General features: G+C 30.1%; 15 protein-coding genes across 27 annotated transcripts; 9 read left to right on the top strand and 6 right to left on the bottom strand.

Moving 5' to 3' along the window:
- Positions 1–8659: 8659 nt before the first annotated feature.
- LOC8278977 lies at positions 8660–9289 on the bottom strand. Its single transcript, XM_002526705.4, has one exon. The coding sequence runs from the start codon at positions 9202–9204 to the stop codon at positions 8857–8859; it is 348 nt and encodes a 115-aa protein (XP_002526751.1). The 5' UTR covers positions 9205–9289; the 3' UTR covers positions 8660–8856.
- A 1698-nt stretch (positions 9290–10987) lies between these two features.
- On the bottom strand, positions 10988–16230 carry LOC8278978 (AP2-like ethylene-responsive transcription factor BBM). 6 transcript variants are annotated; one of them, XM_048369900.1, is made up of 6 exons: positions 15814–16230; positions 15523–15569; positions 13892–13960; positions 12092–12142; positions 11938–12005; positions 10988–11848 (listed from the first exon to the last, which is right to left on the bottom strand). In XM_048369900.1, exons 1-6 carry the CDS (start codon positions 15994–15996, stop codon positions 11220–11222), a joined length of 1047 nt encoding a protein of 348 aa, XP_048225857.1. In that variant the 5' UTR covers positions 15997–16230; the 3' UTR covers positions 10988–11219. The 6 variants fall into 6 exon arrangements, with proteins under 6 accessions (XP_048225857.1, XP_048225858.1, XP_002526752.2 ...); XM_048369901.1 differs by having other exon boundaries at positions 13892–13948; XM_002526706.3 differs by having other exon boundaries at positions 13892–13945.
- A 937-nt stretch (positions 16231–17167) lies between these two features.
- Positions 17168–20492, bottom strand: LOC107261848 (putative pentatricopeptide repeat-containing protein At3g13770, mitochondrial). The gene is made up of 2 exons (XM_015723899.3): positions 19915–20492; positions 17168–19679 (listed from the first exon to the last, which is right to left on the bottom strand). Exons 1-2 carry the CDS (start codon positions 20396–20398, stop codon positions 18235–18237), a joined length of 1929 nt encoding a protein of 642 aa, XP_015579385.2. The 5' UTR covers positions 20399–20492; the 3' UTR covers positions 17168–18234.
- Positions 20493–20990: 498 nt separating this feature from the next.
- Positions 20991–24855, bottom strand: LOC8278979 (exo-poly-alpha-D-galacturonosidase). The gene is made up of 3 exons (XM_015723913.3): positions 24166–24855; positions 22432–22763; positions 20991–21657 (listed from the first exon to the last, which is right to left on the bottom strand). The coding sequence occupies exons 1-3, from the start codon at positions 24753–24755 to the stop codon at positions 21164–21166; spliced, it is 1416 nt and encodes a 471-aa protein (XP_015579399.1). The 5' UTR covers positions 24756–24855; the 3' UTR covers positions 20991–21163.
- A 203-nt stretch (positions 24856–25058) lies between these two features.
- On the bottom strand, positions 25059–30565 carry LOC8278980 (transcription factor bHLH48). Of its 2 annotated transcripts, XM_048380313.1 has the most exons (7): positions 29644–30559; positions 29406–29534; positions 29218–29283; positions 27193–27261; positions 26899–26970; positions 25872–26079; positions 25059–25535 (listed from the first exon to the last, which is right to left on the bottom strand). In XM_048380313.1, exons 1-7 carry the CDS (start codon positions 30139–30141, stop codon positions 25498–25500), a joined length of 1080 nt encoding a protein of 359 aa, XP_048236270.1. In that variant the 5' UTR covers positions 30142–30559; the 3' UTR covers positions 25059–25497. The 2 variants fall into 2 exon arrangements, with proteins under 2 accessions (XP_048236270.1, XP_048236271.1); XM_048380314.1 differs by lacking the exons at positions 25059–25535; positions 25872–26079; positions 26899–26970; positions 27193–27261 and adding an exon at positions 27695–28095 and having other exon boundaries at positions 29644–30565.
- An 18867-nt stretch (positions 30566–49432) lies between these two features.
- Positions 49433–52538, bottom strand: LOC8261796 (protein cornichon homolog 1). 2 transcript variants are annotated; one of them, XR_007214466.1, is made up of 5 exons: positions 52293–52538; positions 51497–51678; positions 51031–51153; positions 50763–50889; positions 49433–49772 (listed from the first exon to the last, which is right to left on the bottom strand). XR_007214466.1 is itself a non-coding variant. In XM_015728406.3 (4 exons), the coding sequence occupies exons 1-4, from the start codon at positions 52365–52367 to the stop codon at positions 49724–49726; spliced, it is 429 nt and encodes a 142-aa protein (XP_015583892.1). In that variant the 5' UTR covers positions 52368–52532; the 3' UTR covers positions 49433–49723. The 2 variants fall into 2 exon arrangements, 1 of the variants encoding a protein (XP_015583892.1); XM_015728406.3 differs by lacking the exon at positions 50763–50889 and having other exon boundaries at positions 52293–52532.
- A 6794-nt stretch (positions 52539–59332) lies between these two features.
- Positions 59333–64015, top strand: LOC8261797 (OVARIAN TUMOR DOMAIN-containing deubiquitinating enzyme 4). Of its 3 annotated transcripts, none has more exons than XR_007214442.1 (7): positions 59333–59621; positions 60781–60931; positions 62023–62632; positions 62753–62927; positions 63190–63302; positions 63496–63594; positions 63767–64015. XR_007214442.1 is itself a non-coding variant. In XM_002534227.4 (7 exons), exons 3-7 carry the CDS (start codon positions 62035–62037, stop codon positions 63936–63938), a joined length of 1032 nt encoding a protein of 343 aa, XP_002534273.2. In that variant the 5' UTR covers positions 59354–59621; positions 60781–60931; positions 62023–62034; the 3' UTR covers positions 63939–64015. The 3 variants fall into 3 exon arrangements, 2 of the variants coding, with proteins under 2 accessions (XP_002534273.2, XP_015583893.2); XM_002534227.4 differs by having other exon boundaries at positions 59354–59621; positions 62753–62874; positions 63262–63302; XM_015728407.3 differs by lacking the exon at positions 60781–60931 and having other exon boundaries at positions 59354–59621; positions 62753–62874; positions 63262–63302.
- Positions 64016–68100: 4085 nt separating this feature from the next.
- Positions 68101–71746, top strand: LOC8261798 (receptor protein kinase-like protein ZAR1). Its single transcript, XM_002534226.4, has 2 exons — positions 68101–69634; positions 70801–71746. The coding sequence occupies exons 1-2, from the start codon at positions 68311–68313 to the stop codon at positions 71439–71441; spliced, it is 1965 nt and encodes a 654-aa protein (XP_002534272.1). The 5' UTR covers positions 68101–68310; the 3' UTR covers positions 71442–71746.
- An 8100-nt stretch (positions 71747–79846) lies between these two features.
- Positions 79847–83239, top strand: LOC8277514 (transcription factor bHLH130). Of its 3 annotated transcripts, XM_015727366.3 has the most exons (7): positions 79849–80445; positions 80520–80993; positions 81807–82138; positions 82218–82388; positions 82572–82637; positions 82723–82791; positions 82894–83239. In XM_015727366.3, the coding sequence occupies exons 2-7, from the start codon at positions 80564–80566 to the stop codon at positions 82963–82965; spliced, it is 1140 nt and encodes a 379-aa protein (XP_015582852.1). In that variant the 5' UTR covers positions 79849–80445; positions 80520–80563; the 3' UTR covers positions 82966–83239. The 3 variants fall into 3 exon arrangements, with proteins under 3 accessions (XP_015582853.1, XP_015582852.1, XP_048225912.1); XM_015727367.3 differs by having other exon boundaries at positions 79847–80972; XM_048369955.1 differs by having other exon boundaries at positions 79850–80993.
- Positions 83240–83377: 138 nt separating this feature from the next.
- Positions 83378–87478, top strand: LOC8277513 (ras-related protein RABA4d). Of its 2 annotated transcripts, none has more exons than XM_002532358.4 (2): positions 83378–84426; positions 86779–87478. In XM_002532358.4, the coding sequence occupies exons 1-2, from the start codon at positions 84203–84205 to the stop codon at positions 87224–87226; spliced, it is 672 nt and encodes a 223-aa protein (XP_002532404.1). In that variant the 5' UTR covers positions 83378–84202; the 3' UTR covers positions 87227–87478. The 2 variants fall into 2 exon arrangements, with proteins under 2 accessions (XP_002532404.1, XP_048225913.1); XM_048369956.1 differs by lacking the exon at positions 83378–84426 and adding an exon at positions 85667–85936.
- A 1790-nt stretch (positions 87479–89268) lies between these two features.
- On the top strand, positions 89269–92413 carry LOC8277512 (protein POLYCHOME). The gene is made up of 3 exons (XM_002532357.4): positions 89269–89425; positions 89524–89901; positions 91470–92413. Exons 2-3 carry the CDS (start codon positions 89536–89538, stop codon positions 91854–91856), a joined length of 753 nt encoding a protein of 250 aa, XP_002532403.1. The 5' UTR covers positions 89269–89425; positions 89524–89535; the 3' UTR covers positions 91857–92413.
- Positions 92414–96391: 3978 nt separating this feature from the next.
- On the top strand, positions 96392–98770 carry LOC8277511 (3,9-dihydroxypterocarpan 6A-monooxygenase). Its single transcript, XM_002532356.4, has 2 exons — positions 96392–97452; positions 97878–98770. The coding sequence occupies exons 1-2, from the start codon at positions 96541–96543 to the stop codon at positions 98505–98507; spliced, it is 1542 nt and encodes a 513-aa protein (XP_002532402.2). The 5' UTR covers positions 96392–96540; the 3' UTR covers positions 98508–98770.
- Positions 98771–107263: 8493 nt separating this feature from the next.
- Positions 107264–109501, top strand: LOC8277510 (3,9-dihydroxypterocarpan 6A-monooxygenase). Its single transcript, XM_002532355.4, has 2 exons — positions 107264–108293; positions 108646–109501. The coding sequence occupies exons 1-2, from the start codon at positions 107373–107375 to the stop codon at positions 109273–109275; spliced, it is 1551 nt and encodes a 516-aa protein (XP_002532401.1). The 5' UTR covers positions 107264–107372; the 3' UTR covers positions 109276–109501.
- Positions 109502–120908: 11407 nt separating this feature from the next.
- LOC8277509 (3,9-dihydroxypterocarpan 6A-monooxygenase) lies at positions 120909–123498 on the top strand. Its single transcript, XM_048379818.1, has 2 exons — positions 120909–122122; positions 122696–123498. Exons 1-2 carry the CDS (start codon positions 121211–121213, stop codon positions 123335–123337), a joined length of 1554 nt encoding a protein of 517 aa, XP_048235775.1. The 5' UTR covers positions 120909–121210; the 3' UTR covers positions 123338–123498.
- Positions 123499–125259: 1761 nt separating this feature from the next.
- LOC8277508 (cytochrome P450 93A3) lies at positions 125260–127830 on the top strand. Its single transcript, XM_015727364.3, has 2 exons — positions 125260–126253; positions 127082–127830. The coding sequence occupies exons 1-2, from the start codon at positions 125345–125347 to the stop codon at positions 127715–127717; spliced, it is 1545 nt and encodes a 514-aa protein (XP_015582850.2). The 5' UTR covers positions 125260–125344; the 3' UTR covers positions 127718–127830.
- Positions 127831–144179: the final 16349 nt, after the last annotated feature.

The raw sequence follows: 144179 nt of genomic DNA, 5'->3' as shown, positions 1-144179 counted from the left end.
TTATGACTAATTTTGTGTAAATTTAATTATATAATTAAATTAATTTTTAGCTTATTTAAAATATATAAATTTTATAAATTTATGAATTTTAATTAAACACGAAAAAAAATCACATTTATAAATAACGGAAGTGAAAATGGGTGCCTGGAATTCTATTATGTTATTGGGAGTGCATGTTTGTCTAAATTATCATCACAGCTACACACTTTTTGTCACTATGCCCCTTGTAGTCCTTTTTATTAGGAGAATGCTGAACTCTTATCTTCTATTATTAAATGCTTCTTTGTATTGTTCCCATCACCTGCTGAATTATTAACTATTATTTTTTTTAAAATTATTTTTTTGGGATTTAACACCATACCTTATTATCCTTTCAATTTTGTTTAACTTGATTATCTTTTTATTTTCTTCTTATAAAAATATGATTCAAACACCTTAAAAAATAAATTTTGTGTTTAATATTAGATGATTGTTTTATATCATTTTTATGATCATTATATATACAGGAGTGATTTGTTAAAAAAATGATAATTATTATTTAGAACCACTATTATAAGCGAACGAATAAAGAGATTCAAACTCGAGACTTCCAATTTATTATGATTGGAGCTCCATAATTTCGCAATCTCACATCAATTATCTATTTTTTCCTACTATTTTGGGATTGGAATTTAACATTAATAACATTTTCTGATTATTGTTGGGCATCATTGTATAGATTGCTGTATGATTTGCAAGTAGTTCTCAAGATTCTTATTGGAGGAATGCACAAAAAGAAGATCCACATTTGCATTGTAGAATTCTTTTACTATTCTTTTCTTTTCTATATTTAAAAAGGAAAAAAGAAAAAGAGGAAGTTAAAAGAGAGAGCCACTAATCTAAGAGTTCTTTTCATGTTTCCCAACAAGTAAACAAAAGAAATCTTTTTTACCCAGAAATTATTTTTAAATTATTGGTTAAGTTCTATAAGGAATCCTAAGCATCTACTAGCAATCATAGTTTTTTAAAGGTTAAAGTTATATTAGGATCTTTATTACTATAAAGCCAAAGATTCGTCCTCTACTCTCACTTCAACTTTAGATGCATTAGCTTCAAGAAACTATATTTAATATAACAAACTAAAACAATATTTAATCTAATGAACTAACATATTTTACTAAAAGGGTAAATTTCTACAGATTTAAGCATGCGATCTTTGCTTAAATTCATATTGATATCATTTATTAAATTGGGCTAAAAAAAAGTAATGCATACATGGATCTACAATTGAATATCTCAAATATTTTGGACCATTATATTTGATAATATATTAAGTCAGCATAGACAATTAAGCTATTTTAACTTGACCACTAATTAAAAATTGATATAAACATAGGCTATAGGGGCAATGGGTACGACCAACCTCAGAGACAAAATGGCAACAATGGTGAGGTGAGGAAGTTCTGAAGGGTTATCCAAGAAGAGAAAAGAGTCCAATATAAATTCACATGTCACACCAGCTATGCATGTCTAACACAAAATTAAGACACAAAATAATCTAAGATCCTTTGCTGACTTATAGGGAGGCATGCACATGTGTCCTTTTAGATCCATAGTTAGGTGCCTTGGAGATGTCTTTTTTCTTTAAAAAAAGAAGAAGAAGAAAGAATGGAGATGCTTCTAATTGGAGTTTGGAAACATAGCATAAAATTATAAGCAAGATGTACTTTTATTTAACATTCATTATTAGGCTTGGGGATCATTTTCTCAGGAAATGTTGACTTGAGTACATGACAGGAAGCAACTTGATCAATGTTTTGCTTGCATATCAAATTACAGGGTTTCTGAACATCTTGTTCTGTCTCCAGGCTTGCATGGGATTATTTACATGATCACCCTTCCCCAGCAAAGCACATAAGAACAATTTATTATTATTTTTAATTTTTTTTTTTTCAAAAATAAAAAAGGGAAGGATGCCAAGCAAAACGTAGAGTGGAGAGTTTGTGTTAGATAATCCAACTTCTAATAAGAGGAGATTTGGATGCTTTCATCTAATATATATATATTTTAACAATTTTTATCCCATAGATCAAAATGAATAAGAGGTTTTAAAACTTAGTTTTTAAATTTCAGTAGGTGAATGATTATTTATGGAACAATGAATATATGGAAACAGAGTTTTTGAATGGAGTGATGCCTGATGCCCTTATGGCTGCATCAAGAGATTAGATCTCTGAGATTACCTGCTGTTTCTGGTGTGAGGAGTGTCCAGGAAAGGCAAACTTTCTAGCGCACCTCCAGCTGGTATTCTTAAGCTTAACTATAATACTGAATTCTTTTGTATTTTTTACACAAATGTCTAAAAAATTAAGTCAATTAATTTTTATATCCTCAGCTCCAAAATATAACAAAATTTCGTCAGAATCAAGAACTCTTAGAAGTTAAAGAAACGGGTCTCCTCTTTTTTCAAAATGGCCAATTCAAACTCACCCTAAAATCACAATATACATAACAATAGTTGATACACATCAACCTAGACAAATACACAACAAATTTAATAATAATAATTTCATCAATAAATGTTTAAAATTAAATATTCTAAATTTTAAAATTTATTATTAGATTATTAGAATTTTAAATTTTTCTTATTATAATTACTTTTTCTAAACACTGTTCTAGTTTCTTATTAATTTATAATCTATTAATACAAATATAGTGTATACGTTACCTAGAATATGTTTATATAGAACAAATTTTAACTATATACTATAATTTTATGGTATTTTATATTCTAACTAATTATAACTATATACTTCTCATATCATATAGTTATAATATATATATATAAAAACTTAATAACTTTTATAATAACTCACTATATATAGAATAGAGTTATTATTTTAGATATAAGAGTTATATATTGTTAATAGATAGTTAACTATTTAATAATATATAATATATTTATATAATGTAATTATAATTATATAATATTTATAGGTATATCATAAGTATATGTTTTAAAATTTAGTAAATTTATGTTTATATTTTATGTGTTTGATTTATATTTTATAAAAGTTTTGTATATTGACTATTATATGAATTAAGCATATAAAAAGAATACATTACATAAAAACATATAAAAAAGTGTTAAATGCATACAATAAACAGTATATATTAAGTATATAATGTATTTATTTCAGATATATAACTCTCTGATGCTTACTGAGTTTTATTCGTTCAACTTTTAAGAATTTTATATATTTTTTATTTAATTGTGGACATAATATCTACTTTTTTTTAAACCACAATGGATATTGGAAAGAAAACATGATGTATGTGAATTTTGATATAATATGCATTTTCATACCGAAAGATAACAATTTTTCAAATCTCATTGTTAACAGTACATAGTATTCTATGATATATAATTTACCCTAAGTTTATTTTGAGTATAAAAAGAGTATCATTAAAGTATATTATGAGTATATTTTGAGTATATAAAGGGTATCATCGTAGTATATTATAAGCATATTTAACTTATACCCAAGCATGCTTATATCTAAAAATTCTTTTGATGACAAGAAGACTAAAACTTACACATTTAAATTGGAGCAATAAAATTTCTAAGTATATAAATATCATTTATAACAAATTCAAACAAATAAATTCTATAACTTAAAATATGTCTAAGAAAAAATGATACCTACTTAGCTAAAAGTTCTTAAAAACGACTCTATTATATGATTTCTTAAGGTTTTAAAGTTGTAGACGATGAATATTAGATTTCAAAATTCAGATTTATAGAAAACTAAGAAATTAGATTTATTTTATAAAAAAATCTAGAAAACAGTATATATCAAGTATATATAGATATATATAACATAAGTATTTATATAGTATATATTCTGTATATATCTTGTAAAATTTTTATATATTAACTATTACATGAATATAAATAGGAATATGTCAATTATATATTATATAGAAAAAATTATTTTCTAAAAGAGTATATAAATATAAATAGTTTTTAATGTATAGAGTAGATAGTATATACTAACTATATAATGAGTTTATTTCAAGTATATAATATTTTAATTCTTATAGAATTTTCTCCGTTCAGATTTTAAATTATCTTTTATATTCTTTTTATATATCGATATAGAAACAATAATCCTTCATCATAATAGACATTGGAAAGAAAATATGAAATATGTAAACTTTGATGTAATGAGCATTCTTATACCAAAGAGTAACAACTTTTAAACTTTATATAAATAATATCAAATCAAATCAAAATTAAAATAGAGTGACCAAGAATGTAGATTCAATATCAAGTTTGTCTTGCGTATAAAAATGATATCATCAAAATATATTACAAGTATATTCCATTTAAATTCAAACAGACTTATAAATTTAACAATATATATGTATATGTCGATTATATCATGAGTATATAATTAGTATCCAGTATCATTTTTTAATTCATTAAAAAACCTATATATTTATTGCACAAGTACTATAAATCTAATAAATAACTAATTATAAAAACTATTTAGTTACATAAGTTTTAATTCATGAAACCAAGCCATGAAATTGAATATAAAAGCTATTGCTATTAAATATCTTTTGCATCAAAGTTTATGTATCTCTTTTTTTTTTTTCCAATATCCATTGTAATGAAGAAAAAATCTCTCTGTCTCTCTCTATATATATATATAAAATAAAATATAATATAATATAATATAAAAGATGATTTTAAGAATTTAAATGGAGAACACATAATGAGAATTATAGTATCATATACCTGAAATAACTCATTATATATTAAAAATTATTTTATCTTTTTTGAAAAATACTTTTTTTTATATCTAATGTATAACTGATTTATTCCTTTTATATATATTATACAAAAGGTTTATAAGTCATATATCATACACACAATATAAATACAAAATTTACTAAATTTTAAGAATATAGACATATGATATGCCTATATATACTCGATATATACTATTTGCTGAATTTTCCGTAAAATAAATCTAAATACTTAGTTTTTTATAGATCTTAGTTTTAAAATCCAATATATAGTAATATCTGTCCAAATTAAGATATCAATAATTTATAATATTTGATAAAATTCTTGAAACCGATTGCATATTATAAATATATCTTAATATTTAAATTATGTAATGATTAACATCAAAATATATATTCTTATTAGAGACATATATCTAATAATTAATAATTTCCTATATTTACCTTATTCAATTTTTAGTCTATACTATCATTATTTTATTAAAAATATTATATCAAATGTATAATAAAATATAAGCAATACATATATTAAACTAAGTTAGCAATAATGAATAAGAATATGATAATATTGTACATAAAATATTTTTCTTAAAGAGATTTAATTATCGCATGATAAATTGTATTAAATTAGAAAAATATTACTTTATTTTTATATTATTATTATTATGTTTATTTCTTTGAAAGAATTATTATTATTATGTTAAACAACATAAAAAGACAAACACGTATTTTTGTAACTAAATTTATAAAACCCATTGATTAAAAATAAATTATAAAACTCTTGAAAAAAATAAATAAAAGTGTACAACTTGTTAATTTGGTGATCGCAATGGCTTGAGCTATTGATAATACATAAACATAAACAAAAAAGGTAAAAATAAAAGAAATGTTTAGCAAAAATAGAAACTTTCAAAAGCACACGTATAAAAGTAAATGAAATGAGAAAATGGGTACCGGTGTAATTTCCTCAATTTTTTTTCAGCTGGTATGTCTACTGGTTTGACAGTGGCGGGTAAAATGATTAGATAGAAGGCCAGCTTCTCCGTGAAGGGTGTATTGTTTTGAAGCTATCATCGAATCATATTGTTAGATTGTCATCGAATTATCAGGAAAATGGATATTTCTCTTGGAAGATAGAGCCTGTAACTAGAGAGATCATTCCGTTTAGGAATTGCCATCCACAAAGTTAAGTATGTTCATGTTACAAGTTCTGCTGCTGGCCTTGTTGCAGATTTGGGCAGCTAAATAAATGTATTTGCTCACACTAGTCCACTATACTTGAATTTTCTGTGTCTACTGTACAATGTTTCCAACTCCACTCATTCTTTCAAACGATTGAATGCACCGATCAGTGCAGGGCAGTTAGCATACTGCAATCCAACCATTCAGCAAAGAAGCACATTCATGCATTATAATCGCATGGAAATGGCAAAGTAAAGTCTAAGTGATCTAACTATACCCGCAATAATGAGCTGCGTTGTTCATGTACACCATCAACATCACTAATCTTGGTCTATAATTGTGGTTGTCAAATCTGATGTCTTCAATTGACATCTTGAGTTTTCCAAGTACGTATCTACTACCTCCCTTCATTACCATACTCTTAACAAATGCCATATACTTGATACTGTCCTCTTCAAAGGACAGCACTTCAAGCCTCAATTATAACTCACCAATATCCATCCTTCCCACAACTTTCACCAAATCAATGGAACCATGGTTTCTCTCTAGTTCATACTTCAACCAAAACCCTTAACTGTGTGGATATTGGGGAGAACAAAATAAGGCTACATCACTTTCAAAAGGCTATATCCAAGTGACATCCTACAAAAAATACCAAGAGAGATATCTATTTTCTCTTGCAGACTGCATATTCCCAACATATCACCCCTTATTTTGGCTCCATATGACATCCTAGTGATTTGAACTTACTACTACAGGAGAAAAACACCTTTACAATCGCCTTCCAACTTGACTCACAAATATTATTAGACTTATTCAATAGTTACAATCAGGTTACTGACAAAATTATGGCTAAGATCTTGTCGAAGTGTAGACCAGAATGCTGATAGGACAGCCAAACTTGTTTATTTATTCATTTTGAATCAATGTGGGCTCCTAAACTTTAAAATAAACCTAAACTATATAAAACGAAATAAGGTATATGAGAAACAAAAGTACTCTACAAAATTTCAAGGTTCCACACGATTTGAACCGGGGAAGAAAGGTTTAACTGCCATGTCAACACTTAGGTCTACATCTTGAAGTAGCCAGTCCACCAATATTTTTGTGAAACTGCAGTTCAGGTGACTCGATTGCAACTAACATGGCATGTTCAGTATTTTTGTGAGTCAAATAGAAGATTCATGACAGTAACGAGATAGCACAAAATTCAATGATCATAGGTGTAATTTACCCAGGGTATTCCAACCTAAACAGCACATATAATAATGTCATCAGAATATGAAAGCTTATAACAGTAGTAAAAGATTAACATTAATCAACCTCCATCAAAAACATGAAACCTTCAGCACACTTCAATACGATAAACTGCCAAACTCCATGATAGTGAAACTTTCGTTTTATAGAAAACATTTAAAGGCGCACTGACATACATAATAACATGCCACGTTTCAAAGCACTAGCTTATTTATCCATAAAATGAGATTAATTTTTTATGTAGTGAAGAATCTTATAAATAAATAAACAAAGACCAAATGTAACTTAAATGAGCCAGTGATGGAATCTATGGTTGGATCAACGATTTTTCAGAAAAAGCAATAAGTGATAAGTTAAATGTCATGATGCCAAGATCAGAGTGGTTAAGAATGCTTGACTGCATCCAAGGGGTTGAAACTTCAAGTCCATATTGTTTTATGCAATTTCCATAGTAATCAGTACTACCGTACCTACATTTGCAAATTTTACATTTTTAATATACTAAATCATGCATTTTTCAGTTCCAATTCACATAAAAGTATATCTCCTAAAAGATATGTGCACTATGAATATTGAATAGTTGAACATAATCATCACCTGAGTCAAAAAGACAACGATTATCACAGATAACTAACATGAAAACCCAGGACAGAAGCAATTTCAATAGCCAACTTCAAATTTCTGATTTTTCTAATAAAATTAGAATCAATCACTTAAGTTTAATTATCGAACTTAAATAGACAAATAATCAAGCAGTAAATAAAAACCAAACAACATCTCAAGAGTACCACAGCAATTTAGATTATAAATCGGCAACTCAAACCTATTGAAACATATGGTACACAAAATAAAAACCAGGTTCCAGAAGAGCACCATTTTAAAATTAGGAAAACCTTACTCAACCACATGGTATCAAAAATATAATCAGCCATCAAAACCTAGTTAACATCAACGAAAAGCCAACATACTAACAAAAAGCAGTCCAGCTTGCATTTCAAGAGAAATTATATTGACCAAAGCTGAAAAAAGAAAAGACATAAAGCTGAAGCTACTAAACAGCCAAAAAGACTAACAGAGAACCAGATTTTTCATATTAATCTAACATAAGCAATCTTTAAGTAAAAAACATGACCCATCAATATCTTAAAAAACGCTAATATCACCGAGGCAGGAAACACATTTATCTATAAGATTGTCAACTCACCGAACATCAAAGTTAACAACCAAATAAGGCAGGCCAGCAGAAGCTAAAAATTCTTCGGTTCAGGCCCTATATCAAACTAATCAAAATTCATGATCATCCATATCAGACATCCATCCGCATCCTTATCAAGCTAATCAAAGCTCATGATCATCCAATTCAAACATCCATCTCACAACCAAAAGAACACTGAAAAGATCCTATCTAATTAAAACAAGGGGCAAGTAACATCGGTGAAACTTATAATATCCAAAGTTAAAAGCATAAGACTTTCCAGTACATTAAGCTCCATAATAAGAACTCAATTTTCAGCATAGTCAAAAACCCTCTTATTTCACTACACATTATCAACAACAAAAGAAACAAAAACCAATTAAAGTTATTGATCGAAAGAGTGATAATTCATACCAAAGATCATCCCTTTACTCAGAATCAGTAAGACCCAACTTCTCCGATTCAAGACGCTCCAGTGCTTTCTGGTGGGCCCAGGTCTCAATGGTCAGATCAGGCTTAGCATTCAACCCAACACCCAAAATAACAATGGTTAAAAAGCTCGTGATATAGCATGGAAGCTCCCAATCCTCCCATTTGCGAGATTGACCTGGTGCTGGTGGTGTTCGATTAAATAGGTATCCTTTGGGTTTTTCATCGTGGCCTGGAGATGTCCACCTGCTTGGTCCTGCTGCTGCGCCACCGCGCGTGCGGAGAGTGCTTGATAACCGCTGCCGGAGCATCGTAGACGCCGCCGTTAAGGGCTGTGGAACGGGCATGATTTTGTAAGAGTTATAAAAAGGAGTCTTACGGAGTGGGAGAGAGAGAGAAAGAGAGGGGTTGTGTTTTATTCGTTTAGGTGTTTGGCGAAGGAGTTGATTGGCGAAACAACGCCGTTTTGAGGGGGGGTTTTATTTTTTTCTTTAAACTGGATTTTTTTTTGACAGAGGGGTTTGTTCTTTTATTTGGGCAAGGATATACAAATTTTACATTTAATTGAAGTAAAATAAAAACTAAAGAAAACTCTTTCAAAGATATATTATTTATTAAGTTTTTTTTTCATAAGAATATTTAGACCTGTTTAGTTAAAATTCATAAAATGTATAAAATTTATTTATAATTTAAATTATATTCTTTAAATGAAATAAACATTAATTTACTATATTAAATATTAAATTTATCTAGAATTTGTTATAGTTAAACTAAATCCTAATAAATAAGTAGATTTTCTAAATAAATTTTATATTCGTAAATCAATATATTCTATTATAATAAAATATTTTTTTTATTTTTTTATTATTTTTATTTTATATTTCTTTCTTAAATAAAATAAATTATTTTATAAGTTTAACTAAACATATTATTAATATATCATTCATTAAAACATCAAACGTGCACTACTTGGAATACAATAAAGATAATTCATTACTCCAATTAATTTTAAATCATAAATATTTCTGTAAATAAAAAATGTTAAATCATAAATATAAATCATTGGTGAATTTATTTTCACCGAACACACATTACCAAGCATTTGTTACCAAATCACACTAACTAGTACACGTAAGAAGATAGGACAGAGTTAATTTGTCCACTAAAACTTATATATGGTGAAATATATTCAATTAATTTTTTTTAGTAAATAGCTATTTAAACTTATATTTAAGAGTCAAATATATATAATTTAAATTTTTTCACTAAATAGCCTTCTAAATTTATGTTTAAGGATAAAACACCAAATTTAATTTTTTAAAATAAGTATAATAAATTAGATTTTTAGGTTTTAATTGACCCAAAAATGATATTAGCTACTAATGTTGTTTTACTTTTTCTATTAAAAAAAATTAATTGAGTGTATTTGATTTTTAGATACAATTTTAGAAAGCTATTTGCTAAAAAAGTTTAGATTGAATGTATTTGAACCTTGAACTTAAATTTAAGGGTATTTACTGAAAAAATCTAAAATAGATGTATTTATCTTTGGACATAAGTTCATCGGAAAAAATTGACCCTTTTTCCTAAGAAGATATGAAAAATTTTGATCCATATTTTAAATAATTTAAAAATTAAATCAAGAGCGTATAAATAAAATGGTAATGTATTCTATTTAATAAAAATTTTGACTTCAGATTCTGAGTATGTAGTAGTATTAAAATTATTGAGATAATACTTTGTTAATCTTAAGGGTCATACCTAGTAGGAGCGGATGGAGCATTAAAATCTTGTGGGTAGAGGGCATATTATAAATTTTAAAAAATATATGAAATATAAATAATATTAGTAAAAAATATTTTTAAGAATTTTTTTGGAAGGTGAATTGAAAAAAACATAAGAAAATTATAGGCTAAAATTTAAAATATAAAAAAATATTAGCACAAAATCTTTCAGCAAAAAAAAGTTTGGAGGGGCGATGACCCCTCTTGTCCTTCTACGTTCGCCATTACTAACGGATATATTTTAAATTAACTCTAAATATATATATATAAAAAAATAATTTAATATCTATATGAAAATAAGAAATCCTTTAAAACTTTCAAATCTTAACTAAAGAAGGAAAAAGAAAATTTTGTTTATAAATTATTTTTCATTTATAGTCCATTCAGAAGCACAAATTTTCCTTAGCAATTCTAACATTGCTGTCCAAGTCCAGTATTTGATAATTGTTCTTTGAGAGGACAGAGGCAAAATTATTAGGTACCAACCAGCTTAATTATTACAAACATTGCTTCGTCTTTTTATGCAAATGAAACACTAAATTGCCCCATAGCTGCTGCAGGTCCGGAAATCTAAATATTTAGAAATTAGTAACCTTTCCTTTCATTTTGTTTCCAGATTCTTTGGCATAAGGCTTGAAACTACTCGAGGCTGCATGTTCGAATCCCAATCCTTGAGCCCTCAACCGCATTTCGATCCCTGCGCTAAGCTGATATGGACCCAGCAAGGGAACAGTGTCCAGTGTTTTATGAGAGCACTGACCACCAGGAATGCAGGCTTCAAATTGACTAGCAGAACTTCCATGCCTGAACCCTAGAAAAGAGCTTCGCGACTCTTGGTAGGAGCTGAATGGGCTAAACTCTCCATGCTGGAAACTGGAGAAGTTCGATGCTTGCGCAAGCTCTTTCCTTGCAGTTTCTTGTGCCCAAATCTCAAACTGGCTTCTCTGTTCTGGTGTTGCCAAGTTTCTAGGTACTATGTCAAGGTGACTGGCTATAGGCCTTTTCAGAGGCTGCTGCTGCTTCTGCATTGCGGAAAGCCTTGCCCTTTGCATTGCCAGCATTGCTGCTTGTTGCTGCAGGAATAATTGATGGGCCTTGAGGATGGATTCGACGTCATAACACCTCAAATCATAGTTGGTGATGGCTTGGTATCCATATTGCTTTATACATCCTACATCAAATGCAACTGCAGCTTCCTCTTCCGTTTCTGTATTAATTATTAGCAAAAATTTAAACTTACTTAGAAGGGAAATAAGTGGAATCAATACACAAGGTACATGGTTAATCTAAGCTGACCATATGATCCCAAGAAGCAGCCTCTAGTAGATCCTTTCTTTGCCAGCCATTTCCCTGTGGCACCATTCCTGTACTTGCAAAGCTTTCAGCCCACAACTATATATATAATGAGAGAGAATCAAGGATGGAAGGAGATTAGATTGATAAGCAGTACCTTACGACTCCACGAAACCTAGATTTGCCCCTCCCATAGCCATCGCTTGGCCTACAGAAGATATATATGCGTAAGAGATTAACTATATACTTACTACTCAAGTGTACGTGCAGGTACAAATATAATATAAGCACAAATGGAAGTCCTAAAACCCGTCGCCATTTGCAATAACAAATTGGCGACAGAAACCATCCGTTGATAAAGTGCTTCTTAGCCATCGATTTTCAGTCCGTGCCAACTTATGACAAACTTGGCGACGGATTCTCCATCGCTACATAACGTTGCTGTATAATGGTATAACGGCATGGTATTCAGCAACGGATTCTTTTTCTCAGTAATGTCCGCGCGAATAATTTTTCACTAAAGCAGCAAGAATCACTTACCAATGAAGTATTTATAACAAGTGCTGCTCTCTCACTAAGTTCTCGCTCATTTAACACTGAAACAAAAGTCTGTTGCTAAGTACAATAGTGACACATTAAGTAATTTTTAATAAAATTCATCTGGCGGAAATCCATCCATGATTCATAATTTCTTTGCTTTTATACGTGTTTTTTTGTGATAAAGCAAAATGCATAATAAAACAAGAATATTATAACGTAAAAATCTATTAAAAAACATTATATATTATAAAATAGTTATATAATATTATAAAAGTATATTTTAAAACATAAATTAAAAATAAAATATGTAATCTAATCTAAATATGCTGTCTGTGTCATGGAAGATGTTATCAAAATCAATGTGTTTAGTAATTTAATAGTATTTGGATACATATATAATTGATATATTTTCTTTTTCTTATTTAAGACTTCTCATTTTAAAAAATATACAATTGATATACTTGTTAATCAAGTATAAATGCATAACATTGGTTTTAAAGTTTAATAATCAAGTACATAATTGAGATATATGTTGATTATATATATATATATATATATATATATTTTTTTTTTTTGAGATTTAATTTTTTTAACATGTGTGTTTATATTTTGACATATAAATTTTTGTTTGGACATGTATATTTTTATTTTGACATGTATATTTATTTTTGACACATAATTTTTATTTTGACATATGTATTTATTTTTGACACATATAATTTTTGTTTTGATATGTATACTTATTTTTGACATATGAGATTTAAGCTTATATATAATTTTATAATTTTTTTATTAATTTATTTGATTAATAAATTATATTCCTAATTAAAACCCTAATTCTAATATTAAGGAATAATATTAGTTATTTTTTAATGTTATAGTAACTAATAGATTAGTTTTCTAATTAGATAATAATTTTTCTATCTTAAGGAGTAACATATTAATTATATTTTAACACTATATTAATTAATATGTTAGTTTTCTAATTAGATAATAATTATAATTCTAGAGAATAATATTTAAATTATATTTTTAGTATTATATTAATTAATAAATTAATTTTTAATTATATAATACTCTTAACCCTAAAAAATAGCAACATTAATTATATTAATAGTATAAATTTATTTAATACTGAAATAAATTAATAAATATCTTAAAATAATTTGTATATTATTGTACTAATAAATCTTAAGATATTGTAAAATTAAGAAGGATATTTATAAATATTTAATTTATTATTATTTTTAAAAATAGATAAATATTGAATATTAAAGATTTTATTAATTTTTATTTATAAATTTAATTTTATAATTAATAATAATAATAATGACTATACAACAAGGTAAACGACTAGTATTAATTAATAATAGAAAAAATAATAATAAATAAATCATTGGCATGAATACTCATTTACCTTCCAGTCATTCGTTCCATCCTCTCCAATCTCTTGCAATAATTAATGATTAATCTGCTAAAATCAATACTGAAGTTCCATTCAGAAAGTGAAAGACTCATAATAATAATAATAATAACTCAATTGGTAACAAATAAAATAAAAAAATTATTATTTACGGAAATAAAAGTTTAATTAGATGATAATAAATCATAAACATTATGAATCATGTAAGATAAATGAATAATATTTATCAATACCCTTTGTTTTGAATATGGAGCTAAGTAATATGTAATATCCCATCTAGCTAGCACAAAATGAGCTTCTTAGTATTGAAGGGTAAAAGTCAAGGTTTCAACTCAACTGGCACAATTAATAGTAGAGACTATAATTTTATAATTTATATATAAATTTATTTTGTTTAATAAAATAAGAAGAGTTCTTCTCAAAAATAAAAAGAAAATAAGAAGACAACAATTGGCCCTTTAGCTAAAATGTAACTTAGCCATTCCTGATACTCAATAAAGATGAGAGAGTATCACAAATGTTCTTTCTGCTTTTGTTTTTTCATGAAAAAATCATCTCAGTGTCCTCAATTGGTAGAAAAGAGTTCATTCAAACAGATGATCATAAATTAAACAAGAATGAAATAAAGTTAAATGTGAATTATATAATAAAAGGAGAATTCTTTTCAATAATCAACAATGTTAACTTCGATCGATCGCTTGTTATAATTATATTTATTTTTCTAAAAAAGTATTTATCCATATTTTTTATTTTTATGTCAATCTCGTTAACTGTAAAAAAGGATTCATTTAACAAAAATTCAATATGTCACCAAAAAAATGCCAATAAAATTGAATGAGACATGTATAATTATAAAAAATAAAACTATTTTCTTCTTATTAGTTCGTAGTTAATTAATATTTTCCAAATTTAGCGATTCATATAACTGTATAACCAGCCACGTATTATAATTATAACTCCTATCTTCTCCTGTTATATAGTGTTAAGATTTTTCATAAAAAATAAATCTTCTAACTTTATAATCGGACACGCGCGATAATGATAGTTATTATATTTTTTTAAACTATTCTAAAATTGGCGCGCTTCTTTACATCGTGACAAACAAAGTTATCCTAAACATATTTAAAAACTATATAATAATTCTTTTTACGACTAACCTACATAATTGTATAACGGTTTGTAATATGTATAAAATATTTAAAATAGATATTATTACATATATAGTTACTAATATGATTTTAAAATAAAGAATAAAACAACATTGAAATCAACAATTCACCACAAATCTACTAAATCTAACTTAGCTTCTATTCTTTGAAAACAAAAGAATTTAGCTTCTATTAGTTTCAAGAAACTCTAGACCAAAAGAAAATTTATGTCTGATTGTGAGACTGAAATTATTATATATATATATAACATAACTATAAAAGAAATTAACTTGATAATAACCAAAGATAAATCACAAACTGAAAACGGAATGAGCAATCATCTTCACTGATATGAAAAACCCACATGCATAAGAAAATCAATTTTCAGAAAAAAAATAATCAGTACATAAACTGTGGATGCAATCAATCTCAAATTAAGTATAACACTACCTTGATTGAAGCAAACATGACTATTACCTATTATTGCTGAATGGTTTTCTTGCCAGATCCTTGTGGTTCTGTACCTAATGCACCAAGTTAAAGGCACTCAAAATTCCAACTATTCTATTCTTTTCTTAAAGAAATAGTACTTGTTATTAATCTTCAGAAACAGGCAATAAAATTAGGATTCATACCTATTCAATGAGAGAAATGAAAAGGGGAAAAGAAAAAAGTTGGTACAAATGAAATGGTAACAGTGAAATTGCAGGGAGGAAAAAAGAGAGAGTTAAAGTATGAACAATTTTAGAGAAGGGTTATATATTATACCTCATGAGTTTGTCGTCTATGCCAACTAAACGAGACACTTGCACAACTATCTTGCTTTCTTCTTTTTTTTTTTTTTTTTTTTCTTTCTTTTGAAGAATTGTTAATAAATTTGTTAACAAATAAAACGAAGTAATGGGTGCAATTTGAAAATTGTGCCAGGAAACCTGAGGCATCTTTGGACATTTTGCAATGGCAGGATCATAACTTTTTTCCAGAATCTAAATAAAGTTACTGCTAATAGATTACAATTATAAAGGCACTTGGACTGTACTGCCTTATTTGTTCAATTTGTATTAAATTCTTGATGCTACTTTTTCCATGTGAAGGATTTGCGAGGTCAAACTACCTTAGATTTTCTATTAAAATTTCATAATTTCCTTCAACCAACCTTTTACATTTACAGCCAACACACCTGCTATGTATATACACTCTTCCACTTGCAAACTCACATATCACTTTTCTTATCAAATAATATGAAATAAATAAATTGCGTTCGACACGGTGGCTTAATTTTATTTTAATATCTTTTATGTGTCTATTTTATAAGAAATTATAAAATATAAACTAAATTTACATACAATATTTATATTTTAAGCATTTTATATAAAAAAAAGTTTTAATATATAAATTACATATTATGACTTTTTTATATAGATTTTACGAAAGTCTTATACATATTTATTAAATAATACATAAAAAAATTTAAAAAATTATGTCATTATAAATTACGACGCTACAAAATTTACTAATTTTTAGGACAGACTCGGATGCCCGCTTTGCACAAAAAATTTCTAGGCTTAGGCACAATCGAACAAGAAAAGCTGCAAGAGGATATGTGATTTCTGAAACTGAACCCCTAGTCTCGAATGAAATTGCCAAAATGTGCCAATGAATCATACAAAAGGTTTTCACTTAGACCAAACAACTAAGGAAGGGGCACTAGAATGATTAATGCATTTTCCATGGGTCTGTGAAGGACCTCATCCCTTCAATTTATCATCCATTAATTTTTTCTAAACCGGAAATGAACAAACACTGAATTGGTCACTATTTTTCTGTAACATTGTTTTCGTGGAGAGATGAGTTTATTTCTACTAACTTCCCTTCATAAAAAAGGTATGCAGCAGTTACAAAAAAATTGATATCCTTCTTTTTATTACCAATAGCTTGACGAGGTTGACCCATGCATTATGAAAAAATCTGATTTTTTTTTTAATTAATACGTAGAATTTATTTGACAAATTTAGAATGCATCGGTTAAAACATTTACATGTAATAAAATATTATCTCAAAAGTTTCAATATAGCTAGATATCCAAAATTTAAACTCTAAAACTTAGTTAAACTAACAAAAGAAAAAAAAAACTTATTGTATTATCTATATGCCCTTGAGTGAATAACCTGAATTTTACCAATGGAGACAAATGTAGTTTTAAGAGAAAAAGCTAATATAATTCTAAGCTTACAGTACATGTGCATCAGATTCTGCTCCACGCATTATGCATTTGCCCAACATACATGTAACAAGCATAAAATCTTGCTTATTTGAAAATTTTCTAAACGCTGGAAGAAGGATTTGGGTTGATATACAAGCTGGTTCAAAATTTGAAAGCAGCAGCATGATACATTAAACATTGAATGATGAACAGAAGTTCCTTAGAACTCTCTGTAATGCATTGCAAAGTGCCCTTCGTTCATTCTTTCAGGTTAGACAGGAATGTGAGACACAGTGTTGGCAAAACTGCTTGTACAAATTTAGATACAAGGGAAGGTAGCCGTCTATCTTCGTTTAACCTCAGCTCAAAAGGGTATTTTTCTTTTCTTCTATAAGCTAAAGTCATCAGAATGAATTGTCAACTTCTCCAGTTAAAACTTGTCATGGATGATCACAACAGTGTCCAGAGAGTACCAACATGGATTCTTCTCCCTTGTATATCTTTTTCAGCTCTTTCTTAAAACCAAGAAACTTCCATGTCCTTTTTTTGCCTCAAATCCAAAACCAATGATATCCCTGTGCCAGTATTTAATTCCTCAGCAGGTCGCCATTCCCTTGTTCCTTGTTTTGATAGCTAAAGTTTTAAAAAGCTTCTGCGTCAATCTGTGAGGAGGAAGAAGAATAAGTGGTACATTGAAGAATAAGCTGATGTTCAAACCTACCAACTTGTATATTTCTGCTTCAACTTTCACTGTCTCATGAGTATAAGAGATTCTCCATGACGTAGCCAAAAAATGAATCAACTAAGGTAAGGTTGGTAAAAACAAGGATGTTACTCTGGTTTGTGAAATAAGGTTACATATTCATCTTATCACCTCCATTTAAGATATAACTTACTTTGTTCTTCAACAGATCTTAAAATACCATAGCCCTCTTTCATTCTCTAGAAGAATAAGCAAACTTTGTCTGACTAAAAATCACCAAAAATTACCAGTAGTCACCACAAGAACAAATTCCCTCAGCAATATGATGGAACCGGTTTTTATCCCTCAGACACACCTCTCTTCCATAAACCTTTGATATAAATTTAGCGAAATTGTGACAATCAACACAGATTCGGAGATTTTTTATCACTCGGATTGGGACTTTCTCAGGAGCAGCAATGAGTCCAAAAGCCAAAGCCAGTTTCTCACTGTGACCTAGCAGTATTTTCTCCTTTTGCTCCTCATCCACATCATATAAAACACAGCTCAAATCAGGGACATATCCAGATTCTTTCAACTTGACTGACAATTCCCTAACCTTCCAAAATACCTCTTCCCTCCTTGGATGGGAGCGGTCACTTGCATGAAAAGTATGCAGGGTCTTGTCAAGTTCAATCCAACTTCTTCCTGGCTCCTTTATCACAGCCTTATCCATCATCAACTCCCTTAATTTTCTCACATCTTCCCATCTCCCTGCAGCAGCATACAAATTAGAAAGTATTACATAATTTCCAGCATTGTCAGGCTCTATTTCTACTAGTCGTTGACCTACAAGTGCTCCAATAATAATATTTGAGTGAACTCTACATGCACCTAAAAGTGAACCCCAAATGGCAGCAGTTGGTTCAAAAGGCATCTCTTTTATAAATTCAAAGGCCTCCTCTATTCGGCCAGCACGTCCAAGCAAGTCAACAATGCATCCATAATGCTCCATCTCTGCCTCAACACCATTATACCCTTTCAACATCTCATCAAATATTTCCAATCCTTTATCTTCAAATCCTCCGTGGCTGCAGCCAGATAGAACAGCCAAAATGGTTACACTGTCAGGTTTAACTTTATTTTCAGTTCTCATAAGTTTGAAGAGCTCAACAACCTCTCTTCCCATTCCATGTTTACCATACCCCACAAGCATTGCATTCCATGAAATAACAGTTCGCTCAGGCATGCTATCAAAAATCCTTCTTGCATAATTAAGGCTTCCACACTTTGAGTACATATCAATCATAGAATTTTGAAGAACTACATAAAAGGGCAATTCACGTCTAAGAACGTGGCTGTGAACTTGTTTTCCATGATCTAATGCAGCAAGTCCAGACAACGAGGTTAAAACACTAGCATAAGTAACACAGTTTGAACTCAATCCCTCTCTTTCCAACCGCCGAAATAGTTCTAATGCCTCTTCATCAAGACCTAATTGGGCATAGCCTGAAATTATTGCAGTACAAGAAACAACATCCCTCTCTGGTAGGCTCTCAAAAACCATTCGCGCTTCAAGAATTCTGCCAGCTTTAGCATACATGTCAAGAAGTGAACTCCCAACAAATATATGGGAGTCATAATTACACTTAATTATGAGAGAGTGAATCTGCCTTCCCAGCTCAGACCCAGAAGCATCTGTACAAGAAGTTAATACAGTAGCCAGAGTGAACTCATTTGGCTCTATATCTGCACAAATTGATCCTGAATCAGTATTATAATGCATGAAAAGAATTGTATAATTAAACTTGCTCATCTAACTACCATTATTAATTTGGCTTTGAAACCTATGACTTGGAATGAGATTTTCTTGTAATTGCCATCATAACTTAAATACGAAAAATTTCGTTCCTATATTCCTCTAACATTTCCAATTCGATAATATTAGAAATCTATAATAGCCTTCTCATAAACAAATAAATACCTGATCTCAACATCCGCACAAAAAGATGCAATGTTTCAAAGGCAAACCCTCTCCGAGAATAACCTGAAATCATGGCGGTCCAAGAAACCACATTTCTTTCAGACATTTCATCAAACACATGTCTTGCATCCATCAACAAGTCACACTTTGTGTAAAAAACTATCAACCGAGTTCTGAGATAAACAGATGGAAGATAATAGGTTTTAATGATGTGGGCATGGACCCTTTGGCCTTCTCTAATGGCCTTATTGTTGACACACTCATTTAGTAGAGTGTTGTAGCCGTCAAATTTCATTTCAAGACCTTGACATGCCATTTCAAACAAAGCCTCTTGAAGGCGGCCTTGGCTGCATAGTGAGTTTAAAGTTCGTTGGTTTGGCGGGACGGAGGAGAGATAGAATTGGCGGGTATATGGGTTAAGAGTGGGATCGCATGCCCTTTTGAAAAGATGCGCAAAGAAGTTAACTTTGCATAATAATTTCATGTCCTGCTTTCTAAATGTTTTAACCTGCAATTTGACAACTAACTAAACATATTTAAGTCAAAAACAGAATTTATTAAAACTCATGTTTATAGAATTCGTCCTCGAACGAGTATCAGCACATGTTCAGAAAAACACACCCACATTGTATATATAGATATATAAATTTTAAAATTCAATTAGTGATAATAATTATAAAATTTATTTCTATAATTTAGTTTTATATAAATAATTAAAAAATATATATAAACTCATCCACTATCGAATTGTAAAATAATATATGAAACTAATAAAGTAATTAAAATAATATTAAGATTGTCTATAATTAAAAAATAAATTTTATAATAGTAGAATACTATAATAGTATTTTAGTAAATTCTCATATAAAACTAATCAGTTATTTAAAATAATAATTGATTATCTATAATTAAAAAATAAACCTTATAATAATAAAATATCATAATAATACTCTAGCAAAATACGACAAATTAATTTTTATCTAATACAACACACTTTTTTTAATATAATAGAATTAGAATATTAATTGAAGTATAATCAGGTTTTGCGTCCATAATAAATCACTAGCAGAGCTAAGTATCCACAAAGAAGAAAAATCAGTCATTGCACATCTCGAAAAATCCTGTTTTTACTTTTCATACAACAATTCTTCAAATAATCATGTACTGATGCTTGTCAAATATTTATCTGAAAAATCCGAAATTTGACACCATCAAAGTAAAAGTTCCTCCCATGGTTTCCCTGACTAATTCATTGTTTGTACAAACCAGAATGGAAATTGGACAAAGAAATGTTGTTTACAGTCCAAGGCCTGAAATCCAGAGGATTATCCCATTGCTCTTTCTGATTCTCAGTATCAGACCATCTCATATTTACATTCTCAATCTCGAAGCCTTCAATGTGTTCCATGATGATCCCAGCTGCACTGTGATTAACTAAACCCTGGCAACCAGGTCTGTAGTCTATCAATCCACCTTCATAATTCGTCCACCTTCGGTAAGTGAGATTCACATTTATGAATCTCAGGTTGCTTAACAAGCCATTTTTAGAACCTGATAAGAAGACTCCATTTTCAGAAGTTGCTGTTATGTTAACAAAAAGTAAGTTAGAAATAGAGCCCTCTTTTGCACTCCAGTCCCGCGGGCAGGTTGTCACATAAATAGGCTCTGCTCTTCCCCACCATGATTGATGATAGTATCGTGTGGTAATGTTTATGTTTGAGAAAGTGATGTCACTCACATTTCCTGCACAAGTTTAACAATCAGGCAAAGTTTTGCAATTGCTGGAAAGATAATTCTCGAAGAAGTCCAAAGTGGAGCTTTCATCGGTTAATAGAAAGCTGTCCTGAATCCACAAAATAGGAGTACCAAAGAGCAGGGTAGAATCAGTATCTATTGAACATTAACAAAGCTGAATGAGTCTACTCAGAATCAAAATCCCCAGATTGAGCCAAATATCCAAAATATGCTAGTCTCTCAATATTTTCATACACAGCATTGACAAGACATCAGAAATGAAAGATGTCACTCCGCTCATAACTGAAAACCCCCAACACCAAGGATAAATATAAACCACATAGAATCAAATTTCCAAGCAAGTCCATAATATGGAGCTCAGGTTCCCATATTTAGATTATTAGGGCATCAGCTGTTCAGCCAATAGCTGCTGAATATGCAGCCAATCAGCATATTGTTCTGTTCCTTGAAAATCATTAGTTCTTACATAACCATTTTAAATATTTTTTTTGTTGTTCAGAACAAATGATCAGCTGTGAAACTCTCCCAAATCCTAAGAAATCTAGTAAGAATATATTCCATTTCAATTTCTTTAAAGAATGAAATCTGTGTATAAGGACTTCAATCCAAAAAAAAATTCAATTTTTTGTTTCTAAAATTTCCTTTGAAATCATATTTTGACTGTTTCCCTAAGCCAATCACTAATAACTAATAACATAAGTTTTGAAGCATTCTGGAATTTATTTGAAAAAGTCATTTCCCATGGAAGAAAGAAAATGCTACCTCCATCACGTATCTGCAGTCCAAGACCTCTGTGAGAATCAACTATAGTGATATTGTCAAACACCAGATTCTTGAAATCAAACCAACTGGCACTTCCAAACTTGATTGCTGAAGATTTTGTTCGAATCCAAGAGTCTGTTGCAGTCAAGTTATAAAGGGGGCCAGTATATGTCTTAGGGCATATGGCATCATCTCCTGTATCAATACGGCATCTTGTAATGGCTGTATTATTTGAATCTTCTATATCTACCCCATCATTGTTAGGCGTATTAAAATCACCATATATGGAAACATCATGGATTGATGTGTTCTGGCATCGAACTATGTGCAAGCTGCAACAATGCAATATCAGACATCCTACAGGAACTAGGACATAATACTAAAAACAAAAAGATGACTGGAAAACAATAACTGACCAGTAATTAAATTCAATTCAGTTAATTTGTCTTCCTATCAGGTAAATGAAGCACTAGTTTTTTTTTTTTTAATACCATTTGACTGGTTAAATAGGGCTTCAAAGTGCACCCACCATTCACGACCTTACAATTATAAGACTTAAAATTGATGACTTGATCTGTCCAATTCAATAATTTAAACACTGTCACCTATCCGATTCCTATGCATTCTGAAAGATTAAATATATTTAGTCCCTTTATTATCAAGGAATACATGAAGCATCAAACCATTTTTCTTCTATTTCATAAAGGGTTTTAATACTAATTTGTCTCTTTTTTTCAGCTTTTCAATAGCTTCTTTGTTAACTTCCCCGTCAATGGTTTATAAAAGTGGTAGCAGCATTGGAGGGACATACACTCGCAAGCACAATTTAGCAGATACCAAATGACAGCTTTTGTTTCCTCTACTAGATAAGCAATAGGAAGTAAAAAAATCTTACTTTTACACATGCATAAAGAGAGCTAAAACACCAGATTTCAATACTGTATTTGACTTCACATAGCAGTTTTTCCAATAAAAAATGGTCAAAGAATGAGGCCGACATAAAGAAGAGTTGTGGGTTAAATGTCTAAGCGCAGCTATTTTGAGTGGAAAAGCTGAAAAAGTAAAGAGGTGCTCCCAAACTTCCCTTCTTATGATCCCTCTTTTCCTTGATTCTTCAGTCCACCTCTTAATTATGTTAGGTTCTCAATTATGTTATATGTGTCAAATGTAAGCAGTGCACTCGAGCAATATCATCATTCAGAAAAGGAATAAATTATTAAATAATGGCATATTGCGCAGTTCCTTGGAAGACTAGGCAATATCATTTTTCTCTTGAAAATCAAGTAACACAAAAAGATAACAAGAGAGAAGAAGATTAAAAATTGAAAGAGAAATGGCAAAGGCATTATTTTCCTACAGGTCCTGACATGGTGGTCCCTTCCCATCCATTCATAAGTTGGCAGTGGCAAATTGCCATCCATATCCTGACAGGCTGGCCTCCCCCAGTAAGTGGGACTAGCCAACATCCGTTTGTGGGTCCATTATCAGTTTAGGAGCCGTGTCACTCTCTCTCTCTCTCTCTCTCTCTCTCTCTCTCTATTCTCTACGGATAAGCTAATTGAGAAATAATTTTCCAGTAGAAGAATTGAAACTAGAACATAACCAACAATCAAGAAACTAGCATGTGAGGATTCAAATTCGATCCAAACATGTTCAAATTAGATGAATGGGAGTTTATCATCTTTAAAGAGAGACCATAAAAAATAAATGAAAATAAAAAGATGCAGAACGTACCACCAATAAGCAGGTTCCGTCAAAGAAACATTGGAAACACGAACATTAGTACATCCAATGAAACCAACGAGTCTAGGTCTACATTCATCGCCCAAACAAGCCCCAGTCTGATTCCAACTCACCATAACATTCTTGACTTCACTAAATCTTTTCACAAACTTCGATCCTTGACCATCCACCGCGCCACCACCAGTTATCCCTACATCACTTGCATTTTCTGCCAACACAACATACCATCTGCTGAACTCTTTCGGATAATCCTCCATCCTTGTGCCTCCCAATAAAGTGGCGCCCTTCTGAATCTCTAGAACAACTTTGGATTTCAGATGGATTGTCGCGGTTAGATACTTGCCTGGCGGGAATTTGACGTGGCAGGTTGTGGTCGGAGGACAAGCGTCAATTGTGGATTGGATGGGTACAGTGTCGTAATCATGGCCGTTGCCGGTGGCGCCGAAATCGGTGACGGAGAGAGTGATGGTTTGGCGAGGGAGTTGAATGGTTGAAGGCAGTAATGAGGTGTCAGGATGTGATTGGATGAGAGATATTTGAATTAGGACAGTGATTAAGTGGATAATCAGTAAAGTTGTCATTTGAGCTTATTTGCTCTTCTTTCAGTCGTTTAGGCAAATTTGTGATTGTTGACTAATATATAAAGAGAGAGAGAGATCACCAATGGCTGCAAGTAATTGACAGAGCTTATTCAATTGGGGAAATTGAATTATTCTTTTAAAATTACATGAATTTTCAAATTAGAAGTTATTCTTTTTCCCAGTAATATAAAATGCATAGATAAATTAAATCAATTAAATTAGTGTCCATTTCTTTAAATTTTACATTGGACTAATCGTAATAATGATAAAAATTAAGAAAGGGAGATGCTCTGTTGCAAGAAATAGCAGAGGAAAAAGAAGAATGAGATCCATAATAGTTAAAAGGGATGGAAAATTCATGAATGATTCTGAGTTTGTGGTACAAATATGAATCCACCAATCATCTACCACCATTGAAGCACTTTTGGATTGAATTGACTCTCAAAAGGTAGTATATAATATATATTATATGGAAGTAAATTATATATATATATAGGAGAACAAGTATAAATAAGAATAACAATGACATATTGAGCTTTTCTCATCTCTAGTTGAGAAAATGCAGGGTCGGGTTTCCAACCCACTCTTCCCGATATGAATGTTGAGGTGGCGGTGGCAGTGGCACTCCCCTCTAGCTGCTGCTACTGCTGCTGCTGCTGCTGCTAATCGCTAATATTTTCATTTATATACATTGATCGATTAATATTACTACTGGAGCTTCCTCTTCATGCTGTGTCTAGGCTCATAGCTCCATTTTCAATTGATTCGAGTGCAGAGATGCTGCGCATGCCACAATCACAAATTTGCAGTTAGCCTCAGTGCCTCTAAAAACAATACCAATTGAACTACAGTTTCTTTTCTCTGTTCATTTTCTGTATCATTTTTCACATCCAAGCAAGATTTCATGTCAAGATCTGGTCATCTCATTTATGATAGCATTGCAGTTTTTACATTTCATCTCATATCTGATAACAAGAATTTTATATAATAAGATTATATGTTGCACTTTGAAAATTCTTATTCCATTCCATTAGTAAGATTTAAGGATGAGAAAGGAGAGATTTGTTAGTAACAGCTAGAAAATTTTGAGGGGGAATCGCAATGATTGCAGTCTACCTGAATTTGCCGAGGAATCATAACTCAAAAGGGAATTCTCAGGAGTAATAAAGTTATAGCTGTCTTCTTCTCTTCCCCAAACTGGCTGATGAACTGCATCACAATGCCATTGCTGTTGATAATGTTGTCTGTTCCCACTAACTTGGACTTCTGGCCACGCCAGAGGCATAACCATGCTGGAGAAACTACTGTCCATTAGAGATCCACTCTGCAAGTTTAAAAGGGCAATTGGACGTATCAGCAATAATGATATCATCGATGAAAACTAGCTAATCTGCTTTAAGGAATTACAAAAAGATAGAGCCCACTATGTGATCCAAAAATTAGTGATTAGAGCTGCCATAAAACCATACTTGAAATCATTCATTCGCACCAGTTGGTTGTAGTGAATTAGTAATCAATAAGCAACAATTACATAGCCATGGTATGGCATGCAGTATGCTTCTTTTAGTTTCTTTTCTTCTTTTTCCTCTTCCTTTTTGGTTTTTTTGAGCCTTGCATGGCACAATATAATTGAACATAACAGAGTAGTGCATAATTTAGTCACTTGATCTATAGCTAAGGGGCCTTAGAGAGCACAAACCATCATCTCAGGATGACTCCAACAAATTAAGGCACAAATCAACATCTAGGATGACTCCAACTAATTAAGGCATTGATTATAGTAATCAAATGAAAGGCGTGGCCCATATCAGGTAAACTGCTTTGCACAAACAAACAGAAGGAAATTTCCTTTTGCAAACCAGATAGGAATCTCTAGCAACCATGCTACAATTACAGAAAAATTGTCACCCGCTGATACAATCAAGTAAACTTGAACTTCTGTCCACAAATGGCCAAATAATAATAAAGCAGATTTTAGATATTAAAAGTGTTTCAATAGATGCAACAGAGATCCCTCTAGGGATTAAGCACAAACAACTCTAAGCTTTACATGAACAAGAGAAACAAAAAAAAGAGAGTAAAAACAAGAATATTCCCCTAGTATGTGGCGAATAATATAACCGCACTATTCTAATACACTTACTTCTGCAGCCAATATGCTGTCGAGATTGAAATCAATTCTTGGATTAATTGCCGCAAGTCTCATTGATAAGAACTGAAACCAAAGAAACATTTCACCAAGATAAGATTGCAACATAGATGATAGAAGATGCTTGTTTCTTTTTACAGGAGTACACAATTATCACCCATTATTCACATATCCCTAACAGACTCCCTACCTCCCCTACTTTTAAAATAAATCTGAAACTTGCCTAAAATTTATAAGAATTGTTAATTATTTCCACAAAAATTAATGCTTTGGATATTCTAGTCTGACCTCCACTTGGCGTTGTAATGATTGTACATGATTGATGATCTCATCCAGCACCAATGCTGTTCCAGAAATCTGCATGGGAAAATTTCTCAATTAATTACCTTATAACACAGAAGTATGAGTAATGTTAAAGTCGATATTCAAAAGTTCCCTTTAAGAGGACATGAGAGCTTTCTTAATTATTTACACCAAGTAAGACAAGATAAACTTTGTAGGTATAAAGGTCTCTTTATTGAAGATGATATAATGAGCCAGCTGCCTAATATGACAAAGGATTCATTTTTGGGTTTTAATATTTGATGTGAAAAGCAGTATCGTTCAAGATGTCTTGGTAAGTAGGCAAGGCATGATATCACAGGTAATCCAAATTTAAGAACTGCCAAACATGGGACTTCAATTGTGTGCATGCATAGACTAACATGCTAACAGCCTTGAACTGGAGTAACTTTCATGACATAAGTTTGTTTGAATTTGGCATGATGAAGTGCACAAACAAGCAACAGAATTGCCATAATCAAAACTTCAAGAACTTTACTGATAGGAACCACAAACGGCTCTTATATATGTTTACGCGAATGCAGATTATTACATGAATATTTCTGATTAAAGGTGCCTGTTTGTACTTCCCTAGGTGGGCAGTGATTCAAGAACTCCCATGGTAGGAACCACAAAGGGCTCTTATATATTGTTTATTCTAGCAAGGCTGTTTCTACTCGTGCACTGCAATTTACACAACTTCAGATGGCCACCAAACTAATTTAAAACCTCAAATTCAGTTAGCAGACTGCTGTTGTGTACAGGTTCAACCGATCATGTAAATGCATATTGGAAGCAGATTGGTAGCCCGTAAGCAATCATACCACTGTCATGCTTCTAAAATTTCAGAATACTAAATGATTTGTGGTCCTGAAAGAGAAAAACATTAGTTAATGATTTTTAAATTTCTGGTCCTCGTTGGAGTCACTTTGTACAGACAAAATAATAAATAAGAAGGATACGAGTCTGGACATGTATCTGCTTGTGTAAAATGCCTTGCTATAATGAGCCAAAAGGACGTTTTGCGAAGACATGTATCAGACTTGTGTTTTCACTGGATCTTATTAATCTGCTAATCAACTATCACATCCTGCTCTTTGCAGTTAGGTCCAGGAATTTGGAATATGAATCTGTTTCAATGGGTCTTATTTTCTTAACCTTTTTTCATCATCAGCAAAGATGGATGCCAAACTTGCAATAGAAGTTGGTACCACTCACCTTTCCAATAAAAATCAAAACTTTTCCCGTCTTTGAATGGGACCCCAAACATCTGATCTAACACAGACAGGATAACAAGTGCTTCAAGGCACATCCAGCTAGCGTTTCCACAAATAAATTTGATGGGATTGATTAGCCCATGAAGGGTATTCTTGTCATTTTGCAGAAACTAGGCTGAATTTCAAGCTTCTAATATTTATTCTATCAAAGAATTTCCAGTCCAATATATGTCATCTTGAAGAGAACTCAACTGCCAAATATCAATCCGGTAACTCCACGAGAAACTATGTTTTCAACTATCAAGGCACATCTAAAAACCGTTTTCGCATGGGTTGAAAGCAATACCATTGCTCAATCTCAAAATCACCAGAGTAAATATCCAGCTCTAGTAAACTTTGAAGGACAAAACTAACCTCAAAAGGACCCTTAGGCAAAGTTTCCCCACAAAAGAAGAAAAGAACACTGCAGCAAATATAATGAAATTACGAGACTGCCACCGAGACTCAGCTCTTAACACTTTTCTTGGTAGAAAAGCAAGTGCCACTTTTCCTTTTCTTTTTTTCCCCTTTTTTCAGTGGAAAAAGGTGACAATGACAGAACCGTTAATTAAACCCACATATTCCAAACATATAATTGCAACTTTTTAATGATAAAATAATTTTAGACAGGTTGATAGATGTCCTCCTAAATAATTTAACCTATCTTAAAAATAAAAGCAATCTAATTCCAATGATTAATTAATCAATCAGATTACCTAAATAACAACTAACTAACCTTGTTGCAGCCTGGGACCAGTTCTTGAAGTAGTTTCATCCTTGCATTAATCTTCTCTCTCCTCGCCTAAAATCAAAAAAGAAAAACCCCCAAACTCTTCAAGTCAAAATCGGTTTAGAAATTGAACAATTAGAGGAGTTAATTAAGCTATTATCAAGTTGTTGATTAAGCTATAAGAAGATCATTACTCTCTCTGCTAAGCTATGGCTATCAGTGGCTTGACCACGACGAGCTCGAACATGAACATAAGGAAGCTTCGCTGCCTCTTCACAATTCTCATTAGCACAATTTTTACTCTTCTTTGTTGACCCTTTACCCTATAATGATACATCCAATTGAGAATATTAAATTAGTAACTAATTTAAAATGAAGTTGAAAACTTTTTGAAATACTTAAAAAAACCCTAATTTTATTTTACATTTATACCTTCTTTTCTCTCTCTTTCCTCTTCACCGGCCTCTGATTCTCGACCGTCGGATGATCAGAAACCAACGGTTGAGATTCAGCTTCAGCGGGTTCACTTTTAACAACTTTCTCGAGATTCGCACTTGAATTAGACGGTACGGAGCTCGTCTCCGGAGAGTTATTGCTGTTCAAATTCTCGCCAGCAAACACTGAAAATCTAGCGGCGCGTTCTATGAGAGCAGTGTTAGTAGGGAATGTTAGATTGGCATCGTTGAAATGAGGAGGAGGATTCGGGTCGATACCGGGTCGGGTTTTGAGTGTGGAATCGGGTGAGTGGAGAAGCTCCACAGCTTGATTAGGTGGTAATTCGAGAAGGGCAGTGAAGGAATTAGCATTTTCCGGCGGGACAGTGATCAAGTGATGGATATCTTCACCGAATTGAAGAGAATCCAGTCCTGTTTCTTCGGGTATATGAACTCTATGACTGGATCTAGCACCAGGTCCAGCGAGTGCCTCCATTAATGACCAATTTGAGTCAAACCCAAAGTGTTGAAATAGTGAAAAAATTTTAAGCTGAGTTTTGTTTGTTTTGAAGAAAACCAAAAAGGGTTCGCTTGAAGTGAAATGGACAACTTAGTAAGAAGCTTTGAAGAGATTGAATGCCAGTCGATGATTCTTCTTCCTGCTGTTGCTGTTGTTGCTTGCTTTCCTTTGCTCTGCTTTCCGAGTGAGTAATGGTTTATTAGAGCGTTTGTTTTGTGTCTATAAAAAATAATTACTTATCAAGCATCAGCCATTTGAAGTATAAAGAAAGCAACGTCTATGTATTTTGTGTGTGGGGTGGTAGATGTTTAATTAGACAGGGATGGATTTTTCTTTTTTTCTTTTTTCTTTTATAGAGAGAGAGAGAGAGAGAGAGGAAGAAAGGAGAGCTTGTCTTGCTATGTACAGTTCGTATTTGTACAGTTTGTTGAGATGAAAAGGAAAAGGTCGATCTGTGGGGCCCACCCTATAAAATTATTTACGGAGAATCAACCCAAGGTCAAAAAAGTGAAAACGTAAGATAGTTAATATACTTTTTCAATAAATAATAAATATTATTAAATAAGTTGTTTGACAAAAGATAACATTGGCTCAAACTTACATTGAATCGACCCTTTTAATAAATTAAAAATAAACTATGGAGTTTAGTCGTTCCAATAGCAGTCGGATGGTTTTTTTTTTTTTAATTTAAATTTTAAATATATTTAAAATTTTGATATTTATAACAGTTATTACCGAAAATGTTTAAATTATTCCAAATCACCTTATTAAGTTACATATTTTATAAATTATTATTAATTATCTATAATTATATATTTAATTATTAAAATATTATCTAAAGTAATACAATATAATATTATTAATTTAATGAGTTTAGTTTTATAATAAATAATATAATAAAATTTAGATTTTACTGCATTTTAGTTATTATATTTAGATTTTTCTAATTTTACAATTTATTTTAAAATTTATTTACAATTTTAACCGATTGATAAGAGCATTTGAAGTTGACTGGCTTATTTTTATATAATATGATAGAAACAAACATTAATATTAGGGATCTATATGATACATCATTTGTCAGATGATTTAACCATAGTTTTAGTAAAAATTTAAACTTATACATCAAACATTAATAAAATTATATTTCCTAATATATTTGTTTAAAAGTTCTCTTAATTTGGATTAGAAAGAAATAATCCACTTGATTAGGCTTTATAAAATGACAAATGACGTATAAACAGTTAAATAACGTCAATATGGTGTTTATATCATGTTTTATAAAATGATACTAATTAATTTGGAATGGCCAGTTAATCGATCAAAATTGTTAGAATGTTTGTGTTATTGGATAAATCTACCAAAATTAAAAGGACTAAATATAATAGTCAAAATTTTATAAGGCTTGAATATTTTATATCAATAGATTGAAATAGTATAAAAGACTATATTAAAAACTTCTATTTATACAATAAATAGTTTCATACTAATAAATGAAATTATTGAATATGATATATATACGTTATTTTAATTTTATAAAGAAAATAATAAGGAATGAATCTTTTATTTAATTTTTATAGTTTTAATTGTTCAAAATTTTTAAATTAAATATTTTTAGAGGACATAAAGGAAATGATTAAATTAATCTATTTATTTATATAAATAAAATTGTTGATAAAAAGCTTAAAATTGGAAACTTTTTGTAAGCTATTAGCAAGATCACTAAATACTTTATTAGAGAGTAAAAGGCTATTAGTACCTCTCCAACAGGGATACAAATTCCTTGCAATAAATAAACAACAAAACACAGAATTTTGAAAGACTTGTTTCTAGAAATTGGCACCAAAAACTGAGTTAGAAATCGAATCTCAAATTAGTAAAACTAATTTTAAATTTGGAATAAGGTTCAATTTGCCCCTTGAACTTATCAGAAAAGATCAAATTCATCCTTTTGACCTTTTTGGATGAATTTAGCACATAACTTTCTATATTGGCTCAAATAATCCCTAATTTAGACAATTAGGAGAGAGTGTTTTACAATCTCCATAGAAAGTGCGTGAATTGTGTAAAATAATAATTTTGACTAATAATTAATGGTAATAATAATAAGATAGTGTTTTATAGTTTCTGATTTCCTTTTCATCTTCTTCCAATATTCTTTTTAATTAATAGCAAAATCAATCCTAAAATCATCAACATCTATTGCCATCTCCTCCTCAAAATTACCATAATATTTCTAGTAAAAAAGCATCACTATTTCCTTCCTCTACACTATCAAAAATGAGAAGGAGTAAAGAGAAGAGGTAAATGGATATTGGTTACAGTGATTGATGTAGCGAGTTTAGTGGCGATGGGATTAGTGAGATGACGAGAGAGGGATACGAAGCAACCAACGACATGATTAGTTGTTGTGGAGTTTTTTTGGTTGGTTTGATTCAACATATTCTTTTAAATTGATTCTTTGGTTTAATTTATGAGGTTGTTTGGGTCTTGTTCTAATTGTTGTTGATGTTGTTTTTGATGTAGCAGAAAGGTGTTAGGCGTTAATGGTGAGAGTGACGCAACTGGTGGTTGTTTGCTAAATCTTATTGTTGATATTTTTATAATATTTGAATTTCTAGCGGGTTCAATATAAACTGATATCAGTTATTTTTTTATTTACTTATAGCTAAATGATAAAAATAATATTTTATTATTATTTTAATTATTTAAATGAGAGTGATTTACACGCACGCAATTATAGAAAAAAAATGGCTTAAATGATATAATCTAGTAAAGTTTTGGGTTAATCTGAACAAAAAAGGTTAAAATGAGTGATTTAATCTTTTCATAGAAGTTTGAGGGGCAATTTGAACCTTATTCCTTTATAATTAAACATCAATCATTAAAGATTCCTCGTTAAAATATAATCCCAAAAATTAATAAAGTATAATCTCAAATTATTCGATCTCAAGATTAGCACAGACATCAATCGTTGGAGATCCCTCATTAAAATCGAGTAGTGCTGCAGTTGCAGAAGGAGAGAGGCGATACTACTGCCGGTGGCTGGAGAATGACAACGTTGTTGCAAGGTGCTCATGCAAGAGTCATGAAACCACTGAAAATTCTACTTCTAGATGATGCAGCCACTGCTCTGAATACAGTAACAAATTCAAACACAATTCTATAAATGCAGAAATAATAATACTTTCTTGAAATGTTATATTTCATTAAAACAAAAATGGTAAATTTTTCTTTATATGGATGAATAGCGTATAAAATACTAGAACTTATTTGTATTAAAAAATTTGTTCTGTTTAGTTAAAATCTAAAAAAAAAATTATAAATTTAAAGTTTACATATTCTAATTGAATTTAAAGTTAATTAGAATTTTACATTGTCAAATTTATAGAATTAGTTATCATTAAATTAAATGCAAATAAAGTGAATAAAATTTTTAAATAAATTTTATATACACAAGTAAATATATTTTATAATATTAAGATATATGTTTTTAATTTTAATATCTTTTAACTTTTTTTCTCGTGTCTTTTTTTTTAAATAAAATAGATTTTTAATAAATTTCAACTAAATACAACATAAATAAATTTGACACATTGTGAATTGAGAAAAACTCACATTTAAAACTCAAATATAAAAATTTAAATAATAATTTTGCATTTCAAAGTGAAAAAAAATAAACTTAAGTCTTTACATTATTAGAAAGGCATGAAATTAACCACTGCCTAGAGAAACAAATATTATTAAGCAACATTACATTATTAAAAAGGCATCAAATTAACCATTGCCTAGAGAAACAAGTATTATTAAGCAACACTGCGTAAAACCTACTTAACACAATCATGTTGATTGGTTATAGATCTAGTCTACATCAGATCAGATATTGATTCTATCAATTTTATTTAAAACTTTTTCTTATAAATTGATTTATTTTTTATTTATTTAAACAATATAATCCTTATTATTAATAATTAAGCTGATTTATTTTTTATTTAGATAATTTTATCTTTATTATTAATAATTAATTTCATATAATTAATTTTTTATAAATTATAATAAATATTATTATTTTGAAATTATATGTAATAGTTAAATAATTATGATATTTATAATTATAATATTTAAAATTAGATTTTTTATTATTGGAGTTAAAACTTTAATTTCGTAATAAAATTATTTTTATAAATATTTTTAATAATAAATATAATTATATAAAATATAATTAATTATAATATTTTTTATTATAAGCTATTTTATTAACTTATATTTTAAAAATAATATTATAGAATAAATTATATTTAAATATAACTTATATTTTTAATAGTCATCTATCGGATTAACAGCACAACTAATGAAATTTTATTAAACTATTTAGTTTACCGGTTACCAATTAAGGGTCACCAACTATTAACTATATCGATGAACCACCCATAAAATAAATACTCTAGATTTTTTTATCTTTTTTTGCACCCATAGAATCAGCTAAAACAAAACACACCCAATTCATAAAATCATTGAAATTAAAGAACCCATAGAGCAAATAAAATAATAGATTAGCCAAACAGAAATTAAATGAAAAGTAGGATATGTTATCTCCGGTTTCGACTTTTGCTTTCTGCTCCTCCACTCTCTCTCTCTCTCTCTCTCTCTCTCTATGCTTCTGCTTCTAGAGCGATGCCTATGGCTCGGCTTTTTACTGTTCGCTTTGAAATCTTTGATAATGATGGTTGTTTAAGCTTATCTTTGGTTTTATTTTTTCTTGAATTTATTTTGAACGGATTCGATTTGAGCTTCTATATTTGGTGCTACGCATGTTGCTGTGATCGTTGATATTGTTATGCATAGTCTCAAAATTTTGTTCAGAAGTTTCTCTGTGTGTTTATCCATTTTCAGTTTTTCTAGGAACGAAGGGAAATGGAAAACGAAGAAGAAGAGGATGGACGAGAAAAGGAAAGAAGACACGTCAAAACCTTTTTAATTTATTGTAAAAATACATAAAAAATTTATAATAAAAAAAATGACATAACAAATCAATTTTATTTACTAACAAATAAATTAGTGAGTTAATAAAAAATTTGTTATATTTAAATGTACAAATATATAATAGAATTTATCCATATGATATTTTTAATGGTCACATCATTAAATCTAAAATAAACTATTTTAACTGATTCATAATTGTTATTCTTTTAGTAAGCGTAATCGACGTTACATATTTTTTTATTATCTTAAAATTTTAAAAATTATCATAAAAAAATATTTCAAGATAAAATAAAAAAAAAATACTTATTTTAAAAATTTAAAGCAATTGGATAAAATTATTAAAAGAATACAAAATTTATGACTTAATTTATAATTAAACTGTAATTTTATTAAATTATTTTTAACTTCAAAATCACAATTTAGTAAAATATTATATAGTAGGTCAGATAAAAAATTGAAACGTTATGTATCATTACTTTATTTATATTAACTGAAATTTTAAATTGATCAAAACTAGTTGAAAATATTAAAATAGGGTATTGACAATTAGTCAAAATGACTCCAAATGGTAAACATGCTTTTTTGACCATTTGGCCTAATTGTAGCCATATTATCTTCACTAATAACTAATTACTTTGAAAAGAAACGTTATTTCATATAGAAACAATATTATTAACTTAATTTCTATATATGTATAGTTTCCTTTTACTCAAATAAAAGATAGATTCAATTTTCCGGATCTCATAAAAAGGCAAGTCCTTCTCACCCCATAAGTAACTCTTAAAATATTTCTATTTCTAGAATTAGCTCATAAAAGCCCTTATCAATATGAGAATCTTTAAAAAATTACTTGACTGAAAATGATTCAAAGTTATTCATACACCACTTTCATATTCAAGTTTATACAAATTTATATGGCCCTATGCATTATCAACTGAATTCTTCAGTTTTATTTTATGGGTAGTCCTTAGATATAAGAATATAAAAACTCAATAAATTATATAAAATTCTTATAAAATAAATTTAAAAGTCCTTCATTCAAAATAATAAATTAAAATTATAAAATTTAAATGAAATTGCATATCAAAAAATTCTAAAATATTACAAAAACATAATTTGTATATTTATTAAATTATATCAAATATTAAAATATCAAATATGACTAAATAATTAAAATTTTAAAAAATATATATATATATTTCACTCGAGTTAAATAATAAATTTTGTCCAAATTTATAATTGGTGTTTATCAGTCCAATAGCTGAATCAAAGGTGGCTAGGGTAGCCACAACTTTTTATAGCTGTCTGTCTAACTTTTCTTTTACTATTTATAACTTTTCATTTTTTTATTGGATAATTATAAAAAAAATATTATATATTTCTTAGATAAATAAGAGACCTAAAGTTTAAAATTATGACAATAAAAATATTTTATTATTAAAAACACTAATTTATAAAAATTTATTTTTTTACTCTAATCAATTATTATTTATTATATTATTTCTATTTTACAATATGAGTTAGAACTCGACAACTTAAAACATTATTATGGAACCATCAAATTGATTTCATCGGATTAATAATTTCTTAAACTACGATTTGACAATGAATAATAAGACTATAATTTATTAAGCTATAAATTCACATTATTAAACACGAACAACATAATAATAGTAATTGATTGAAATAATATAATTAAATTTTAATAAATTAAATTATTTTAACGATGAGATCTATTTTTTATTACAATTTATAATCGCATATCTCTTCTTATTAAAAAAATAATACATATACTAAAAATTATGAAATAATAAGACCATATGTTACATTTTTGTATTTATCATTTTTTTTCATTCCTACAAAAATAATATTATCTTTTATATATTTTTTATATCCTTTTTTAAAAAACGGTGAGATCTATTTTTTATATTTTATTTGCTTACCTTAATTAAACTTTTGGACCTGTCATATTTTCCAGCCAAGAAAGAATGTCCCGGTCCTTATCTTACCTTATTTTTTTTGAATAAAAAGAAGTAGGCTACTGGTGATTATGGTTATAATTAGTTTTATTGTGCATTAATTCTTAAGTTTGCAGTTACTTTGGTTCCAAATTATAAAAGAAAAGAAAGCCAATACAATGAAATGAAAAGCAAATCAGCATTTCAGGAACTATTAATTAGTAAAAAAACTGCTACATTGTAAACATGATTGATTAATGATTAAACTTCTTTTGCAAATGACTACAAAAAATTGAGAAGAACCTAAACAATTTTATTGAGAAGCGGATAACTGAACCGGTAAGAGAAGAACCATGGGCCGTAAGTTGCTGTTTCTCTCTTGTAGAGAAACCAAAGCTCAATAACCTTCATTCTTTTAATTGAAGATAACTTTTTGCAGTTATAGGAAACACAACAGTGATTACTATATTTTTTTTGTCTTGAATGGTTAATTTTTTTAAAATTAATAATTAAGTGTGATAATTTATAAAAAATTATAAATTTATGTTTTTAGCATGTGTCATGTTATAAATACCGATGCGGATTTTTTTATATTAAATGATATAAAAATAAGAAATATGTGGTAGAGATATATTGTGAAAATAATAAAATAATAAATTTATCTATCATATATAAACATTTTTTTACCAAATTATTAAAACTTTATAGAGCAATAAATATTAAGATTCATGAATTGGAGATTAAAGATTATGACTACTAAATTAAAAATTAATAAAGTTAGAGAAATAGAGTCATATAAAATAAAATTTACTCTAAGGCAATATTCACTTTAGTTTTTGATGTGTTCAACAATTTTTATTCTATCGTCTATATCTATAAAAATTTAAGAGTCACCTGTTAAAAATACCACTTTATTATATATTTTTTTACAAACTGCGACACTCGATTTTTAGTTTTAAAAATTCAATCACTTGATTGTCATTTATTGACAAATTTAAACACTAAAAATATAATTATTCTGCAAATAGAATAAAAAATCACTTAATTATTATTAAATTCAATAATTTATTATTAACTAAAATCACATGAAAATTAATATATGTTTTATAAACCTAAGAATCTTTGCATAAGAACTCAACCGAAAAATTATTGTCATGCTACGAAACAAGATGAAATATATATATATATTTTTTTTATGGCTCAGAAATATAATGAGGTTTCAGCGGGTGCAATTCCACTTTAATTTGGGTGACAAATAACGTATATGGTAAATAAATAATGGCAATTGTTAATTGTTAAATTCTTAGCCATTTACATATATCTCTCCTTTTGGTAATTGTTAAATTCTTTTTCACCTTAACTTGATCAGATCACCGTCCATATCAGTAAGACAGCAGAAAGACAAAATTTCACTCTCACCCCATCAACTAGTTTCAACTGAATAAAATGATTTATATATTAGTTTTAAATAATAGAGTTTGCTTAATTTATTGTGGCCTATACACAAACTTAAGCGATAATTTCTCATTAAATCGATCCGGTCGTGCGAATATAATTTTAAATTAAGTTTCATTTTACTAAAATTTTAAAACTTTAAATTTTATCTGAATTTATTAAAATATTAAAAATTTGACTCAATTCACTACTCAAAATTGAATATTTTACAATTCAAGTTGGAGTTAACTCAACTCACTTGCACCCATAGTTGTTGGATAACCTAATTAATAGCTCAATAAATAGGTGAAGTTGCTTAATTAATATGAGAAATATAGTAAACCAAGTACATAGATGTTGGGTATCCCAACAACAACCAAATATTTCTTACAATATATAAAAGCTTCACTCAGAAAGAAAAAAAAAAAAGGAAATTATTAATATCTGATAAACGTTACTTAAATCAAATTGTTGGAGAATATAATAAAAGAGACAAATATTTAATCCTACTCATGGAGAATAATCTTAGACCGACCAAAAACAAGAAAAAGATAAGAAAAACAGAACAAAATGAAGGGTTGTCTATATAACCAAACAAGTGTACTAACACGAAAAGGGCAGTCAGGCTTTTGATTTGCAATGCTTGTCTTCATGCGACAGTAGTATCCTTTTTATCTCATCTAATTAATTTATTTGCACAAAGCAGCCCACCTACCAAAAAGGTATATTCATAATTCACATTGTTTAATTTCAATGCTGTGTCGTTTATGAAAAGAATTATCATTTCCATTAACACTAAAACGAAAACAAAAACAAATTCCAAGCATCACACTCACAAAAAAGAGAAAAAAAGATCATAGTTTGCAATTATACTCCTAGTCACTTAGTTGATGAATATGTTTTGAGTTGCGCATCTTTCCGATAATTTTTTAAATAATAAAATTAGAGTATTTTTTATTTATTTTAAAGAGTATTTTTATTTAATAAAGAGTGAATTTGGATCTTAAAATGTAGAGAGCTAAAACTATTTTCTATTTTACATTTAAAAAATAAAAAATATGTTGGAGGTTTATTTTATTTTATTGAATAACTTTTTTCAAAAAAGAATTTAATTTAAATAAAGAATTGTTTACAGATATTCTTAATCTATCATGTCATTCATAAAAAGAATTAAATATATATTGATTTATAGACTTAGTCTAACTAAACCTTTCTCTTCATTCTATTCTACCACTAATTTAATAAATATCATTATTTTCAAAAAATTATTATGATAATATAATTATATATCACGAGCTAAGTATCCATTTAAACAAACTACCTAAATCGATAGTTTGATAATAAGTTAAGTTCATAGTATTTGTGAAACAAATTCGAGCGGAAATAATATCATATTATTTATCACAATAATTAAAACTCTACAAGTTGGTTACTACACATCGCAAGGTTTACATTGATTATAAATAACAATTTGTAAAATAAATTAATAAAAAAATTTATATTATAATTTTTGAATTTTTTTAATTATTTTATCACATTTTAAAAATTATAATAATTTAGATATATTTCAATATGTCTTTTAATATTTCTTAATGCAATGAACATGAAAATTATTTTAAAATATTAATTAATTAATTAACAAATAATAATATAAATATTATTGATATGCTATTATTTTGGATTAAACATTGTTGTATAACAAAAACTAATTTATTAATCCATATACTATTTAAAATATAATTATAATGGTATTTATAGTTCTAATTATAATTACATTAACTATTCGACTCTTTATCACTCAAAAAAATAAAATAATATGCATTCTAAAATTTAGCATGATAGACATTTTCATTTAATTTGTAATAATATTTTTTATATAAATACAAATATAAACCTAAAATTTTATTTATTTTAATTCTATTATAAATCTATAATCATCCGTCCAATCTTAGAATTTATAGATAATTCTAAGATTGTATATTAATCTGAATTAGTACTAGATATAATTCAATCAAAGCATTATTATTATTATCATCGTTGTTATTATTATTATTATTATTATTATTATTATTATTATTATTATTATTATTATTATTATTATTATTAAATCGTCGTCGTCGTCATTATTATTATTATTATTATAAAATTATGATGATATGTTAATATTTAGCTTCAATTGCTAATATTTTTAGCTTATTTGATAAACTCTTTCAACTATCAATTTATATATAAGCTCAACGGTATCATAAGAACATACTTATTTTCTTTGTTTTTCTTTAATGAACTGTGAATGCCTATAAGTTTACATATACAAATTATACAAATTATTTCTCTAATTATTATCTATTATTACTACCATTTCTAGAATTAGACATGTACTAAATGAATTATAAATTATAAATATTATATATTATTAATAATTAACTGAAAAATAGTAAGATCCTATCAGTAAATTTATCCATCTACCATTTCTTTACATTTTTGTATATGCTTATGATATATTTTTTATTCATACAATCTAAATTACATCTTTATTTAAATTTTTAATATTAACAATAAATTAAATACATATAATAACAATTCAATAAATATATAATATCTCAATATGTTGTATAAAATGAGAAACTTTGTTAATTTATTAACTAATAATAATAATTAAATATTAAAAATAGTTAATATTTATTAAGATTAAAAGTCATCACTTAATTTTAAGAAATACTAATGTAATAATTTAAATAAAAAATAATAATTCAAAAAATTAAGAAAAAAACAACATATTGATATAATATCTACATATAAAAAATAAACACCCATATCAAAACTTTTATTTCTTTACGTATACGTATTATATATAATTATGCTCCTAATTATCGAAGTGGGCAACTAATTTGATCAAAACTATATTTAATAATAATAATAATAATAGCCACGAAGGGCACACACTCCTTTTATTACTTGCAGTAGCCAAAAAGTACCTCAAACCCATGAATTAGCGATTTTGGCACCCATTACTATTAGGAACCACAAAGGATAGCCCCCAAAAGTTGTGCCAAAAAGAGTATTATTGTTGATTGATTAATGAGGCACCAAAAATAACTAAATTAGAGGTTTTTGGTTGGTTCGGTCCAAATTCAACTAAGGGCGAAGCTTTAAATAATTTGTACCTTCAAAAGGTATACACAGTATACGTTTAATTGAGGTTAGGGGGACCATTCTTGCCTACTAGTACTACCTACTTCCCATGAGACCTCAAATGAACTCACTCTACTTTCCATGGCTACTAAAGAAAATGTTATAAAATCATTTGGTAAACCATCAAACATATATACATGGGTAATCCTTTCTTCCTTGCAGTATTATGCAAATCTCGACACTTATATATAGAGTAGAAAGAAGGCACAAATTCAATCAGAAAAGCAATACGTGTAAAGCTTCGTTTGTTTGATAGACAATATTTTTTAATTTTTTTCTTCTTTTTCTTTCATATATATATATAATATTTGATGCATTTAGAAAGATTGGATAATGGAAAATTTTATCTAGTTAAAGAAAAAGAAAATATTAAATCTTTTTTTTATAATAAAAATAACTTCCTACTTTAAGAACGGATCATTTTTAAATTTTTTTATCTTTATAAAAGAAAAATTTTAAAAAAAGTTATACAAAAATTAATTAATATCAACTGCCACAATCGCCTCCGATGACTAAGTAAATAGATGTTAACTGTTGCCACCCATTCTCTCTTAAATCTAAATGACTCCAAATAAAAGTTGCCAAATAGCACTATGATGAAACTGTGGTCCATGTCTACTAGTAGTGAGCCTTCTAATTCGAAACCCAATCAATTGTAGGGCTCTGCTCCATTTTATTTCTTCTTCTTATATTATTATTATTATTATTATTATATCATCTTCCTACGTACCACTTATCTAAAAGTATAATTTATACTTCATTCAAAAAAGTAAAACTTATATTTTTTGACCTCATATTAAAGAAAAATGAAAATTCAATTCACAGGTACTTACCACAACAATGACTTCTCAACTGTATGATTAAATGAAAAACATCTCTAAATTATTTGCGCCCTAAGTTGGTAAGAAGTTAATAACTTTTCTGCTATGACTAATTTGCTTCACATTTAACTCATCATATTCTGTAAATTTGAACCCATGTTTCTATTTTGAAAGTTCTAAATTATAGTCTACTTGCAACATAGTTTTCAATGCATTAAATCCAAGTGAACTACTAAAAACCCACAATTAGTATGGAAATGACGGAGTATTTCATAAATAAAATCCATAAATTTAATTTATTTCAAGCTAATTTCAGAGAAATTTTAACTTTAGAAAACGTATTTAGTATAGAGATATAAAGTGATTGATATAAAAGCTAATAAAATTATATCTCCTAAAAAAAGGCAAAGACCTTATTTTATTTCATCTTAACATTATTTGTCTTTTGAGTCACCTCAAGTTGTAAATAGATAACATAAATTTAGATTTATTATTTATAAAAAAAAAAAAAAATTAAATTGTAAGACACCACAGTGTATTATCTAAAACATAAATTGGACAGTTGCTCGCTACAAATCCTAAAATTTGATAAGAATTCATATTTTTATTTGGAAAAGAAAAAGTATTGTATCCAATTATCTGAGTTAAAATCCCAATACAAATAGGAAGAAATCAGCATAAATCAAATAAATATATACTTAAGGTGCATAAACAGATAACTGTTTTGTTTGCGTATTAATTACAATACAATTTCTCATAAATGAGAGGAAGCCAATATCTCTAAAAATAAAGCTCAATTGACTCTTACTTGTTTTGCTTAAGATCGATTTTTATTAGAAAATTCAATTCAATAATAATAATAATAATAATAATTCTGCTCTACAGCCTGTTTGGTAAAGAGGGAATCACTTTTCTTCTGTTAGGTATAATTGGAATCATTACATCCGAAAGAAAGAAATTTCTTGGAAACTATCCTAAGGATTGTCAAATATTTTGTTCCCCTTTTTACAAAAGTACGTAAATAAATAATTAATATATTTTAAAAAGTAGTATGCAAAAAAGATAATATATATTTTTTTAAAAGGATATGCTGATTTATTTTCTCTTACAAAATTATGCTGAATTTTTTTTATTTATCTTTAGTTTCTTATTGATTTATATTTATATTATGTTGATTTATCTTTTCTTCACATTGATTTTTGATTTCATTTGTATTTTGTTTATGTTGAATTTATGTTTGAATTATGTTAAGTTACCCTACTTTTATAGGTCAAAATAATTAAATGATTTTTTATTTACTGTATAGGAAAATGACAAATTATATATAGTAAATATAAAAAAATGCATATGCAATATATTTCAAATAAATCATCTGCTATGTCCACATGCTTATGTCTAGTTTGTGTTAGTTTTATATGCTTGGTATCTAAGATAAATTTATATTTCATATTATTTTATTTTTTAGTACAAATAATAAAAACAAATCATATATAGATTTGAGAAATTTCAATATAATCATTCTTTTTATTTGGGAGGATAAAATAAAATTTAATATTAAAAAATAAAACAATCAGAAATCTAAAATAATCTCGATTTAATAAAAACAAAAAGAAGAAAAAGAGAGAAAGGAATAGAGAAAGTGTGAAGGAGAAGCCAAAAAAAGTTAAAAGAAACCGAAAAAGAAAGTAACTAATTAAGAAGAAAAGGGCAAAAATATAGATTAAGAAAAGTATCAAAAGAATTAAAAGAATGCGGAGGTAATAATGAAAAAAAAAAAGTAAAAATTACATACATAATATATAAAATTAAAAATGAAAACATTAAAAAGTGGAATGTAATATTGTTCCATTATGGTATAAAAGAATTTCTTCACATCCATCGTATCAAGCCCTACTCATATCAGAATCTATCTTGTGATGATAATAATAATTATAATAATAATAATTTTTTTTGTTACAAGAAATATATTTCTTTTTATTCACACAATTAAAGTTATTTATATCAATTAATATAAATTATATATCATTAAAATATTATTTAAAAACATAAATAAAAAAATGTATAATAGTATTTATTCTGATATATTAATGAAATTATTTCGAACTTTTATTCAATCTATTATTTATATTTCATTAAAAATTGAAAAGAAAATATATATATATGAGAGTAATTAGCAAAAGGAAATATCATATTTTTAATTTAATTTAATTCTGAACTTAATATTGAAATTCAATGTAGGGAACTTAAGACCTTTTTTTGGGGTTATTAAGAACAAAAAAAGAGAAAAGGGAGTATGGAAAAAGAAGGGGAGATCATAGCATTTTGAATAAAAATGTAATTTGTTTATAGAAAAAAAGAAGTTAATAGTGATAATAAAATAGAGAAGGCAGAAAATACATAATATAATATGATATGAAGATGAGATTTAAAACATTAAAGAAGGTAAAAAGGGAGAAGGATATGGCTGAGAAAAATGGACAATAGTCTTAGATTCCTCAATTTAATTTAAGTTTGAGAATTAGAATATGTCTACAAATACAATATGCTCGGACACTACGAACCCTTTATTGCCAATTTGGACCACAAAAAGATTTCCCCTTTAACCCCAAATCCACATGACCAAGACTAGGAGAATATCCACTCCTGTGGGCCTCCATCCTCGTGCCATTCACGTGATCATGGCCCATTCACCCATTTGTATTAAGTAATTTTAATTATTATAATAATAATTTGCTTATGCATGATGATTTATGCGACGAATTTATCTTCGGTGAAGTGGAAATGGGGGACTGCGAGGCAGTGAGCAAAAACACTGTTTGTTGATGTGTGCACGAAAGGAACATTGCAGGAAGCAAAAAAGATAAATATCCTGAAGGTAAAACAGATACCATTAGAACAGCATCTACTCTACTCCTCCCCAAGGAATCATGTATGAAACTTGGATTGGATTAGAGATGGGTTTTAGAGACAATTCCGAAAGGCATCTTTCTGGTTTGGTTCTGGGGCACTTTCAGAAACTTACTTAGCTGCTACCCGTCATCTTCATAATGCCTCTTCTAGTAAAAGGAGATCTGCATTGGACACCCATTTTCGTACCCATGCAATGGGCATCTCCTAGCTGACCTTCCTTCGGGTTTCCATTTGGAAAGTAATTTCATATAATTTCTTATTTAAAATCTCTCAAATTCAAATGAGGCTTAACTAATAGTTTAGTCTTAACCCACGTGAGAAATTATTCACTTTAGCTTCTCTAATTTTGTGATTCCGCACTTTAAAATCTAATTATCTTTGGCCAAAATCATTAAATTCTCATTCTGATTTAAGAATTTTACACGAAAGATATTATAAAATTTATAAATTTCTTTTAAATTACAAAATACTTCATTTTAAAAGAATGAGGAATTATTATAGTATTTTTTTTATATTTTAACATTACCCATTATATTTTTATAATATTTTAAAATCATCATTAATCTTAAGTAAGAAATTGAACTATTAATTCATTGAAAATAAAATACAACAGATGTTTAGATCATTTGTGACAGCTCATAAGACAAGAGAGTTCAAAGATTTAACAATTTATTATTATTATCATTAATCGACTTTGATCGAGAATTCAAACTCGAAATACATACAATTTGTGGAAGTGATTCTAATATTATTTTTCTTTTTTTATTTTTAATGTCTCTTTAGTTAATACTATCTAACCATAGTTCAAATTTGGAGGATGGTGGGGAAATTGGAGGGGGAGGGCATTTCTTTATCAATATTGAAAGATAAAGGTTGCTAAGTAGGGACAAATGTCCTATTCATGGTTAATGGGTCCTCCAAAAGAGGTCAATTTCTACCCTATTCAAGTTGGCTATGGAAGTGAACAACACATTTCAAAAGGCATATTTGGAAGGAAGCAAATGGGCAGAAAGATAGAAAGATAGAGGGATAGGTTGATAGATTGGCTGCCAATATGATCTCTAAAAGTAATGGTTAGTATGTGTTAGGCAACGTATGGTTATCTCATCAATATGACCAGTGAATTTTTTGTTTAAAAGTATTTCTTTTGAGACCAAAACAAAGTTCGACAATGATGTGTGGAAAGTGAAACAACTCCAAATATTTGCTCAAGTCTGAGTTATGGGGAATTTAAGAGATATAATATGGCGGTACGATAGAGCAGAAAAAAGAAGAAAATAATGGCTGCTTCAAGTGTCCTTACTCTGTAAGCATCAATTATAAATGGTGGTGATCACTAATGCTTGTGCCGGTGATGGCCACGACCATCGCTGGATATTTTTAAATACTGGCATTCTAATATTAAATTATAAAAATAAAAATTTATATTTTATTTTTTGTACATTTTAAAAATATTTTTAAGAATTTATATAAAAAGCCTTTCACATATTCCTTTTATCTATATACTAAATGATAAACACAGAAAATAATTTGCATTTTTTAATTGATGGATAAAAAATAAAATGAGAGCATGTATTTTATCCTATTTCTAGAGGGCATAAGTCTTATGATTATGATGCAAATAAAGATTCAACATCAATGGAAGATTATGTCTCCTGTGATAACAACAGCATTTACACACATCATACGATATAATTAAATCTTTGGATGGGGTTTCTCTTCATCACTAATGATTAAGACATCAATTAGAACCAAAAACATCTTAGTTGGAAACCAGCTAATTTATTTATAAATATAATAATATTGTTAATATCTAAATTTGAGTAGAAAGCTACTGAAGAGACTGTGCATTAAGTAACATCACCAAATATAACTTATGTCTCATTGCCTAATGAATTAGTGTGCATCCACCTATCATGTAAATACACTTTCCATCACTCAACTACTATCGTCCCTTGGTTTAAAATATGGATATATACAACAAGCACTGCATTTTATATGTAAAATTATCATTCATTTTTTTTGCTAAGCTCTCCAAAAAGTTGACAGCTAGCTTAGTTCATTTACATCGCTAAGTGAGCCACATAAAATTCTTCAGAAGAAATCGCAATTCGTCTCTTTTAGCAAAGCATTTCAGAAATTGTTAAAGAGAAGTTTGTAAGCCCATAGCATAACATAGGACTGGGGAAGTGAGAAAACTCAAACAGCAAAAGACAGAATATACAAGAAGTGGGCCTTCTATCCTTTGATCATATCTTCAGTTTCCCAAAGGGCCCTTTGCATTTAATTTCTTTTCTTTTTTCTTTTAATTTTTGGTTTTTTAGATTAAAGAAAAAAGGGTAGCAATTCAGGTCAATATACGTGCATTGCCATACTTTCATGTTTTAAACATATATCTCAACTTCACCAAGATTTTAGGTTCGGATCCCCTCGTCTGTTGAACCCCATGAATGATGTAAAAAAATAGAATAATTACAAAAATAGTATTTAAATTTATTAGGATTTGATAATAAAGTATTTAAATTTATAAGAGCATTTAGCAGGTTAGCAACAGGTCAGTGTGCTAAAATAATTACAATCTTATTTTGACAAATGTAAGCACCATTATTCCGTGAAAAAAAGTAGTAAAATGCACTTGCTGATGGACTGACTCTTCTGATTTGGCTTTCAATCTCGTGAGGGCAAAATGGGTACATGAGATTGCTCAGATATTGTCCCATTTGGCAGGTCCAGCACCCCTTTGATAGTAACCCCATCAAGAATGAAGACCCACTTGTTTGTAGCTGAAAGCCTGACTTTTGATGACGTTGGGGTCCACATAGGCAAATACCAGAAGACAACACCAGTCCACTTCAGGACCCGAAAACGACCCAACCTTGCCCACTGACCCGATTGTAGGGTCAAAACACATCAAGTGGTTAAAAATTTCCCATAAAAAAGGCAGCCGGGCCCCACAGACCTAAACTGAGAAAGCTGAAGTAAGTGGGGGCCATGGGCCTTTGATGATGTTCTTCTCTTCCAATGGGCCCAAATCATCCATTATTAATATTACTTGATTGTACAAAGAAAGGCAAGCTGTTGTCAAGCTGCCTACAGTATGTCGGGTCTGCCAACCTGTCGGGTATAGGACACTTATGATAAATGTGGGCCCGATTCTTTTACGACCTTAGGTCATTTTCAAGCCCAAACTACATTAAATGCTTTTCCAAGATTTTGTTTTACCAACATGGTGTGTTCAATTAGTACGAACAGAGCCCATTAACATCCAGCCCGTTCACAAATCCACGGCTCAACTAGAAAGAATTGCCAGATCCCAAAAAATAAAGAGACAATGATTCATTTGAGCACTAATTTCCGATAAGATGGACTTTGGATTTGAGCCCAATGATTCATCATAGAACACAGGTGGTACAAAGCACGTACAAAAATAAATTAGAGAAGCAACCAGGGTGAAGCATTAACAAGGAGGTTTTGAGAGACAGAAATATATGCATGATAAGAACTTAAGCACCGCCAATAACAGAGAGATCGTTAGTAATGCTGTAGCTAAAAGTGGTCCATAATACAATGATCTCAAGACTCCATGGATACAATTACTCATTCAAGGGAAATCTTTGCTAATATGGAAATACAATAGGATTGTATCAACTATATGGTAGCAAAGTAGGGGCAGCACAATTTCAGCCTCGCAAAATGGAATATAATAGGGGATCCGCATGGATCAAAGGTGTTTGAAGCACAACCATCATTCACACTGCAGCAATAATGACTCTTGCTATCTACTAGCTAGCTTAGACCTCGATGTTAAATTTCAACACACTAAAATGCTATATACAGTGAAATACCAAAATCTGGAGACAAACAATGATTCAGATATTCATTTTCACAATTGCATACACCAGAGACCCCCACATAAACTGGTAAAGTAAAAAACAGGTCAAGAAGTAGAAGTGCTTTTAAGCAAAGAAGTGTAAATCAAATCATAAGCTGATACCAATACTCTTTCTTCAATTGATCATGTTTGTTTAAACTGCCTAACTATAAAACTCCTCCTACAAGCAATCTCTTCTCTGTCACAGAATTGAACACTTCAGAAATCAAAACTAACCATGTCAGTAAGCAGTTAGATGAAGTTTATCTTACTACTAGTAATTAAGTATGCTAAGATTCACTTTCTTTCACATGGATCAGTGATTTAAACCCACTTATATGCAGCTATCATATTACTGAAGCCTTGGTGGTCAAAATACATGAATGTCTTCACTCGTCATCTGCATTTCTTAGAACGTTGAAACCAACCAATGTAACCCTGCAAATAGGGTTTTACTATCAGATTAGAGAGACAGAGAAAGAGGGAGCGAAATCCTTCTTCAGGGAGGAAGATAATTACCATCATTAATTTAAGTGATACAAAAAGTTCCTCCATCTTAAATGAAGCAAAAGTTGTATCTTATTTTTGCTGATATATAAATAGATATGATAGTTTTAAAACTAGAATGAGAAAATAATCTCCTGTTCAAACCTCAAGCGTAAACCTAGAAAAATAACATGCCTCCACAAGACTGATCCTTTAGACCACATTAGTTACATGAGGTTCTCCAAGTAAGAGTTCAAAACAGTTCGTAAGCAGTCATAGTTATTCAACAAGAACGATGTTATATGAAAGAAGACTCCCTCCTTGCTAACCAGCATGTTTAAGCATACAACTATGTTATATGCTACAGTGGTCTTACTTCTAAAACGTTGAGCACTGAAGAACTAAATATGCATACCACTCATATTTTAGGTATGCAAGTGTCAATTACTGCCTCTGTGAAAACAATACTCATCCTTGATGTTGAACTTAACATATTATTTCCAACTCTCTTTTCTATATGTTGGTATATTATTTTTGTATGTGGTTGCCATTTCACTTGACCCATATTATGTTATTGATGGAAGAAAATGCACAACTATCTACAGTATATGCATGCTGACTAGCGTGCCATAGTTTTAATAATACTGGTTGATGTCTTAGGCTGAAAGATAAGTCCAAATTTCAAATATCAAATACCTGAATTAGTTCAGACATGCATATGTATATGTAGATGAACAAGGTGCAATTGATGAAATTCAATGCTGTGATTGAATTTTACTAGCAACGCATATAAGCCTGTATATGAACATAAAGAAGAAAATAGAGGAAATGAAAAAAGATTTCTGAAGTACTTGAAACCAGCAACTATTTTTGCTTCCCTTTAAAGAATTTAAAACCTAAAAAGCACAAATTAGAGGGAACTTCACATGATCTAGCACTAACCTATTTTAAAGTGCAGAAAAAATTCCATATCCGGGAAAGATTAGAATGAAGTTTCTAGAATACGTGAAAAGAAGAACGATAGTCTAATCCTTCAGATCTGTAAATTGATAAGGTGCCTGCAATAATTCTATGCCCAAACATAATGGAAAAACCTTGATTAGACCAAACCGACAAGTGAAAGATATCTCTTACACCAAATGTGGAAACAACAAAGAAATGAGAGCTGTCAAAAAAGAAACATAAATTATGTACTAAGGGCTGAACAAACCTGAACATCAGAATGATGAAGAAGGTCAAGTAGATACCAAGCTTGATTATCCTATACTTCTTCTCATAGTTAATATTTCTGAAAACTTCAGTGACATCAATAAGATGCTCCCGTTTCCAAAACCTGAATTTCAAAATAGAACAGCCACATTTCAGGTACAATATCGCAAGAATAGAAAGCTCAAAGAAGAAACAACAGAGGTCACAATGGGCTAAGAAGTCGGCATATTTTTTCACTTGTACACCTGTTTCTACCAGTTAAACTCACTGAAAAGTGAATGATCATATCATTTCAACACAGCTTGTAACAACATCAACTGAAAAAAAGACAATAGCCATTCAGCGAGCTAAATATTGCTAGTCATCAATTTCCCAAATGTATAGTATCATCTCGTTGTTGAAAATAGACTTTGGTATTCAGTGTGAGCACTAATTAATAATTATCATAAAAAGAGAGTTAAACTTACCGCATGAAATGGTAGCAAGTAAGGGGAAGTGCCAAGAGAAACATGAGCCAGTGACGTGTCAAGAGGAAAAGAATGCAGATAAACCCTTGCAAAACAAACTCAGGCATAACCCACTGGTTAATGGTAGCTGTTGCTTCAAAAAGATTCATGTGGTCAGCTTCCAAGTCAGTTAAGCACAAAAGCTGCAGCATAAAATCACTTGTTAGCTACGACGCATCAATTAGATACTAGAAACAAAATATAATCCCCCCGGACAATGTTGGAGGCGCAGTAAATTCCAGAGTCAAATTATACTTACCATAAATATGCAATTACTATCAGAGTAGCATATACCGAGATAAACACGCATAACACGAAACAAACATATATTCAAAAAGCACTACAAAAATACTTGATCCATATCCAAGTTACATTATTAGGTTTCTGTTGAAAATTATCCATAAATTGTACATATTCTACATTTTCCTAGCTACTTATAGCAGCAGCGCCACAGCGATCTACAATTTATAAAGTAACAACAGTCTATGATATAAAAATAATCGTAGATGTGAAATCAAATATTAATTCCATAAATAGGGAACTTAAAAGACACAAAAAGTATGTAACTATGTAAATTTATCAGTCCATTGTTTGGATGACGAAAAAGCGAATAAAAAAAAAAGAAAAAAGAAAAATCAGATGCTAAAACTTCGGAACTCTGTTTTCGTCACATTTTCCTGTGCTTTTATTTTCTCATGAACCAAACAAGAAAAGAAATAATAGTAATAATAATGAAAATGATAAAAGAAAAAAGTACCTCATGGAAGACCATAGCGAGAAGGCCAAAGTGAAGGAGTAAAGAGAGAACAGTGAAAATCAAGTCCCACACCATTTTCTGGTTTTTGAAGTAAACCAGAGAGAGTGGAGAAATAAAAAGCGCGAGTAGCGTCTTTTTCTTTATATTATTTCTGATGTTTTTTGTAAAACGCCAAAAAGAAAAAAAAAAAAAAGGAGGCAGAGAGAAATGGCGTGAGAAAATGCGTCAACAAGGAAAACTCGCATAAACGAATGGACATGTAACCTGACCAATAACAAACAGACACGTAAATATACTCAAATAATAGTCAAGGCTTTTTTAGTAGCAGTTATACTAGCAAGACTAGTAATACTAGTGTACTAGCACCGCCTTAACGAGGAAAATTTGACCTGTTGAGTCTACAAAATTTATTATTTACTCTTTTTTTTTTCTGGTCTTTTTAACAATCTTTTTTCTTAATTTGATGCTAATAAATTATTATTATTGTTATTCACAATATCAAGATAAATTATTAATTATTCCATCAGATGTTGGTGCTTTATGCAATTCTAAAACAAAAATGCCATAAAAGAAATTTCTTTCAGTAAGTATCTTAATTTTAATAAAAGTATTTTTTTATTATGTAAACTCTTAAAAAAATATATTATTTTTCAGAGATTTTTTTAAATATTTGTGATGATTTTTTAGTTGTATTTTTGTTGTTTTTCTAATTATTTTTTATTGTTTACCAAAAATTAATAGAAGATTAAAATTATAAAAACTAGAAAAATAAAAAAAATAATATGTTTAGTATTTTAATACAGTAAAAAGACACGTTAAATTTGACAAAAAATGAAAGAAAAAAAAATATTGAGTATTTTCTTTTTATTATTTTTTCTGAAAAAAAGTTACAACGGAGGACTTGCCATAAAAGGGCCCTTAGGGGTGTAGTGGATTGATCAGCTTAGCTGTAGGGCTCTACCGAAAATACGGCAACAAACATAGGCACACAAATATTGGTGTGTGGAGTCCCACTCCAATATTTTGTGAACAAACTCACTCCCCTTTCAAACATTTTATCTAAAAAGAAAAAAGCTTAATTTTTTAATTTAATCGAAGTTTCGCATTAATTTCAAAAGAATAAAGTATAATTAATTCTTCCTGTTTTCTATTATTTTAATTATAAGTACTTTTAAATTTCAAAATTAGAGATGCATTTTTTTATAATAAAAATATTACTTCATCCAATATCTTTTTTGACTTAATATAAAATATACAATACAAATATTATTTCATTCTGAATATAAGCAAAGTATGAGGCAAAAACTAATTTTATTTTCATATACTAAATTATAATTAAATTATTTAAGACTTTAATTATCAATAAACAGTCTTTCTCTCTCTTTCTCTCTCTCTCTCTCTCTATATATATATATATATATATATATATAAAAGCAAGGCTTTCAACTTACTTATAGAATTTTTTACAAAAATTATATTAAATTTACAATTCTAATAAATAGATTAAAAATTTTACAATAATTCTTATGCTGATAAATGAAGAAAATAATTTAAAGTAATTAAATGGTTAATTGTTAAATTATAGAACATTTAATACTAATTAATATATATCTTTCTAGATAATTAATGCATCTTTTTAATATTCATAAAATTAGTATTTCTTTTTATATATTCTTAAGCTCACTATAGCTTAAAGAAATAACTTAAAAATTATAGAAAAATTCTCGTGAAGAGAGAGAAAGCAAGTTGATTGCAGGTGATTTATTTTAATAATATTAAAATTTATATATTGACTAAAATTAAATAGTTTCACATTCTATATATGATTTGTGAAAATAAATTTATATATATTATAAGCGAGTTAATAATAAAAAAGCCACGTCCTACATTTACTGATAAAAATACTATTATAGCATAGTTTCTAAATGTCAAATGAAAATAATATATTACATATATAGATATTTAATTTTTCTAAATATTAATTTATTATAATAAATATATATTATTAACTAAAATAATTTTAATTAGTTAAATATTATTAAATATTTTGATGAATAAATAGTTTAAAATTCATACATATATCAAGTAATAAAGTATAAATAAAAAGAAGCGCATGTAAAATAATCAGATTTGATTAAAAATAAGAATAAAAAGAATTTCAATGTTTCATTTAACTTGATTTAAAATACAATAAAAATAGTATTACATTGTGAATAAAAGTGTTTAGGATATATAATGTAAAGAAAAATGTAACGACTCCACCTGTGGGCCCATGACCGACTCTAGGGAATGGGTAGGCGTAAGGCTACCGAATCCCGTAGTAAGCCTGACACTCACTAACTCAATCAAATCTCATCTCAAATTAATATTATTAAAGCCACAAATTATCTTAACATTAAATCTTACACAACTGAATCGGTTTGCCAGAAGAACTAGGCAAGACCCGAAACTTAAAAAATTTACAACTGATACATCTACTATTACTGCTGCGGAGGATCTAAGATTTACCAATTTATATACCAAATCAAATACATCATCCAATGATGAAGGAGTCGGATTACTGAATAAGAGTCGCGGGAAGACTAACAGTCACGCATCTGAAAAAAAAAATTGAGACTGTCAGTCTCGATAGTGAGTTAAAATCAAATAATCTAGAGACTATTGCAGTCTTCACAGAAAATATTAATCATTCGAATCAGTATATCAACCATGTACGTAAATACAACTCATATTATAATCATGCCATAATAAATAAATAAACATATACTTTTACTTTTACGGGACAAGTGGCTCAGTAGAACCCTAACTCCAAATTCTAGTAGCCTTTTGGCTCTCTTAATCCAATAAGACTGGCGCTTAGAGAGCAATGCTCGACCAGGGACCTTACTTCCAGTCTGGTCACTTAAGTATCCAAATATGCCGGCTCCCAGAGAGCAATGCTCGACCAGGGACCTTACCTCCGGCAATTTACTCAAATCAGCCCGGAGAGCCATGCTCGACCAGGGCAAAACTCATAACAATCTTATTACCGCAATTTACTCGAATCAGCCCAGAGAGCCATGCTCGACCAGGGTGAACTCATAAAAATCTTATTACCTGTCCATGATCATTACCGGTGCGCACGCGGTCCTGATGTAACCCATCAAGCGGCATGTTCTACAAGGCCACATTTCCCAAATCGCAATCATCACATTTAATAAATATCATTGTCTAATTAAATCATCCAACACATTATCAAAATAAAGATTAAAAATTTAGGACAAAGCAACATGCAATTTGTGAGGAAAAATAATAATGTTTGTATTATTATAACATTACTAATAATAATATTTATATTATTTTCAATAATTAATAATCAAGTGAAATTATTTACGTTGCGATACTAATAACCATATTAATCATAAACTTCCAAAATAGCATATTAAATTCAGATTTAGCAATAGTGCAACGATTAAGTGATTTTAACTCACAAGTTTGGCGACCTCCTAACTCTGCTCCGGTGCCTCGGTTGGGGCGAGCCAAACAGACAGATCATCTAATCACGGAAAATAATTTATTAATTACGCTGAACAATTACAATTGACCCTAGGTCTAGACTCCTAGGTTTGACTGTCTAAAAATCTCGACTCGGGAAAATTCTACCGAAATTCCGGCAGAACCTTCCCTACAATACGGACATTTACCCCCCGTAAAAACGGGTCCAGGACCTGCCAGAAAAACACTTCAAATATCCAAGAATTCAAACAACGGGAGTCGGGTCCCCAGACTTCACTATTTTTCCGACTCCGCCACACAGCACAAAACACGAGGCAGGCAAACCGACAGACAAACATATTTTGACTCACAAACATCATCCAATACTCAACATAAACCAATAGTAAAATTAAATCAAAGAATTCTAAAATTACGGGCCAGAGAAAATTACCAAGACGCTCGATCGCTCAGTCGACTCGCCTCCGGCCGCCGGAGTCCGAACACACCATCGGACTCTGAACGACGCACTGATGACGATCCCCGCTTCTGATTTTCTGATCTGACACCCAATCATCCGGAGATATTTGCGGACGATCTCGACCGTCGATTTGCAAACGAAGCTCGATCGCCACAAAACTGGTGCCATTGCGAAGCTTGAGCTGAGGAGAGTCGGAATATGCCCTCCGATCATCCATCCTCCGCCGGAGCTCGCTGGAAAGTCAAAAAATACGGCTGCCATCACTTCGCCGGAACTCTCTTCTCCGACCACCAAAACCGACGCCGCTGCCGCCAAAAGGAAGCTCTTTCGAGGGGAGCCGATCGCCACCAAGATCGGCCAGAAAGGCTGCTGGAAACAACCAGAACGGCCTTCCAAGCCGCTGCCCCTCTTTTTTTTCTCTCTGCTTCGCCATCCTCACGCGCCCCAGATGGACGACGCCGCCTCTTCCTTCCTCTTCCCGACGTCTCCCTCTCTCTCCCTGCTTCTCTCTCCCTTTTCTTCTTTCAATATCGATATTTGACCCCTGAACTTTTCCTTATTACAATTTGGTCCCTTAACGTTCTCAATTACTTACAATTTCATCGTTCAGAATTTCAATTTAACCCCTAAAATTTTCTTTATCCTTCCAATTAAGCTCTTGACTAATTAATTTGGGCCAAATTAGAATTATTAAAATACACAATTACATAAATACTCCTGACCAACATATTTATTTATAAAAATATCAAACTCACAAATTTCCATTAAAACCTCATATTAATGAAATTATACTTAATTAATTTCTTAAAAATTCAAACTAATAAGATATAGAAAGAATGACTCCTTTATTAGTTTAATATTAAAATTTAAAATTTACATTTAAATCATTGCAACTAGACCAAATAAAGATAAAATAAAATTAATTTAAATAAAAACTCATTATTAATATAATTATTATTAAATATAAAATTTCGGGTATTACAAAAAGAAAAACTTTATTCATCCTTCGCACCTTGGAATATAGAATAGACACTTTTGAATCCCCTCTTTCGATTAGTAGGGGACTCCTTAGCTTAGCATTAATCCCATTATCTTCTCTGTCGCGGATTCGTCTTCTTTAAAGTAAAGAAAGAATTTCAAAAGAGGAATCATAAAAGTTCAATAATATAACTTATTTTTCTATAATTATTGGAGTATTTAATAATAAATGAATTAAAATATACTATTAAATGATGATTAATGAAGAGCTATATAATGGTTAATAAAGAGTTATCTAATTTATTTATTTAAATTTTCTTAATAATAAGATTAAATTCATCAAAATATAAACAAATTTATAAGAGAGAGAAAGCAAGTTGAAAACCTTGCTTTCATATATATATATGGAATTAAAATTACTTATTAATTAAATTAATGTTAAAATATAATATTAATACAATTTCCTATTTTTTTTAAATACTATATTTTAGGAGGAAATTTTTTATATAGGTTTAGTATATGTAAAATAATTAATAAAAAATGACACATATGTATGAGTATTTAACATTTTAGTATTGAATGATTGACCCATACTTCATCATTTAAAACTAATAAATACGAGTCAATCAGCTATCAATTTGACTTATAAGTGAGAACATGCACCAAGGCTAAGTAAGAATTTTCATCTTTTAAGATAAAAGTTATTTTAATAAAAATAATGTAATATGATATTTTAGAACAAAAATTATTGCTTAGTTAGAATAATATTAATCCAATCTTTTATCTTCCAAAGAAAAAAAAAAGAAGAAGAAATTTAGACCAAAACTTCTACTTTTGTTAAGAAAATTTATAAAACGAGGTTAAAAGTAATTAGATATACAATATGAGTAGGTTGAGAAAAAAGATGAAGAATTTGTTAAGAAAAACGTGCTTTGTCTGGTGTCTTGATTCTAATTTTATTTTATCTTTTTTTACAATAATATTAAGGTGCTTTTACTTGTCATGAACTGCCAGATAACTGAAATGGATGTTAATAGAAATAGAAGTGCCGAAACATGGACTTTAAATAGCCATAGTTAATGATGATCCTTATATTAATGAAGTATAAGTTTATAAAACAACAATATTTTATTCCTAAAGAAAGATAATCTACTTTACTATTAACGATTTTAAAATTATGACGACTAATGTTCATATTATGTACTCTAGTATTTACTCGCTTATTTAGATCAGACTATCACATGCCTACAAACTTTTGTCTTATTCATCCTCAACTTATTGAAAAGAGCTATGTTTTAATATAATTTGTAATATCTATAATTGAATTATATGAGATATTTTTTATTTTAACCCCGATAGTCCTATAGTTTATTTCATCCTCCAATTTGAAAACTTTCTAAAGTCGGGCATTCTCAAATTTTTTTAAACTAAACACATTTAAATTTTAAATTCTCATAATTTTTAAGCTAAACTACTAAAAGGTGTTTTATCTAATTAGTTCTAACTTTAGTGTATGCTTCAGTTATTTTTTACTCTAGTTTAATATGCAATTTCATTTATTCATGCATCCACATATTCTACAGTGCTATCCTTACTTCAATATCATACTGCCTTCACTTATTGTTAGATCTGTTCAAATTTCAGGCTAAATCGGGCTTGGTCGGATGTAAAGTTTCTAAATCTAGATTCAAGCCCGGCTCGGCTATATAGGCCTAAAATTTTAGCCTAGTCGTCTCGTCATACAAAATATATAATATTTTTCTTATAATTTTCGAGTTGGGTCAAGTTTATTGGAAGAGCCTTAAAGAAATACATTTCAAAATCCGTCTAATAAATAAACTTTTATGAGTTTGGGCTTAACATAAAAAGGAGGTATCCAAATCCAAAAAAATTTGAGCGGGCTTAAACGAATAGAGCTGATACCCAAGTTCATGAATATGTCTACTGAACGATTTTTTTTGCTAGACTGCCACATTATATGCCGACAAAATTTAAGGATAAAATAAAATTATCGTCTAATATTTTACAATTTTAGCTGTTTTCATCAAAATTTCAGGAATTAATCAAAATTTTCAAAAATCCTATAAACTTGGACTGTTTCAACTATTGGGCCAAACTAGTAAAAATTTACATATACATTTATTTCACACGGTGTGTCGCTGTCGTTAATTATGTTATCCAGAGAGAGAGTAAACGGTTACTTGCTATTCGAAATCTTGTATAAGGTAGCGTTTGTTTGTAGGCGTGACACCGCAATGCGAGCTGCTAGTTCAGTGACCCAGATCAAGAAATGGCGCATGCTTATTTAACAATCTAAACCAAAAATCATAAATACCGAACTTGTTATCCGTTGCTTCAATGATATAATTATCTTTTATCCTATTGAGGTCCAAAAGCAGGTATAATTCTTTGCTTAGGAACTCTCCTTTTTTTTTTTTTTCTAGAATCTATACATAACATTCTTTTGGTTCTTTATTCCTGTTTGTCTTTCTGGGTTTCTTTTTGTTGTTCTTTTTTTTATTCTTTTTATTATGACTTGACATTTCCAAAACCCAAATCAGTAGAAAGGTTTTTCTTTGCTGCTGCTGCTTTTGTTGTGTTTTTTTTGTCAATTCTGGAGGTTTCTTTTCTTTATTTCTATTCCTTATATTTCTTCAATTATGTAAACTTTGTAGTTAAATTATGAAGCTTTTAGATGCTAATTGAATTTTGAGACACTTACATTGCATTCATGCTTGGTCGATTCCTTTTCTTTGCAGTGTGGTCAGCATTAAAGTTCGTATTTATATTGTTGGCCAAAATTTTTGATTGTTATCAAAGGCTTTGTAAATTGAGCAAAAAACTTGTAATATATATGATACATTTAAAGTCAGTTAGTGATTTGGTGGTTTTGTCTCTGATATATTGATTGAAGTGATAAGGCTTTTATAGGGCATTATTGTTCATTTTCTAATATCAGTTATCATTGATTCTTGTTTGTTAGTCTTGTAAATATAAGAAGATTTCAAATCTTAAATGATAGTATGCTTTTTGTCAAGGATTTGAATTCGAGTTAGGAGAGTTACTTCATGGTGATGGCAATGATAAAACGTAATTGTGAAGTCTATGTTTCTGATGAATTCATGAATTTTCAGAAAGCATTGGTCAATACCATTCAAAATCATATGGATAGAAGTGATAAAATATTGATGATGTGAGAGCATGCTAGGCTTAATGTTTTAGATTATGTATGAAGTATTTTAGGATCCTTCGTTATAATTACACTATGTTTAGCATGCATTACCCGGAAAAAGAAAACGATGAACTTACTGAATCAAGTAATGCTAATGGTGATTTAGAATGGTAATTACTCGTATAAGTTTGCTTAAATTATTAATTGTAGGCTGCAGAGTTGACTTTCTGTAAGATTATGATTATTATAGGATAATAGGTGTATTATAGCATGTTTAGTATGCATTGCTAAAAAAACGCATTGGAATTTTCAGTTTATGGAATGCTAGTATAGTTCTATGCCACTAAACAAGAGTATTAATAAATGCTTGCTGAGTCCTTTTTCAGGTGTGATATAACAGAGGGCTAAGGGAATGTGAAGTCCAGACCTCTCAGTTGTTAGGCGAATCCAGTAGCTTTTATCACTTACAAACAACTATAAAGTTTCAAAATAAACTTAGGGGGATCCCTGCTTGGGGTTGGGCAGATTTATAACCAGGTTGGTATAATGTCAAAATTGTTTGTCTAAAATGAGGTGACTATGAGAAAGTGTGATTAGAGAAATAATGATTTTATGATCATGAGTTTTGCAACTTGATGTTTGATTGATTACCTTATGCATTGAGTTTAATTCCTGCGCAGTATCCTTCTTTGCAATATAAATTATGTTAACTGTTCAAGGGTGAATATCAGGGCAACATGATTTACATGCTATTTTAAGGTTCTTCTTGTGAGATCTTGTTAGTTTTTGGGGGACTTCACATTTGCACTTGTGTTGTTTGGGTTTAGATTAAGCCTTCAACAAATGAGAGTTGAGAGTACCATGCAATCTGTAGAAAATTGCATGCGAGTTCCAAAGGCACCGTATTGAGGATTGTTCCAGCCTAAAATGCCAGATTCATGTACTTCTAGGACTAAACTCGCTAGAATTTTGACCTATTATGAAAATGGATGTTTTCCAAATCTCCTTTCCAGTTTCCTTTTTTAGATGTTCAACATACCGTATTGGTAATTTGGAAAGTGTGCTCAAGGTTACATCTCATTTCCACCTAAACTAATTAGACTCAGATACAAGATTATCCTACAAAAAAAATATATATATATTGAAGTTCTGTTTATGGAACAAGATAACAGAATTGGTTTGCTTTGAGAAGTGGAAATATGAATGCAAACCTTATAATCAGATTCTTTTACACTGACAATTTCCTGAAGCAGTTCCAGAAGTATGAATGACCTAGTAATTTTCTCATTTATTACTTAAAGGAATATGAATAGAAAATTTTGAGTGTGTGGCTGCATTACACTTCCATTATATGTTTCCATAGGAAGGATGATTATTCTTATGAACATAAAAGAATGTAAACATGGAAGGTTAAATTTGTAATGTGCATTGCTTAAGAGCCACTTCACTATATCTCCATAGAAACCAAGACTATTCTCTAAGCATGAAGGTTTGTGCATTTTGATCCTTTCTTGAGCAAATGTTTGTCTTACAAGTTCCTCATATGATTAGACCTCTACATCATTGTCTAAATATTAGCTATGATTAAGTGGTCAATTAAAATGGTTCACTTCGTGCTTCTGCCTCAGGCTAATGCCAGCATGATAGTTTGCTCTCCTATCAGCACATATGCGAGAAAAGTTGTCTACCTGAGTGGGTGTGCTCAACATATGGGAAGCACTATTTTCAATATGGTCTCCAATGGACAATCGACTTCATGTTGTTTCTGTTCATGCCGTGCACATTTGAGCAAAAGTTATGCTCGATTGTCTATCTCAAAGACATTCTCTAGTCCATCTGTTGGTACCTTTCAAACATCGAACAAAAACTTTTCTGGATCTGGTTCTGCCAAGCAAAGTGGCAGTTGGCAATCAATTACTGTCAAAGGTTTATTTAACACTAGAGGTCCTTTGAAGAAGCACTTCAATCTTTCACTGGCATATCAGAATCTGAACATGAGGTTTTCGCTGTCAAAACGAGGAATGCTCTCCAAAATAAAGGATAATGTGGGATCTATATCTTGGGCGCAAGAATGTGCCTCAACTGGCTTAATTTGTGGTCTCTTAGTTTGTTATTCAAGTTCTGAGCCAACACGTGCTGAAGCAGCTGCGAGGGAGAAGGATGAGGAGGATAATTCTGATCTATCATATGTTAAATTCTCACATGGGAAAAGGGTGTACACTGACTATTCCATTACTGGTAAGCATCACTGTTTTCCAGACTAGAAATTTAGTTAATGATACATTTTGTCTATTACTTGTTTCTGACCTTGAGAGATTGTTACTAGTGTTTTCACATGTCAGCCTCCATCCTTTGCAGGAATACCTGGAGATGGGAGGTGTTTGTTCCGCTCTGTTGCTCATGGCGCCAGTTTACGGACTGGAAAGCCAGCTCCGAGTGAAAGTCTTCAGAGAGAATTGGCAGATGACTTGCGGGCTAGAGTATCTTTCTCATGCTTTTCTCATATTGAGTCTGAAATTTGGTTTATATCTTGGTACTTTATTTTGCCACTGCCATTTGCAAGATTGCCATCCATGGCCTTTTTCTGAGTTTCCTTTTCTTTTTTTCCTCCCCATGTATTAGTGGTTTTGTTTATTTGTCTTGGTCTCTCTCTATCATTTTCCCACCCCTTTTACAGAATGTTTCTTTTGGGTAGAATTTTTGAGAACTGAAAATGATGACTGTATATGGATCAAGATTAGCCTAATTGTTATTACAAGTGGTTAACTATTCATTTTCACAAACGTGCAATGCAGGGTCTGGTGGTTTACATTATGGTTTACATCAGAATGGCCTCTGATTTCTGTTGGTTTTGTTAAATTTGTCAGGTTGCTGATGAGTTTATCAGGAGGAGGCAAGAGACAGAATGGTAAGAAATTTTAGTTGCATTCTTGTCCTATTTCATCGCGTTTTTTAAATCATTATGTGCGCCTTATTTGAGCACTAATGATGTTGACAGCATGAACCAAGATAATATGATTCACACAACATAACCAACAAATAAAATGTAGAGAAGAACTTCATCTGTATTTGGTTTTGGTGACTTAAGTATCCTCTAGCAGGTTTATCGAAGGTGATTTTGACACATACGTAGCGCAGATGAGGAAGCCACATGTATGGGGGGGTGAGCCTGAGCTATTCATGGCTTCTCATGTTCTAAAGTAACTCTCTCTATCTCTCTGCCTCTCTCTCACCATGTTTCCTGGATATTTCTAGAAAAATATTACATGGGTTCAAAATTTGATTTTTTTTTTTTCCTTCTTTCGGGGCATAGAAAATGCAGTAAGGGCGTTATATTTCTACTGATTGAAGTGATGATACTGCTAAATGCAGGATGCCAATCACTGTGTACATGTATGACCAGAATGCTAGGGGCCTTATATCTATTGCTGAATACGGTGAGGAATATGGAAAGGACAATCCAATCAGAGTTCTCTATCATGGTTTTGGCCATTATGATGCTCTACAGATTCCTGGAAGGAAAGGTGGCAAACCAAAACTATAATCATTATTCTTGTTTAAATGCCAGAAGAGTAATTGTATCAACAATTCATAAACATTATAAATTAAATATTTTATTTATTTGTTAGATTTCAAAATAAATGCCAAACATAATTAACAAGACAGCCGCCAGTCTTAGTCAAGCTTGGCTCTTAAGCAAAAATATTTTTTTTTAAATCCTTTTAACAATGAATTTAAACGTTGTTAGAAAATTTTCATTACTTATCTAATATGCTGATGTGTCCAAAATTACTGACTGGTTGAATTTGGTTTATAAAATTCTCGAACCAAAAATGAAATTAAAGGGTATTATTTATTTCTATAATATATAGTATTAAGGGCACAATTTTCTTCATATATAGAACGTTATTTACATAAAACAATGTCGTAACTCTAATAATTTTTATGGTAAATGTAGCATTTACTACAGATGACCACTATTAGTGTAGTTAATACAAATGAATACTATTAGTGTAGTTAATTAAAAAATTAGTTGGTTAACTACTGCTTTTTCAGTTGATTGAAAAATAAATAAATTTGGGCTGAAAAGAATTTAAAAAATTAATAAAAACCTGTCAGTTAACTGATGAAAAAATTAAAATAATATATGGTACAAATAAAAAGTAAAAAAAAAAAAAAGAATCAGCCAACAAAAGAATCTTATAATGTTTTTTTAACTAATAATCGATGTACTTTAAAAGGAAATTAAAATTGAACTAACTAACTAATTTAATTAACTACTTCTTTAGTTTGATTTTAATTATTTTTTAGATTAATGAAGTTTGGCCCGTCTTTTTATCAACCCCTGTCTGCAAATTCAAAACTAGTCCAATTATTATATGTGTATTAATTAGTAAGGCGAGAAAGAGCCATTGTTTCCTTTTACTTGTCAGCAAATTTAAAAAGAATTAAAATTAAGAAGATGTTGTAGTACTTCTATGCAACTTCAAAATTAAATTTGCAATACTATATTGGATAGCATTAGCAAGGTGAAAAAATAAAATAAAAAACCATTACATTTCTTTTTATCAAAGACAAACCATTCTCAATTTACAATTTCTAAACGAGATTTAAATTTGCAATAAATTACCTTTCTTTTATTAATTAATTCTAAATTCATAGTTGTGATAATAATTATAATATCAATTCAGCTATATCTAGAATTGGCACTGATGTTTAACGGAGTTCTATTGATATACATGTATAATATAAAAATAATTATTTTGAATATGACTATTTAACTAATTGGATCATTAAATTGGAATGCAAACACGTTATTGACTCGGTTATGCGGATCGGTCCGCTATAACATGTTGAATAAAATTATATCTTAGATGAAAAGTTAATTATTTAAATTTATGAATAATTAAATTACTTGTACAAATATACGAAGAGAAAACAAATGTGTTCAGCTGTATTTACACATATCGGGCATTACTTATTAATTTATTAACTCTTTTAAATATATATTTTTTATTTTTATTATTTGTAGACTAAATAATTCCATCTGTTTAAATTTAATTCTTTCAATATGATATACGGATTAATCTGGATTTAATTATGTAAAGCCGTAGCAATATCCCATAGGTACTTAAATAGATTTTTAATTAAGCCATTCTGTAATCAGTGGAAATGATTGGGGGATACAAATTGATACTTTTCTGAAGTCTGTTATACTCTGGGTGTTGTTTGAATCCTTTAACAAATAGTTGCAAAATTGACCAAAGTGGCCTTTGTGTTAAGTGGAAACTGAAAAAGCAAATTCACAAAGCATGTCTTTTGTTTTAATGATATGAATTCTGACAACAAAAGATATGTATAAAGTTGTTTAACACCACATTTACAATGCCCCTCCCTACCACTTCTTTCATCCTCTCTCTACTTTATTATTCTTTTTTTGGGTTAAATTATTACGATTGCGGTCCCCCTTCTTTTAAATCCTCTTTTAACTCACCCTTATACTTTTTGAGTCTCTCAACTCAAAGGCCCTTCTTTTAGACTCAGCTTTTGATTTAATGTCAAATGACAACTATACCCTCTGAATGTTTTCTAATTTATTAATCGATGCCACCAGTGATGTGCAGGAAAACCTAAAAAAGGCAAGGCAAAATTGATAATAGAGTAATTTTATATTTTTATTATTTTTTTTCAAAAAAAAATCAAGGACAAGTAAGAAAGATGGTAGGAAGAATTCTTTTATTACTTTTAAGAGGGATACATGTATTCGATTTGCACTTGTTGACCAATAGAATATTCAATTAAATCAAAGTGGAAGGATTTCTTAGTTAACAGAATGAAAATATATGTGGGTGCATTTATGAATTTTCAAAAATAAAAGACCCAATTCGTGTATTTCAGTTTAACCAGGGGTTTTTTAGTAATTATGACCTTCTGTGCTTTCAAGCAGTGTCACACAAATTATAAAAATCCCAAAAAGAATAAATTGTAAAAGAAAAGCTTTTTTTGAAAGGTATAAAACAATCTTTTGTGGAATAATATTATTTATGGCTTTTCAAACGTATAAAATTAAGCTAATTAAAAATGATAATAGTATTGTTTGTATAATGACAAATAAAATGAATAGAATTTAACACCTGTGCTATATTTTTAGATGTTTAATTTAATGTCCTATAAAATGTGAACACTTTAAATATTTACTTTAAAATATATGAGTTATTTTAGTGTAATAAAAAAATATATGAATTGAATCATATATTAAATTAAATCTCATAAAATAAATAGTATATTTTAATTTTTTAATTTTATTCTTATTAATAATTAATATATTTAACTTGAGTATTTCTATAAAAAAAGTTAATTTAATTATTTTTTTTAAAAATAGTTTAGTTACTGATTTTTAATTTTTATAGTAACACCAGATTGCCTCAGATAGAAAAGAAAATGGAAAAGAGTATGATCATCGTTTATTTATTTCTGAAATCATAGTACACGCACCTATCACATGCCATTACTCATTTTGATTTCAACCACTTGCCTTGTTTGGACAATTATTATTATTTACTTTTTCATGAATCATGGTCTCTCATTTAACTTCTTATCCAAAGTTGTAAGAACAATTAGAATAATAATTAATTACTATATTTTTCCCAATTCTTTTTTTTTTTTCACTTTTAAGATAATTACTAATGATTGTCTTGCCTCACTTCTACGGTTTATATGGGGTCCGTTTTAGTTCATATTCAAACTTTTAAAATATTATGGTTTCAGGCGTCAATAGCTTAATAATTTGATTTCAAAGTTTAGGAATATTATTCTCAAAATCTCATCAATTACTCTATAAAATTTTGCAAATAGAGTTCTTGAAAGAAAACTCATGGATTTCAAATTTTATAACCTAAAGTTTTAAAATGTGGGCTATGCTTAAAGTATTTAGTCCCACATTTAATCCTTTATTCATGATTTTCAAGTAGTTCATGCAAGTCAAATATAAAATTATTAATAATAATGGTTATAACAATTAATAGTTGATAACTATCACAAAATAATTGTTAAGTAAAATGCACTATAAAATATGCAAGAAATAAATTAAAAATTTGAAATTTTATTAAGAAAAAATTTCTTGTTTGTTCCCTTAACTTATAACCTATTGATTAGAAAAAGGGCACAAAATCCTTTTGTCGAATAGCTAAAAGATAATCGCCTCCAATAGTTAAATTGTTACAACACATGAGTAAAACAAACTAAAAATTTATTGTATAAAAATAAAGATGACCATTTTTACCCTATTATAGATAATTCTTTTGTTGATTTGGTTATATTTTAATTTTTAATTCAATAAATAATTTCTAAATTTTTTATTTAAATTTATAAAATATAACATAACTAATAAAAATATGACAACTATATATAAATATTTTAAATTATTTTTTATTAAATAATTAACACATATTTTATCATTTAAAATTAATAAATTATATATATATATATATATATATATTATATCTAAATATAGAAAATTTTAAATTTATATTATTTATTATTTTATAGCTTCCGATTTTTATTATAACTAATAAAAAATAAATAGTAATTAAATGAATGGCAGGTATATAAGTGAAATCATATCCTCCATTTCTTTTGGCATTGTTTTTCAATAAATAATTAATATTTTTGGAACCTAACAAAGCATATATTTGACATAAATTAGAAGAGTCATAAGAATTCAAATTTGCAGAGACACACAACCCAAAACCCACTGTTAGTCGCCAACCTCGATGATATCCCCCAAAAACTAGCTTCAAACTTTCAAATCCGAAATTACCACTTTCTCTTCTTCTCTTCTCCTACTCAATTCAATTCTCTCTTTTCTGCAACTTCTCGTTGCAAATGATCTAACACTGACTCATTCTCATTCACAAATGCAGCTACACTCACTTCAGATCACTCCATTTCTCATTTTTTTCTTTGCTCCGCTTTCCTTCTCTCTTACAAGAGATGGCTTAGCTCTTTTGGCACTCAAAGCAGCGATCACAACTGACCCAACTCGAGTTCTTGATTCCTGGTCTGATTCTGACCAAACCCCATGTCATTGGCATGGGATCACTTGTATTAATCACCGAGTCACTTCTTTAATTCTTCCAAATAAAAGTTTCACCGGTTATCTCCCATCTGAACTCGGTCTTCTCGACTCGTTAACTCGCCTCACTCTCTCTCACAATAACTTCTCTGAACCTATCCCTTCTCATCTCTTCAATGCTACCTCTCTTCGCTCTCTTGATTTGTCTCATAACTCTCTCTCTGGGCCAGTCCCAACACAAATCAAATCGTTGCAAGAGCTAACCCACTTGGATTTATCTTCAAATTTCCTCAATGGCTCTTTACCTGATGTTCTTACTGAGCTTAGAAGTCTCTCCGGAACGCTAAATTTGTCTTATAATCAATTTACCGGAGAGATTCCGGTATCGTACGGGGATTTTCCGGTTTTTGTGAGTTTAGATTTGAGACATAATAATCTTAGTGGCAAAGTGCCTCTTGTGGGATCACTGGTTAACCAAGGGCCTACTGCATTTTCTGGGAACCCTAGTTTATGTGGGTTTCCATTGCAAACTCTATGCCCAGAAGCTACTAATATCACAAGCAGCGAGAACACAGAAAATCCTGAAAACCCCAGGAATCCTAACTTTGGTTTACTACCTCAAATTGAGGAAAAACAGAGGGAAAAAAACGGGTCGGTGGCAGTTCCTTTGATTTCGGGCGTTTTTGTGGTGATCGGTGCTGTTTCGTTATCGGCGTGGTTGCTTCGGAAAAAATGGGGCGGTTCAGGTGAGAAGGACAAAATGGGAAAAGAGGAGAGTACAGGAGGAAATCATGCCAGCAGTGATATTAGCGAGGAGGGGCAAAAGGGTAAATTCGTGGTGATTGACGAAGGGTTTAATTTGGAATTAGAAGATTTGTTGAGGGCATCAGCTTACGTGGTGGGGAAAAGTAGGAATGGGATAGTGTATAAGGTTGTAGTGGGAGGGAGAGGATCCGGTACTGTTGTGCCTACCGTTGTTGCTGTGAGGAGATTGAATGAGGGTGATGCCACATGGAAGTTTAAGGAGTTTGAGTCAGAGGTGGAGGCTATCGGGAGAGTCCACCATCCTAATATCGTTCAGTTGAGAGCTTATTATTATGCTCATGATGAGAAGTTGCTGGTGTCTGATTACATACGCAATGGGAGCTTGTACAGCGCGTTGCATGGTAATATTCCCTCTCATAATTTTATTACAACATTCTACATGTTATTTTTAATTAATATAGATATCTCAATTTGAATATGCACATGTTTAATCTAGCCTTAGGTGTATTTGAGTAAATTTATAGCTTTATCCCAGTAATAAATATAGATATCCATATTTAGGCAAAAATTCAAGTTTTTTTCCTTTGGAAAAAAAAAAAAAGTTGGGGAGCTCTTGTAAAGGATAGGCTACACAATGAACTGGAAAAGAGAAAATTTTAAGTTGGAAAATCACGCACATGAAATTATTATTAAAACTTGGATATTTACAAGCTAAGTCATGCACATGATTATTTCCTAGGACAGGACAGCTTTGTATAAGAACAAATAGCTTTCTGTTTTTGAGATGAATTCTCAATGCTTCTCTAACTCATACTTGTAAGAATAAAGAGGTGGTGGGATCATGCAGAATTTTTTTTTTGATTACATGGGTCAGGTGTTAGTTATTACCTGCCCTCTCTCTCTCTCATTACATTAGCTATAAGCCAAGATGTTGTGGCTTTTGATCAGGTGATATTCAATTTAATACATTTGGATTTTCGATCTTAACCACATATGTTCAATCATATGCTCTTGGTTTTACCTTTGACATGGTTCTTGCAGAAATATAAAGAGAACTAACCTTAACCTGGTCTAGTCGCTGCTAGCTGTTGTTTATCAGTTTTTTTCATGTGATTTTGTAACTTTAGAAAACTGTTTAGCCATTTTGAATGTGAGTTGTCTTAATAAGTTCTGATACATCTGTGGCATCTTCCCTTTTTGTTTGCACCCTTAGAGATTTATTGTATTTGTCTCATAATAGTTTCACTAAAGACAAGAATGATTACTCTCATACTAACCATTGTGGTCCTAATATGAGGACACCGCCTAAAATTTTTATATAGACCCCTCAGAAGTAAATGTCAAGAATTGGGTTTTTCTTGATGTTGATCCAACAATGGACCACTGGGCAGAATACAATTTACATATTATTGAGACAAAATCTGAAAATTTTGCTATATACTTTTTTGAGAAAGAAAGAGAAATTGTAGTTTCCACTTGGAACTCTTGTTGGTAGCTTGTTTCGCTCCATGTCAGATAGCAATATAACTATACTGTTTCTAATTCTTTGACGTTATAATCATTGCAGGAGGACCTTCAAATACTTTACCACCATTATCATGGGCGGCAAGACTGCAAGTTGCTCAAGGAACTGCAAGGGGTTTAATGTACGTACATGAATGCAGCCCTCGAAAATATGTTCATGGCAACTTAAAATCAACAAAAATCCTTCTTGATGATGAACTCCAGCCTTACATCTCAAGTTTTGGACTAACTCGTCTGGTGTCTGGTACCTCTAAATTCTCAACTTCAGCATCCAAAAAGCAGTATTTAAACCAAACCACTGTAAACCCAACAATGGGCTCAAAAATATCAGCTCCCTGTAATTTCTACTTGGCACCGGAAGCTCGAGGGTTCAGCAACAAGTTCAGTCAGAAATGTGATGTGTACTCTTTTGGGATCATACTGATGGAACTTTTAACTGGTCGGCTACCTGATGCTGGATCAGAAAATGATGGGAAGGGACTAGAAAGTCTTGTGAGGAAGGTATTCCGAGAAGAACGGCCTTTATCTGAGATTATAGACCCAGCATTGTTGAGTGAAGTTCATGCAAAGAAACAGGTTGTTGCAGTATTTCATATTGCACTGAATTGCACCGAGTTAGACCCAGAGTTTCGTCCGAGGATGAGAACAGTGTCTGAGAGTCTCGATCGCATCAAACTGCAGTGAACAAAGAACGAACTGTTGGTGTAAAGTTTTGTTTGGAGCTTGCTGACTTGTGATGCTGTTTTTGCTTCAGAATCATGGTCTGTAAGTTTACTCATGATGTATGTCGTGTTCCAATTTTATCTTCCTGCCCTTGAAGGGACTGGCACAGGATTAGATGAATGTCTAGTTAGGCAGGTTATTTAACTTAATTCTCTGTTGTAATGTGTTGATACCATTATCTACCATCTCATCCTTCATTGTCTTTCTTCTGTTAAAATGGTGCAGTGGTTATGTGCAAGTGTTGGTGGAAGAGTCTTTTATTTTTAGCTGCTTGTGCAAGTGTTGGTGTATGAAATTATTTATGAAGAAGAAGCAATGAATTATAAGCCCGGATCATATAATTGATAGAGAGTTGTGATTTGGGTTGTGGATGATCTTTAGAGCAGGCCCATTATGTTTTGATACTTAGAAAAGACAGTTGGATATGGCTGCTATGCCCAAGCTCCTCTAGTGAGAAGGTTAGGACTATTAAGTTAGGGATTGCGAAGTAATAAAAAGAAAAAAAGAATTTCTATTTTTCATTTTTAATTTTAAAAAGTAGTAAATTAATTATTTCAGTCGTTTCAAAGAGATAGTTATTTTTTCTTTTTCTTTTATCCTAAATTATAATTCACTTTAAAAAAAAAATTATTAGTTGAATAATTAATGTAAAAATATTATTCTTTTATTAATATAAATATTATCACTTTAATTTTTTGCTTTGAAATTATAAATTATTTTTAATATATTTTTAAATTTCAATATAATACTAGATCTTTTTATTTAAATCTCAATAATTAAATATCATATAATAATAAAGGACGAGTTGGAAGCCCAATCAAAATTATACATGAATTGTTAAATTTAAAATTAGTAATAAAACAGAAAAATTAATGATATCAACTTAAAAATATAATTTCAAATTGAAAGTAAATTATATCTTAAGATTGAGTTTTCTCAAAACAAGTGTGATAAAAGAAGTCTATAGAAAAGTCTTAAACAATAATTGATTAAATTAAGAAATATTAATACTCAATGGCAACCAAACACAAGCCTTAAGACTTTTAAAATTGATGTGCTAATAAGCCAAAAGAATTTTCCAAAATGTTTTTGAGGATTTATCCCAATGTCAGGAGTCATTTGAGAAATTAACACAGATTAAATTATTATTATTATTATTCTTATTATTATTAATTGAGATTGTTAAGATTATCTTTCTACAATGCACGATTACATAAAAATTTATATTATAGTTATCAGATTATCATTGTTTTAAATTTGCAAAGACAAAAAAATATATTCATGAGATTTAATATGAATTCAGATGAAATTTTAACACAACATGGTCATTTATTGTGCTCTATACAAATATTATTATTATTATTTCTATTATAAAATCAAATTGATAAATATAATTTGATAAATTTTTTAATATTTAATATTAATTTATAATATTTTTAAAATAATAGAAAACTAACTATTTCTAAATGTCTTTCTTATTTTCTAAAATTTTATTAATAATATAATATAAAATTTATTTTAAAAATATTTATTAATTAATTTTAGTATTGTATAAATTAATACTATTATAATTGATACTACCCTTTTTGAGATTAAAAACTTATTATATAATTAAAAGTTAATTTATTATTAAATATAATATTAAAAATATAATTAAAAATATTATTTTTTAGAATTATAATTATAATTTAATTAGAAAATTAATTTATTAATTAATATAATATTAAAATATAATTAATATGTTAATTTAAAAATAAAATTAATATTATTATTTAATTAAAAATATTTATTAATTAATATTAATGTTAAAATATAATTAATATATTAATTATTCGAATTAGAGTTAGTATTTAATTATAAATGTAATTTATTAATTAATAAATTAATAAAAAAATTATAAAATTATATATAAAAGTTAAGTACATATATAAAAAAGATTAGATTTATATATACACACACACTTTCAATCTCTTATAAAAAAAACCAACAAGCGATCAACTCTAAGTTTTATTATCAGCTAGGTTTATACTGTGGTCATTATTTTTATTATAAATAATAATGTACATAACTTATAGATAAAATCTAATAATTTTTTGATATATATTAATAAATAATAATAAATTAAATACTTTAGGTGACTTTATTAAAAATTTGATATCTTAAAATTTATTAGTGTAATAATATTTAAAAATTATTTTACAATATTTATTAATTAATTTTAATATTATATAAATTAGAACTGTAAAAAAATTGATATTATTATTCTTTTAAGATTTAAAATTATAATGTAATGAGGAAATTAATTTATTAATTAATATAATATTAAAAATATTATTTTTATAACTAGAATTATTATCTAATTAAAAATTAATTTAATATAATAATAAAAATATTAATTTTTAAGATTATAATTAATTTTTAATTAGAAATTTAACTTATTAAATGATAAATTAATAAAAATATAAAACAAATATATTAAAATTTTATATCAAAAATAAATAAATCAAATAAAAAAATTTAAAATACTAACACATATCAAAAAGATTTTATGTTTCATAATTTAGTATATATTAGATTATTAATGCTGTTGACATTGTTGAGTTGGTTAGGTTATATTTATTATAATTTTTATTTTAATATTTAGATTATTTATAAAAATAAAATGTTAAATTAAACTATTTAAAAATATTAATAAAGTTAGTAATTTTTAGAAATATTTATGATGGTTGGAGTCTCAGATAGAAATTTAGTGACTGACTTCGGTGAAATTAAAAACATATTTTTCAATCTTAATTTTTTTTTTTAAGTTTTAAAAAGCAAGAAACAAATAAATTGAGCAATGCATATGAAAAACAGTTTACAGAAAAACAATAAATTAAATAAAAAAAATTAAAACCTATTTGTTCAACGCTTAACAATAAATACAAAGGGACCTTTAATGGATGGTCCAATTTGGATTGTAGGTTGGCCATTTGGGCCTCATAAAATTAGTATATGTTTTTCACAAGAGATTCTCAGAACAATGAGAGAATCAAAAGTTTTAAAGATGATTTTTGACATGGTATGGCTTTTATTTTATTGATATTATTCGTTTGGGCCAACGTGTTTATGATTATTATTATTATTTTAATTATAAAATTAAATTAGTAAAATATAATTTAATAAAATTATAAAATTATTAAAATTTTAAAAAATAAAAATAAATAAACTATTTTTAGATATTTTTAGTTTTTTAAGATTTTAAAATTTTATTTTAAAAAGTATTTATTAATTAATATTAATATTATATAAATTAAGATATCAATTTAATTAATATTATTATTACTTAGAATTAAAAATTTATTATATAATTTAAAATTTAATTTATTACTTAATATAATATTAAAAATATAACATAAGATGTTATTTTTTAGATTATAATTATTATTTAATTACAAAATTAATTTATTATTTAATATAATATTAAAATATAATTAATATTGTTATTTTTTATGATAAAATTAATATCATTATCTAATTAGAAAATTATTTATTAGTTAATATAATATTAAAAATAATTAATATATTATATTTTAAAATTAAAATTTATATTTAATTTTAATGTAGCTTATAAATTAATAAATTAATAAAAATTATAAAAATATATATAAATTTAAATTTTATATATTAAAAATAAATATGTATATAAAATAAAAATTTATATATAAAAAATAAACATACATGTTAAAAAATTCAACTCTCGGAAATTAATATGTATGGAGAGATATTCTTTTACTTGCCCCTCCTCTCAAAAAAAAAAAAAAAAAACATAAAAGGGGTTTCTTGTACGAGAGAGAGAGAGATGTTTGCTTAAATTAGAAGCCCCTCTGAGTTACCCTTTTGGCAAGGGAAAAAGCCCTAAAGCAGCAAAGGCAGCGATGCAGAAGCATTGAAGGCAATACAAACTCACGTGTCTTTGTTTCTCTCCACAAACCTAATTAAATAAAAATAAAAACATTTCTTTTAATATTTTTTTTAGCTTTGTTTGTGAACCCACCATTACCACTCTTATTTTGACTTTATTATTTATAGTAACTTTTACCCTCTTTTTTCTTTTTCTTCCTTTTCCTTCTTTTCAAAAAGAAATAAATAAATAAATCTCACAGGCACCATGAGATGATGATGGAAGGGGACCACCACAAGAGACATGTGACCATGCTTACTTAATTAATTAAATTATACTTCTAATCATAGATTAGATTCAATGATGATCTAAGCAAGAGATACCACTTGACGAATCTCCCTCTCTATCTCTTTTTTGCTTATTTTTTGTTTCAGGAATTCAATCTTATCTTTTTGAAATTTACTTCAAGCTAATTCTATTTTGTAGCATTTATCTTTTTCCTAATAATTCACTTGTGGAACCAAAATTAAAATAGATGTTTAGTTTTTATTTCTTTTAGAAAAGGTTATTGAGGCTTAGTGATGAATTAGAAAAATCAATTTTTTAATTTTTAATTTTCCTAATTAAATATCAATATAATTATTTAGTTTTGAAATTTTTGGATAAAGAATTATAATTTTTCTATAATTAGTGAAAAGTACTAAAACAATTAGCTTTATGGTAAGCGACTCAAAAAAGAATTTTAAGTTCGTGCAATTTCTTTTTAATGTAGTAATTATTTTCATTTTATAAAAAAGAATTTTTCTTGAAATATAATAAATTTAATAATAATAAAAATAGTTTTCCTTATTAGGAAAGTCAAAAAATCATATGTTGTTTCCCCTTCCCCACTCAATAAAGAAAAAGAAGAAGTAGAAAGACATCTCTAAATAAAGTAATGCTTTAATTGAATTGAATTGAAGAGCATGAGTTCTAAATACATAAATGATTTCATAATATTAATGGATATCATCCCACTTCATTAAAAAAAAAAGAAAAAAAAAAAGTATGCAGTTCTTACCCTAGATTATATATTTTTATTTATTTATTTTTTATACTAAATTTTGTATTTAAAATCTGAAAATATTGTATTGGAATGCATGTCTATCTTCATCAAAAGAATCATCAGACTTTTGTTCAAGATTTTAATGCTTTTTTTTTTTTTAAATCATTTTCTTTGGTCACAAAAAGTTCTAATGCTTATTTGACGTGGGAATAAATGTTATCCTCACCTTTTCATCCGTCTCTCTTTCTTTATTTTTCATTTGAAAAACTATAAGATATAATAAAAAGGGATTCATTTATAGATAAGGAATTATTCTTCTGACTTAATTTTATTTCAAATTATATTTTTATTCTTAAACTTTACATTTTAACTGGATTTTAGTCATTGAATAAATAATAAAGGAAACACCGAAAGATTTTTATTTAAAGATGTGATAAATTAATTTATAATTTTATTTTAGAAGTAAAAATAAAATATAATACATAAATTTTTTAAAAAGTCAAGAATGATACCATTCAGTTTCGTAACAAAACAAAATAAGAATATATATAAATTATTTATGATGGCTAAAACAAAAAAGTGCAAAAGAGATGCCAAATCTAAAGGAACTTTCTAATGGCAAGATTGTGAAAAGAGGAGAAAAGCGATGGTATTATTGAAATGGAAAGACGGCGCCCGCGATCTCGCAATGGGGAATGAAAACGACGACGAAGAGAATTGGATACGGCACGAATCTGGTGCTAAACGGATCTAACGGTGACGTCAACGCATTTAACTGCCCAAATAGGACAATGATTATTTTGCACCTTGAAATTCTGTTAAAAATTCAAATTAGTCCAACACGAACCTTTTCAGCAAAACTGCAACCTTGTAATTCAACCATTATATCATATTCTTACAAACATATATTTTTATTTTCAAGAATAAGAAGTTCTTAATATTTTAGAATTAATAAAATTAGGTATAAGAATTTTTATTACTTAAAATCAAAGTAAAAATTCCTATACATACCATCACTAAAATAGTTGCTAATTATTCCATATTCATACAACACTTATCACTAGTATGATAGCTTATCCACAAACACCTATAAACCATATTCAGTATTAATAATTTTAAAAAATTAAAATTATTTTCTTTAAGTGAGCCTTAAATTCGTAAAATAACAATAATAATTTTCTTTTTTAAATTTATTTAGGTAATTTGGTAAATGATTTTGTAATGTATTAGAAAAGAAATTCAAAAATAAAATAAAATTACTAGCATTAGGAATGAGTGTTTGATGGATAATATATATTTTTAATGCATGTCTCATGCTATTCTCAAATTATAGTGGTGATGATGCCAAAAAAAAAAAAAAAATTATATATTTTCTTTTATCGTAAAACGATCGAAATTTATAAGTCTACCAATAAATTACATCACCACATACTATTTAAAATATTAAAGCTACGAGACTAATCAAAATTAAAATCATTAAGAGTATAATAAAAAATAAATTTTAATTAATAAAATAAATATAGGGTTTAAAGAATAATTGAGATATCTAATAATAAACTATATTAGTATTATTGATGATTTATTGATATTAAAGTACAAAATAAATGAAAAATAAAAAAATGAGGTAATATAATGAGAAGAGCTGGATTCTAAATATTAAAATTTTATTATTTTATAATAAAATTAAAATTGTCAATAAAAAAATTTCGATTCTATTTATTAAGGAAAGGTCTATTTGAGTCAAATTATACAAAAAAAATGTATTAGACTTTTGTAATTTTTGAGACAAATTCAGGAGCCAAATTGATACTTTGTCCGAATAGGTTTACTTATGCCTTATCCTTGGCATCGGTTCCTGAGGATACTATTCCCGAGGCTTAACGCCGTCTACCATTATTTTTATTCTCCGTTATACTCTTACCAAAACTTTCACCAATTTTCTTCTTTCTTTTTCTTTATTAATCAAAAGACTTTCAGTAATCCTAACTAATATTTTTACTTATTTTTATATAATAATATATATTCCTTTTTCAAAGATAGAGTTTATTTTTTATTTTGAGAAAACATGAAACATTATCTCAAGTCACCCGATAATATTACCTCAATTGAGTACTTTAAATCTTTTTACTGCTAAATAATTTTTTTTATTAAAGAATCAAATTAATTATTTTATTTTATATATGAAGAAAATGTCAAAAGACTTTTATTTCTTTTGTTAAATGATATTTAATTATGATGGAACCACTCTAGCAAATGATTTATTTCATGTAAATTACACACCAATTTATAATTCTAAAACTACTCAATTTTAAAGATATTTGATTTATTATTTTATTTTTCAATTCTTAAGTGAATGTAACAAAAATACTTATAAATTAACTTTATCTAGTTAAAAAAGTATATATTTAATGCTAAAATTGATAAATCTCTAAATTCTATATAATTTATTTTAAATTAAATAGAGTTGAAATTAATATGAACAACTAACTCATTTAACTCATTTAAAAAGGCTGAAAATTAAACACATTAGAAATAAAAGAAAAGAAAAGGCAAGATAAGAATTCTATCTTTTTTCTTTTAACAAAAGAAAATCCTACATGGAATTTCCATTTTCTGGCATTCACAAAAATAGAATGAAATAATCCGCCAGGTGGAACTAACTAAATGGGCACTTCATTTCTAAATTTGCCTAACTCGAGTGTTACATGAATGTATGTGGATATGCATCTCATATTCAATTATATAAAATGTATTAGGTTCCTTTTTCGTTGTTCTTTCATTCTTTAACCATGTATATGAAATATGAAAATCTGTATTTTCCTACTGTTAAAGAATTTATGTATCCAAAGGACACAAGTTAGGCCACATTTTTTGTCTAGCATCACCCAAGTCAGCCTCCCTAATCTCATTTCCTTTCACTAAAACATGAACCCAATTCATGGAAAAGATATAATATCCTGTCCAAATGATAGTTTTTCTAGCAAAAATAATGTTAAAACTAATATAAAATGAGCCAATTGGAAAGTAACTTAGTTGGTATTTTAATTTATAAAATTAAAGATTCCGACTATTGATGATAGTTTATAATATTCTTAATAATTTGAAGGAAATGAGTATATCATGAATAACCATTAAACTTAGAATGAATAGAAATGAAAATAATAATAGAAAATGTTAAGCAACTCTTTTACACATGTAAGGAATAGTAAAATTCCTTTCATAGCAACTCTAAAAGTCCCATGCATTGTTGTTTTGATTTTTGGACAAACCATTCCTCTTTGTATTCTTTATCAGTAAAAAGTCCCATGTTTGCGTTACATGCTTTGCCCAAAAACAGAAACAAAAGCTCCTCAAAAACTATTATTACACACTGTTTTGCTAAAAAAACCCTTTAAGAATGAAATGAAAATATAGCAAAACATCAAGGGCATTTTGGTAGACTGAGGTGGAGAAAGAAAGATAACAAGATTGATTGTTTGTTGTACTTTGCCATTGGCTCCATCTTTGCACACAAAAGAAAGAAAAGAAAAGATAAAATCTTTTTTTTTTAATTTTTAATTTTTAATTTTTTTTCTTCTTCTTCTTCTCTCTTTTTCTCTATCCTTGCCGATCTTTAAGCTTCACGATCTTCCTTGCTTTCGGTGCTTTCAAAAGCAAATCAAAATCCTCTTATTTATTTATTTACTTACTTAGCCCTCTACTCTGTTTTTATTTTTCCCTTTCACTAAGAATCATTTCTTTCTCTTTCAATCTTTTCATTTCGTGATACACAGTGTCTTCTTCTTCTACCCAACAAGAAGCAGAAAGCCTCCAAATTCCTTTTTATTTACAGTTTTCTTTATCTTCTTGCTTGTTTTTTTTATTACCCATCAATTTCTATTTTATGCTGTCTTAAAAGTTCTTGACCTTTTTTCTTGAGTTAGCTTCCTCTTCAAGATCTTATATTTACTCTGCTTAAAAAATAAGCTAAAAAGAAAAAAAGAAACAAATTTTTTTCCTTGAGAAAGTGATGCCAAAATATTCCAAGAATTTTTTAGGTAATAAATTGGTATTAAGGTATGTGTAATAGTTCCCTAGCATCAAATCTCTTGACTAAAGCCTACTGTTTCAGGAAAGAATAAGGAGAGCAAGAAAGAAACAGAGCGATTTTTGTAAATGGATTCAAGTAGTAATCCCAACTTTCATCACCAAAACAATCAACAGCCCAGTTCAGGATTATTGAGGTTTCGCTCAGCTCCAAGTTCATTTCTTGCAAATTTTAATGACAATGGAGTTACTAGCAATAATTCTGTTATGGGTTTTCAAGAACTTGAAGATAAATCTGCAGTGAGAGTAAGAGAGGTTGGAGCTGTTGTTAATTATGCTAATTCGACACAGAGTTATTCAGGTTTGCCTCCTCATTATCCAAGGCATACTAATAGTTCAGCAGCTACAAGTTCTTCAGCTATGGATAGCTCATTCGGTTTGATTGGTTCAATGGCAATGGGTGGTCATCATGAGCAGGAAGCTAAAAGGGTTGATTCAAATCTTGCTAGACAAAGTAGCTCACCTGCTGGACTCTTTGGTAATCTTTCTGTTCAAACTGGTATTTTTCTTGCTCTCTCTCTCTCTGTCTGTCCTTTTCTTTTAGAGTATGTATTTTCTTTTTCCTTTAAGTTAGTAGCTAGGGTTGTTTAGATTTGTATATTGAAAGTGGATGGATATTTTTTGCTTGGTTCCTTGAGAGATATATGTATTAAAGAAATTTTTTGAGAAACTCATTTCCTTAGAGAGTAAATTAGATTCTTCATTATGGTCTTTTTGAATTCAGTGTTTGAGCAATTTTTATGGAGTTTAGGTGCAAATGAGGTTCTGCAAAGATGAAAAGAGTTGGTAGTTATAAAAGGAAAAAAAAAATTCACTTTAGAGTTTGTTTTATGATGATTAGTAGCAAGATTGTACTTGCAACAGCATTATTTTGGTGCAATCAATGGGGCAGAATTTTCAAGGCATGCAAAACAAATAAGATGTTTAGACACTAATATGATTGGGAAGCTTTTAGGACGCTTGGTAAATCTTCATAAATGTGCCATATCATTGTCATGACAATGATATACAACATAAAATAAAATATTAAATTAAGTATCAATATTTTTCCTTTTTAAAGAAATGAAATATGGCTGTAATCATCTGATAAGATGGGTTAACGTTAATATATTTGATGCAAGTAAAACCTTAAATGAATTTTTTTATTTATTTGGTTTTATAAATTTCATATCGGGACCATCTGAAATTCGTGACTGATCTATTTTAATAACCACTTACTAGGCATATCAGTAATGGAGAGATATATAATGAAAGCAGCTTTAATGAGATTAGAATGTATAGGAAATATTGAAGATCTCTCAGTAAATTGCAGGCTATGCCACCATGAAAGGTATGGGAAACTATGCTCGGGTGAATGGTACTAGTGGAGAAGTAAGTCCACGATTGAAGTCTCAACTTAGCTTCCCATCAAGGATACCTTCTTCCTTAAGCATGTTGTCACAGATTTCAGAAATTGGAAGTGAAAGCATTGGTGGTGCTGCTAGCCCTGATAGTGGAAAGCTTGGAAATGGCAATGGTGACAGTCGATTTTATAGCAGTACAGGGTTCCCTTATGGTTCTTGGAATGATTCACCTTTCTCAGAGAACTTTAATGGCATGAAAAGAGATCCAGATGATAATGGAAAACCATTTTCTGCAGCTCAGGTAATCAATTTATGTGTCTTCTTTGAAATTCGTTCTTTTGATTGTCAAAATTGTAATCTGAATTATTACTTCAAATTAGAATGGCGAGCTTGGAAATCGAGTTCATTTATTATCACACCACTTAAGTTTACCAAAGGCATCAGTGGATATGGTTGCCATGGAAAAGTTCCTCCATTTCCAAGATTCTGTTCCTTGTAAAATTAGAGCAAAGCGCGGTTGTGCTACTCATCCTCGAAGCATTGCAGAAAGAGTAAGTACAAGAAATATGTATTTTAATTCTCTCAGTCAGACAATGAATGTGTATAAAATTGTCACCATAATAATAATCTTGGTCTTTTGGTTATTTAGTGAATGCCACTTGCTGCATTTTAAATTGGTTGATTCACTCTGTCAATACTGTTAAAGAGGAAATGGTACTCATTTGTTTCTTCAGGTGAGAAGAACCCGGATTAGTGAGAGAATGAGGAAACTACAAGAACTTGTTCCAAACATGGACAAGGTAGAATTTCTCCCATACATTACATACTCTACTCTCAAAGTTGTCATCTTTGAAAACTAATGATGTTTAGTTTTCTCCTTGGCAGCAAACAAACACGGCGGACATGTTAGATTTGGCCGTTGATTACATAAAAGATCTTCAGAAGCAATACAAGGTATGATATGGAAGAAAAAAATAAATAAAAAATAAATTAAGAACCTTGCAATCTAGCCAGACATTTAATCATCTTCCACTCATAGTTCTTTATTGTCTGCAGACTCTCAGTGACAACCGAGCAAACTGCAAGTGTTTGAGTAAGCAGAAGCCAGTGCAAAACCAAATCGTTTGATATGGTTCTGTACAGGAAATAAGGGAAGTGAATAGGATCCAGTTCTTGTTTTATCCTTTTTCTAGTGTAATGAACAAGTATCTAGAAGCAAATATATTTTACTTTCTTACAGTGGGCAAGCACAGTAAATTTGGCTAGAATCTCCACTTTGCATAACTATGATCAGGAAGCTAGCAAAGCTTCCTATTACAACACCTGAAATAAAAGAAATGTACAGGAACATGTTCTTGTAATGCATTAATTCCTTGTTATTTGTAATAGTTCTTGTTTCTCACTTGAGCATCCATTTCTGTATGCTAGACACTTCAGTTGAGATTTACTTTTAGATACCTGTAATTCTTCACAATTTTATTTTTCTTGAATTTCTGATGTTGCTGATAAATTTGGACAGTGGGTATTTATGAACGATAAGATCAAAATTTTGAAAAGTTAATGGGGCAAGGCCGCGGCTCCGGCTCTGTTCAAAACCCCCTAAAGACAAAATGGGGTTTAGGCCAACCAGGCAGGACCCAGACCCCACATCTCTACTAAAATAATAGTAATATTCCCAATTGGCTTAGAACTAGGATTAATAAATTAGAATTTGAAATCTAAATTAAAATTAGCCACACCATAATATGAATTTACCTGGATACCAATTCTGGTCCCATGAGGAATCTAAACCATGCATAGCACCAATTTAAAGCTAGAAATACATTACATGTGTAAGTGGAGTTTTATAAGTATAAATAGTTATTGCATTGGTTGGATTATTATTATTATTATTACTATATTTAAAAAATGAAACACAAATAAATGCTATTCTAAATTACAAAAGAAATTTTTCTAGATTGTGATTTTGCGTTGATGGGTTACACACGCCCTAACCGTTAAATAACCAACCGCCAGTAGCCTTTCCTAACTGCACTGGCCGTTGGTCTCTTCTCTCTCCATCCATTTCCCAAACAAACCAAAAACAAGAACAGAGACGGAAAGAAAAAAAAAAGAAAAAAACTCTACCATTTCCAAAATTCCTTCTCAAATGATCCGCACCCAATTCAGCTTTTCCAATTCCCATCGTTAAAGTTTAATGCTTTATCATTTTCCAACCCATGTTACAATTTTGGCTTATTGGCTTAAAGTTTAATTCTTGATGACAAGATTGATAGATCTTAAACAAGTACATTGTATTACATGTTAATAAAGTTTATAGAATTTGAGAGGGAGGGGAGTCTTTAGCTAGATTTTGATTAGAAAAATGTCAAATTATGTAGATTTCAATCAAAAGATTGATTATGTGTTTAAAATTGTATTGATTGGAGATTCAGCTGTTGGGAAATCCCAACTCTTGGCTAGGTTTGCTAGAAATGAATTCTGTGTGGATTCAAAAGCCACCATTGGTGTTGAATTCCAGACCAAAACGCTTTCTATCGATAATAAGACTGTTAAGGCACAAATTTGGGATACCGCTGGCCAAGAAAGGTATGCAATTTAAATTTCCATGTATCATATATTTATTCTTAATTTTTTGCAATGAAGATATCAACATATGCATGAGTTTTACATTTTAAAGGTGAAAATTATGGATATATGATCATATTTTGATAATGGGTACTATATAAAAGTTGCTTAATGTTCTTAATGGCTTAGGCATGTCAGTTGGGAATTAGAAATATGCAATTTCTCGGGGAGGATGTCAGTGTTGCTGAGTTTTATGCATTGCGATTTGCAAATTTTTGCTTTGGTGTGATTTAGGAGGAAACTGTAATAATTGGATGATGATATAAGTAATAGCTTAGGCAGGAAAATTCTGCTGCTAATTCTTTTGTCCGCCATTAAGATGATTTTAGAAGTTTAAAGATGAAAGTGGCATTTGATGGTGGTCGTACTGATCCTTGGACATGGTATGATGTGCATGCGGATTGATTGAGCTCGGGAAAGGATTTCAGGAACTCATTGAGGCCTAATTGTTAATTATGTTCCAGCCTCCGAGCCCCTCTTTTACCTTTTCTTAGACCCCATATGAATGGAGTTTGGGTTGTTTTGAGCTCTCTACTTAGAAAGGATCGAAGGCTCAAAAATCTTCACCTTTTTCCTTGTCATGCTTTGTTTAGATCCTGCCATATGTCCCTCTCCTTTCTTAGAGCTTTAAATGCTTGGACTGAGCTCACACACACATGATTATGCCTTTAGAACTTTTCTTAGCAAGATATTGCTGTTTTATCCTCTATTTAGAAGGAACTTTTGTTGTTTCTGCTCTAGGAAAGAGATTAAGAAAAAAGATTAGTAGATAAGGAGGAAAGCAAAGGATTTTCTTAAATCATCATTCTGGGAATAAGTGAAGGAGGTAATGAATATTCATCAAGTCCATAGAAGGAGGTAAATGGATATTTGGACACTGACTTTTGACTATTTGGTCACTTTGATAAACACCTCAGCTTTTTTGTTTTGTAATATATAACATGTCTCTGTGTATTATATATAGGTGTCTTAATGTTATTATTAAACAAAGTTTAGATTTCTATTAGGTTAAAACGAAAATTAGAAGTGTTTAAGTAATTATAAAAATAAAATTAGGTATTTATTAAGTTAAAGTTAAAGTATTAAATTGAGTTCAATTAAAATTAAAGTTGGGTATGCATTAGAAAGCATTCAGTTATACATATGTAGATATGATGCACTCTTTGTCCTATCTATCATGATATCATATTTAAACTTTTGTTCTTTGTCTCACTTTCACCAGTTTTTCTTTTTTCTCAAATGCTTTAATTGTTCTTCTGGTGGGACTTCCTACTATTGTCATGATGATGCTAATGCAGCTTTTTTCCCCCATATGATGTGTCTGCCTTCGGTTGTCACCAAAATAAGCAAATGCGTGTATGCTGCACTACAGCTTATCTGTGGAGCTCTATGTTTGCAGGATGCCAGTCATTTGTATTTTAATTCCATTACTTTCTCTATTAATCATCCTTCCAATAACTATTTTTTCCACGTAAGTTCTGTCGAGATTGGATTTCTTCCTCGTTGAATCCACTTCTATTTATGCTTTAACTACGGTATGGGCCAAAGTCTTAGTTGGTACTAGCCTCGTTTCAGCATCAATAGACTTTCCTTGTCATTTCACATGGTATTCCTTCAATTCTTTCTGAAAAAAGCACCATCAAAATCTTCTCATCTCTCTATCGTTGTTTCTTATCGTCTCCTTCAGGGGATTTGGTTGATTTGAATTTCTTTGGTTTTCATATTCTGAATAAGTTCTTCCACCTTGTTTTAGGGAATCTCAATTCCTTAGTACCCAGCCTCGATTAAGGTCTTGCTTTCAATTTTCTCACTTGAGCGTCTTAAACAAATGCTGCCTTGATCCTGCTTGTTCAAAACATTATTGTTACTTGTTTGAATGGACTGACAGATAATATGGGCATCTGCGTGTATTTTCTTGAGCAGAAGCAGTACAAATAGTCAGGAATGGAAGAATTGGCTGATGATAGCATGGACAGTACGTTTGTGAGCATTGGTTTTTATTTGTAGCATATTACAAAACCTAATCCTAGTTTACTGAAACCAAAGCTGAAGTACTAGCCTTTGATCATATAGTCAGGAATGGAAGGATTGGCTTAATAGCATTCTTTCATCACTCAATATATTTCCCTTTCTTCCCAGTACCAAACCCCCAGGAAATGCTACCAATCCTGTTTGGTCAGATCACTAATTTCTTTCTTGACAGCATTGGCTGATATGTGAACATGCACATGCATGCAAACATATTGCAAATTCTTATGTTTGGCTTGCTGAGTTGAGATGTATTATTGAAGTTTTCCACTTTTCTATTCTCAGGTACAGGGCAGTGACAAGTGCGTACTACCGGGGAGCGGTTGGTGCAATGCTAGTCTATGACATGACCAAGCGCCAGTCATTTGACCATATGGCGAGATGGCTAGAGGAATTGAGGGGGCATGCTGATAAGAACATTGTAATAATGCTCATAGGAAACAAGTGTGACTTGGGGAGTCTAAGAGCCGTGCCTATAGAAGATGCCCAAGAATTTGCACAAAGAGAGAACCTATTCTTTATGGAGACATCAGCTCTCGAGTCTACAAATGTTGAAACTGCTTTTTTGACAGTATTAACAGAGATATACCGAGTAATCAGCAAGAAAACTCTTACTGCCAATGAAGAGTTAGATACTAATGGGACATCAGGCCTTCTAAAGGGAACAAGAATCATAGTTCCTGGCCATGATCAGGCTCCTGCAAAGAAAGGTGGCTGTTGCATGTCTTCATAATTTTCAACTTGTCAAATTTCTTATTTTGAGAAAACAAAAAGTTGTTCTTTATTTTAGGCTTCACTGTTATGAACAAATTCATTTGTATCGTTTAGAAAGTGGGTACTGATGTTTTTGGATAATAGGATAAAGGTTGTCAATATTATATTGACACGTGTGTTGTCCATTTTAGTTATCATTGTAGTTCATGGAAACTCACCTCTCAAGATGAGGCTTCTTTTCTTAATTATAGCATACTACTAAAAATTATTACATCATCCTCATCCATCACATCATCAAATGCCTAATCTAATAAAATTATGATATTTAATCTTGTCATTTAATTTCCATTCTTTAGAAAAGTAATGAACTCCATTTCCAATCTTTACCAGAGTTCTATGGGCTTATTATTTCCAATATATTTTGTTTTCGTTTACCCATAAATGATCATTGGATATTACTTCCACTTTTAATAATATTAAAAAAATCCTAGCGGCCTCCCTTTTGTCTCATTTTCTTTTTATTAAAGATCTTTTCTTTTAATATGTTGGACCATCTTTTAAATTGCTGATAGTTTATTTTTTTTAATTAATTTTAATAAATAAATATTAGTATATATTTTTTAAAAATATATAATTCATTCATTATTGTGAGTATTTTATTTTATTTTCTATATAAATAGTGATGTAGTGATAAAAAATGAAAAAAATTAAATCTAACATTAAAACAATCAAATTTTTCAAAAAAAATCTATAAAGTTTAAATGTACTTTAATGCCATTGATTAGATCATATTTTCTGTAAAATTATAATTTGATGACTTGTCAATATAACTGATAATTATTAAAAATATATTTTTTAATAATGTATTTACTATTGATATTTTATACTCACTTTTGTCTTCTATATCAAAATAATGGAATACTCATAATTCTTTTTAAGAAAATGATCATGGAAAAATAATATAAATAGAAATACAGTTAAATATCTTTATGGTGATATTTTATATGGAAATAACCTCTACATAATTATAAAAGATTTCGATTCCAACTTGGACTGGTTAATAAATTATAAATTTCTTTCAAGTTCTATTTTAAGAAAATCTCTCTCTGTATATAGTACTATTTGTATATATTTTTTTTAAAAATATTGTTATTGCTATGTCAAAGGCGTTTAAAGTGATAGTAATATGCTATATGTTTCTTTATTTTAATATAATAAAATCTCTCTATTGCGATACTCTATATATAAATAATCTCTCCATAGTTATAAAAAATTATAATATCAATTTGAGCAAGTTATAAATAGGAATAAATTTTTTATTATAATAAATTATAAATTTTTTAAGTTTTATTTTAAGAAAATATTTATCTATATATAATTTTTAAAAAATATATGTTATACTATGTTTTGTGTTACTATATTCTTATTTTATCTCATCAATTTTATTTGTATAATTTAGCAAGGAATTAATATATATTATCTCTGTTGCAATCATTTTGCCAATAAAATTAATTATTAAGTTAAAAGATAAATTTTAATACTTAATCCTCTATTGAGTTATAACCTCATAATAGCCAAGCATTAAAAGAAGAAACAAACATTGATTGCAAAAGTCTATTATTACATTTAATTATTAGTATTGGAAATATATATTTTTATAAATATTATTTTACTAAAAAAATTAAATATTAAGTGAAAGAATTTAATATTTATATTTTAATTAAATCATAATTTGATCATGTTCATAAATGTATGATTATATGACTGTCTTTGTTATTATGGAATTAGCTTAGAATTACTGTCAAGAGAAGTGGGAAAGAAAGGCTGGAGCTTGAGAACTAGTTTCCAAAATGAGTAATTAGCCTAATAATCATGGGTCTGCCGGAACAGCAGATACTTTGAGCTTAGCCCATAAAGAGATGGATCAAATGATGAATAATTGAAAGGAGCGTAGGGTCAAAATAGTAATCTTGATGGTTGAGCGATGAGCGGCATTCGGAGAAATTTTGAAATTTGAAACCAATACCTAACAAAACTACGTGACACGTGGTACATGCGTTGGAAAATTTGAGGGTAAAATACCGCCCGAATTTTCATTTTGAAAACTTGCCCAATTTTTGCAACTCCCAGAAGCTCTCCTTCTTCATTTTGATCGAAATTTGTCTGCAGTTGAATCACAAAAGCAACAAGAATTTCCCAACATTATTTCATTTCAAAGGTAAAGGTAAAGAATGACTCTTGCTCTTTTGTTTCTTGTTCATTCACTCTTATCTTTTCATTTCAAGATTATAATATATTTTCTTTTTAATAATCCAGTTAAAATAAATAATGCCGGAAGCAAGAGACAGATTGTCAAGACCTATTGACATTGCTACAGTATTCTCTCGTAGAAGGTCAGGTTTGATTGGCGTTTACCAAGATCAACCAGATCTTGAAACTGCCTTGTTTGGATCTCCAATAACCAGTCGGCTAGACACAGCGACTCGAACCGGAACAGTTGGTTTGAGTCCTCGCGGTCGTGGTAGGGGCAGTTTTGGTACTCCAAGAAACCAGACTCTGCGTGGAAGGCATCCGTACGTTACAATTGGCAGGGAGAATACACCGGTAACTGGCAGGCGTGGAAATGGAAATAGAAGCGTGTTACCTTCTTGGTACCCTAGAACACCTCTGCGTGATATCACTGCTATTGTTAGGGTAAAATCGATTTTTTTCCTTGTACAACTGTTCTGATATACTTAAAATTAAAGTCTTCTTTGGTACTCCTTTTTATATATGTCTTTATCTTGATTATGTCTATAGCATACTTTGGTGAAGTGTTTGTTTTGAGTTTAGATAAATTATTTGTTTTTTATTTTATTTTAAATATACTTTAGGTTGTTAAAATTAATTATCTCTATTGTGGGGTTTAAGATTGTTGATGAACTTCAGTTTCTGATGTTGTTTATCGCATGAACTCATCCTTAGATTAGTGATTTTCAATTGACCTTTTCTTGTTTTGAAATTGGAATTCACTTATTTTCATTTTTTAAATGCTTCTTTCGTGATTGATTTGCCTTCTTGATTGGCTGTTTTTCTTTATTTTAGAGTTTAAAATTGTCGATTAACTTATTGCATGCACTGATATAGAAACTCATTTGATGATATCTATTAAAGACTGAGTTGTTTGTGTAGAAATTTAATTAATCCATTGTGGTTTTGCTTCTTAACCCTGTTTTAGTCTAATTATGAACTAATGAAAATTTGTGAATCAGGTATGCTTTTATTGGTGCGAGTATTTGGTCTTGGAAATTGTATTCTGATTTGACAGAAACTCGATTGGAAAAGTGTAATTTTGATTAGCTTTGTTGTTTGATAAATTCTATAATTGACAAATCTTTGTAAAAACTGTGTTTAATTTCCATTCCCATCTGTAATATTCCAAAATAAAAACTTTTAAGCAGAATTATTTTTTTGATTCACGAGCAGCAAAAGTAGATCAAACTTTTATATACTTCCTTGTTGCTTGTATATGCTTGTTTGAATTGTTGCAAGATATTCTTCTGAATATAACTTTTATACCGTAAATCAAGTCTAATATTTTGGTATTCTAGAAATTTGATGTATTCATGGCAATATGTTGACCACCTTTTACCTCATCTTGTAGTTCTGTTCTGAGAGTGTCATTAAATTGCCATTTGGCTTTCCTTTGATGCGTATCCCTCTGTTTTATTTTCTTATACCATCTTCAAGATTTTGCTTCTCTCAACCTTTTTTCTTTTTTCTTTTTCCTGCTATTTTAGAAAACGCTTGATCTTTTGTTCATTTTTGTAGTATTGGGACCATTGTTTTAGATATGTCCATTAGCTTGATGCAGTAACTCGGTTGAAAACTTAGTTTTCAAGTGTAACCATGAGCTGATTCTGTTCTGCTAATTTCTCTTAATCTTATTAAGCACATGTCGAACTGGTCCAGTGGTCTGCATGTGTCTCTGAGTTCAAGCTATATAGGTGGTGTGTTTGCTTTGCTTGAAATTTCAAGTCAGGGGCTCAACTTATAATGAACACCAACTCTGTCAATAACTTGGTTCACGACGCCTGCTTGATACCTTTGCTTTGGCTGATTTTCCAAGTTCTCGACTTTGAGAGAATTTTTTATTTAGCGTCTTGTTTCAGTAGGTGCAAAACTGGAATTTTCCAGATTGTGTTTTTATGAAACTGAATCTTTAAGGGGGCAACTCTACTCCTTTAACTAGTAATTTTACTGTGGAGTAACTTGTTGACCAGGCAATTGAAAGGAGAAGAGAACTTTTGGGAGAAGGCAGGGCCCAAGAAATTGAGAGCCCAGTACCTCACGCTTATGAGGTTCCTGACTCTTCTGAACCATCTGCAGTTGCTCATCTCGAGCACAGTAACAGTATGATGTCTCCAATTCCAAGTCTCCAAGTCAAGCGCTGTCCTCCTACTGTAGGAAAAGTGTCAAAAATTCTGCTGGACATTACAAACAAAGCGTCTGATGATTCAGAGTTTCTAACACCTCAGAAGAAGCTGTTGAACTCCATTGACACAGTTGAGAAAGAGGTGATGGAGGAATTGAGGAAACTGAAGAGGACTGCAAGTGCTAAGAAAGCAGAACGGGAGAAAAAAGTCCGGACTCTTATGTCACTGAGGTAATTGGTCATCTTCTGATGATTGTTCTAATTTCTACAGCTTAAAATAGGAGGGGCACAACCAGTGGAATAGGAAGGCAGGACCCTTAATGACATACCTGTGCAGCGAGAATGATCATCTACTGGTGATATCCTTGTGCTTTTGAGATTATCATCTTCTGATGATATATTTTGAGGAGTTCAGATTTATCATCTTCTGATGATATACTTTGAGGAGTCATGAACTCGAATTAGAAGATGGCTGTTAATTTTTTGATTTTGACAGGGTTGCTTTTCACTTCTTGCTGAAACCCATGGTGTATTGTAGGATGATTAGCAGTTTTCTAGTAACAACCATAGCTGAAGGTCTGTTAGGGTAAGGAACTCTTATCACTGTCTCCTTCATTCTCTTGAAGGGTTGGGTAAACTTGTTCATTCTTTTGAAGGGGTGTAGGGTAAGCACTTTTTTTTTATCCTTCTGTCTGATGTACATAAAGGCTAAGACTGCTTTGAGTTTATCTGGATATGTACTGTTACCTCTCAAGAATGACTAGTGGTTTTCTAGTAACAACTTTTGCTGAATGTCCTTTAGTGTAAGCAATCCTTATTAGTGTTTCCTTCATTCTCTTTAACAGTTAAACTTGTTTCCTTTAAACTTAGACAGATAACAGTCTGAAAAACCAGGACCCAAAGGGCTAATAAATCTAAAAGATCGGGCTCAAACCCTAAATAACAATCGGCTGCATGGCCACAAATAAGTAAAACATGCAAATTGGTCCCTGGCTAAGAAAATTATTATCAATTGGATGGCCAGCAACTTCTCTTTCCTCTCACACACATCTATCGATTGATAAAATTTCCAGAAAACTCCAGTGGGTTTGAGGAGCAAACGATGTTGCACTACTAAAACTGTAACAAGCCATTACATCAATTTAATTTTTTTTTTAAATTTTATTTATATTATTATACTAATAAAATATTTATTTAATAATAATATTTTTAAATTAATACTATTAATAAATTATTTTTAAAGTATTTATTTATTAACTCTAATATTATATAAATTAATACTATCAACGTAATTGATATTAATAATTGTTTTTTAAAATTAGAATTATTATATAATTAAAAATTAATTTATTAGTGAGTATAAAATTTAAAAATATTATTTTTTAATATCATTATCTAATTAGAAAATTAATTTATTAATTAATATAATATTAAAATATTATTAATATGTTATCTTTTAGAATAATTATTATCTATTTAGAAAACTAATTTATTAATAACATGTTATTTTCTAGAATTAGAATAAGTACTTAATTAAGAATATAACTTATTAATTAATAAGTTAATAGAAAAAACTATAAAATTACACATAAATTTGAATCCTGTAAACTTGAATCCCATGTGTAAAAAATAATATAAATATAAAAATAAAAATTTTATATATTAAATATTAGACACATGTGTTAAGAAAAATTTAGATCTAAAAAATAGAAAATATATATATATAAAAGTATTATAATAAAACAACCTCAAAAGAAATTCTCTGGCATAAGACAAATATAATCTTATATCAAAGTGTAGAGATACATCTTTTACACTAACATCGTACTTCTCCTCTACCAATACTTTTTAACTTGGTACGGCATAAGTCAAAGACGTACTACAAAAACAAATTAACCAATATTTTTTCAAACCATGATTTTCAGTGGGGTAATAAGATATTCTATTAGCTGCTTTAGTTATTACAATTAGAAAGTAGAAACTATAAAAAAAAATGAGCTCTTTAAAAGTTGTTCAATCTATTTAAAATTATTAAACCGTGAGACTTATTAGGGTTGGAATAAATAAATTACATTTTATGTGATTTAGATATGAGTGATTAGAGAAATACTGAATTATAACCTAAGACATCCCATCCCAATAATGCAAAAGGACCACACATCGAAAGTCTTTTGTTGCTTATTAGGTTATTGTACGTCATTTTTATTCGTCTTTTCTCGTCTTTTTTTTTATTAATAATTATATATAATAATAAAAATGTTTAGCAAATTCAAAATTTCTTTTTAATTGGAGGGTTAACTAGAATGAATGTAATTGAATTGTAATCCTAGTTCACTAACATTTCAATGCAAATGTTACTTTCTGTATCAGCTGCTACAAAGGGGTCTCTTTCTTTCTCTCAGTAATTTGTCACTTGCTCTTTCAGTTCATGACTTTTGAGTAAATGGGTTCTCACAAATGGGACTTCTGCAACTGTTGAGACCTTCTGATACTTATTGATACCCTTTAAGATCCATAATTAGCCATTTGTGCAGTATAAAAGTACTCGCGTTAGTAAAATCGCCATTTATTTTCAGCTAATTATATCATAGTCTTGTGTCCTAAATCACGATCTTGTCAATTCACAAGTTCGAAATCATACACAAGGACCACCCCTAACAACTAGCATGTGGTCCTTTGATATTATTGAAGATTGTATGTGAATAATTTGAAAGATATCAACAAACAGTAATATATTAAAATTTGCGATTACAATCACTGAGATGATCTCAATTAAATCCCTCATATTATATGAACATTTAGTGGTGTTTGTTTCCATGATTACGACCCACAAAAGAGATACCATTTTCAATAATTGTATTAAAGAAGAACGTCATGATCTTGTCTTTTTTTATGGAGCCTAACTCAGGTTTCCAATAATCTAAGCTTTTAGTATAAAACACATAGATGCACATAATTTTATATATAAAATAACATAAACAAAATGCTGAAATTTAATAAGACAAGTATGAGCCTTTCTAAATTGTATTTAAATAATTTTTATGCTAAGAATTGATAAGCATAATTTCTTAAGTTGATTGGGTAATTATAATTAAGAGCATCCTTAAGTCATACTGCTTCTCTATTATAGTAATGTTCTTAAGTTATATACTTCTTTTCTATTATTAAAGTATATGAAACATTAAGTTTTTAAGAGACTTCATAATTCATCGTCCTTTTCTAAAACGACTTAAGAGCCATATTCTCTTTTTTTTTTTGAATTTAAAGAAAGAAAAATTGACTCTTAAATAGCTTTTAAATATTTTATATTATTTTTTTTATTTTTTTCTTTAAAAGTCATATTCTCTCTTTTTATTCTTTTTATTTTATTAATAAAAAATTAACTAAAAAATAAAATAAAAAAATATTATTGGAATACATATACATTCTAAGATAAATTAAAAGAAAGAGTTAATTATTTATAATTTAATAAAAAGATATATAAAAAGAAAGTACTATTAAAATGCTTTACGATGATTGAACAATTGATTTAGTCCATAAAATATAATACTCTAAGTTTATCTAAACTAGTTGTCTATCCGTGTGTTATACGACTATTATTATTATTTTGATTATAAAATTAAATTTGTAGATACAATTTAATTAATTGTTCAATATTTAATATTGGTTTATAATAATTTTAAAAATAATAGCAAACTAACTCTTTTTAGATTTTTCTAAATTTTATTTATATTATTATACTAATAAAATATTTATTTAATAATATTATTTTTAAATTAATACTATTAATAAATTATTTTTAAAGTATTTATTTATTAACTCTAATATTATATAAATTAATACTATCAACGTAATTGATATTATTAATTATTTTTTAAAATTAGAATTATTATGTAATTAAAAATTAATTTATTAGTGAGTATAAAATTTAAAAATATTATTTTTTAGCATCATTATCTAATTAGAAAATTAATTTATTAATTAATATAATATTAAAATATTATTAATATGTTATCTTTTAGAATAATTATTATCTATTTAGAAAACTAATTTATTAATAACATGTTATTTTCTAGAATTAGAATAAGTACTTAATTAAGAATATAACTTATTAATTAATAAGTTAATAGAAAAAACTATAAAATTACACATAAATTTAAATCGTATAAACTTGAATCTTATGTGTAAAAAATAATATAAATATGAAAATAAAAATTTTATATATTAAATATTAGACTGTTAAGAAAAATTTAGATCTAAGAAATAGAAAATATATATATATATATATTTGCGATTTCTTAATGCTTTGGCACTTATCACGTGAAAACATCAATTCTACATTAACAAGAGTTGTCTATTTTAAATTTATGTATTATAATGATGTAATCATTACTTTGTCTAAGGTATTGCTGATATGTACTATAATCATTTAGCCCTAGTAGATAATTAATTGAATAAATCATTTTTTTTAAATAAATATAAGGTATTACGTCATACCTAATAGAACTAATTATATATAACACATAATAACATTATATATTAAAAATAAAATTTCATATTAATTGAATTATTTATTATCATTAATAGCTTATAATTAAAATTAAGTAATAAAAATATTATATTTAAGAAATAATATCATAATACCAATATACAATTGATAGAGTAAAATCTATCTAAAATATTCTCATAAGTTAGAATATAATCTTAGATTGAATATTGGTAAATTACTATACTCAAATACTGATTGGTTAAAAGGAGGCTAATTTGAAACAAAAAAAAAAAAAAGAAAAAAGAAAAAAAAATCACACACAAACAATAAGAGCAAGTAAGCCTGAGCACTCTATATAATCAGGCTAAGGCAACACTAATCTCTGACAAGCCTAAAACTCAAGAAATTAAAGCCTTCTCTCAAATTTTCCATGGCCCTAAGTGAAATGTCGTATTACCTTCTGTTCCTTATTTGGTTCATCACTGCCCTTCTAGTCCACTATTTCATCAAACATGCATTCTTCAAACCTCCTACCAAACTCCACACTCCACCTAGCCCACCAGCTCTACCTCTTATCGGCCACCTCCATCTAATCGGCTCAGTCCTACCCAGTTCTTTCCAAGCACTAGCTCGTCGCTACGGTCCACTCATGCAAATCCGTTTAGGGGCATCAACATGTGTTGTTGCCTCCAGTGCTGCTGTAGCCAAAGAAATTTTCAAAACCCAAGATCTCAATTTCTCTTCCAGACCTGAATTTGGCTCCTCTGAATACTTCATCTATAGAGGATCAAGATTTGTCACTGCTCAATACGGTGATTATTGGAGGTTCATGAAGAAGCTATGCATGACAAGGCTACTTGCTGTTCCTCAACTTGACAAATTTTCTGATATCCGTGATCAGGAAAAGATCAAGCTTGTCGAATCGGTGATGAGATGTGCTACAGAGGGAAAAATATGTGATTTGACCAGTGAATTTACTACTTTAACAAACAATACTATTTGTAGGATGGCAATGAGCACAAGGTGTTCAGGTAGTGATAATGATGCTGAAGAGATTAAGGGGTTGGTTAAAACTTGTTTAGAGCTTGCAGGGAAGTTAAGCTTAGGTGATGTTTTAGGTCCTTTCAAGATTTTTGATTTCTCTGGAACTGGGAAGAAGCTAGTTGGGGCATTGAAGAAGTATGATAGACTAGTAGAGAGGATAATTAAGGAACATGAAGAGAAGGTTTTGAAAGGTCTTGTTGGGGACAGAAAGGATTTAATGGATATATTGTTGGAGATATATAATGACCCAACTGCTGAAATTAGATTGTCTAAAAATGACATCAAGTCTTTCTTGCTTGTAAGTTCTTTTCTCTTCAACTTCTACATGCATACATATTAAGCAACCAATTTTTTAGGTGAATGGGCGATTAGCAAATTAACAAATCATTTTAATTTGAGCCTAGCAATTTGCATGACTTAAATTAAGTTTATCTCATAAACTCTTTTATGTTCTCTTATCTACTCGATATCTATAATTCATACATCCTTCAACAGGTACACACTAACAATATATGCAGAAATCTATCCTATTATGATTGTGACTGCATATATGCATTAATTGTGGCCTCATACCACTAATTGAAGTTTTAAAATTGATGGAAACAAAGGAAAAAGGGAAGAATTCCCTGACCTATTAATCAGATTATACAGAGGAAGATTAATTTTATCTCCCACTTATATTGTTTCTTTAAGTAGCTTTGCTCATAGACTCTATGTGGTCAGGACATATTCTTTGCAGGCACAGACACATCGTCAGCAGCCATGCAATGGGCCATGGGGGAGCTTATAAACAGTCCAAGAGCATTCAAGATACTAAGAGATGAGATCAATACAGTAGTGGGATCGAACAGGCTAGTCAAAGAATCAGACGTCCCAAATCTTCCATACCTAAGAGCAGTCGTAAGAGAAACTCTAAGGCTTCATCCATCAGCACCATTGATCATTAGAGAATGTGGAGAAGACTGCAAGGTAAACGGATCAATTATTAAGAATAAAACAAGAGTTCTTGTCAATGTTTTTGCAGTTATGAGGGACGAAGATTCTTGGACTAACCCAGATGAGTTCTTGCCTGAAAGATTTATGGAAAGTTCTGAAGAGAAAATTGGTGAGCATCAAATGGAATTTAAAGGTCAGAATTTTCGTTACCTTCCATTTGGAAGTGGAAGAAGAGGATGTCCTGGTGCATCACTTGCCATGCTGGTTATGCATGCAGCTGTTGGAGCATTGGTTCAGTGCTTCGATTGGAAAGTTAAGGATGGTGATAGAGCTGATTTGAGCTTAGGGTCTGGATTTGCTGCAGAAATGGCTACCCCTCTTGTTTGTTACCCTATTAAACATATGAATCCATTTTAAGAACTATACATCATTAAAGTTTCAACAATAAGCAAGGCCTTGTTTCTATGGGGGGGCACTACTTGTTTAAAGTGTGTTACAATGTCAACTACTAGGATTAGCTTGAGATGTTAAACTTCAAGTGGTAATGCTCTTCACTTATGTTAAGATAAGAAATAAGGAATTGTATGTTTCGAAGTTCTTTGGCTTATGCTTTGATTATGTTAAGAAAAGAATTATGACAAATATTGTCAATATTAGAATTGGCTTGTTCGCCTTTTGAATTCTGTGTTTTCAAGTTGAGTTTATCAATTTTTCTTAATGTTAATCCTGGTTTCAGATAATAGTTCAAATCATCTAATATTTGATCTATAACAGCTAAATAACATTCTTAGCAGACCATTCATGCTTATGACTTAATGAACCAAAAAGGAAGTTAGCTTTCAGGTTACTAAAAAAGAAAAAGTTTAATTATTTAATGAAATAGATGTTTAATATGTTTACTAAAATGAAAATTATCTATATGAAATAATTGGAGTTATTTGTGTAGTTGGCAACCAAAAATATAAAAAAAAGACAAAAAAAAAGAAGCCATAAATTTTGGATTAGACACTATTTGTACCCAGAGTTTGTTCCAATATAAAATTACAAAATAAAAAGATAAAAAAAATATATTTCTTAAATATTAGTGGATAATTAATATAATATGAAAAAATACATGATTAAATAGTAATTATTTCAATTAATAATTTAATATTATATGTTGACTTTTAAACTTATTATAAAATATTTAAACTCATTTAAAATTAATTTTTTTAATAAATTAAAATAAAATTTTAATTTTAGCACAAATTAAATTTAATGTTTAACATAAATAATTCTAATTTAATAGAAAATTAACAATCATATTTTAATCTTGTAGTTCTAGTGGCAATCACGAGGGGGATGAATTGGTTAGAATAAAAACCAAAAATAAAAAACTCAAACAAGTGAGGAATGGAGCATAAACACATAACACAAAAATTTTATAATGGTTCGGCCAACTCTTGCATATATCCACTCCTCAAGGATCCTCTTGAGACTTCCACTATCAAATAAAGGTACAACCTAATTATATTTGAGTTCTTTTTCATAAGGCTAAAAATAAACCTAAGTGTTTGCTTAAGTCTCACACTCTAACATAGTTTTTTTTGGTAAGCTTACACTCTAACCCAATCTAAGATTCTCAATCTTATTACGAGAGCAATTAGTCCCTTACCTAAGTGCTCAACCTAACCCTTTTGAGCTTTGAATGCAGAAATCAATTATTCAACTATCTAAAGATCAACTAATTTTATTTTTTCGTATTTGTCTAAGAATTTAATGAAGAAGTAAAGGTTTGTTGAGAGATATTACAATAGGAGGCTCAAGTAAATGCTCTTTCAAATCCTAAAATTATTAAAATGATGTTTTATAGTTCTAGAGAAAACAAAGACATTACACCCTCATTAAATACAAATATAATTGTTTCAATAACCTAGATAAATGTAGATTCATGGCTGTGAAGAAAGGTTCATGGCTTGGAAGACATTTTTCATAGTTGAAATTTTTTCTTCATGGCTGGAAACATTGGCTATGAAGGCTACTAGACTTGTAAGAAAACAAATTCTTTACGGGTGTGAACCTTTGTTCACGGCTGGGAACATTGGCTATGAAGGCCACTAGACTTGTAAGAAAACAAATTCTTTACAGGTGTGAACCTTTGTTCACGGCTAGGAAGCTGTTTTTCATGGCCGGAAAGATTATTTCATGGTTGTGAAGGGTTGCATTCATGGCTGAGAATGTTGCCTTGAATGCTTCTATGACATCTTAAAAACTAAAGCTTGAAACATTTTTTACGGGTGTGACTTAACGTTCACGGGCATGAACATAGATCTTCATGGCTGGAAAGGCTCCTTATGAACCCTTTTGTCCTTTTTTTATTTGGTCTTTTAATTGTTCATAGTTGGAAATTTCAATTCACGGCTAGAAAAGTCATATTTACGGGCGTAAAGAATCCTTCATGGGCATGAATCTACCCTGATTTAGAAGGATAAAATTTTTTGACTTTTCTTTCCTAGCACATAAACACTTGATCAAAATGTTAGATAATCTTAATTATTTGCGACCATCAAAATAGTATTAATAACTTTTAGAGTTCAACAAATCTAATAAAATAATTAGGATACCAATTAATTTCACAAAAGAAATGATGAAGTTGACAAATTCATAATCAATGAAGAAGATTGTGATCTTATAGCTTAAATATGAAGCTTTGTACTCAACAACTCGAACGAGGTTAATATAAATTGATATTTCACTTTACAATTTAATTTTAATGTCTAACAAAATAATAAAATTCTAACTTTTATTTTATTTAATAATTTAAAATCAAAATATATAGTAATTTAATAATATTTTTCTAAAAAATAAGTACTTTTAACACATTTAATTTTTTAGAGTAAATTGTACTAAAAATAAAAATAAAAATAAGAATTAATTTATATTGAAAATATGATATTTTAATAAAAAAAGTTTTGAATGAATTTAGTGCTTAATAATAAGTTAAAAGATTAAATTATAAATTTAAATTACCAGTTTAGTTTTTTAACAATATTGACTTTCTACTGGAAAGTAATTATTAGTATATAAAAAAAATCTAACTTATGAATTTGACCGAAGTTCACGCTCAAATAATTAACCCTGAATAAGAAAGTACATCAGAAAGAGAGTCTATCATAAGTCCCAACAGCTTTTCCATCGTAAAAAGATAGTCATTTTTTCTTTGTTTACTTACCTCAAATTATAGTCTATTATTTTACTATTATTCAAATGTTTAATGGTCAATAATGTTTTTCATTTCTTAAGATTACAACAATCACATAAATTAAACTTTTAACTTTTTTCAAAATTATAAATTTTTTTATTGAATAAATTGATTCCTATGTAATATTATTAGATTTTTTTTTTTACATCTCACTAATTAGAAATTATATATAAATAATGAATGAGTTGATAAGTCGAGCAAAATTCATATAAATAGTTGATATTATCTAATAAGGGTTTTTTAATAAAATATAGTAAGTATTTGTGGTATTAATATAAATAAACTAATTTCTAATTTATATATAAATTTAAAGTGGATGACTTTCTGAGATGAAGAAAGTATTGTATTTAAATTATTATAAAATTAAGAGTGTGTTTAATTCGGTTGATCAATGCAGCTGGTAATTAATAACTGGTAACTGATAGTTAATAGCTATAGCTGGTAACTGTTAGCTAATAAATTAAACAATTAGTAAAATTTTATTAGCATTTGTTGTTAGTATATTAAATAATTATTAAATATATATATTATTTAATTATTTTATTTTTAATGATACAAATTTATAAAAATAGTTTACAATAATTAGAAATATTATAATTAATTTTATTTAATTTAATTATATATTTAATTAAAAATATTATAATAGTTATATTAAAAGTAGGAATTAAAACTTAAATTTCACTAACAAAAATTTCTAATTTCAAATACTATAATTGTAAATGCCATAATTATTTAATTATTAAGTATTATTTTAAAATAATAATTATTTATTATAAATAATAAAAAAATAATTATATGAGATTAATTTAAATAAATTATTATAAATAAATTTTTATAAAAATAATATTATTCAAATAAATAAAATATTAAATTAGCTACCAACTATAAAATAAAACTAATACAATCAATAATTGATACTAAATCAGTTATTAAAAATATACGATCAATTTTGAGTCTTTTAAGTTATTAAAATTTATTACAGTTCCATCACTATAGGAAAAGTAATTGATAGACACAAGGGACAAATTGTACTTGTCGCATAAAAAAATTCATTTATGGACGCATAATTTTGGCCTCCTAAGAATTTATTTTCTCAATGGAGAAAATATTTGAGTAATAATAATAAATTATAATTTTTATTAATCCGATGATTAAACGTTTATTATTCCATAAAAACCTCATTATCTTTTTCCAGTGGTTTGAACTTAAGATTTACCTTTAAGTTATAATAGGAAATTGAAATAATAGGTATGAAGTTAAGGGGAAAACTTCTATATACGTTGAAACTATTGGAGGCAAGATTATAAGTAAATAATCAAATACTGCCTCTAACTTATACCTTGGAGCCAAATGAGTCTAATTTCGATTATTTTGGTAAATAGACTCTTAATTTCTATTTAAAGACTAAATAAATTTAAAATTTGACTAAAACTGATGAAATTGAAAGAACTAGTGCTGATGGTGTTTTGACAAAGTTAATGGTAGTAGTGAAATAGGACAATAATTGTTAATTTTAATTTTTCTTAATAAAATAGAAAAGGATTTGAAATATATAGAAATTAAAAAGTATAATTTTAATATTAAAAATTAATATTTTTCTGAATTTTATTTTATTTAATTAATTTAAACATTCATAATTTTCTTAAAATTTAGATTAATTCGGTCCTTAAATAGAACTTTTGAACTTATTTGTTAAAATAGTTGAAATTGAATTTATTTATTACAGAATTGCAAAATCAGAGGGGTATTTGACCCTTTATTCTTCCGTTTTTTTCTTTCTACTAATGGAACCTTTATGCATATATACGGTTTGTAGATATGAATTTGATGAAGATCAAGAAATGCACGACCAACTATTAAGGTATTGAGAAGCAATTAGTGGATAAAGAGCTTGCGAGATTTTTGTAATACCTGGAATTCTTATATATTTAATAATGAGTTTCTATTTAAGTTAATTTTAGCTTTATTTTTATTTGGTTTAATTTGAAATGATTTAATGGAAATTTTAATATTAGTCAATTGAATGAGTTATTTTTCTATACCCAATTAGTTTGAAATTTTAAGATATTAATTAAGTAAATTATTTGAGAAATGATTATATTTTTTGTTATTCTAATTTTTCCCCAATGTATAAGTAATATATATAAATAAAATTATATATTGAAAAATTATGGAAGAAATTGTGAAGGATGTTTTTATAAAAGAATTTTGAAAAAATTGGTATTTTAATTAACTAGTGGTATTAAAATTTAAGTTGGAAAATAATTATTAAATTGATTATTTAATTTAATTGTGTGTAGGACTTAATTGGAAAATTATTTTTAGATGAGGATTAAAAGTATAATTTCATTAATATGGGGTTTTAATGGAAATTTGTATGTTTGGTATTTTTATAAATAATTGTGTCGGCAGGGGTATTTTTGTAATTATGTATTTTCAATAATTCTAATTTGGCCCAAATTAAATAGTTAGGGGCTTAATTGAAAGGCTAAAGGAAAGTTTAGGGGTTAAATTAGAATTTTGCTGGATGAAATTACAAGTAATTAAGAAAGTTGAGGAACCAAATTGTAAAAAAAAAAGGTTGGGGGCCTAAATTCGATATGGAGAAGACGAAAAGAGAAGAGAGTCTAGGAGAGAGGGAAGAAGAAGAGGGACCAGGAGCCATGGCGGCCTCAGCGTGTTTAGGGGGGGGGGAAGAGCGAAGAGGCAAGGCGTGTTCGGCTTCGGGTGGCCATCGGCTCCTCTCGGCGAAGGCTCTCTTTCGGCAGCAGCGATGACGCCTGTGGTGGCCGGAATTGAGAGATCGGGCAAAGTGAAGTTTGGGGGGTAGCCGATGTTTTTGGGTTTTTATGGCAAGCTCCAGGGAGCTATGGATGATCGGAGGACATATCCCGACTCTCCTCAGCTCAAGCTTCACAATGGCACCGGTGTCGTGGCGATCGGACTTAGTTTGCAAATCGACGATCGAGATCGTCCGTAAATCTCTCCGAATGATCGGGTGTCAGATCGGAAAATCGGAAGCGGGGATCGTTATCAGCGCGTCGTTGTGAGTCCGATGGTGTGTTTGGATGCGAGTTGACCGGCGATCGAGCCCTTTCTCTGGCCCGTTGATCTTGGAAATTCTTTGATTTAAAATTTTACTTATTATTTTGTGTTGAGTATTTAATATTTGTGAGTCAAAAATAATTGTCTGTCAGTTTGCCTGCCTCGTATTTTGTGTTGTGTAGCGGAGTCGGGAAATAGTGAAGTTTAGGGACCTGCATTGTTTGAATTGTTGAATATTTGAAGTGTTTTTCTGGCAGGTCCTGGATCCGTTTTTACAGGGGGTAATGTCCGTGTTGTAGGGGAGGTTATGCCGGATTTTCGGTAGAATTCTCCCGAGTCGAGATTCTTAGACAGTCAGTCCTAGGAGTTTAGACCTAGGATTAATGATCAATTATTTCAGCGATTTGATAAATTGTTTTCCGTGACTAGACAGTCCGTTTGTTCGACTCGGTCCAATCGAGGCACCGGAGCAGAGTTAGGAGGTCGCCAAATCTGTGAGTTAAAGTCATATATCGCTTATGCAAGTGTCATGCATAAAATTTGATTTGCTACTGTGATTATTCATTTGCAATTTCAATTTTCATTTAATTATTATTATTATTTGCATGATGCTTTTAATTACCATTTAAATATGTTTTTCCTTTATTACCAATTTTAATATTGCATGATGACTCAGGATGGGACGACAGTAGAACATAGAAGTAGGATGAGTGTTCCAGTATAAATATGAGAGAGATGAGATGGAGAAAGGATAAATAGGTAAAGTTTTAAGAAAGAAAGATTAGGACCTGCCCTGGTCGAGCATCGCTCTTTGGGCTTAGTTGAGTGTGGTTACCGGAGTAAAGGTCCCTGGTCGAGCTTTGCTCTCTGGGCGCGGCTTATTTGGATACTTAAGTGACCAGACTCGAGGTAAGGTCCCTAGTCGAGCTTTGCTTCAAAGGCTCGAGTTAAGTGGTGGACTAGAGGTAAGGTCCCTGATCTAGTTTGCTCTCTGGGCGCCAGTCCTGTTGGAATGAGAGGTTTGAGATGTTAGAGTTGAGGTTAGTCGAGACATAAGTGTTGAAATAAATCGAGATGTTAGAGTTGGGATTAGGGTTCTACTGAAGTACTCCGTCCCGTTGCATATGGAATTATTTTTGTATAAGCATGGCATGACACGTATGGTTTGCATGACTTATTAATTATTTTTAAAATTAAATAATGTGATAATGAGATATTTGAAACTGTTTTAGATATATGATTTTAACTCACTCTCGAGACTGACAGTCTCCATTTACTGTTTTTCAAATTCGTAACTGTAAGTCTTCCCGCGACTCTTACTCAGTAACCCGACTTCTTCATCATCGGGTGGTGTTTGATTTGGTATGTCAAATTGTAAAAATCTTAGATTCTCCGTAGTAGTAATAGTAGGGATATCAATGGTAATTTTCTGTAGTTTTGGGTCTCGCCTTATTCTTCGAGCAGACCGATTTAATTGTGTAAAATTTAATGTTGCTGTAAATTGTGGTATTAATAATAGTAAAATTTGAGTTGAGGTTGGTTTGATTTAATGAGTGTCAGGCTTACTACGGGATTCGGTAGCCTTACGTCTATCCATTTACTAATGCCGGTCACAGACCTATGGATGGGGTCGTGACAATTTTTACATGGTTACAATTTCAAGGGTCAATATCATAAGCAAAAATGGGTTCAAGAAGCTTTCAGAAAACGTTTTGTTTTCTTTAGAAATGAGAGAGACCCATTTAAGAAAAAATTATTTAGCATTGCCACTTCAACTTACAAACACATAGGCACTGTCCACATAAACACAACTGGCATGTTTATGTCCTCTCAAGCACTGTCCACATAAACACAACTGGCACGTTTATGTCCTCTCAAGCACTGTCCACATAAACATGCCAATTAGTAAGAGTTGGATTAGAATTAATACAAACTCGAAAAGTTTATTTACCAAATTGGTAGATGGTAACATTTATCCATAAGGTTAAACTTTAATCCCTTTTTGAACAATGGTGAATCTATTATCCTGCTAAGTAAAAAGTCTGACATCCGAATTATAGAGGGAGGCAAATAGGTAGTCATGTTTTTATGAAGTGCTGATAAGGATGATTTTATTGTCTCTATTTTTTGCTCTAATCACTAACACAAACTGGCAATAAATAATGTTTCCTAAAACTTTGGTTGTCGGTCCAATAAGATGCAATGATTCAAATCTAACCTATAATTAACATTCAGCAAATCATATCATATAGCAACTGGAGTATTGAAACATAATAAATCAACCAATAACATCTATCTGTTACCCGCAACTCCTGGTACTAGGACTCTTGGGAACTTGCAAGTCAATATAGCTTCATCTGAAATAATATCAACGGACACACAAACCTAAATTTGACTTTTCAAGTCTTACTCCCAACTCCATGCATGCATCTCATTAGGTATTGGGCACATGCGGTGTAAGACTTTAATGTTTCTCCCCGGCTAATTCATTATCTAGGAATAAATAAATAAAAATGATACATCTTATACTTTCAATGAGATATTTAGAATTAATAAATATGTATGAATTATTTATTAATTGATTATATAAATAAAAAAATATATAGACTAAATAAGATTTTTTAAAATTTAATAGCCGTGAATTTTATAATAAAATAAATTATTTTTTATATTTGTGATAAAAACAAAAATTTATTTAGCATGAAAGAAAAAAATTTAACCTCAAAATCTATTTTTTTAAAGAGTAAATATTATATCTAGGAATTTGCTAAGGGGATGAAAATCTTAAGCTAGAAATTCCTAGTACATCTTAACTTTCACATGCATGCATGGTACTTTATAATGTTAATTAGTCCAAAGTTTCTGAAGTCACATGCATGGTAATTTCCAAACATATGTTATGCGAATGTATCTTCCAAAGAATTTCTCTTTTCTCTTGCAAGCCTAATCTGTAACAGAAAACCTTCCTTTCGATTAACTATACGACTTCCATTGCCATGGCAGCTACTAGTGATGACTCCATTTCTGATTGCTGCCTCTTGTTCTTGTTGTCTCTGATTTCCATATTTGTAGTGCGTAATCTCATCAGAACTTACATAAAACCTAGCACCGCAATCCGATGCCCACCTAGTCCACCGGCTCTACCTATCATCGGCCACCTTCATCTAGTTGGCGCTCCATTCCCACTATCCTTTCAGACCCTAGCTCGCCGCTATGGAAACCTAATGCAACTACGCTTAGTTTCCTCAACCTTCGTTGTTGCTTCAAGTGCTGCCATAGCTAATGAGATCTTCAAAACCCATGATCTAAATTTTGCCTCTAGATTTGAAATGGGTCCAACAGAATACAATATATATAGAGGAACAGGGTTTATCGTCAGTCCATACGGTGCATATTGGCGGTTCATGAGAAAGCTGTGCATGACAGAGCTCTTTGGAGGTTCACAATTTGATCGGTTCAACCATATTCAGGAGAAGGAGGTTAGAAATCTCTTAAAATTGCTCACCAAGTTAGCGAGAGAAGGAGAGCCATGCGACTTGAATGTGGAGTTGGAAACCTTAACAAACAATTTGATATGCAAGATGGCACTGAGCAAGAGATTCTCCAACAATGATACTGAAGCTAAGAAGATGAGGAAGTTGGTGTCCGATATTATGGATACGGGAGCCAAGCTAGGTGTTAGTGAAGTGTTTGGACTTCTCAAGAAGATTGATTTACTTGGACATGGAAAAAAGCTTGAAGAGGCACTTTGGAGATATGATGGAGTAATGGAGCAGATCATGAAGGATTATGAAGAAAATTTGGTGAATGGTGGAGAAAATAAAGAGAAAGATGTGATGGATATTTTGTTGCAGATTTACAGGAACCCAAATGCTGAAGTGAAGTTAACAAGAATTCAGATCAAGCATTTCATTCTAGTAAGTACATCCATTTTAATTCTTTTATTATGGAGCAAAAGATTAGCCCTGTTATATAAGAATCTCACTATTTGTCTTCACTTGTGAGACCTGCAAAATTGATAATCCTTCGTGGGACCCTCCGATGACTGAATAGATCGTCTCTGTGTACAGAAAATTGAACAAAACTAGAGAGAGACGAGGAAAGATTGGTTGCTAGAATACAATTTATCTCATGTCTAAGATCTTCTATAGCTACGTTCCCCACTATTTAATACTAATTTTAATTTGGTCAAATAATAATCTTTAATTTTAATAATCAAATATTAATATTTATAGCTCCCTAATTATCTATAGAACACATTGATTATAGGAGCTGTTTATGGCAAGTATTGACACAGAATCAGCAGCAATACAATGGACAATGGCAGAGCTAATCAACCGTCCCAAGGTTCTCAACAGGCTAAGGGAAGAAATTGACTCAGTTGTGAGTTCCAGCAGGCTAGTCAAAGAATCGGACATCCCAGATCTTCCTTACCTGCAAGCCATTGTTAAAGAATCTCTAAGACTGCACCCTCCATCAGCTATGATAAGCAGAGAATGCACCCACGATTGCAAGATCGATGGATTTGATATAAAAGCCAAGACTAGAATGCTGATCAATACCTATGCTATAATGCGTGATCCAGACATGTGGCCTGATCCCGACGAGTACATGCCAGAGAGGTTTCTGATCAACGCCACTGGCAAGTTTGATCGACATCAGATGGAAATGAAAAGGCGCGAATGCAGCTACCTTCCATTCGGAGGTGGAAGGAGAGCATGCATTGGTTTTGCACATGCTTATACCCTGATGCACACCACAATTGCAGTTTTGGTGCAATGCTTTGATTGGAAAGTTAAAGATGGGGAAAAGATTGATATAAATGTCTCCAATGGATTCTCAGGAACTATGGCACCTCCTCTACTGTGTTATCCTATAACACATTTCAATCCATTTTAGATATAGATACCTGTTGTTCTTATATGACTCCATAATTAAGAACACAGCATCTATAGAAACATTTCTTAGTGGTCTATATATATATATATATATGTATCATGTATTGTTATTCAGAATTCTACTTCTTATTGCACATTGACATGGCACAACTATACACAAGTGTATTTCTCCTCGTATACCTTTCAGCTTAATTATGAGAACATTTGTGTGCAATGAATCTAAGCAATTTGAAACCTTAGCCACTTTATGATATCACTAGCAATATAGTTGTATTAATGTATTGATAAGTTTATGATACAAATATTTAGTTTGAAATATCTTATTTTAATAAAAAAAATCTTATTTAGTTATTATTTTATTTTAATAGCATTTAATATTATCATTTTATTTATATAATTTTAAAAGTTAATAGTTATAAAATATAATTAGAAAATTTATAATAGATATATAATAAATTAGTGTCATTATGTAATCACTGATTTTTATTATATTTAGTTACCATTTTATTTTAATAAGCATTAGTAATATCATTTTATTTACTTGTACCAATGCACAATTACGAATAATCTTATGATTTAACTTTTTAATTTAAATTATTTTATTTTAATTATAAATATATTATATTATAAGAAAATAATTGAATTTAGCTATATTTTATTTTAATAAATATTTAATATTATCAGTTTATTTTAATAATTTTAAAATTTAATGGTCCTAAAAGAATAATAAAACAATAATAAAATAATAATATTATATATATATATATAGTAAATTAGTGATATTATATAATCACTAATTTTTTAATTATATTTAGCTGTCATTTTATTTTAATAAGCACTTTATTATAACATTTTATTTGATTAGTATTTAATATTAGAATACATTTAATATTATTATTTTATTTGATTAGTATTTAATGTTATAGTAAATTATTATATAACCACATTAAAGCCACATATATAATTTTTTTATTAAAATTTGACATGATATGGCTTTATGAAATGTTACTAATTAAAGTTTTATGGAATAATTCGGCATTCTTTATATATATTATTTATTATTTATTTGATTATTATTTAATATTAGAATACATTTAATATTATCATTTTATTTGATTAGTATTTAATGTTATAATAAATTATTATATAACTACATCAAGCCACCTATTTTTGTTATTAAAATTTTACATGATGTGGCTTTTTAAAATATTACCAAGTGTAACCTCATATATATATATATATATATATATATATATATATATATATATGCCAAGTAGAGTTTATTTTATTAAGCACTTAATTATATCATTTTATTTTATTAGTATTTAATATTAGAATGCATTTAATATTATCATTTTAAATAATAATAAATAATCGATATATAGTAAATTAGTAATATTATGTAATTACTAATTTTTAATTATAGTTAGATATCATTTTATTTTAATAAGTACTTAATTATATTATATTATTTTATTAGTATTTAATATTAGAATGCATTTAATATTGTCATTTTAAATAATAAAAAATAATATATATATAGTAAATTAGTTGTGTTATATAATAACTTTTTTATTATACTTAATTATCATTTTATTTTAATAAGTATTTAATTACACCATTTTATCTTATTAGTATTTAATATTAAAATAAATTAATATTATCATTTTATTGATTGATATTTAATATCATATATATTATAATAAATTATTATATAACCACATCAAAGGCACATATACTTTTTATTGAAATTTTACATGGTGTAGCTTTATAAAATTTTATATATATATATATATATATATATATATATATATATATATATATATATATTATAGATTATTTTTAGCAAAAAAAAGATTCTTTAATCTTACTTTATTTGGAAGAAAGAATAATAAATTAAGATTTTAGACGATATAAATCTTTTTTTATATTATATTTAGTTAAAATCCATTAACAAATTTATTTATTTGCGAAGAAGATATAATAAAAAAATAAAATAAGAATAATAACTATTGCTGAAATATTTTAGTGTCATGAAACACATTAATTTATTAAAATGAAATTTATTTAAAATTTTTATCTATCATGTTAAAATTTAGTTTAGGTATAAATAATTCAACACAAATTAAAACTCAAACAAAGAGAATAATTTAAGTACAGCTTGTCATATAGGATTTTTAATGACATTTGTCATTTTTTTATAATATTAATTAATTAAAACATTTCATCATTTTTTGTTCCATCTGCTGTGGCATCTATCATTCTTTTAAAATTATTCTTTGATTTTAAATATTAAAAGATAATTTTTTAAAAATAGTGGATACTACATCAGGTGGATAAAAGGCGGGATAAAAAACGATGAACTGTGTAACATTACTCTTAATAAAAAGTAATTCCTTTCTCCTTTAATTTATAATTGTAATAGTAACAACTTTTTAAATCTTAATGTTTATATATATGATTTTTGTTATTTTATTTTTATATGATATTTCTTACTATATTATAAAATTTTGATTTAAATTTGATTATCTATTTGATATATATATATATATATATATATATATATATATATATATATATAATTTTTTATTTACTTATCTAAATTTATTAATAAATTTTGTGTTTTTTATAGTTCAATTACTTTTACTCATTTTAATTTAAAAATTACATTCATTTTTACGTTTATTTTTTCTTTTTAGTGATTTATTTTTTTTATTAATTGTAGAAAAAAGTCTAAATACTATATAATTTTAAAATATTTTATGATTTCTACCTAGAAATGCTTAAAGAAAAAAAATAGAAATATACTTTTTAATAAGAATGTATTGAAGACATTTAACTTTTTCTTAAATCACATTAACTTTTTTTCTTTTTTTCTTTGTGCTTTAGTACTTCAATTTTATTTTCTATTTTAATTTTATTTTATATTACTGAAATTTAATTAATAATGAACAATCACTTGTATTTGTACATACATATTTTATATTGTCATAAAATTAGAGTTTAAATATTAGTTTTTTTTTAATATTTTATAGATTCTCACATTATCTATTTAGTTTTCAATATTCATATCAAAGACTTATATATCGGGTAAATGGAACCGGAATGGTCAAAACAAATTGGAATCGATTCAAAATCAGAAGCTCGTCAAGATCAGATTCCCCTTAGCTAGAATCAGAACTATTAGTTCCAATTTCAACTCGTGTAAAGGATGCAATTTAATTAAATATTTTACTTTCTAAAATCAAGCTAAAACTGAAGTCAGTTGGCTCTATTATCACTAGGGCTGAGCATGGGATTCAGAGATCCTGAACTATACCGAAAATATCCATAACTAAAAATATCTGTTGACCATTTGACTTTCTCCGAACCGAACTATACCAAAAAATATTTTTAGTACGGTTCTAGATCTCATTAGTTCTCCATACCAAGAACCATACCAAACCCTTCCGTATTGTCCCAAACTGAAGAACCGAAACTAGAACCGATTTAGAATTTTATTTGTTTATATATATGATTATTTTTATAATAGATAAGTTTAAATCTTAAGCTCAAACTTAAAATCAAATATAAAAAACCTTATCAAATATAAATTTAACAATTCTATTCTAATAAAATTTAAGCTTATTGGCCCAAATATAAAATAGAAGCACTAAGTTTTATATTTTATTACAATATTAATTGTTCACTGTGTAATACTGAGAATTTTTTTCTTTAATAATAGTAATATTAATAATAATTAATAAATTAGTTTTTATTTAAATTAATTTTAGCTTTATTTTTTTAATCCGGTTTAATTGGAATGATTTAGATACAATTTTGAATTTTAATATTGGACTAATAAAGGAGTCATTTTTCTATATCCTATTAGTTTGATTTTTTTTAAAAATTAATTAAGTAAATTATTTGAGAAATAATTTTATTTTGGTTATTCAAATTTTTTTCCAAATATATATTTATATTAATAAAATTATATATTGGAAAATTTTGGAAGAAATTGTAAAGGATGTTTTTTATAAAAGAATTTGGAGAAATTGGTATTTTAATTAACTAATGGTATTAAATTTTAAGTTGAAAAATATTTAACAAATTGGTTATTTAGTTTAATTGTGCGTTAGGACTTAATTGGAGAATTATTTTGGAATAAGGAATAAAAGTATAATTTTATTAATGGGATTTTAATAGAAATTTGTAAGTTTGGTATTTTTTTTATAAATAAATATGTCGGTCAGGGGTATATATGTAATTATGTATTTTCAATAAGTCTAATTTGGCCCAAATTAATTAGTTAAGGGCTTAATTGAAAGGATAAAGGAAAGTTTAGGGGTTAAATTGGAATTCTGCAGGATGAAATTGTAAGTAATTAAGAAAGTTGAGGGACTAAATTGTAATAAGAAAAAGTTCAGGGGTCAAATGTCGATATTGAAATGAGAGGAATCGGGGAAGAAGAGAAAGGAAGGAAAGAGATGTCGGGGAGAGAGAAAGTGGCGGGGGAAAGAGGAGATCGATGCTGCTGCTACGGCAGACAAAGCAGGTTTGCAAGCGAGGAATTCGTCGAAGCTTTGGGCCGGCCATTTCCAACCTTTCCTACCAATCTTGGTGGTGATCGGCTTCACTCGAAGAGAGCTTCCTTTTGGCAGCACCGGTGTCGGTTTTGGTGGCCGGAGGAGAGAGTTCCGGAGAAGTGGTGGCAGTCGTGTTTTCTGGCTTTTCCGTAGAGCTCCGGCGGAAGATGGACGATCGGAGGACGTATCCCGACTCTCCTAAGCTCAAGCTTCGCAATGGCATCGGTTTCGTGGCGATCGGACTCCGTTTGCGTATTGACGACCGAGATCGTTCGCAAATCTCTCGGGATGATCGGGTGTCAGATCGGAAAATCAGAAGCGGAGATTGTCATCAGCGCGTCGTTTTGAGTCCGATGGTGTGTTTGGATCGTCGATCGGACTCCGGCGGCTGGAGGCGAATCGATCGAGCGTCTCGGTAATTTTTCTCTGGCACGTTGATTTGGAATTCTTTGATTTAATTTGTGTCTATTGGTTTATGTTGAGTATTGGATGATATTTTTGAGTTAAAAATAATTGTTTGTCAGCTTGCCTGCCTCGTGTTTTGTGCCGTGTGGCGGAGTCGGAAAAATAGTGAAGTTTGGGGACCCGACTCCCATTGTTTGAATTGTTGGATATTTGAAGTGTTTTTCTGGCAGGTCCTGGATCCGTTTTACGGGGGGCAAATGTCCGTGTTGTAGGGGAGGTTCTGCCGAATTTTTGGTAGAATTTACCCGAATCGAGATTCTTAGACAGTCAGTCCTAGGAATCTAGACCTAGAGTCAATTGAAATTGTTCAGCGTAATTGATAAATTATTTTCCGTGATTAGATGATCTGTCTGTTCGGCTCGCTCCAACCGAGGCACCGGAGCAGAGTTAGGAGATCGCCCAATTCTGTGAGTTAAAGTCATTTAATCATTGCACTATTGCTAAGTCTGATTTTAATATGCTATTTTAAAAATTATGCTTAATACGATTATTAGTATCGCAATATCAATGATTTCATTTGATTATTAATTATTGAAAATAATATAAATATTATTATTAGTAATGTTATAATAATACAAATATTATTATTTTTCCTCACGAATTGCACGTTGCTTTGCCCTAAATTTTTAATCTTTATTTTGATAATGTGTTGAATGATTTCATTAGACCATGATATTTATTAAATGTGATGATTGCGATTTGAGAATGTGGCTTTCGTAGAACATGCCACCTGATGGATTACATCAGGACCGCGTGCGCACCGGTAATAGTAATGATCATGGACATGTAATAAGATTTTTATGAGTTCGCCTTGGTCGAGCATGGCTCTCTAGGCTGATCTGAGTAAATTATGGTAATAAGATTATTATGAGTTGTGCCCTGGTCGAGCATTACTCTCTGGGCGCCGGCTTATTTGGATACTTAAGTGACCAGACTGGAGATAAGGTCTTTGTTCGAGCATTGCTCTCTGGGCGCTAGTCTTATTGGAATAAGAGGGCTGAAAGGCTTAGGCAGATAGTGAATATTAAGTGACCGAACTAGAGTTAAGGATCTATTGGAATGAGATGCCGGAGTAAAGGACCCTGGTCGAGTATTGCTCTCTGGGCGCCGGTATATTTGGATACTTAAGTGACCAGACTGGGGGTAAGGTTCCTGGTCGAGCATTGCTCTCTGGGCGCCAGTCTTATTGGATTAAGAGAGCCAAAAGGCTACTAGAATTTGGAGTTAGGGTTCTACTGAGCCACTCGTCCTGTAAAAGTAAAAATATATTATTTATTTATTACGGTATGATTATAATATGGGTTGTATTTACGTGCATGGTTGATATATTGATTCGAATGATTAATATTTTCTATGAAGACTGCAATAGTCTCTAGATTATTTGATTTTAACTCACTCTCGAGACTGACAGTCTCAATTTTTTTTTCAGATGCGTGATTGTTAGTCTTCCCGTGACTCTTATTCAGTAACCCGGCTCCTTCATAATCGGGTGATGTATTTGATTTGGTATGTAAGTTGGTAAATCTTAGATTCTTCGCAGTAGTAATAGTAGATGTATCAGTTGTAAATTTTCTGAGATTCGGGTCTCGCCTAGTTCTTATGGCGTTAATAATAGTAAAAGTTGAGATGAGATTTGTTTGAGTTGTGAGTGTCAGGCTTACTACGGGATTCGGTGGCCTTACGCCTACCCATTCCCTAGTGCCGGTCACGGGTCCACAGAGTGGATCGTGACACACTGAGTCTATCTCGATTTTATAGTAAAGTTACAAGTTCATGTCCATATCGTTCATTTAATTAAAAAATAAAAGATTTAATTTTTTTTAAAATCTTAATAATAAAAAATATTCTCGTACCAAACAAATTAATTTATTAATTTATGATGATATAGTGCTAATATGACATTAATCATATTTACAAAATAATTCTTACTAATAATGTGTCTTTTAATAAAACAACACTATATTCCATTTGAGGTGTTAGATGAAATATATTTATCAGTTTCAGCTTGGTGGATTGGAACTAATAAATATTTATTTACTTAATATACAATCTTTTATTAGCTTGGTGGATTGAACCGACCGTGATATTAGACCTGAATTTTTGTACCAAATCGTTCTAAAAAACTGATACGATTCCGGATAGAGATTTTTATGTTATGGTATGATTTTGGAGATTTATGAATTTCTGAACTCCTTTACACCGTGCTCATCTCTAATTGTCACGACGTCTACTTTTAAATATGTTGTTGTAACACCCGGAATTTTTTTATATATTTAATAAATGAGTTATTTTCCATATCCAATTAGTTTGATTTTTAAGGAGTTAATTAAGTAAACTATTTGAGAAATGATTATATTTTGGTTATTCAAATTTTTTCCAAATGTATATATATATATATATATATATATATATATATATATATATATATATAAATAAAATTATATATTGGAAAAATTATGGTAGAAATTATAAAGGATATTTTTATAAAAGAATTTTGGGAAAATTTGTATTAAAATTGATTAGTAGTATTAAATTTTAAGTTGGAAATTGATTATTTAATTTAATTGTGTGTTAGGACTAAATTGGAAATTTATTTTGGAAATAAGGGTTGAAAGTATAATTTTATTTTTATGGGGTTTTAATGGAAATTTGTGAGCTTGGTATTTTTGTAAATAAATATGTCGGTCAGGGGTATTTTTATAATTGTGTATTTTCAATAATTCGGATTTGGCCCAAATTAAATAGTTAGGGGCTTAATTGAAAGGCTAAAAAGAAGTTTGGGGGTCAAATTGGAATTCCGCGGGATGAAATTGTAAGTAATTAAGAAAGTTGAGGGACCAAATTGCAATAAGGAAAAGTTTGGGGGCCTAATGTCGATATTGAAAGGAAAGAAAATCGGGGAGAGAGAAAGTAGATCGGGAGAGAGAGAGAGATGGTGATGGCCGAAGAAGAAGAGGAGGAAGGCGGTGGCGTCTGTGGTGGCGGCAATGCGGAAGCGGTCGAGTTGAGTGGCGATCGGCTCCTCTCGGCAGAAAGGCTCTCTTTTAAGCGGTGGTGGCCGGAGACGGAAGATCCGGTGGAGAGAGAAAATGGTGGCGGCGTTTTTGGGTTTTTCCGTGAGATCCGGCCGGAGGATGGACGATCGGAGGACGTATCCCGACTCTCCCCGTGGCGATCGGACTTCGTTTGCAAATCGACCGAGATCGTCCGCAAATTCTCCCGGATGATCGGGTGTCGGATCGAAAAATCAAAAGCGATCGCCGGCCGTTGTGAGTCCGATGGTGTGTTCGGATCGTCGATCGGACTCCGGCGGCTGGAGGCGAGTCGACCGAGCGATCGAGCGTCTCGGTAATTATCTTTGGCCCGTTGATTTTAGAAATTCTTGGTTTAATTGTGTCTATTGGATTATATTGTGTATTTGATGATATTGTGAGTCAAAAATAATTGTTTGTCAGTTTGCCTGCCATAGTTATGTTTTTGTGCTGTGTGGCGGAGTCGGGAAATAGTGAAGTTTAGGGACCCGACTCCTATTGTTTGAATTGTTGGATATTTGAAGTGTTCTTCTAGCAGGTCCTGGACCCGTTTTTACGGGGGGTAATGTTCGTGTTGTAGGGAGGTTCACGCGATTTTGTGAGAATTCTCCGAGTCGATATTCTTAGGAGTCTAGACCTAGGATTAATGATCGATTGTCTCAGCGTTTTGATAAATTGTTTTCCGTGACTAGATTGTCCGTTTGTTCGGCTCGCTCCAACCGAGGCACCGGAGCAGAGCTAGGAGGTCGCCCAATCCTGTGAGTTAAAGTCACTTAATCGTTGCACTATTGCTAAGTCTGAATTTAATATGTTATTTTGAAAGTTTATGCATAATATGGTTATTAGAATCGCAACATAAATAATTTCACTGGATTATTGAAGATAATATAAATATTATTATTAGTAATGTTATAATAATATCAAATATTATCAGTTTTCCACATGAGTTGCATGATGTCTTACTTTAAAATTGTTAATCGTTATTTTGATATAGTTGAATGACTTCTTTAGACAATAATATTTATTAAATGTGATGATTGCGATTTGGGAAATGTGGCTTGTAGAACATGCCGCCTGATGGGTTACATAGGTAATGATCATGGACATGTAATCGGATTGTTATGGGTTTGCCCACGAGCATGGCTCTCACGATTTGTGTAAATTCGCCGGAGGTAAGGTTCCTGGTCGAGCATTGCTCTCGGCCGGCTTATTTGGATACTTAAGTGACCGGAGGTAAGGTCCCTGGTCGAGCATTGCTCCTGGCCAGTCTTATTGGATTAAGAGAGCCGAATAGCTACTAGATTTCTTATTTGGATACTTAAGTGACGGTGGAGGTAAGGTCCCAGTCGAGCATGCCATCTTATTGGATTAAGAGAGCCGAATGGCTACTAGATTTTGGGGTTTAGGGTTCTACCGAGCCACTCGTCCCGTGAAAAGTAAAAATATATTTTTATTTATTTATTTATTAATTTTTTTGGTATGATTATAATATGGATTGTATTTACGTGCATGGTTGATATTTTGATTCGAATGATTAATATTTTATGTGAAAGAAATAGTAGGGTATGATTATAGTATGGTTTGATATACTGATTTGAATAATCTATGTTTTTTTTTTAGAAGAAGCAATAGTCCCCAGATTATTTGATTTTAACTCACTCTCGAGACTGACAATCTCATTTTTTCATATTCGTGTAGTCCTCTCGCGACTCTTATTCAAAGAATCCGACTCCTTCATCATCGGGTGATGTATTTGATTTGGTATGTAAATTGGTAAATCTTAGATTCTCCGCAGTAGTAATAGTAGATGTATCAATTGTAAATTTTCCGAATTTCAGGTCTCGCCTAGTTTTTCTAGCAGACCGAAGTATTTATGTAGAATGTAGCTATTAAGATAATTTGTTGTTTTAATAATATTAATTTGAGATGAGATTTGTTTAAATCGGTGAGTGTTTACTACTCTGGCCTTAAGCCTACCCATTCCTTCAACTCGTGACAGTTGTAATAGTTATTATATTTATATTTAATATAAAAATTAATATTAATAGAAAATATGTAACATATATGATCTATTAATTATTTAATTTATGTTAGAAATTATAATAATTTAGATAAAAATTGAGTAATTATATATAATGGTTTTCGGTGCTCAAACTCATCCTGACAAGAAAAAAGGGACAAAGCTTGTATATGATAAGTTATTGTAATAATTGTAGATGAAGTGAGAAGAGATATTCCTTTGGGGGAGGAAAAGACAAGAAGATGAATTATAGGTGGGCTTCAATCCCACAGAAAATATGAACTGAAGAAACATCTGACCTCCACAAGAATCACGCAGGAGACGTTCAAGTCTTAGCCATCCAAATCATTTTGATGAAAGCCTAGACGTATGGATGCACACAATAAAATTATCTAATGATTTCAAAGTTATTGTATTACATGGAAAAGCATATCAGAGACAAGGACAAGGTGATGGGAAAGAGATTGATTGAAGAACATCTAAGAAACTATTACTATATGGAGTGGTCCATTATATACAAACTAATTCTTAATCATATACATCTTTTTCAAATTATTAAGGAATCACTTCAAGTCTCAACTTACCTTACAGACATATAGAATTAATGCATGTGGTCCATTAATAATTAGTCTTGTGCCCATAGCAATCCCTCAAATAAGTATCACTTTCTTATTTTCTAAATATAAAACACTTAAATCATATCTCGTTCATCTAATTTTTTGAAGGAATAATGACAGAATGGTTGTTAAATTTTATACTTAATTCTATTTTAATTATAAAATTTAATTTATTTTATTTCAATTATTCAACTTTAATTACATTTCAATTAAATCATTTTACAAATAAAATATTGACACGTAATAAGAATTGCTAATGAGAAAAAAGTGTCAAAATATATCTAAAGAGAAAAGAGTGTCAAAATATATCTAAAGCTCAGTACTGAAAATTTCTATCACTCCATGGACGTAGAAATAAAAAACTTATTCATATCTTACTCATGTTTGCACTTAAAAAAAATAAAAAAATCACAGTGTCTTAAAATTTATGCCAATTTCAATGAATAAAAACGTTAAACTATTTTTAAAATTTTATCTAATAGCTTAAACTTTTAGACTAATTAATTCTTTAAGATGATATCAGAATTTTTCTTATAATCAAAAGTCTATTCGATTTTATTAGACTTTTATTAGAACATTTGGCAATAATGTTAATTGATTTGAAATAATATTTCTTTTGGTACATAAAATCTGCTAGTTGCAACTTGGAATTGATTGAAATAATTTAATTGAGGGTTCTGATCATGATAATATATAAAAGGATGCTCTTGGCCTGCATGTAAATAGTCAAAATGCAGTTGGTACACAAGACACTCTTGCTTATGCTTTGATAGCACCGACGAGAGTGGTCCTGAAAAAAATCATAAGAAAAGAGCCCAAGAAAAAGAAAAAAGGCCTAAAAACAAGAAGTGCATCATGCCAAATAATGTATAATTTGTTTCTGCCTTTTCTTCTTAATGAAGATGATAATGTATAATCACAGTATCCTCTTCCTTTTCTCTTTCATATATGCTTATGCTCTTCAAGGATTCATTACTCATAATTAAATCCGATCTTGAGAGATTGTCAGTGTTTCTGTCCTACTATAGATGTATTTTACCTTGATGATGAAATGATAAGAGATTCTTCTCAAAACAAATAATTAAGCATGAATCACACTATGTGCGGTGTTCCATGATGTTGCTTCAACCCACCAAATCTATACCAATAATTAGACGAACAAGAAGGATAAAGAAAACCACTATGTTCACTCTTATATAAGCATATTTGTAAAAATATCCTGTTCAACATTTCAGCGATGGCTGATATACTGCAAGATTACGCCTTACAACTACTTATCTTCCTGGGCTCTCTCTTCTTGCTTCAGACTATCTTTGCCAAAACTCGTAACAAAGCTCACCTCCCACCAAGTCCTAGGGCCCTGCCAATCATAGGGCATATGCACCTCCTAGGTCCTATTCCTCACCAAGCTTTTCACAAGCTCTCAACTCGCTATGGACCTCTGCTTTACTTCTTCATTGGCTCAAAACCTTGTGTTCTTGCTTCCACTCCAGAAATTGCAAGAGAAATCCTTAAAAATAATGAATCTAATTTCATGAACCGCCCTAAAGTAGCCAATCTTCATTATCTTACTTATGGCTCAGCTGATTTTGCCACCATACCATATGGACCCCATTGGAAGTTCATGAAGAAACTCTGCATGACCGAGTTGTTGGGCAGTCGAACGCTAGACCAGTTCCTGCCGATCAGACAGCAAGAGACAATGCGGTTCTTGAAGGTAGTATTGAGTAAAGCTTCAGCAAAAGATGCAGTTAACATTGGTGGAGAGCTGATGAGATTGACCAATAACATAATGTCGAGAATGGTGCTTAGAACAAGGTGTTCTGGAAAAGACGATGAAGCCGATGAGGTGAGAAAGCTAGTGAAAGAGTTGAACGAGTTAGGAGCAAAGTTTAACTTGTCAGATTCAATTTGGTTCTGCAAGAATTTGGATTTGCAGGGTTTTGAGAAAAGGCTTAAGGATGCTCGAGATAGGTATGACAGTATGATCGAAAGGATCATTAAGGAACATGAAGAGGCAAGGAAAAAGAAGGAAATGGATGATGGAGGTGATAGAGTGAAGGATGTGCTTGATATTTTACTCGATATATATGAAGACGAACACGCAGAGAGAAGATTAACCATAGAAAACATTAAGGCATTCATTATGGTAAGTCAGTCTTCTAACACAAGCATGAACATAGGGAAACAAATTGCAAATTCTGATATTTCTGCCATTTAAAGCATCATCAACTTTCACAGTACTTGAACTTCTAATAGTGAGCCTCAGAACCAACAATATTTGATATTGCAACAGATTCAAAACCAGCTAGTTGAAATCAAATATCACAAAATATGCTATATTATCAAGCATATTTCACAATATTACAAATGTTTTCCTTTGATACATCAGGCACTAGAAATATCTTTCAGAAGAGATCTCCACATACAATTTTGCACATCTGAATTTAGAACATTTATTATGAGTTCACGTCATCAATATTGTCCTCCTTTTATTCTATTTCCTGCCAAGAAAATGTACAATTTGCTTTCACTACTCTGTCTGCTAAATGTCTATATGAGAATGTGATTAGTTGTCCCTCATATTGGAGGATTTACATTCAACAGGAACCGGAATGAGAGATGAAAAAAGTTTGTACGGAGTTCTTTGTGATAATGCTAAAATATATATACTGTAATTAATTGAAAAGTAGATACCGCAGTTAACTTTTCAATTTCACAGAACATATTTGGAGCTGGAACAGACACATCTTCCATTACGGTGGAGTGGGGACTAGCAGAGCTCATCAATCATCCACATGTGATGGAGAAAGCAAGACTAGAGATTGACTCTGTTGTGGGAAATACCAGACTAGTGGAGGAATCAGATATAGCTAACCTTCCCTATCTTCAAGCTATAGTCAAGGAAGTACTAAGGCTTCACCCCACTGGGCCATTAATTGTGAGAGAATCATCTGAAGATTGCACTATTGCTGGCTACACAATTCCAGCAAAGACCAGACTATTCGTTAACATCTGGTCACTTGGCAGGGATCCAAACCACTGGGAAAACCCACTTGAGTTTAAGCCGGAGAGGTTTACTGGTGAAGAATGGAGCGCAAAGAATAATATGCTTGACGTGAGGGGGCAGCATTTTCATCTCTTGCCATTTGGGACAGGAAGAAGAAGTTGCCCTGGTGCATCATTTGCACTGCAATTTGTTCCAACAACTCTTGCTGCTATGATCCAATGCTTTGGATGGAGAGTTGGTGACTGTGAGAATGGTACTGTTGACATGGAAGAGGGACCAGGGCTAACACTTCCCAGAGCCCATTCTCTGGTGTGTTTCCCCGCGGTTAGGCTCAGTCCATTGTTGTCAATCTGATCATGGTTCGTGAAGATGCGAGTATTATTAAGGTTATGAAAACTAATCGCAGAACTGTTTGTTAGAACTGGATGTTGAACCTACTCTGGAAACTTTAAAAGGGGTTACTGTTATACTTTGTATATATTTATAATTCAAGGAACTTCTCTCTGTTCTGTTCATGTCCCATTTCTAGTACTATTTTCATTTTTACTATCTCATCAGGAGGCACTGTTATGTTATATGAAATTAGCATAGGCTCACTTTCAATTTTATTTTTTTACATGCTGGTTGGATTTTAATTTTAAAATCTCAATTTTGAAACAATTTCAATTAAAGTTGACTGCATAAACTTCCAATATTTGAATACATTTCCATAATTTATAGCACAAGGTTGTTAAATTGCAAGTAATTATTTATAATAATATGTTTAAGGCTTTAATTAATATTCATCAAAAAATTATTTATAATAGTAATTTAACTATCAATTTCTTTATTTCCACATAATTTCCTAATTTCTTTTGAAAATAGCAGAAATAATCGCTTGAAAACAGTGGTGACAATTTAAGTAGTTGTACTTGAAAGAGATAGATAATCAGGCAAATGAGACTCTTCAAGAGATTATATTATTATTTAAAGAAATCTCAAGCGATTTTTATCTAGTTAATTCCCTTAAGACAAATGTTAATTTTTTATCTAATATCTTAAAATCTCATAAATGGAACATGTATAGGAGTTATTCTAGAAATAGTACTAATTAAAATCTCTTATAGTATAGATTACAATCTTCCCAATAGTAGAAACTTATTATACTTCAACAAGGGATTCTGCAGCACAAAAGAAATAGAGGAAAAAGTTCCAAAGTTCGGGCTTAATTAGCAGCAATCAAAAGATTACTCACATAAGCAAAGCTGCCGCACCACTTGGCAGCTAATATCCTTTGCACAATGAAGCTTTCCCAAATCATCTTTGAAGGATGCCAAAATAAGAACCAAGAGCAAATTGTAACTCTAAAAAGAAATATAAGAATTTCACCAGATAGTGGCAAGTTGATTTTTAACATCAAGAATAAAAATTTAAAATAAATATATATATAACAAAGGCATCAACAAATATGCAATATAAATATATAGAGTCGCATATAAAACAAAACAAGATAATGACTAGGCTATAGAGCAAATAATTAAACCTATATAGTTATGGAAGCAGTATTAAATGTTTGGAAAACATACACAAAAGATGTATTTGCTCTTATGTCTCAAACTGGCCTGCAATGATGGATCACTTTGGAGTTTTGGCATAATTTGGCCTCAAATTAAGATGAATCAGTCACCTTCAGCATTTGCCTGGCCGGCTGCCTGCCCGCCTGCAGAGAGGACCAAATTTTAGTGTTAGAAATTTTGAAAATAATGCAAGGACATAACCCAAATAATAAAGAAATTTAGACGAAGTTGGGAGAAAATAACACACTTGGAATAAGAGGAAGCTGTTCCAATATCACCTGCACATCCTTAAATATCTCTAATCCTGTGGCTCACCATAGCTATTCAATTTATCCCATTGAAAGTTGGGGAACAAAAGAATTCCACAATTGGAAAGCTTTCCTGAAGAAAGTTTTGGCTGTTAACCAAAAATTTGCGAGCTTCTACCCAGAGCAATGTCACAACTTGCAATAAAATTTGTCTAACAGGCATATATTCTGTGTAATGGAAACAGTCAAGACCAAGAAACCTATGACGTTGCTTCGTCAAATACTCTTATGTAGCTTTGCATTTGAATACACTAAAATACTTATTAACAGAACATTAACAAACAAAGAAAGCAACTTAAATTTAAAAAAAACAAAATCAATCTAATTTATTTTCTTTTATAATATTTATTCCTGTACATCTTGCCGTGACTGCCGTCTTTAGAATCCTCTCCTTTTTTCTCCCAGCACCAAGTGAAATTTTTATCAATAAAAGAAGGGATTCTTGCCTAAACAGCTCCCCTTTACCTTTTACTCAACCAATTTACAAAGATTAAAAAATGGCTGATTTCCAGGAGTACATGATCCTTCTTCTCGTATGGCTAGTCTCCATGATTGTGGTGAGAGCAGTACTAAGAAAATTTCAAGCGAAGGCTCATCTTCCACCAAGCCCACCAGCCCTACCAATCATTGGACACCTCCATCTCCTTGGTTCAATACCTCACCAAGGCCTTCACAAGCTTTCAATCCGCTATGGACCCTTAATTCACATATCCCTTGGCTCTATCCCTTGTGTTGTTGCTTCCTCCCCTGAGACAGCAAAAGCATTCCTCAAAACTCATGAAACTTCGTTCTTGGATCGTCCGAAAATGATTGCTGTTGATTACCTTACATATGGCTCAGCTGATTTCTCCTTCACTCCTTATGGACCATACTGGAAGTTCATGAAGAAATTGTGCATGACTGAACTTCTTGGAGGACGAGTACTAGATCAGCTCCTTCCAGTCAGACATGAAGAGATAAGGCGGTTTTTGAAAATCATGCTAAAGAAAGCAAATGCAGGAGAGTCAATTGATGTTGGAGGCCAGCTTATAAGGGTAACCAATAATGTAATATCAAGAATGATTATGAACCAAACATGTTCAGAAGATGAAGATGAAGCTAATAACGTCAGGAAATTGGTGCAAGAGACGGCTGAGCTAACAGGGAAGTTTAATTTGTCAGATTTTATTTGGTTATGCAAGAACTTAGATTTGCAGGGATTTGGAAGAAGGATGAAGGAAGTTCGTGACAAATTTGACACAATGACGGAAAGGATCATAACAAAGCATGAAGAAGAAAGGAAGATAAAGAAGGACACAGGTAGAGGAGAATTGATGAAAGATTTACTCCATATTTTACTTGATATTCAAGAAGATGAGAACTCAGAAATGAAATTGACAAGAGAGAACATCAAAGCCTTCATCCTGGTAAAGAGTCCTTCACTCAAAGAAAACTTTTAATATCTATTATCATCTCCTTAACTCATAAATTGATAATCAAACAATAGTCAGTTGAAATCCATTAAAGAATTCATTTCATTTGAGAAAAGACACAAAAGAGAAAGTAAAATAAAAATGATTAAATTTAAAGAGGTTTTTTGATATTATAATTATTTACTTACTAATATGGAACTCATTTGAAAATTCTATTTATTTTGTTAGAATTTAATTTAGCTATAACTAATTCTATACAAATTTGATTATATAGAATTCTAAACTAACTTTCCTTTGATCATTGCACATAAATTTTAGATTTATAAATAAATTCCATAAATTTTACAGATTTCAACCAAAATAATATAAACCTTAGTTACATTATAGCCTTTCTTGAGAATAACAATATGTATAGATGACTGGCTATATAAATTAAAAGTTAGGTGCAAAGATTTTACGACTTCCAAATCACTCCAATGTCCAAAATCCTAGTCAACCACTGCATCTTTTTTATCAGCAATAAATTCTACTAGAAACTATATCTTTCTGAAGTTGCTTCCTGCAATCAATAAGCATTTCTAAAATAGGAACTCTATGACTTAGTCCACTCTATAGTGAACCAAATCCAGAGTAATCAAGTTTCCAATGAAAGCAAGGTATCAAAATCTTATGCAATCAATAATGCAACTAGAATTTTCAGTCTGTTATTTGATGGAATGAAATTCTACTTATAGTTCTGACAAAAGCAGCAGGAAAAAAACTATGATTTGTTGCTGTTTCAGAGAATCACGGCAAATAACCTGAAACTTCTGCATTGAACAGGATATTTTTGCAGCTGGGACCGACACATCTGCCATTACGACAGAATGGGCACTAGCAGAGCTAATAAATCATCCTGATATTATGAAGAAAGCAAGAGAAGAGATTGATTTTGTAATTGGAAAGAGCAGACTAGTTCAAGAATTAGATATTCCTAACCTCCCCTACTTACAAGCTGTAGTAAAGGAAACACTTAGGCTTCACCCAACAGGCCCACTGATTGTAAGAGAATCAACTGAAACTTGTGCCATCAATGGGTATGAAATTCCTGCAAGGACTCGACTGTTTGTTAATGTGTGGGCACTTGGAAGGGACCCAAATCACTGGGATAATCCACTTGAATTTTCTCCAGAAAGGTTTATGAATGCAGAATCAAATACAAAGAGTCAGCTAGATGTCAAGGGGCAACATTTCCATTTGCTGCCATTTGGGAGTGGAAGAAGGGGGTGCCCTGGAACTTCATTAGCATTACAAATGGTACAATCCAGCCTTGTTGCTATGATCCAATGCTTTGAATGGAAAGTTAATGGAGGGAATGGCACTGTTGACATGGAAGAAGGACCTGGTTTAACTCTTCCAAGGGCTAATCCTTTAATTTGTGTACCGGTTGCAAGGCTAAAGCCATTCCCATCATTCTGATCGATCAAGAATTAATAGGTTTTGAATCCATTACTCCTGCTTGCAACTAAATGCAGATTCTTAAAAAACCCAATCCTTGATTTTCTTATTTTCATGCATAATAATCACAAATATACACAAGTAAATAAAACACGTATGCAACTAAATTCAGAATTTGTGAAAGTTAAAGGTGCAAAACAATACAGCTTGTGTAACTTAAAGAGAGGTGAAGAGGAAAAATCTAAAAGCATTGCCAAGGCTATAGCTGTTTGATGAGACACCCGTTGATCAATAATAATTGAAAACTGAATCTGTTGATAGAACCCGCCATTTCTTGATGGCGAAATTTTTAGAGTGTTGGCAGCATATTATATAATTAAGGTTCAAAGACCAGAACACACACATATAAACACTATAATATGCACTGTATGTTGATATTTAGGGATTTGTATCTCTCCTACATTGCTAAGTTATTAATTTTGAGGAGTATTTCTCTCACATTGCTAAGTTAACAATCTTGAGGTACCTTCCAAGCCTATATAATAGAGACTTCACTTTGTTATTCATTCATCCCAAAAATAAGAGAAAAATATTAGAGAGTTAAACAATTATTTTTCTCCTATTACAAAGAGAGAATTTTAATATTTTCTCCTTTATAAATAGAGAGTTTGTAACTCCTATTATTTTCTTATAGTAAAATTCTTCTATCCTTGCCCGTGGTTTTTATCCTAATTTGTTTAGGGATTTTTCACGTAAATCTGTGTTTCTATTGTGTATTTTATCTTACTTTATCTTTATTTTCTCAAATTATTAGCTGTGATTTTGCTCTATCAGGTTCATATTTTTCTACAATTGGTATCAAAGCTTGGTTGGCAAGAAATTTCTTAAAATTCTGTGGTTGTAGCTCAGTCCGATCTTTCACATCAGAAGAGGGTTTTTGAGGTTTCTTTGGTGCAAAAGAGCTTGTGTGGAGTAGTAAGAACACTTACAATTTAGGAAAGGTTCTGTCTAATGAGATTGGTACTTAAGAGGTCCGCTTGTGACCCTCCAGTCTTTCCTGGGAACTTACCTAGTGAGTTGTGTTCATTACTGCGATTCATTTTACAAGCTAAAAGGCACTGTTTGTGATAGAAGCAATGGCGGCAAAATTTGAGATTGAAAAATTCAACGGAGTAATTTCTCATTGTGGAAATTAAAAATAAAGGTATTGAGAAAAGACAATTGTCTGCAGGCTATCGAACGGATCGGACAACACTCATGATGATAATAAGTAGAACGAGATGGATGGGAATGCTATTGCAAACCTTCATCTGGCACTTGCAGAAGGGATCTTGTCTAGCATAGAAAAAAAGAAAACGACAAAGGAGATTTGGGACCACCTCACTAGACTGTACGAGGCTAAGTCCTTACACAACAAAAGTTTCCTTAAGAGGAAACTTTACACCTTAAAAATGTCAAAATCTACTTCAGTGACAGAGCATCTTAATGTCTTGAATACTCTATTTTCTCAACTCACATCTTTGGGCTATAAAATAGAGTCACAAGAACGTGCAGAACTTCTACTCCAAAGTCTACCTGATTCGTATGATCAATTCATCATCAGTTTGACAAATAATGTTGTTACCGAAATTCTAGTCTTTGATAATATAGCAGCCACTATTCTTAAAGAATAAAATCGGCGAAGGAACAAGGAAGATAAGAAGGCAGGTTCACAATAGGTGGAAGCCTTGATGGTGATGAGAGGGAGATCAACAGAACGTGGCCCAAATGGGAGTCACAATCATGGTAGACCAAAATCAAAAAGTAAAAAGAATTATAAATGCTACCATTGTTGTAAGAAAGGTCACCAAGAAGGATTGTTGAGTCAAGAATTCCAATTCTCGAAAGGAATGTGGCATGCACTTGGATGATGGAAATGTATTGTACGTGAAGCAGCAATATCAATCAGAGACAGGAAGAGATTTTGCTGATGTATGGCTTTTGATTCAGGAGCAACTTATCACATGACCTCTCAAGAGAATGGTTCCATCATTATGAACCTATTTTAGGAGGATCTGTATATAGAAGACAATGCCTTAAAGATCATAGGCATTGGAACCATCAGTTGAAGATGCATGACTCTGACAGTCGCACTATTCAAGGAATGCGACATGGAAGGTCCGAAGAAGAATTTATCCTCGGGATACTGGATGATCTTAATTGCATTATCAAAGTTTAGAAATGAATCATGAAGATTAGCCGAGAGCTTGTAATTATGAAAGGAGAAAAATTGTTGCTAATTTGTATATGTTTTGGAGAGTGCATGAAGCAAGCATTTATTGCTTCAAGTAGTTCGAGCGAGAGATCTGCAATGGTGTGGCATCGGGCTTGGACATATGTCCGAACAAGGCATGAAGATTCTTGTTGAAAAATCTACGTCTCATGAGGTCGTCATTACCACTTCATCAGGCATTGATATAAGATATCTATACATCCTCAGCGAGCAGGATGTTCTAGAATTAGTTTACTCGATGTATGGCAAGCACCGGTTCATCACTAGGAGGAGCTAAGTACCTTGTGTCCTTCATCGATGATTATTCCGGAGATGTTGGGTGTATCCTATCAAGAGCGGGGAGATGTATTTGCAGTTTTCAAAACTTACAAAGCGCGGGTTGAACTTGATTCGTGCAATAAGATCAAGTGTTTGAGGACGGGATAAAGGAGGAGAATACAGGTAATGAATTTGATAGCTTTGCAAGCAAGAAGGCATCGAGGCGATTGTCCCATACACTCCTCAACAAAATGGAGTGGCGGTGGATGAACATAACTTTGTTAGAAAGAACTAGAGCATTGTTGGGAGCGCTAACACGTTATTATGTGATTAACCGGTCTCCATCTACAATAATTGATCAAAGACACCGATGGAGATGTGGACTAGGAAGCCGTTGATTATTCAAACCTCCATATATTTGGAAGTCCTGTATGTGATGTATAATACCCAAGAAACTACAAAACTGGATCCAAAATCCGAGGTGTTTGTTCTTGGGATATGTTGATGGTGTGAAGGGGTATCGCTTGGGATCCAGCCACCGCAAGGTTATAATCAAGCGAGGATATAATCTTCTTAGAAGATAAATTGAAAGGAGGATGATAGCACTTCAAAGAAAATTCGAGACTAACATACAGGAGGAAAGAAAGTCTACGGAAGAAGATTCTTGGAAGAATCGAGTTTGAAAAGCCACCAGTCCGAAGAGTCGAACTTGGAAAGGGAAAACATATAAAATTTACACCAACTCGCGAAGATTATGATAGCGTGAAAGTCGCATATTGTCTTCTAATTGAGGAAGGGAGCCATCAACTCTCCAAAGTACAAATGCAGAAGAGATGGAAGCTCTGCATAAGAACAAGACTTGGGAGCTTGTGCCACTACCACAAGGAAGAAAGGCCATTGGCAACAAATAGGTCTTTAAGATCAAAGAAATAGTGATGATCAAGTGGAGCCCATTGCAAGAATGGTGGTGAAAGGATATGCTCGGAAGGAGGGATTGACTTTAACGAAATATTTTCCCTTGTGGTTCGATTAACAACTATTCGAGTAGTCCGGCGATGTGCTACATTTGATTTCTTTCATGGAGATCTTGAGGAAGAAATTTATATGCTCCAACCGGAGATTTTGAAGAAAAGGAAAGCGAACTTGGTTTGTAGGTTGAACAAATCCTACTGGTTTTAAAACATACTATCTGCGATGTGTTGGTATAAGAGATTTGATTCCCATGCATATTTCAGAGGTTTGGTAAAAGTGATTTTATTATCTTATTGGAAGAACCTACACAGGAATTTGAAATAAAGGACTTGGGACCGTGAAACAAGATTCTAGGATGCAAATTCACCAAGAGCGAAATAATAGAAAGATTTGGCTTTCTCAAAATTATTTAAGGGTCTGCAGACGCGCTCATGCAAAATTGTAAGTCAATTTCTACCCCACTTAGTTTCAAATTATCCTCCATGAGTCTAGCATTAAAGAAAGGAAGGATGGAAATGTCTCGAGCGATCTGGTATGCATCGGAGTGGTGGAGTTTAATGTTCACAATGATTTGTACACTGACATTGCACATGTAGTGGGAATTAGCGAGCATTGAAATCTTTGTAGAAAGAGAATCTAAGATATGTTAGGGAACTGATGTTGCATAGGTTATGAGGATCGAGACTTTATTATTAGAGATATGACTCGGATTATGCGGTGATCTTGATAAAAGCAAATCTACTACAGGATATGTGTTCACACTTCTTGAGCTTGGGTTGGATGGATCAAACCAACTCGACAGGCGACATCAACAGCAAGCAGAGAATATGGCCTAGCATAAGCTAGTAAAGCGTTATGGTTGAAAATGATGATGGAAGAACTCGCACGAATAAGAGCATATTCCTATGTTCGTGATTGTTAGAGTGTCTTGTATCTCACAGAAATCTAGCTTTTCATTCAAAGTCAAAGCATATCTGACAAGGTCCAGTATCACCTTGTCGTGAAAAAAGTGGAAGAGGCACCCATCGTGGGTCACGTCTGAAAATTCATACTAAAGACAACTTAGCAGATTTTCGGGCGTTAACGATAAATTTATTTGGTGTCAACTCCCAGTAAAGGGCTCGATAAAAGCATACAAGCAATGGAAGGCAAGAAGAGAAAGAATGTGAAGATCCCGGTGATCCTCGATCAAATCTTCGGGAGATTGTTGATATTTAGGGATTTGTATCTCCCATTGCTAAGTTATTAATTTTGAGGAGTATTTCTCACATTGCTAAGTTAACAATTTGAGGTACCTTCCAAGTCTATATAATAGAACCTCACTTTGTTATTCATTCATCCAAAATAAGAGAAAAATATTAGAGAGTTAAGCAATTATTTTTCTCCTATTACAAAAGAGAATTTTAATATTTTCTCCTTTATAAATAGAGTTTGTAACTCTATTATTTTCTTATAGTAAAATTCTTTATTTTGCCCGTGGTTTTATCCTAATTTGTTTAGAGTTTTCCGTAAATCTGTGTTTCTATTGTGTATTTTATCTTACTTTATCTTTATTTTCTCAAATTATTAGCTGTGATTTTGCTCTATCAGGTTCATATTTTTCTACAATTGGTATCAAAGCTTGGTTGGCAAGAAATTTCTTAAAATTCTGTGGTTGTAGCTCAGTCCGATCTTTCACATCAGAAGAGGGTTTTTGAGGTTTCTTTGGTGCAAAAGAGCTTGTGTGGAGTAGTAAGAACACTTACAATTTAGGAAAGGTTCTGTCTAATGAGATTGGTACTTAAGAGGTCCGCTTGTGACCCTCCAGTCTTTCCTGGGAACTTACCTAGTGAGTTGTGTTCATTACTGCGATTCATTTTACAAGCTAAAAGGCACTGTTTGTGATAGAAGCAATGGCGGCAAAATTTGAGATTGAAAAATTCAACGGGAGTAATTTCTCATTGTGGAAATTAAAAATAAAGGCTGTATTGAGAAAAGACAATTGTCTTGCGGCTATCAGTGAACGACCGACAACACTCACAGATGATAATAAGTAGAACGAGATGGATGGGAATGCTATTGCAAACCTTCATCTGGCACTTGCAGAAGGGATCTTGTCTAGCATAGAAAAAAAGAAAACGACAAAGGAGATTTGGGACCACCTCACTAGACTGTACGAGGCTAAGTCCTTACACAACAAAAGTTTCCTTAAGAGGAAACTTTACACCTTAAAAATGTCAAAATCTACTTCAGTGACAGAGCATCTTAATGTCTTGAATACTCTATTTTCTCAACTCACATCTTTGGGCTATAAAATAGAGTCACAAGAACGTCGCGAACTTCTACTCCAAAGTCTACCCGATTCGTATGATCAATTCATCATCGATTTGACAAATAATGTTGTTACCGAAATTCTAGTCTTTGATAATATAGTACTATTCTTAAAGAATAAAATCGGTGAAGGAACAAGGAAGATAAGAAGGCAGGTTCACAATAGGTGGAAGCCTTGATGGTGATGAGAGGGAGATCAACAGAACGTGGCCCAAATGGGAGTCACAATCATGGTAGACCAAAATCAAAAAGTAAAAAGAATTATAAATGCTACCATTGTTGTAAGAAAGGTCACCTGAAGAAGGATTGTTGGAGTCTGAAGAATTCCAATTCTCAAAGGAATGTGGCATGCACTTCGGATGATGGAAATGTATTGTGCTGTGAAGCAGCAATATCAATTGAGAGCAGGAAGAGATTTGCTGATGTATGGCTTTTTGATTCAGGAGCAACTTATCACATGACCTCTCGAAGAGAATGGTTCCATCATTATGAACCTATTTTAGGAGGATCTGTATATAGTTGTGAAGACAATGCCTTAAAGATCATAGGCATTGGAACCATCAGGTTGAAGATGCATGACGGTACAGTCCGCACTATTCAAGGAATGCGACATGTGGAAGGTCTGAAGAAGAATTTATCTCTGGGATAGCTGGATGATCTTAATTGCATTATCAAAGTTTAGAAATGAATCATGAAGATTAGCCGAGGAGCGCTTGTAATTATGAAAGGAGAAAAAATTGTTGCTAATTTGTATATGTTTTTTGGAGAGACTGTGCATGAAGCAGAAGCATTTATTGCTTCAAGTAGTTCGAGCGAGAGATCTGCAATGGTGTGGCATCAGAAGCTTGGACATATGTCTGAACAAGGCATGAAGATTCTTGTTGAAAAAAATCTACTTCTTGGTCTCGCAAAGGTGTCATTACCCTTTTGTGAGCATTGCATAACAAGCAAGCAGCATCGACTACAGTTCAATACATCCAATTCTAGAAGCAAGGATGTTCTAGAATTAGTTTACTCTGATGTATGGCAAGCACCAGTTTCATCACTAGGAGGAGCTAAGTACCTTGTGTCCTTCATCGATGATTATTCCAGGAGATGTTGGGTGTATCCTATCAAGAGCAAGGGAGATGTATTTGCAGTTTTCAAAACTTACAAAGCGCGGGTTGAACTTGATTCAGGCAATAAGATCAAGTGTTTGAGGACAGATAAAGGAGGAGAATACACAGGTAATGAATTTGATAGCTTTTGCAAGCAAGAAGGCATCAAGAGGCAGTTCAATACGACATACACTCCTCAACAAAATGGAGTGGCAGAGTGGATGAACATAACTTTGTTAGAAAGAACTAGAGCATTGTTGGGAGTTGCAGGCCTGAATAAGGCATTCTGGGCTGAGGCAGTTAACACCGCCTGTTATGTGATTAACCGGTCTCCATCTACAATAATTGATCAAAAGACACCGATGGAGATGTGGACTAGGAAGCCAGTTGATTATTCAAACCTCCATATATTTGGAAGTCCTGTGTATGTGATGTATAATACCCAAGAAACTACAAAACTGGATCCAAAATCCAGGAGGTGTTTGTTCTTGGGATATGTTGATGGTGTGAAGGGGTATCGCCTGTGGGATCCCACTGCCCACAAGGTTATAATCAGCAGGGATATAATCTTCTTAGAAGATAAATTGAAAGGAGCAGATGATAGCACTTCAAAGAAAATTCAGAGACTACAACATACAGGAGGAAAGAAAGTCTACAGAAGAAGATTCTTCTGAAGCAGCACCAGAGCACGAAGAGGAAGAATCAGTCGAGTTTGAAAAGCCAGCCGAGTCTGAAGAGTCAGAACTTGGAAAGGGAAAACATATAAAATTTACACCAACCTGGCAGAAAGATTATGATATAGGCAGCAAAGTCGCATATTGTCTTCTAATTGAGGAAGGGGAGCCATCAACTCTCCAAGAAGCAATGAGCAGTTCAGATGCATCTCAGTGGATGGCAGCAATGCAAGAAGAGATGGAAGCTCTGCATAAGAACAAGACTTGGGAGCTTGTGCCACTACCACAAGGAAGAAAGGCCATTGGCAACAAATAGGTCTTTAAGATCAAAAGAAATAGTGATGATCAAGTGGAGCGGCTTCGTGCAAGAATGGTGGTGAAAGGATATGCTCAGAAGGAGGGGATTGACTTTAACGAAATATTTTCCCTTGTGGTTCGATTAACAACTATTCGAGTAGTCCTGGCGATGTGTGCTACATTTGACTTACATCTAGAGCAGCTAGATATGAAAACAGTTTTTCTTCATGGAGATCTTGAGGAAGAAATTTATATGCTCCAACCAGAAGATTTTGAAGAAAAAGGAAAGCAGAACTTGGTTTGTAGGTTGAACAAATCTCTATACGGTTTAAAACATACGCCGATGTGTTGGTATAAGAGATTTGATTCCTTCATCATGAGCCTTGGATACAACAGACTTAATGCAGACCCTTGTGCATATTTCAAGAGGTTTGGTAAAAGTGATTTTATTATCTTATTGTTGTATGTAGATGACATGTTGGTAGCAGGCCCCAACAAAGATCATATTGAAGAACTAAAGGCACAGTTGGCTAGGGAATTTGAAATAAAGGACTTGGGACCAGCAAACAAGATTCTAGGGATGCAAATTCACCAAGACAGAAATAATAGAAAGATTTGGCTTTCTCAGAAAAATTATTTGAAGAAGGTCTTGCGACGCTTCAATATGCAAAATTGTAAGTCAATTTCTACCCCACTTCCTGTTAGTTTCAAATTATCCTCCAGTATGAGTCCTAGCAGTAAAGAAGGAAGGATGGAAATGTCTCGAGTACCGTATGCATCAGTAGTGGGGAGTTTAATGTTCACAATGATTTGTACACGACCAGACATTGCACATGTAGTGGGAGTAGTAAGTCGGTACATGGTGAATTCTGGCAGAGAGCATTGAAATGCTGTAAAGAGAATCCTAAGATATGTTAGGGGAACCTCAGATGTTGCATTGTGTTATGGAGGATCAGACTTTATTATTAGAGGATATGTTGACTCAGATTATGCAGGTGATCTTGATAAAAGCAAATCTACTACAGGATATGTGTTCACACTATCTTTGCGAGTCAGCTGCGGCTGGTTGTGGCGACATCAACAACAGAAGCAGAATATGTAGCAGCTACACAAGCTAGTAAGGAAGCAGTATGGTTGAAAATGATGATGGAAGAACTCGGGCACGAATAAGAGCATATTCCTATGTTCTGTGATTGTTAGAGTGTCTTGTATCTCACAAGAAATCTAGCTTTTCATTCAAAGTCAAAGCACATACGAGTCCAGTATCACTTCGTTCGTGAAAAAGTGGAAGAGGGCACTGTGGGTATGCAGAAAATTCATACTAAAGACAACTTAGCAGATTTTTTGACGAAGGCAGTTAACACTGATAAATTTATTTGGTGTCAATCCTCTAGTGGCCTGATAAAAGCATAAGCAGCATGGAAAGGCAAGAAAGAAAGAACGGTGTGAAGATCTGACTGATCCTCGATCAAATCTTCAAGTGGGAGATTGTTGATATTTAGGGATTTGTATCTCTCCCACATTGCTAAGTTATTAATTTTGAGAAGTATTTCTCCCACATTGCTAAGTTAACAATTTTGAGGTACCTTCCAAGTCTATATAATAGAAACCTCACTTTGTTATTCATTCATCCCAAAAATAAGAGAAAAATATTAGAGAGTTAAGCAATTATTTTTCTCTTATTATAAAGAGAGAATTTTAATATTTTCTTCTTTATAAATAGAGAGTTTGTAACTTCTATTATTTTCTTATAGTAAAATTCTTTTATTTTTGCCCGTGGTTTTATCCTAATTTGTTTAGAGGTTTTCCACGTAAATCTATGTGTTCTATTGTGTATTTTATCTTACTTTATCTTTATTTTCTCAAATTATTAATTGTGATTTTGCTCTATCAAATTCATATTTTTCTACACCGTATGTCTTATTTCTTTTCTTCTACAACCATTCAAAAAGGGAAAAAGAAAAAAAAGAAGAAGCAGATACCAGCAAATCAAATCTAACCTAGGACTGATTTTATACTTACTAGAAGTAAGCTCCCCTCTCCGGATTCTGTCTCTTCCCTCTTCCAAGGTGCCTTTCAACTTCAGTAAAACTAGTGGCTTGACTTGAGGGGGTAGTATTGGCCGCAGTTGAGCCCTTTTGGTTTTTTACGAGATTAAAATCAATTAAAATTTCCATCCTCAGCGGTTAGTGCTTGTCAATTCAGCTTTGGAGCCGTTTTGGTAGTTGTATTTGCGGATGAGACGTTAGAGGAATAATGGCGCTGCCGGTAGCCAAGGGGGAGTTTCTTTCCCACTCATTTGAATTTGGCCTAATACATAGGTGATCCCTGTGTTTGTCACTTTTAGTCAGATAACTCTTATATTTTGAGCTTGACCTATTAGACACAGGCATTTGAAAAATTTCTAATTCATAAACACCCAGTAGCTTAAATGCTAAAAATTGACAAACACGCGCATCGAGTCGTTCATTATAAACGACGTGTCAGCTTGTAAAAGTTGAGCTGAAAGATATGTAAAAAAAATTTCCAGCTCCTCTCAACTAACCTTATTAATGAATACTGTTCCTTTCTTCTTGTCATTTTTTCTTTAATGACAACCAAACAGAAAATAAGACATCAATAAGAAAAATAGAACACCTCAATTTAAGTGGAATTATCAGTAGAAATATGAGGCCAAAGCTTCAGAGACAAGTCATGACTCCGATAAACGCACCAGGAAGACTAGGTTGAAGCAAAGCAGAGAAGGGACCCACACACGTTATCAAACCTGGAAGATATGTTCTATCGGAGAAAGATCCCAACGCTCAGATTCTCCTGGCGAAAATGAGACTGATCGACTTTAAAACGGAGACGACGGCGACATTAAGAGATTCCGGTGATTTGGTGGTTAGGGGGAGGAGAAGGCGGTGGACTTGGAGAGTTACTGTGGTCAGTTGCGCCGCCGCCGCAGCCGACGTTATTGCCTGGCTTGGCTTTCGTGGCTGTGTTTATGGCCATGCAAATAGAGAATAGAGAGAATACAGTAAGTTAGAGTGAAGTAAAGTAAATGTCTCCTGCTAAAGAGAGAGGGAAAGAGTGACATTATGTATCTGTAAAAAAAACACCAGAAAAGAGGAAATAAAACCCTAAAATTGTAAGAAAAGAGGAAGGAGATAGAGAAAAATTGGAGATTTCGTCCTTTTAATAAAAGAAGTTATAATAATACTGTTTATTGCCACATCGGATTAGATTAGAAAACACCAGGTCACTAGCACATTAGGGTTTAATATTATGCTTTTTACCATCCCAGCTATCAGGTATTTATGAATTAAAAAATTTTAATAAATCAAGCTTAGTATAACGGTTTATCTGACTAAAAATGATAAATACAGGAGCCACTGGGTATTAGGCCTTTAAATATGAATAGATTAATTGCATAGTCTCTAAACTTTTACTTTATTTTCAAGCAATTTTTAAATTTTGATCAAATCTTAATTAAATTTTTAAATTTTAAATTTTAAATTAAAATAATTAAATTTTTAAATTAAATAATACGAAAAAATGAAATCCCTTGGGAAGTTATGTTTCTATTAGAGTTAACTATTTAGATAAAAAGAATAAACAACTTTCTAAATTTTATTTAAATCTCAATTAAGCTTTTAAACTTTTAGATGAAATAATTAAACTTTTAAATTAAATAATACCGAACATTTAAACTTTTTTATACAACTCCATTATTACTACTCTTAACTATTTTTATTGATAATGATCCATAAAAAATGGCAACCAATAGTCTAAAGATACCTAGATTATAAAATTCTATTGTTTTATATTTCTCAAGAAGAATACAAATAAAAAAATAATTTAAAAATTAAAATAATTATTTCAATAAAAAAAAAAGATAAAACTTACATTTTCACTCCTAGATTTTATCTTAACCATTTCATTTCTTACACCTAGATTTTATCTTTTTTTTATTCAAATAATTATTTTAAATTTTGCATTATTTTTTTATTTTGTATTATTTTTTAGAAATATAAAAAAAATAGAACTTATAATCTATGTGTTTTTGTGCTATTTGGTTATCATTTTATGTGAGTCATTATCAAAAACAATAATTAATAGTAGTAGTAATGGAGTTTTATAAAGGGGTTTAATTGTTCCGTATTATTTAATTTAAAGATTTAATTACTCTAGTTTAAAGTTAAAAAGCTTAATTGAGATTTGGCCAAAATTTAAAGAATTATCCATACCTTTTATCAAAATAGATAACAGTACTAATAACATAGTTGTATAAAAAGGTTTAATTGTTTCATATTATTTAGTTTAAAGGCTTAACTATTTCAACTTAAAATTTAAAATTTTAATTGAGATTCAACCCAAAGTCTAAGGGGTTATTCGTACCTTTGCTTTATTTTTATGATAAAAATAAATATTTATTTCATTTCATTTCATTTTCTTTACCAATTTATTTCACTTTAATATCTTAATTTAGATTATAATATTATTGAGACTTATGGTTAAATACATAATGTTTATTATATATATGGAAATTAAAAAGTTATATTTAATATCCAACTCAATTAAAATTGTGAATTATATTTCTAATATTGATTTTATAAATTTATAATTAATATAATTTTTAAAATTAGAATGAGAGATAAAATTTATAAAAAAATATTAAAATATATAATTTAAAATGAATTAGATATTAAATAAATATTTTATTATATAAACAAATTATTGCATGTGCAATGGTAAGTGTAACGAACCTTTGTGCATTGCACCAATGTTCAATTGCTTTTAAAAAGCTTTTTTTCGTTGGAACAACATCCATCGATTCTTGAATTGGAACAGATAGAAATGAATCCAACTTTAAATCGGTTCCTCCAATATCGAGCGGGTTCAAATTCATTTTCAGATTAAATTTCGGTTTTGATTTTAGGCTTAAATCAGCCTTAGTCAGGCATGCGTATCAACTAGCTTTTGTGCCGGTTCATAGGGTGGATTATTATATAACAACTTACATAAAAATTAATTATTATATTTTATATTTAATTAAATTTGTTATTATAATTAGAGATGATTGTCAATTACGAGAATACAAAATTTTAGAAGTATAGTAGAGTAGAGAGTTGAAAAATGGTAGAGTTATGAAACATACAAAATGACAGCAATTTTTATATTATTTCGGTACATATTAACTATTATTAATTTTAATCATAAAAGTTACATATATAAATAATTAAATTTAAAATAATATAAAAAATAAGAGATCGGTATCGAAATAATATAAAAAAGAAGAGATCAGTCTTAAAATAATTAAATATTTAATAATGAGATTGTTTAACCATACAACTTATAATTTCTATAATACACAAAAAATATTCATATTGATATATAAATCTATAAATTAAACTTTTAATATAATCAAGAAAAAGAATAAAAAATACTAATATGAATATTATATAAACCTAAACTTCTTAATGAATTAAATAATTTTTTTAAACATACATTTTGAAAGTATTTAAAAATAAGGTTACAAATTATTGTAATATTATTCCAAAAGTTATATTTCTTGCATTCTCATTAATCTTATTTGAAGATGGAGATAAAGATAAAATTAGAAATAAAAATAGAGATGGAAAATATAAAATATATGAATAACAAAATGATGATTTATATTAGAATGGTTGTGGTGATAAATAATAATTTTTCAATTATCAAAAAAGAGATCATGAGATACAAAATTAGCACGATATGAAAATTAAGGGTTAGTAATAACATATATAATTAATAGAAGAGATGAATATAGTTATATTAATATTAATTAAAAATTAATATGGTTTTGAAAATGAAAGAAAAAAATTAAAAAAAAAAAGCTTTTTATAAAAGTTAAAACTAAAAAACTCATAATAATCCAAATAAATACCTTAAAAAACATAAAAGATCTCAAGTGAGAAGTGAGGAGAGATAAAGCCTTGCTTTATATATATAAATATAAATTTCTCGTATATTCCTCTATTACCTACTCTTTAATTTTATTTAAAAATAGAGATAAAAATAAAATTAAAAATGAAGATGGAGATGAAAACTATAAAATTTATATTAGAATTATTATAGTGATAAATGATGACTTTTCAATTATCAAAAGAGAGATCATTAGATATGAAATTAGCCCAAAAAAGATTATGAGATTCAAAATTAGCACAATATAAAAATTAAAGATTGTTAATAATATATATAATTAATAGAGGAGATGATAATAGTTATATTAATATTAATTGAAAATTAATATGGTTTTAAAGATGAAAGAAAAAAAATAAAAATTATTCTTATATAAAAGTTAAAACTAAGAATTTACTACAGTCCAAAGAAATACCTTAAAATTTATTTAAAAAAATTAAGTGAGAAGACAGCAAGCAAAAGATAAAATATTGCTTTCATATTTACATAGGTATAAAAGAATGATTGAGAATGAAATAAAAAGATGGCTTCTTTTGCATGAAAAAAAAGTTCATGACCCACATGTTATCTTCATGCAACATTGCTCCATTTAAGAAATAAAAAGTCACACTATTGTCATATACTAGTAATTGAGAAATAGAAGATTGAAGCTGAATATAAAAAAAAAAAATGAACTAACATTCACATCTGCTTATTACACCAGTAATTGAATTTGTTTAAGTTGTTCTCCAATGACTTTATTTCTAAAGTGAGAATAAATAGTTCTTTATTAATAACTTAGCAAAAGAAAAAAAAATAAAACAATCAAGACAATGCGAAAACAAGTGATATAAAATGTATAAAAATTTAAGAGGAGAGAGCAATCACATGAAAATTTTTTGAAAGAAAAAAAAATTCCACTCATATAAAAAAATTATCTATTAAAAAAGTAGCACTTGAGATAAGGAGTTGTTATTTCTTTACCAAAAATTGTGGCACATTATGGTGTTAATAAAAAGTCATTAAAGTTATAATTGATTGTTTGTATAATGAAAGATTTCATAATTGACTCCTAAGGAAGAGATAAGGTCTATATTAATATTTTATGTCAAGCGACATATATGTGCCAAATGGCACATCTACAGCAATGAACGTATAATATAATACTCTTTTAAAGATAGATAGATATACTATTTAAGAATTAAGAATATATATTTAAAAATTATTTAATTTGTCCTATAGAATATGAAAAGTAATGTTGAAGAATGTTTCTTATGAGAATTAATGAAAAGCATTAACTTGATTTTTATAGTTTAAATTTTTTATAATAAATAAGAAGTAATAGTAAACATTAACTTGATTTTAATAATTTAAATTTCTTATAATAAATAAAAGAATATATTTTAAATGTGATTTAATAATTTAATAAACTTATTAGTGTATGTAATGATCTTTCATACTCTAAAACAGTTAAAACTTTCAAATTTAGAGAATTATTGTTGAAATTCATATAAATTGCTAAATAAAAAAGAAAAAGTTTGTGTAAACCATATATATATGGTTTAGTTTCATAGAAATTTTTTATTTAAATCTAATGTATACATCATAATAAATAAGAGAATAACACGTTGAATATTTTACATTTTGATATTAAATAAATAATATATATTTTATTATTTAAAATTAATAAATATATATCAATCATCTATCGATTTATTGTACAAGTGGAGATACATACCATGATTAAGTAAAAGTTTTCTAATTTATATAAAATTTTGTAATAAAAGAACTTTTTATTTAATTGAGTTTTTTGTAAAACTTTTTCTAATTTCATATAAAATTTTATGATAATTTTTTTTAATTTAATTTAGTTCTAACTAAAAAAGTCTCAATTAAAAAATCAATGTTTATAAGAAAAATATTTTAATATATAATAGAATCTAATTTTTTTAAAAATACTTTAAATAAAATAAATACTTTAAATTACATAAAAGCTAGGAACTTTATTCAAAAATGGAAATAAATCTAATATTAAAATATATAATTAAATTCTATTTACTCTCTGAGGTTTAGTCTAATAAATGACTCAGTCCATGCATTTTTCTTATCACATTATGATCTTCTTTAATTTTCATATCCCTTTCTCTATTAGTTCAAGAACTAAATAATTTAAAGTTACAATTTGATCCTTGAGCTCATTATTAAGTATCAAACTCATTCAAAATTAATTTTATTATCAAATTAGAGTAAAATTTTATTCTCAGCATAAATCAATTTTAGTATTTAATTAAAATAATAAATTTAATATTATTTTACTAGTATATATCCTTTATTTTCTTAGCATAATTTAATTTTAAAAAATTTAAGCGTATTAAAAATACTTATTTTTTATTTAATATTATTAAATTACTTTTTAGTTTAATTTCTAATTTTTAAATAAAATAAATAGTTAAAATTTATTAATCTTTTTTAGATACTAAAATTAAACTATATTAAAAATAAAAAATCTACTCGTATTAATCTCATTTGAATGGTTGATAAAAAGTTTCATTTTTAACATAAAAGATTATTATGATCTTCTATATTAATAGTAAATTTCTCAATTTAGTATTTATATTATTTCACTAGATTAAGACATGATTGTTTAATTTGATTTTTACTTTTTATATAATTTAACT

This window comes from Ricinus communis, chromosome 10 (assembly GCF_019578655.1).
Source record: "Ricinus communis isolate WT05 ecotype wild-type chromosome 10, ASM1957865v1, whole genome shotgun sequence".
Classification (NCBI taxonomy): Eukaryota; Viridiplantae; Streptophyta; class Magnoliopsida; order Malpighiales; family Euphorbiaceae; genus Ricinus; species Ricinus communis.
Note: the sequence above shows the minus strand (reverse complement) of the source record. Positions and strands in the feature narration are given on the sequence as shown.

Coding starts and splice junctions, on each gene's coding strand:
- LOC8261798 (XM_002534226.4), top strand. CDS start 68,311: ATGCAGCTACACTCACTTCAGATCACTCCATTTCTCATTTTTTTCTTT. Junction 69,635..70,800: donor CTTGTACAGCGCGTTGCATG/GTAATATTCCCT, acceptor TAATCATTGCAG/GAGGACCTTCAAATACTTTA.
- LOC8277511 (XM_002532356.4), top strand. CDS start 96,541: ATGGCCCTAAGTGAAATGTCGTATTACCTTCTGTTCCTTATTTGGTTC. Junction 97,453..97,877: donor ACATCAAGTCTTTCTTGCTT/GTAAGTTCTTTT, acceptor CTATGTGGTCAG/GACATATTCTTTGCAGGCAC.
- LOC8277514 (XM_015727366.3), top strand. CDS start 80,564: ATGGATTCAAGTAGTAATCCCAACTTTCATCACCAAAACAATCAACAG. Junction 80,994..81,806: donor TAATCTTTCTGTTCAAACTG/GTATTTTTCTTG, acceptor AGTAAATTGCAG/GCTATGCCACCATGAAAGGT. Junction 82,389..82,571: donor CTCGAAGCATTGCAGAAAGA/GTAAGTACAAGA, acceptor TTGTTTCTTCAG/GTGAGAAGAACCCGGATTAG.
- LOC8277508 (XM_015727364.3), top strand. CDS start 125,345: ATGGCTGATTTCCAGGAGTACATGATCCTTCTTCTCGTATGGCTAGTC. Junction 126,254..127,081: donor ACATCAAAGCCTTCATCCTG/GTAAAGAGTCCT, acceptor TGCATTGAACAG/GATATTTTTGCAGCTGGGAC.
- LOC8278979 (XM_015723913.3), bottom strand. CDS start 24,755: ATGACAACTTTACTGATTATCCACTTAATCACTGTCCTAATTCAAATA. Junction 22,764..24,165: donor ACGGAACCTGCTTATTGGTG/GTACGTTCTGCA, acceptor GCATTGTTGCAG/CTTGCACATAGTTCGATGCC. Junction 21,658..22,431: donor ACTGCAGATACGTGATGGAG/GTAGCATTTTCT, acceptor AAACTTGTGCAG/GAAATGTGAGTGACATCACT.
- LOC8278977 (XM_002526705.4), bottom strand. CDS start 9,204: ATGCCCGTTCCACAGCCCTTAACGGCGGCGTCTACGATGCTCCGGCAG.
- LOC8278980 (XM_048380313.1), bottom strand. CDS start 30,141: ATGGAGGCACTCGCTGGACCTGGTGCTAGATCCAGTCATAGAGTTCAT. Junction 29,284..29,405: donor GCCATAGCTTAGCAGAGAGA/GTAATGATCTTC, acceptor TTTTGATTTTAG/GCGAGGAGAGAGAAGATTAA. Junction 26,080..26,898: donor ACAGCATATTGGCTGCAGAA/GTAAGTGTATTA, acceptor TTAAACTTGCAG/AGTGGATCTCTAATGGACAG.
- LOC8277509 (XM_048379818.1), top strand. CDS start 121,211: ATGGCTGATATACTGCAAGATTACGCCTTACAACTACTTATCTTCCTG. Junction 122,123..122,695: donor ACATTAAGGCATTCATTATG/GTAAGTCAGTCT, acceptor TCAATTTCACAG/AACATATTTGGAGCTGGAAC.
- LOC107261848 (XM_015723899.3), bottom strand. CDS start 20,398: ATGAAATTATTATGCAAAGTTAACTTCTTTGCGCATCTTTTCAAAAGG. Junction 19,680..19,914: donor TGTGCGGATGTTGAGATCAG/GTATTTATTTGT, acceptor CAATTTGTGCAG/ATATAGAGCCAAATGAGTTC.
- LOC8261797 (XM_015728407.3), top strand. CDS start 62,035: ATGATAGTTTGCTCTCCTATCAGCACATATGCGAGAAAAGTTGTCTAC. Junction 62,633..62,752: donor CACTGACTATTCCATTACTG/GTAAGCATCACT, acceptor CATCCTTTGCAG/GAATACCTGGAGATGGGAGG. Junction 62,875..63,261: donor CAGATGACTTGCGGGCTAGA/GTATCTTTCTCA, acceptor TAAATTTGTCAG/GTTGCTGATGAGTTTATCAG.
- LOC8261796 (XM_015728406.3), bottom strand. CDS start 52,367: ATGGTGTGGGACTTGATTTTCACTGTTCTCTCTTTACTCCTTCACTTT. Junction 51,154..51,496: donor ACTTGCTACCATTTCATGCG/GTAAGTTTAACT, acceptor TTTGAAATTCAG/GTTTTGGAAACGGGAGCATC. Junction 49,773..51,030: donor TTCATCATTCTGATGTTCAG/GTTTGTTCAGCC, acceptor CCCTATTTGCAG/GGTTACATTGGTTGGTTTCA.
- LOC8278978 (XM_048369900.1), bottom strand. CDS start 15,996: ATGTCCAAAGATGCCTCAGGTTTCCTGGCACAATTTTCAAATTGCACC. Junction 15,570..15,813: donor ATAGACGACAAACTCATGAG/GTATAATATATA, acceptor TTGGTGCATTAG/GTACAGAACCACAAGGATCT. Junction 12,143..13,891: donor ATGGAACGAATGACTGGAAG/GTAAATGAGTAT, acceptor TATCTTCTGTAG/GCCAAGCGATGGCTATGGGA.
- LOC8277513 (XM_002532358.4), top strand. CDS start 84,203: ATGTCAAATTATGTAGATTTCAATCAAAAGATTGATTATGTGTTTAAA. Junction 84,427..86,778: donor GATACCGCTGGCCAAGAAAG/GTATGCAATTTA, acceptor TTCTATTCTCAG/GTACAGGGCAGTGACAAGTG.
- LOC8277512 (XM_002532357.4), top strand. CDS start 89,536: ATGCCGGAAGCAAGAGACAGATTGTCAAGACCTATTGACATTGCTACA. Junction 89,902..91,469: donor ATATCACTGCTATTGTTAGG/GTAAAATCGATT, acceptor CTTGTTGACCAG/GCAATTGAAAGGAGAAGAGA.
- LOC8277510 (XM_002532355.4), top strand. CDS start 107,373: ATGGCAGCTACTAGTGATGACTCCATTTCTGATTGCTGCCTCTTGTTC. Junction 108,294..108,645: donor AGATCAAGCATTTCATTCTA/GTAAGTACATCC, acceptor CATTGATTATAG/GAGCTGTTTATGGCAAGTAT.